Source organism: Clarias gariepinus, chromosome 4 (assembly GCF_024256425.1).
Source record: "Clarias gariepinus isolate MV-2021 ecotype Netherlands chromosome 4, CGAR_prim_01v2, whole genome shotgun sequence".
Taxonomy (NCBI): domain Eukaryota; kingdom Metazoa; phylum Chordata; class Actinopteri; order Siluriformes; family Clariidae; genus Clarias; species Clarias gariepinus.
In genome coordinates, this window is record NC_071103.1 from 8,551,019 (window position 1) to 8,695,197 (window position 144,179).

General features: G+C 37.7%; 7 protein-coding genes across 7 annotated transcripts in view; 3 read left to right on the forward strand and 4 right to left on the reverse strand.

Annotated features, from left to right (window-relative positions):
* The first annotated feature begins 7,255 nt into the window (after positions 1-7,255).
* Positions 7,256-50,550, forward strand: kcnn4 (potassium intermediate/small conductance calcium-activated channel, subfamily N, member 4). Its single transcript, XM_053495219.1, has 9 exons — positions 7,256-7,694; positions 17,149-17,244; positions 28,984-29,441; positions 31,278-31,413; positions 38,814-38,924; positions 40,934-41,055; positions 42,417-42,486; positions 45,675-45,841; positions 49,060-50,550. The coding sequence occupies exons 1-9, from the start codon at positions 7,431-7,433 to the stop codon at positions 49,061-49,063; spliced, it is 1,428 nt and encodes a 475-aa protein (XP_053351194.1). The 5' UTR covers positions 7,256-7,430; the 3' UTR covers positions 49,064-50,550.
* A 1,774-nt stretch (positions 50,551-52,324) lies between these two features.
* Positions 52,325-61,036, reverse strand: si:dkey-79d12.4 (uncharacterized). The gene is made up of 3 exons (XM_053493870.1): positions 60,928-61,036; positions 57,537-57,642; positions 52,325-57,303 (listed from the first exon to the last, which is right to left on the reverse strand). Exons 2-3 carry the CDS (start codon positions 57,621-57,623, stop codon positions 52,585-52,587), a joined length of 4,806 nt encoding a protein of 1,601 aa, XP_053349845.1. The 5' UTR covers positions 57,624-57,642; positions 60,928-61,036; the 3' UTR covers positions 52,325-52,584.
* Positions 61,037-62,440: 1,404 nt separating this feature from the next.
* smg9 (SMG9 nonsense mediated mRNA decay factor) lies at positions 62,441-76,977 on the reverse strand. Its single transcript, XM_053493578.1, has 14 exons — positions 76,682-76,977; positions 75,247-75,411; positions 75,072-75,146; positions 72,981-73,206; positions 72,711-72,808; positions 72,427-72,539; positions 71,236-71,347; positions 69,817-69,912; positions 68,890-68,975; positions 66,866-66,972; positions 65,680-65,787; positions 65,103-65,228; positions 64,722-64,866; positions 62,441-63,427 (listed from the first exon to the last, which is right to left on the reverse strand). Exons 2-14 carry the CDS (start codon positions 75,388-75,390, stop codon positions 63,349-63,351), a joined length of 1,515 nt encoding a protein of 504 aa, XP_053349553.1. The 5' UTR covers positions 75,391-75,411; positions 76,682-76,977; the 3' UTR covers positions 62,441-63,348.
* A 2,737-nt stretch (positions 76,978-79,714) lies between these two features.
* On the reverse strand, positions 79,715-99,452 carry ywhabl (tyrosine 3-monooxygenase/tryptophan 5-monooxygenase activation protein, beta polypeptide like). Its single transcript, XM_053493579.1, has 6 exons — positions 99,326-99,452; positions 96,183-96,488; positions 89,738-89,861; positions 83,000-83,163; positions 82,072-82,167; positions 79,715-80,795 (listed from the first exon to the last, which is right to left on the reverse strand). The coding sequence occupies exons 2-6, from the start codon at positions 96,474-96,476 to the stop codon at positions 80,736-80,738; spliced, it is 738 nt and encodes a 245-aa protein (XP_053349554.1). The 5' UTR covers positions 96,477-96,488; positions 99,326-99,452; the 3' UTR covers positions 79,715-80,735.
* A 7,683-nt stretch (positions 99,453-107,135) lies between these two features.
* LOC128520928 (serum paraoxonase/arylesterase 2-like) lies at positions 107,136-117,371 on the forward strand. Its single transcript, XM_053495379.1, has 9 exons — positions 107,136-107,276; positions 107,666-107,736; positions 108,416-108,471; positions 110,879-111,038; positions 111,120-111,246; positions 111,372-111,572; positions 111,658-111,739; positions 111,865-111,993; positions 115,351-117,371. Exons 1-9 carry the CDS (start codon positions 107,200-107,202, stop codon positions 115,510-115,512), a joined length of 1,065 nt encoding a protein of 354 aa, XP_053351354.1. The 5' UTR covers positions 107,136-107,199; the 3' UTR covers positions 115,513-117,371.
* Positions 117,372-119,078: 1,707 nt separating this feature from the next.
* Positions 119,079-126,971, reverse strand: si:dkey-56f14.7 (engulfment and cell motility protein 1). The gene is made up of 7 exons (XM_053495063.1): positions 126,752-126,971; positions 124,587-124,708; positions 122,896-123,008; positions 122,642-122,749; positions 121,879-121,961; positions 121,336-121,413; positions 119,079-120,145 (listed from the first exon to the last, which is right to left on the reverse strand). Exons 2-7 carry the CDS (start codon positions 124,706-124,708, stop codon positions 119,933-119,935), a joined length of 717 nt encoding a protein of 238 aa, XP_053351038.1. The 5' UTR covers positions 126,752-126,971; the 3' UTR covers positions 119,079-119,932.
* Positions 126,972-140,730: 13,759 nt separating this feature from the next.
* Positions 140,731-144,179, forward strand: part of LOC128520989 (sodium/potassium-transporting ATPase subunit gamma-like) — a 16,217-nt gene continuing 12,768 nt past the window's right edge. The window contains exon 1 of the mRNA XM_053495483.1: positions 140,731-140,944. The gene's annotated coding sequence lies outside the window, so the exon portion shown is untranslated. The remainder of the gene's footprint in view (positions 140,945-144,179) is intronic.

Sequence of the window (144,179 nt, forward strand, 5' to 3'; positions counted from 1 at the left end):
TTTCAAGTTTAATCAAGTATAACAGGCTAACAGTTAGCCTCAGAAACCAAACTAGCTTCTTCTAGTGACAAAGCACTATCAAATTTATCATCAAAATATAGATTTGTGGAAAAAAATTATAATTCACAGTTTTGAGGTGGTCGCCCCACATGATGACCAGAAGTGACTACGACATCACAGCCGTTAAAAAATAGCTTTTTCTTACTATATGAGAGAGACTGATTTACTATACAGTTGTTTCCAGGGGGTCTTCACTTGTGTCTGGCTGATGCAGTATCCCATCCTTGAGATGTTTTTTAAAATAAAGGTCCCAAAATTGTGGTTTGTTGATGGTCGCCCCGGATAAAATGGATAGAATCAACATAATTCGGACAACATTCGTTTGTATATCATGATAAAAATATATGAGCAAATGCTTTATAGTTTTGTCAATGGATGTAAAACATGTTTAAAATTATGGCAACTAGGAAAAGAGATATATTTAAGTTGATTTAAAGTGTTTTTAAACCAGTTGTCCTAACTAAAGTCAAGGCCGGACGATCGCCCCATATGGGGTTTTGGCACTTCGGATAGCAGAAAAATGATGAAAAACTTAACAATTTAAAGAAGTTAGAGTGGTTTAGTAGGTAAAGAAGGTATAACAAGTAGATGAGAAATTTTTATGTATTTTTTAGTTTTTTCTGCAAAATAAAATTAACCCGGACAGAAAAAGGGGACGTCACGTCATTGACCCATATATATATATATATATATATATATATATATATATATATATATTAGTCAATGACGTGACGCCCCCTTTTTATAATATATATAAACTCACCTAAAGGATTATTAGGAACACCATACTAATATGGTGTTTGACCCCCTTTCACAATTACACCACCACCACCAGCCTGCACAGTGGTAACAAGGCATGATGGATCCATGTTCTCATTCTGTTTACGCCAAATTCTGACTCTACCATTTGAATGTCTCAACAGAAATCGAGACTCATCAGTCCAGGCAACATTTTTCCATTCTTCAACTGTCCAATTTTGGTGAGCTTGTGCAAATTGTAGCCTCTTTTTCCTATTTGTAGTGGAGATAAATGGTACCCGGTGGGGTCTTCTGCTGTTGTAGCCCATCCGCCTCAAGGTTGTGTGTGTTGTGGCTTCACAAATGCTTTGCTGCATACCTTGGTTGTAACGAGTGTTTTTTTCAGTCAAAGTTGCTCTTCTATCAGCTTGAATCAGTCGAACCATTCTCCTCTGACCTCTAGCATCAACAAGGCATTTTCGCCTGCAGGACTGCTGCATACTGGATGTTTTTCCCTTTTCACACCATTCTTTGTAAACCCTAGAAATGGTTGCGCGTGAAAATCCCAGTAACTGAGCAGATTGTGAAATCCTCAGAATGGGCCATCTGGCACCAACAACCATGCCACGCTCAAAATTGCTTAAATCACCTTTCTTTCCCATTTTGACATTCAGTTTGGAGTTCAGGAGATTGTCTTGACCAGGACCACACCCCTAAAAGCATTGAAGCAACTGCCATGTAATTGGTTAATTAGATAATTGCATTAATGAGAAATTGAACAGGTGTTCCTAATAATCCTTTAGGTGAGTGTATATATAAGTACTTAAGCACAATGATTACATTTACATTTACATTTACATTTAGGCATTTGGCAGACGCTCTTATCCAGAGCGACTTACAAAAAGTGCTTTAATGTTTACAACATTGGATACATACTTACACTGGGTTAACTAGGTTAATAACTAAGTACCATTAGTCCAACACAACTGAGGTGTTTTTTTTTTGTTTGTTTTTTTTTTTTTTTCGGGGGGAGGGGGGTTAGTCCAAGTACTGGAGAAACAGATGCGTCTTGAATCGTCGTTTAAAGATAGTCAAAGTCTCTGATGTACGGACATCTAGAGGAAGTTCATTCCACCATCTAGGTGCCAGAACAGAAAAGAGCCTGGATGAATGCCGCCCTCGATCCCTGAGAGATGGTGGGATGAGGCGAGCAGTGCTGGAGGATCGGAGGCAACGTGGTGCAGTGCGTGGTGTAATTAGCGCAGAGAGGTAAGTGGGTGCTGGGCCATTTTTGGCTTTGTAGGCAAGCATCAGTGTTTTGAATTTGATGCGGGCAGCTACAGGAAGCCAGTGCAGGGAGCGGAGGAGTGGGGTGGTGTGGGAGAACTTGGGAAGGTTAAAAACGAGTCGTGCTGCTGCATTCTGGATCAGTTGCAGAGGACGAATCGTGGACAGAGGCAGGCCTGCCAGGAGTGAGTTGCAGTAGTCCAGTCTTGAAATAACAAGGGACTGAACAAGCACCTGAGTAGCCTGTGAAGAAAGAAATGGGCGAATTCTTCTGATATTGTAAAGAAGAAATCGACAAGAGCGAGTAAGGTTAGCGATGTGTGGGGAAAATGACAGATGATTGTCCACGGTTACCCCAAGATTGCGGGCGGTGGTTGAGGGAGTGATTTGGTTGTTGTCCATGGATATCACAAGGTCTTGACCTGGAGATGAGTCACAAGGGATAAACAACAGTTCGGTTTTACTGAGATTGAGCTTCAGCTGATGAGCAGCCATCCAAAATGAGATGTCTGCCAGACATGCTGAGATCCGGGTGGAAACCTGAGTGTCAGAGGGAGGAAAGGAGAGGACAAGTTGGGTGTCGTCTGCATAACAGTGGTATGAGAATCCATGCGATGATATGACCTTACCAAGAGACCGGGTATAGAGGGAGAACAGAAGAGGACCAAGTACTGAGCCCTGCGGGACACCAGTAGAGAGTCTACGTGGGGCAGATGTAGATCCCCTCCATGTTACCTCATATGACCTATCTTTAAGGTAAGAAGCAAACCATTGCCACGCTGTTCCACAAATTCCAAGGCTTGTAAGGATAGATAATAGAATCTTGTGGTTCACGGTGTCAAATGCAGCTGACAGGTCCAGGAGGATGAGGACAGATGAAAGTTTAGCAGATCTAGCAGCATGGAGCTTCTCAGTGACTGACAGAAGGGCAGTCTCTGTGGAATGTGCCACTTTGAATCCAGATTGGTTTGGGTCATTAAGGTTGTTCTGTGAGAGATAAAGAGACATTTGATTATAAACCGTTCTTTCAAGAATTTTGGAAATAAAAGAGAGCAGTGATACCGGGCGATAGTTGTTAACTTCTGATGGGTCCAGGCAGGGTTTCTTGAGGATGGGAATAACCCTCGCCTTCTTAAAAGCGGCAGGAACATGACCAGATGATATGGATTGGTTGATGATGGCTGTGGTGAAGGGAAGGAGGTCTCGTGAGATGGCCTGGAGCATTGTGGAAGGGATTGGGTCTAATGAACAGGTGGTGGGGTTAGATGACGAGATGATCTGTTGAATCTCGTCAGATGACAAGTTGGAAAATTCTGCTAAAGGGGGGAAGGAAAGGTCCTGAGGTTCTGCCGTAGGACTTTGGTTGAGAGCGAAGGACTGGCGGATTGCTACAATCTTCCCATCGTAGAATGTGGCAAAATCGTCAGCAGTCAGAGAGGAAGGGGCAGGAGGAGTCGGTGGGTTGAGTAGTGAGGAGAAGATGTTGTGGAGTTTGCCAGGATCATGTGCAGACGCTTCCAACTTTTGTCTGAAGAAGGTAGTTTTTGCAGAAGTCACATCACATGAGCTTTAAAACAGAGCTTCCATGACACAAACCTGTACACATGCACCCAATGATGGGTGCATGTGTTCACATGCATGGTTATCACAGGGCTCATGACACTTTATTCACTTTTTTTATTGCTATTACCTTTTTAGCTGTTAGAAAAAAAAGAAAAAGACAAAAAAAAATGTTTCATGTAACATTATCTGGCATATTCTCTGTTCTGCTAAGAGGCTCCCAGCAGGTTTTAATATTGAATGTTTTCTTGGCTTTACAAGAAACTTACACATTTTTATTTGTTTTAAAGTTTCCTCGGCATAACACATTTCACTGGTGACTAAATCTTTTATTAAAAAACATGAATTTCAACTGGATTATGCAGATTGTTTTCTATTCACCTTTAAACAAGTGTCATTCTGGTGCAAAACATTTATAATGGTCAAATGTTCTATAGTCAGAGTACAGTATGTGGTTTAGTTGCATAGTTTGTGTCATGGAAGCTCTGTTTTAAAGCTCACCACAGTCCCAAGTTACGCACACACACACACACACACACACAAAGCCATCCTTATATCAGCCGTTCCAAATGATATAAAAAACAGAATTTCTCAAACCAAGCCACCTTATTCTATGCCCCATTGACAAATTCTAATTCTCATATGCTGACTGGAGGTGCTTTCGTTAGTGGACAGGGCTCAGAATGGGCATTCTGACTGGTCTGCCCTTACTCATCCTCATACACAGCAATGTACAATGCATTGGGTATTTAAGTTTCAAGTTAATATTTATAATATTTATAATAATTATATATTAAAATCTTACTATTATAGCAATTATAGCACCTTTCAATCATAGCCAGCATTAGCATTTTTAGCAATTTGTGATACAGGAGCTTTTTTTGTCCTTCTACGTACCACTTTTGGTAAAGCTCTGCTTTTTTTTTTTTTAAATGCTCTGACCCAGTCATCTATCTATCATAATTGGTCTAATACGTAGATACGAAGATGAGGCTAATTGGCGTTCCCAAATTGGCCGTAGTGTGTGAACATTTGACCAGAGGTTGTAAAAATGGAGAAACACGGTCCCTAGTTGGACTAATGACGCTCCTAGATTGGTAGAATCAAAGTTATTCACTTATTTCATCTGTCAGCGATTTTATTGTTATGGCTGATTGGTGCTTGTCCTATCGAGAGGCGTTAGGATTTTAGCCAATAGCAGAGTGAAGTGCGCGAGGGAAACTCAGGTGTGCGCGAGGGTTGCGCTGAAGTGTATGTCTCCTCCGTGCCATGTCTCCCCGAGTTGGACACGCGACTGCACCCGAATGGATGAAAGAGAAAAACGTTGGTGATGACTGAGGATTGGTGGGAGGCACAGTCATTTCGTGCTTGTGTGTTTATTTGTTGTTTGTATGTTTTTGATTGATTGATTTCGGGGGCGCCGATATGGAAATGAGCGTGCGCAACTCGCTTTCTGATGGCAAAGCAGACGGGATCGGAAGCCACAACGGCCATGCGACGGACATCACGGTGTCGCTCTCGCACCCAGGCAAGCGGATGAGCCCGATCGAGGACGGCAGTTTGTACCACCTCAGGGACAGAAAGTTTCTGCTGGAGGACAAGCGGCGCCTTTGCGCTTGCGCGCTCGGAACCGCTCTCCTCGGCATCCTGCTCATGATTGTGCATGCTGAGCTCTGTCCCTCCGTTTACCTGCCGGTGAGTGACCAAGATTTAACAGTGATAAAACATTTTTAAAACATATACAATATATATGTAAAATATGTTTTAGAATATTTAAACGAAGGGCATTCACCTGTAAAGTTGAACAAACATGATGACGGGGGAAATTTTATGTTTTGGATACAGTAATTCAATAAAATTACATGCAATACAATCAAATTATCTTAGTACAATAGACATAATATTAACATCCAAAAGCTACACAAAGCCAGAAGAATTTCTAAGTGTGGCAAATTTATTGCAAAAAAATAGCCTAAATAAATATACATTAAAAAAACATGCCAAACCCACACAACCTGTTCCCATGGCCAGTATTTAAGGTCTCAATAACATAACACAAATGCTATTGTACATACTCACATTTTATTATTTTCATTACTTATTTTTTAAAATTGTTTTTATTGACAAGAATAAAGCGTGCTTTTAATAGATATTTCAGGACACATTTCTGTTCCTGTATTTCTAGGGCCTCGTTAATGCCTTAGTAATAATTCCATATACTGAACCCTGTTATACCTTATGTGTAGTAATTAAATGTAATTGTATATTTGTTGGAGGGGCAATAGAGGGTAGCTTGTTTTTAGCCATGCAGAACTTCAGATGGATTTTATCTGAGACTGGTTCAGGATGGGACTGATGAGGATCAGATTTACGTGGAAACCACTAAGATGAATGTGAGTGAAAATACTGAATATAGGAGTAAAACGTTCCAACAATGGAAAAATAAATAAATAAATAAGGAGCTGGCAAAGACAAAATTCTACTTGACTTAATGAGAAATCAGTTTCTCTGACAGGTTTTGGTATTAGATAATGTATGTTGTTCATTTCTACACTTTCCATTATGGCTCTGTCATCTTATTAGGCCAATAATGCTACCTTAACACTCAGGATTTGTCTTTCCATAATCCTATATAATCCTATATATAAACTTCGCATTTACAATAAGTGATTGACTTTCAGTTCCTGCTATTGTGTCACAGGAATCATACGATTTCAAAGCATCACTTAAAACGAGTGTCCTGTTTTACTCTGCTGTAGGTTGCTTAGGCGTTTTTATTTTTAGGTTGCAACCTGCTACTTAACTAGTCTTCCACAAGAGGTTGCCCTTTACACAAATCATAGTTCACCAGCAGTTAGAATCTGTTTTAATCCTTTACCAAACACACCTTATACATTCACCTGTTTTTACTGTCTTATTACAAAGCAAACATTAGGCATTTCTGCTCCTGTATTTCTAGGGCCTCGTTATGCCTTAGTAATAATTCCATACACTGAACCCTGTTATATCTTATGTGTAGTAATTACATGTAATTGTAGATTTGTTGGAGGGGCAAGAGAGGGTTGTTTTCTTTAGGATACAGTATATTTTATAAATACGTTTCTAAAATAACAATGCAAAGTACCGAGACATTGGTATTTTAAAAATATGCCTAAATATTCATGTGAATTAATGTAGTAGTTTAATACACTTTTTGATTGACTGATTGATTAATTGAATATCAATCTACTTCACGTCCAGTGTTTCTAAATATAGGTTTCGGATCCACAGTACCATAATCCTCACCTGGTAAAGGTTACTTAAAATTAAATGCGATAATTAGTGTAATTATTACACACATGCTGAACGTTTTAAATAAAAAGTGCGGGATTTCTTAGACTTGATGAAAATTCCAATTGCCTCCTTAATCCGATAGAGTATAAATTAATATGTTTTATAGCTCACGCTGCTGATCGAATTTCTTAGTTTGAGCCATTTTATCAACCTCATAGACTTGGATCAAATCCCAAATGGTAGCCTAGATAAAACATAAAACCTTACGTAGAGCTCTTCTATGTCCAATCGAGAGGCGTTAGTATTTCAGCCAATAGCAGAGTGACGTGCGCGAGGGAACCTCAGGTGGGCGCGAGGTTTGCGCTGGCGTTTATGCGCCTCCGTGCCATGTCTCCCCGAGTGGGACACGCGACTGCACCCGAATGGGTGAAAGAGAAACGGGTCGGTGGTGACTGAGGACTGGCAGGAGGCACTGCCGTTTCGTGCTTGTGTGTGTGTTTCTTTGATTTCGTATGGAAATGAGCGTGCGCAACTCGCTTCATGACGGCAAAACGGACGGGCTCAGGAGCCGCAACGGCGACACGACGGACATCACGGTGTCGCTCTCGCACCCAGGCAAGCGGACGACCGAGGGCGGCAGTTTATACCGCCTCAGGGACAGAAAGTTTCTCCTTGAGGACAAGCAGCGCCTTTGCACTTGCGCGCTCGGAACCGCTCTCCTCGGCATCCTGCTCATGATTCTGCACTCCGAGCTCTGTCCCGCCGTTTTCCTGCCGGTGAGTGACCGAGATGGGGTGGGTTTGTGGGTGGGGGTGGGGGGAACACAAACTTCATTGGAGGGGTTGGACAATAGCCTATTTAAAGTCTTAGAATAACATAGAATTACAAATGGAATCATCACATACTTAAGTAAATAAGGCCTATAAACTATATGTCAGAGTTAAGAAAAACCCTTGAGTCCAGGCTTTTGGCACTAGTCATATTTTTGTTGAAGGGTGAACTATAGTGGAATTGTATTTTCAGCTACTCCAGATGTAGTTTCTCTATACCTGATTCAGAATAGGACTGATTAGGATCAGTGACAAGTATGAAGAAACGACATGGATCAGTGATGTCAGTGAAATCTATATAAATAAAAGAACGCTTTTGTCCGTACGTTGATCAGAATTCACTTTTACGCTTCATGCATGAGTCGACCCGAAACCAGTCTCAGAAAAATTTCTGTCTCTATGTTCTGTATTTCTGTATGTACTGTATGTCTGTATGTGTGTCTCTGTATGTATGTTTGTATGTCTGTCCAGATAGATTTTGTCACAGTATCACACAAAACTTGCTGGACAGAATTTAATGAACCTTTGGTATTTGCCTGAAGGTGAACCTGCGAAATAAATGGAATCAAAATGTTGAGTAGAAAAGAAGTTATAAGCAGTTATTTGCCAGATTAGAAATCGTAAGTTTTGACAATGTACTGAGGATGTGTCAAACTGCAGGAGCGTCTTAAATCGACCGCTGGACAGAATTTAATTTAACTTTGGCAGTACTTAGATCTCTGCCTGAAGTTTAACATGCACCATAAGTAGAATTAAAATGTTAAGTAAAAGCAATGTTATGTACAGTTATGCAATAACCTACTTTAAAATAAGCTACTAATAAGATACTTGCTCAATGTAAACAAACACCTGCATCAATAGATATTAATTACAACATTTTTAAACTGGCATTAGTTATATTTTCACCGCTAAAATAACAGCGCTGAAGTGGTATAAGTGAACTTTATAACTTTTTAACATGTTGGATTTGTTTTTTTTAAGAGAAAATGTAATCTTTATCTGATCTACTTTTTCGATTTCTCATCTGTGATTCACTCTCCGATTACTAAACAGGGAGTGTATTTGGTTGACAACAAAAGAACAACTTATTGTTAATATACCGTAACATACTTAACCCTAGAAAATTTAATTTCCTTGTATTAATAAGTTAGACAGACAGTTCTGCAATACAGAAAGAGAGGCAGACGTGTACATGGGCTTTAATCTGAAATAATTAAATCACCTTTAGGCTGATCAGCTTATTTTTAGCTTTATCATTTTAACTAGTTCTAAAAACTCTTACCATAAACTGGGACTGATGAAAATCAGAGGCAACTACAGAAAAACAAAGATCAATGACATCAGTGAAAAAAAAATTATATCTAAGTACAAAGTTGTAATACTGAAACATGATCTTTTAAAAATGCAAAGCCAAAACCCTGATTGCAGTAGCGCCTGGTTTATATTGGTGGATAGGACAAACCCCCAGTGAATTTATATTCATTAACCTTCACTATTCACTATTTCGTAGCTTATACATTACCCTAAAATACTGGTAATTTAGTATCACCCTTTTGACAGAAATAAGCTGATTTCCTTTGATTTCCTTACGTTTCTACATGTTTTGTAAGGCCAGGACAGCAATCTCACTGTCCCACTTATTACAGCAGTTATTATTGCACCTAGTGGTCAAAAATGGGACTTGCAAAGAATTAGGAATATGGCCCATGAAAGCAGGAGTTGGTATGCCCCATGCTTGCTGTATGAACAGTTTACCTAAGTAGGAGCAGTGGACAAAAATAAAAGGGTTGCCAGCTTGGGCAAGTGTAAAAACTTGCTCCCAAGGTTTTGTTTTGTAGCAAATCATTAAGATTAAGTAAAAAAAAAATCAAATAAAACCAAAGTGTAAGTGCAGTCACTGTTTATTGGATGTTCAGAGTCCTTTCTGCTATAAAATATAGAAAGTATATATAGAAGAGAAATCTATTCATCAAAATATAGTGTGAATTTGGTAAGCGCTTATATCTAAAACAGAATCAAGAGGCTGTTGACAGTCTTGTACTAATCTGCTGGCAGCAGTGTGAATCCACCAAGCAGGGACTAACTCAGGAAACCAGATATCCTGAGTGCTACCGAATGTGTGTAGCCTGTAAACTATGTCCTTGAGTGTGCTTGGACAGGAATCAATAAAGATTCATAGACTAATGTTTACATCCTCTCTGTTTTAACAAAAAATGGAAACACATTCTACATTTTAATCCTTATAATTATGTTTGGAGGTTAAAAGAAACATTGCAAGCAATGTGTACATTGAGGTCTGATTCAAAGTAGGCCATTTAAAAAAAATTTTATGTTCCAAGAAAAACAACGAAAGTAAACATCAAAAACATATGTTTAGGTTGATAGTTATCTTGTGATTACTGTACAAACCACAAAAAAAACTTTTAAACCCTATTTACTCTGCTTTTCACAATTCTGTTATGTTTGAGGTTTTCCTAACTTTAACAACCCCCCCCCTTCTCTGTATAATAAAAAAATTCCATCTACATTTACGTATGTTTACTTTACTCATCAGATTTTTAAAAAAATGAGTGACACAGAACACAGTACACAATACAGACCCAAAGCTGTTTGTCATGGCTTGTGGTGTAGACAGCTGGAATGGAAATAAAGATATAAACAGCATTTACATCAAGAGTTGAATTTTGATGGAAAAAGTATCCAAAGTGACTAAAATGATAGTGAAATAACTCAGAAGACTAAACGCAGATGTAGATCTACAAAGCTGTTTACATATAGACATATTAAGGCATTTACTGACAACGCTAGACAACAAGTGCAATATACAAAGCCTTATCAACCCTAATGTGAAACAGGTACAATGCAGTGGCTGATGGCACTCATAGTCCAGCACTTCCGGCGCATTCCTGACACTGTTAAAGGGTACAACAGAGATACAAGTGCTGCAAGCCGACACCACACACTTGCACTGACTAATCAACTAGATAGACATGACTACATTGAGATACATGATTTACATTTGTGCACACTTTCAAAAGACATTGGGTTTCTGTATTGGACTATAGGTCTTTTTTGGAAAAAACATTGCAACATTACATCACGAGAAAATCGACAACTCTGCCATTGGTTTGCTATTGTGGTTGCCCTTGCTTTATAAGTTTTAAAACGGGAACGTTTATTTCAGTGTATGCCTCTTCTCACGGAATCATGGCTTACGTGAGCTTGATAAGTATTGCTCTAACATTTCAAACTGTTCAACATTCTCATATGCTCAACAGATATATTTTCATAAGCCCAGGAACTAATCAGGGTTTGCACGAGATCTCATATATTTTCCAGTAATTACATTTTTGTGGAAGAATGAGCAAATTATTTAAAAGCATCTTGCATCTTGAACTGCATAAATCAAGTATCCATTTAGATGCTAAACTCATCTTTTGGGTGTGATATCATACTTAAAAATAATTTTCTCCTGGAAAATGCAGGAAATCTACAAAGAATTAAGTTTTTCCATATTCAGTCTCACCCTTAGACAGACCACCCATGATCATATCACATCTTTTCCACATCATTTAATACAGAATCAGTGTTTGTTTGAATAATGGATTTGAGGGTTGACCTTCAGATGCCGATTTTCAGGTGCCGTCCTCTCCACCACATACCATGTTAATTGGAGCGCCTGAAGCAGCTTTTGTTCTCCTGGAAACCCATTTATGCAGGAAAACTGACTATTTATGGTTGTTTTTCCACATTTCACCTCCCCCTTTTGCACTCCTTCAACCGCCTGTGGTCATAGTGCATCTTTCCACATCATTTGCTGTATAATTGGCACCTTGTTGAATAATGAGATTTGTGGAATGACCTTCAGTGAGTGAGAGGGTTCAGCATAGAATTTCAGGTATGATTTGTGGTGGACATGCCATAGAAACAGACTAAACAGTGTGTGTAATTGTTTATATGATTATATTTTGTGAGGACAGTGTGCTTTTACTAAGCATTTTTGAAAGGATTCTTCATTGTTACCGCTGTTTCTGTCATGTCTTAGTTTTGTAGAGTTGTAAAGATGGGTTCAGGATAGAAGCCTTTGCTGATCCTTGGTAATATTACAAAATAAAGCGAGAGAGTTAGTAACATTTTGTAGCTGTTAGAATATAAGTGGTTTGGCCAATGTTCATTAATACGCAATTGTGGGCAAATTGCTGTGGAATATAAGAGGAATAAAACACTCCAGGACTTCATGTTATAGGAGAGCTATCAGCAACTCCATGCCTTAATTCTCTATTTGTAATACTGTATACACTATACGAATAAAAGTATTTGGCCTATACATATACTTTGATATAGAGTTTCCCCCTCCTTTTGCAGCTATAACAGCTTCCATTCTTCTTGAAATTCTGTATTAACTGCATATCGTACTGTGTATGACTGTGTATGTGACAAATAAAATTTGAATTTGAATTTGGAAGTCTGTCCTCAAGATTTTCAAGTGTTTCTTTGGGAATTTGTGTCCATTCATTCTATATGCATGAGGTCAGGAGGCACTGATGTTGGATGAGACGGCCTGACTCGCAATCTCCTTACCAGTTAATCCCGAAGGTGCTCGATGTGGTTGGGGTCAGGGTCCTGTGTGGGCTAGTCAAGTTTTTCCACACCAAACTCATCAGTACTATAGTGTTAATAGTGCACTGGGACACAGTCATGTTGAAATAGAAAAGGGCCTTCCACAAACTCTTACCATAAAGTTGGAAGCATAGCATTGTCCAAGATGTCTCGGTATGCTGAAATATTAAGATTGCCCTTTACTGGGGATGAGAAGCCTTATTAAAACTCCTAAATTCAATAATTTATACAGGTTTGACCAAATATTTTGTCCATATGGTGGAGTTTGATTGTGTTTGGATGCTGGCATTATTAACAATACTGTATCACTGGATAATGTCTGATGCTGGCTATTTAAATGTGTGTAATGTGTAATGAAATAAAGCAAAAGGAAAGCTACATTAGTGTTCAGCAGCCATTTCATTAAAATATCTTCCACCATGAAACACCAGCTTGTGGAGCACACCCAGTGTGTTTGAAGCAGGCTGATAAGTTATCTGTCTGCTGTAACAAATACACCCAAGCATTTTTTTTTTCTTAAACCCCACAGTGAAATTTTATCCACAGCCCTAATAAAATCAGTACAGGCTAATAATTTATTATATCTGTTTAAAATATAAGTGTATGTGTTTTAAACAGAAATAACAAAACAATTCAGAACTTAGGTTATAAATTTAATCTAAGTTCTGAAGGTTTAAGTTTTACACTCTTTAATGAGGAGAGCATTATACACTCACTAGCCACTTGAACTGAAAGGCAGAAAAGCATGTCACAACCTACACACATCAAACCTTGAGATGCATTTGATACTGCAGCAGCTGACTTCACCAGTTTCCACTCCTGTGACTTGACATGTTGTGTATTGCAAGATGCTTTTTTTGATCACAAAACTTGTAAAGTTTATTATTTAAGTTTCAGAAACATTCATGTCAGCTTCAACAAGTCTGGGCATTCACCTTTGACCTCCTCATCAACAAAACATTTCTGCCTCCCTGTTTTTGTTTTTTCCCACAATTCAGTCTAATGCTGTAGTTCAGACCACCTAAAACAACACCAAATCATGACAAATGGTATTAGGACCAATACTTTACTGAAACTAAGTCAAGACCAGTGTGAGTGCCACCGTGCATGACACACTTATTTTTGGTTTCATATCTAAAAATGAATGAACGAATGAGTTTTTAGGGTGACGTGGCTTGGAAAGGTGAATTACTCTCAGCTGACATATCTCTAGGTCACGCACCCAAATAAACCAGTAATACCATGGCGTATAGCATTTATATGTCACATTTGACAGTAGCTAATTTTGATTCAATGTAATTTATATATAAGGTTATTTAATTGACCCTGGGACTTTTGATTGTGCAAAATAACAAGAGTTTTTAGAGCGAAAACTACCATTAATTTTGTATATAAGCCCCTGCTGCACTTATACACTTATCCCAGTGTTTCATGACTGCTTGGATACCATCAAGGAAAAAGTTGCCATCATCAGACTGCATGCTTCACGTCTGAAACGCTGGCCTCCCAGGAACTCCTTTAATGGCCCAAACATGTAGAAATGGCGTGTTGGAGTGAAGTCAGAACAAAAATGCTACGTCAGAAAAACAATTTGTCACCACATCCCAGTCCTCTCAGTCTCTCATTTTGTTTCTGAAGTAGGGTGCAGAAAGATGACTGTCATTATCCGTTAATGTAAAATAAAAATAAGATATGAAGTTATTGGATGATTTGAAGCAGGACATTTCACTATAGTAATGATAAATGATTTTAATAAATATATCACAGAAATTTTAGTGATATCCCTGAAGTTGAGTAGTATTTAAATAAAACCCCAAGTCTGAGATAAGACCAAGTAAAAAATGGAATTGATTGCAAGGTGAGACCAAGGCCATTGAAATGTGGTCTCAAGACCAAGACTCATCTCAAGTGCTACAGCAGTAATTCAACTGTCAAAGAACATTGTGTGGGAAAATCCCTGGAGATCAGCCATTTTTGAAGTACCACCTGACACTAACAAACAGTTACCATCTCAGATGTCACTGAGAACTGGCTTTCAAAGGATTTTTTTAATAATGACTCTATCGAGGATCCCCTTTAGATGTGGTTTTGCCTATCAAGAGTCACACGAGTGGTCTGTCAGGTTAGAGGGCTATGTCCCCATCAGAGCTGCAAATCAGATACCATTAATTGAATGCATTAATTTTGAGTTTGTCGGGTGGCTTCAATTAAGAATGACTCTTATGCTGATTGGTCACCAGATCCAACCGCAACTGATTACGGACTGAAGCCTAGTTTATATCAGAAAAAAAAAAAGTTAACTTTTTTTCAATACTTTCTTGGAGCATTAATGTTAGAGGGGCTTTACTACAAAAACTGCATTTTAATTAGTTTGCATCAACTTGCTTATGTGTTTGTTATATAATGTTTTTAGTTTGTCATAAATCACAAAAAGGGAGGAAATGTATTGGGAAATGCAATACATTTTACGTACTCTGAACATTAGTTTTTTCATAACTATGATTTATTATGCATAATCCACACTGTTTAATATTAAGTGTAGATGAAATTTCTCTTCTCTGGAGACCTGACCTTCTGTATGTATAACCTTTACTCATAGTACATTTCAAGAAGGTCAGGAATAAAATGTTGAACTGCAAAGAAGAAGCTGTCTGAAGAAAATCGGTCAGTGCTGTTTCATAGACAAGGTGTAGACAGATAAAGGGGAAAGTGGCAGATTCGGTTTAACAATCTAAGACCAAAACCTTTGTTATAAAATGAGGCTTCAGAAGAGGAAGTTCTTTATACACCAGCAGGCAGCTTAAACTCTAGTGTTTCCTTCCTACTGTGATCCTTATGCATAAATCTATATATTAATTTTTTTTGTAATTAATTGTATGTATTAGTAAATTGTAATTTAGAATTAATGGGCATTAAACCCTAAAATTACATGGATTGGGTACATTAATCATGTGGTGTAAGACCATCCTCATCATTTTTATTTATTTATTTATTGACTGATTGATTGATTGATTGATTGATTGATTGATTTATTCTTTAGAGAACCTGAGAGGGAACAAGATTATACTATACTCCTAATGTAAAGAAAACGATCATCATAGGAAAACTGAATTTAAACTAATTTAACAGCTAATGGGTAATTTCAGCATGTTCTGGTTAGAACATATTAATAATGCTTTTTTTTAAGGGTTAATTAAGACAGTACAACAAATTTTGCTGCTGTATATACCGATGTCCAGTGTGTCACCCACTTATTCAATTCTTCCATGACACAAGAATTAATGATATTCTTTGAATGCAGAAACCAGGCATGTTTTCCAGGAACTTTCCTTCTACTGGTCAGCTATGACTGCTCTAATGGTTACAAACGCGTTTCATCCATCATATAAGTTAATGACAAGCCAACTTAGGAAAGAACATGCAAAAAAGTCACTAGGGTGATAGCATGACACCAGTAAACGTAATTGTGCATTGCACATTAATGGGTGATTAAACCTCATTTACCATAAATTTTCTTCAGTGCTTTGCAGGCATTAAGTTTTTACAGAAACATACTGCATAACAACACCATAATTTAGCCAACCAGTTACCTTCAGTCAATCATCAGGTTTACGTATTTTAGAAAAGCTCATAAGAAAGAGCCCGCTGTTTATTGCATTAATCAGTTAGCAATTAGCTTATTTTAAATCCACATGACTTCAGGCTAAACTTCACTTGGCTACAGCATTCCTCCTACTTGGTCTAGTACAGATCATCGCCAATGTAAATAAATATATACACCAGTTCTCAGATTTTTATAGTAATCCATGATCTAATATTTTAATGTTAAAAGTAAATGTTGAATGCTGCTGTTGTTGTTGTTATTAGTCCATAAAGATGACGAAAAATACAAAATGTAACAGAATTACAGTATATATGCCTTTGGAACTGTGATGTCTTTTTCTGGTAATGAAGTGTTAGAACCAATCCATTGTATTTTTCTGTATTTTATTAACAATATCTTTAAAATAAAAATAATTCCATAGTCCATAGCCAGTTTTATGATTTTTTTTATCCCCTGGATGGTGATCAGGTGGCTTATTGGTTAGCACTGCTGCCTTGTAACTCCAGTGTCCGGGTTGGAGTTTGCATGTTCTCCCTGTTCTTAGTGGGTTTCCTCAGGGTACAAAGACATGCAGATTAGGCTAAGTGCTGTTCCTAAATTGTCCATAGTGTGTGAATTGAGTGTATGTGTGTGTGTGCCCTGCAATGGATTGCCATCCTATCCCTAAGTCTCCTGTGATAGGCTCCAGGCCCCATGTGACCCTGGATACAGAATTAAGTGATATAGATGATGAGTGAGTAAGTGAGATTGGCTGGTGATCTTGGTCAATGCAGTAAGATTCTAACCCGTGAAAAGGACATACCTAGTTCTTGGTTGTTGATGTGTTGAAGACTATTCTACATTATTCTCTCTTGGGTTACTATAATAAACAAGCTTTTATTTTTGCAACTAAAAAACTGTTTCCTCTTTATTTGTTACTGGTTGCCCTCAGTTGCACATGCATTGTGGTTGGAACTGTCCAGTATGTTTTTTTGGGTCACTGGCCATAGAGCCATACCTGGAAATAGATGTGGCCACATCCCACTTAAGACTGATTGTCACAGTTTACTCATTGAGAGAAAATTTGAAGAATTGAAGAACGATTTTGCTTTGTAAGCAATTAATATCTTAAAGATTTCCATCATGTCCTCGTTTTAATATATGTTCATGTCTTCCTCCTCTCTGCTTGTTTTTCAGGGCTCCATCTATGCCCTATGTATAAACTGCCTCATCAGCTTCTCCACTGGCTGTCTGCTCATCCTTATCATTGCCTTCCATTATAAAGACATCCGGGTGAGTCCCTCAGTTTAACCTAACCCTTCTGTCACAAACATACTGTACATTATACTGTGTACAGTACATTTTACAGTAGCTATATGTTACGTACACCCTTAAAGTGATAGACTTTTTATTGCAAATGTAATTTCATACGATTGTCAAGGGTTATGCGGGATGCTCTGTTAAAAGAAAAATTTAAGTGGGTGTTAGCATAGACAATATTTAAGAGGCTATATATTAGCATTATATATCTGCTCAGGCATTTTAAGTTTATTGCTCATGTATATCAGGGTACATGAATTAATGCTAGTTGCAGATAGATGACATTGGTGTCTTGATGACATGACTGTTTTATTTTTGTCAGTGCTGTAATCATAGTCAGTGTACACAGCAGTTCAGTGGTAAATGATAGCATAATATAATACTGTAGACCATCTCACAAAGTCAGTTATTGCCACTCTCTTCTGCCTAAACCATTCGTATCACAGTGTTTGCTGGGAGAAAACAAGCACTTTTTCAGCATTATTGAAAAATATAAATGCTTTGTGGTATTGGCATAAAGGTGTATATTAGAAAGCATGTTGTGGAAATATTGAATGCTGTTTGAGAGTGAACGGTAAAAGAAACTGTACATAGTGTGTGATTAATACTCTGTAACTAGTGGGGTGTTACACTTGTTGTAGCAGGAAAAGTAATAGAGAATGTGGCCATGCAAAATAATTATTGCAAATTCAAATACATTATGGTGGTTTTTCACAGCACCCACACAGTACTCCATTAGTAAGGTCCATAAGTATTTGAAAATAGAGGAGACTTAAAAAAAAAAAAAAAAAGCTTTAATTCCTACATGGTTAATGAAATATTTTTGTTAGAACATTTTGTAGGATAAAAATATGTCAGTGGGATATTATTTTAAGTCCACTGCTCTCCCATACCCAACAAGGGAAAACAGGGACAGCTGAAGGTTAAATGCTCTTTTTAACTTTTTAACGATTTAAATGTCTAACTCTAAGATATTTGATCAATAATCTGACACCAGTGTATAATCGTTTAGTTATCTAGAAATATATTATCTCAGTAGTTAGTCAATCTTTAGCAAAACAAGCTTTATTTTAAAGCTTTGAGTATAAAGGATGTTCCCATTTCAAAAGTTTAGGATTAAGTAACACATTGATTTATTATACAAAATAAAATACAACAATATCAAAAGACGCAGAAATTAGAATCTTATAGAATCCATAAACAGCAATGTGGACACGGGCTGCTTGATGGCACAAAACATACAGTATGGGCATATGATCTGGGTCTCTTTGATAGTATTATGACCAGAGTAACAAATGGTCAGGTACACACAATGTTATCTTATGATCTGTATGTTAATTAATTTCAAGGTTCATGTGGGATGTTGAAAATGAAAGAAAATTTGAAATGGGTGTTAGCATAGACAATATCTAAGGGGCTGTGTATTGCCATTTTATATCTGCACAGGTATTGAATTAGATTGGACTTTATTGTCATTGTGCAAAGTATATGTACAAAGCCAATCAAATACAGTTGCCATCTAACCAGAAGTGGCCTATTTACAATAAATAACAATGCGTAAATAAGTGGGTCCATATGTCAGGGTTTCCCACAGGACTGAAATAAAGTTGCGGTGGTAGCCAACGGAATGGGCGGCCTTATCTGTCAGCACAAAAGTGGTCTACTACATACAGCAAATAACAAATACAAATCACTATAACACAATATTTTTATTTATTTAATGCTTATAGTAATTTCACATGTCATAGATGTAACCAATAAACCTTCACCTCCACCTAGACATATTTAAAGAGTAGGATGAAGTAAAAAAATTAAGAACTAAGAATTGTGCCGCTGGAATTTTATGAGTTAACTGTCATGAATTTATTTTAAAAATTAATTAACACACGGCCAGTACGTCCTTCTTTTTTTTTATGGCAGCTGGCATCCGCTGCAATTACTTTACTGCCTCTCAGTACACTGTACTCACGGTAGCAGAATAAACAGGTATAGGAGCAGTAGGCTAAGAGAGAACTGTCCGCTATTAGATAATCACCCGCGGATGCCATCATTCTCCCAGACAGATTTTTAAAAAGGTTGGGTAAATATACTTGGGAAGCCGTCATTGGGGCCCAAGGATTCTCTATATGGGAAACACTGGATGTACATGGTTGAGAGTAATTAATGTGCAGAATGTAGAGTAAGTAATAAGGATAGGGTATACATGTGAGGGACCAGCATACCATGCAAAGTGCTGTGACTGTTTAAAGTTTTCTTCTAAACTTATAGTATAAACAGTATTCTGTGGTCGGTGTTCTCTCTGACCAAAAGAGCAAATTTAGCCAGAGACTGATTATCACCAAGTGTTCTACATAACGCCACAAAAGATCTTTTCTCCCTATGGCCATAAAATTATACAACTCTTCTCTTTATCGTGGACACTATAGAGAGAGTCGCCATTAGTAACAATAATACAGTATTATTACGTACCTGGACAATTTGTGCAATACCTACCAATGCTCTTAGGTCATACCACGTCTTAAGTGCAATTTATGATTTTATGCACACATATATTGCAATATTTACTTAACAATGCTCTTGGGCACACCACTCTGCAATTACCGTAGCAAACTCTGAATTATCCATATAACTGCACGTAATGCTATTGCACATATAACTGGTGCAATATCTCTCCCTTTTTTCCCCTCACATGTGCAATATCTGTATATAGAATTATGTTTAGTGTGCAACTAAGGATTATTTTTATTTTTTTACTCTTTTCCTTTCCTCCTGTAAATGACTGTAAGCAATTGTAACAAAATATAAGCAATTTCCCTCCGGGATTAATAAAGTTCTTTGAATCTTGAATCTTGAATTTGAAGGATATTTTTGTTATCATCGCATTGTTTACCATGAAATATGGATTCAGCTGATGCTAAGGATGCTCTAAAGAATATAGAGGTCATCTTCATTTGACCAGTGCCACAATTTATACATTTTCTCACAATTGTAAGCTGATGGTCTATGCTTTAACCACTTCTCGCTTCCTTTCAAAGTTCAGAGTGGTGGGTGGTACAGAGTGGTACAGAGGCGGAAAAAATAAAATAAAAACTTGTTCCACTATCCAAATACTTTTGGAACTGATTGTGTTTGTATACATAAGACTTTTTTTGGCACCAAACCCCACATTTTTATTTTACTTTCACACACTCCTTAGACCTGTTTCACAGTGTATCATGAGTTCGATTAAATAAAGAAAGAAAGAAAATGAGCCACATATGTATTAACTACAAATTAAATGACAGTTAAGTCATTAAAATAAACTGGGTACATCCCAAAAAGTTGGTTTATTAAAAAATTGTGCCGATATTTACAAGAATTTTTACCTATCTTGTTCTAATTATAAGCACCAATCCATGATATAATTATGGGGATATGGCTAAGGTCTTCACAGAAAATGATGATAAATCATTTTGGTCCTTTTGTAATTAAATAAAAAGGAGTATGGATAAATGCCAGTTAGAGGTGACTAATGGACTGACTGATAAACCATGACTGGGTGTAACTCAAGAAAGTCTATATCATGGGAAATTGATCTCCACGTGTGGCACAGAGATAGAGCAAATAAATGCAGCCTTGCTGGTGCTTATCTGATGTGCCATTTGTTTTTGCCTATGTGAAAAAGCACACGGAGCACTAAAGACCAACCTACAGCTATGCAGAACTGACATTTATTATCTTTTCCATAGGTCTTTAGTAGTTTGTTGTACCTTCATTTCGATACAAGAGGTCACATCGTAAGAGAGCGTAATAATAATAATAAAATTGTCCTGCTTTATCCTAAGTATCTAATCACATGTCGTTCTAATCAAGCATGCCGAGATGTAAAGTAAGTGTTAATCTGATGGCATTTACTCTTCACCTAACATTTTACTCCCACGGGATTTATGTAAAATTTGACGAGACGCCAAGACTTTAGGGGCAATGGTAGCTCAAAGGATTAAGGCACTGAGTTACTGATCAGAAGATCGGCTGTTCGATCCCCAGCTCCACCAGGTTGCCACTGTTGGGCCCTTGAGCAAGGTCCTTAACCCTAACTGCTCCAGGGGCGCTGTATTATGGCTGACCCCAGCTATACTGGGATATGTGAAGAAGCAATTTCCCTCTGGGATTAATAAAGTTCTAAATGTGAATTTTGTCTTTGCTAGTTGAATTCCTGTAGATCCTCATACACTACAGGCTAGGCATTTCTAGTAGAGTTGTAATGTTGGCGAGGGTATCCCATACAAATATAAATTTTTAAAAAATTGTTCTCGGTTTGCAAAACATACAGTAGATCCAGAAAACTGTAACATGCTTTACATCTTAAAATAGCAGATAAACCTGAGATAGTTTTCTCATCCAGATATGGAAATAATGTCTAAAAATTGGTCTGGGGCAAACCTGACAAATCATTTCAAATGAACCATGCATATTATGACAATATGATTCCACCAACATACTTTTTGTTTATAGTTGGAGTTGGAGTTCCTCCGGGTGCTCCGGTTTCCTCCCACAGTCCAAAGACATGCAGATTAGGCTAACTGGAGTTCCTAAATTGCCTGTAGTGTGCGAAGGAGCCTGTGTCCGTGCATATGTGCGTGTGCCCTGCGATGGATTGACACCCCATCCAGGGTGTACCCTGTCCTGGGTAGGCTCCAGTCCTCTGTCCCGGCGATATAGACAATAAGTGAGTTAGTGGATTATAAGTTGTTTATCCCTGAAAATAGAAAGACAAGTAGGATGTAAAATTTATTTAGATTTTTAAAACTTGTCTTCAATACGGGTAAGCAAGGCCATTTTCCCAATAACTCTAATACTTTTAAACTATAAATTCATCATCTATGTTTTCACTACCATAGAGCAGTGTTCTCTTTTTGTTTTACTGATTTTGGAGTAAGTATTGCACTACGAAGAAAATATTCCATGTTAAGGGCAACAGGACATTTCTAACCAGTACCTCACATTATCATCAGTGGCAGTAAGTAACTGTATTGTTTGAGAGTCAGTGATATGAAAGTTTATGCTGGTAATTAGCCAGATAATAGTCTGCTCACAAAAACAGTGCCATTTTTCATATCAGTCCACGCAGATGTCATCTCTGAAGTCAGTGGCTCCTGAAACCTGAGCAGGAATATATTTGATTATTATTTTAATGTACTGAAACCACAGCCATCAGGTGCTTGCACTCTTCTTACTGTGTACCTAATGCTGTCCTGAAAAAATAATCTGTGCACATTTATTTGTATAGAGCTAAGAGAGCAATTGAACGATGGCCAATATTGTTACCTACTACTGTAATTTATCTTTGACTTACACATGCAACTTATTTGCAACTGTACAGCAGGAATGACATTTTTATAAAACTCTTTTTACTCATCATCTTCACTTACTGTTAACCATGTTAGGTCACTAGAAACCTGTTAGAGCATTATTCACCATGCTATGTGGGTCCAACCTGTTAGAGCATTCAACATAGCATATTAGCATATTCCATTTGGGCCCTGCTTAACTTCTTAACTTCTTGTGCATGTTTGCTCCATGTGAGTTAAATGATGAGTTTCTAGGAACTTCATGAGAACAACTCACTCTCCCATCAGACTTCAATTGATAACTTCACTTTCTGGCCCATTGGCTGAGGAAGACACTCCTTTGCACATGGCACATAATTTACCGACCTCTAAATGTCCATCTTTATTTGACTCTTTTAATTATAGTTAACTCATGGTTATTTTATTACCTGGACACGTTATTATTATTTTTTTTTTACAATTTATGTAACAACTTTTGTCGTGTGTTGGGTTTGTAATTGTCTGCTGATGTCTTCTTCTTTGTCTTTCGGCTGTTCCCTTTCAGGGGTCGCCACAGCGAATCATCTGCCTCCATCTAACCCTATCCTCTGCATCCTCTTCTCTCACACCAACTAACTTCATGTCCTCTCTCACTGCATCTATAAATCTCCTCTTTGGTCTTCCTCTAGACCTCCTGCCTGGCAGTTCCAACCTCAGCATCCTTCTACCGATATATTCACAATCTCTCCTCTGAACATGTCCAAACCACCTCAATCTGGCCTCTTTGACTTTATCTCCAAAACATCTAACGTGGGTTGTTCCTCTGATAAACTCATTCTTAATCCTATCCATCCTTGTCACTCCCAAGGAGAACCTCAACATCTTCAGCTCTGCTACCTCCAACTCTGCCTCCTGTCTTTTCTTCAGCGCCACTGTCTCTAAGCCGTAGAGCATCGCTGGTCTCACCACTGTCCTGTACACCTTTCCTTTTATTCTCGCTGATACTCTTTTATCGCACAACACACCTGACACTTTTATCCACCCATTCCAACCTGCCTGTACCCGCCTCTTCACCTCCTTTCCACACTCTCCGTTGCTCTGGACCGTTGACCCCAAGTACTTAAAATCCTGCACCTTCTTTACCTCTGCTCCCTGTAGCCTCACCAATCCTCCTGGGTCCCTCTCATTTACACACATGTATTCCGTCTTGCTGCGGCTAACCTTCATTCCTCTGCTTTCCAGAGCATACCTCCACCTCTCCAAATTTTCCTCCACCTGTTCCCTGCTCTCGCTACAGAGCACAATGTCATCTGCAAACATCATAGTCCATGGGGACTCCTGTCTTACCTCATCTGTCATCCTGTCCATCACCAGAGCAAACAAAAAGGGGCTTAGAGCCGATCCTTGATGCAGACCCACCTCCACCTTAAACTCTTCTGTCACACCTACAGCACATCTTACCACTGTCTTACAGCTCTCATACATGTCCTGCACCACTCTAACATACTTCTCTGCCACTCCAGACTTCCTCATACAATACCACAGCTCCTCTCTTGGCACCCTTTCATACGCTTTCTCTAAATCTAAAAAGACACAATGCAACTCCCTGTTACCTTCTCTGTACTTCTCCGCCAGCATCCTCAAAGCAAATACTGCATCTGATGTACTCTTTCTAGGCATAAAACCATATTGCTGCTCACAAATGCTCACCTCTGCCCTTAACCGAGCTTCCACTACTCTTTCCCACAGCTTCATTGTCTGGCTCATTAACTTTATACCTCTATAATTGCCACAGCTTTGCACATCTCCCTTGTTCTTAAAAATTGGCACCAATACACTTCTCCTCCATTCCTCTGGAATCCTCTCACTCTCCAAGATCTTGTTAAACAAACTTGTCAAAAACTCTACTGCCATCTCTCCTAAGCACTTCCATACCTCCACAGGTATGTCATCAGGACCAACAGCCTTTCCACTCTTCATCCTCTTCAACGCCCTTCTCACCTCACTTCTACCAATATTTGCTACTTCCTGTTCCACAACAGTCACCTCTTCTACTCTTTGTTCTCTTTTGTTTTCCTCATTCATCAACTCCTTAAAGTGCTCCTTCCATCTTCCCATCACCCTCCTGGCATCTGTCAGTACATTTCCATCTCTATCTTTAATCACTCTAACCTGCTGCACATCCTTCCCATCTCTATCTCTCTGCCTTGCCAACCTGTACAGATCCCCCTCTCCCTCCTTACTGTCTAGCCTAGCATACAAGTCCTCATATGCTCTTTGTTTGGCCTTTGCCACCTCTACCTTCACCTTACTCTGCATCTTTCTGTACTCCTGTCTACTCTCTTCAGTCCTCTCAGTGTCCCACTTCTTCTTAGCTAGCCTCTTTCCCTGTATACACTCCTGGACTTCCTCATTCCACCACCAAGTCTCCTTGTCCACTTTCCCCTTACCTGATGATACACCAAGTACCCTCCTACCTGTCTCCCTGATCACATTGGCTGTAGTTGTCCAGTCAACTGAAAGCACCTCCTGACCACCCATAGCCTGTCTCAACTCCTCTCTAAAGACTTCACAACATTCTTCCTTTCACTCTTATATGTCACCCTATGTTCCTGCCTCTTCTGGAAGAAAGTATTTACTACTGCCATTTCCATCCTCTTTGCAAAGTCCACCACCATCTGTCCTTCTACATTCCTGTCCTGAAGACCAAACCTGCCCATCACATTTTCATCACCTCTGTTCAATTGTCTGCTGATGTGACAAACCAATTTCCTTTGGGGATCAATATCTATCTATCTATCTATCTATCTATCTATCTATCTATCTATCTATCTATCTACAGTGCCATTTTTTTATTTATTGTTTTGCAAATTTGTCACACTTAAATGATTAAGATCATTAAACTAATTTTAATATCACACAAAGATAACCTTGGTAAATACAAAATGCAGTTTTTTTTAAATGATTGCATTTAAATGATTTTATCTATCTATAAACTCCATCTATAAAATATTAATTTAATGATTATGATTAAAAAAGTTTTGGAAAGCAAAGTTAAATTTCACTTACCAGACCTGTTGAATCAAGAAATCACTTAAATAGAATCTATCACAAAGTCCTGCATTGTTAAAATGTCTCAAAAAGCTACACATCATGCCTGATCTGAAGAAATTTACAAACACATGAGAAACAAAGTAATTGACATTCATCAGTTTTGGAAAGAGTTACCAATCCACTTTTAGGACTTTGGGACCTAAGTGAACCACGGTCAGAGCTATTTTTCACAAAACGAGAGAAATTTGAACAGTGTTAAATCTTCCCAGGAGTGGCTGGTCTACCAAAATTACTCCAAGAGCAACAATGATGACTCATGCAGGAGCTCATAAAAGAACCCAGAACAACATTTAAAGAACTGCAGGCCTCACTCGTCTCAGGTAAGGTTAGTGTTAATGATTCTACAATAAAAAAGAGACTAAGTAAAAATGGCAATCATGAGATTGAGATGAGAGGTTGAGAGGTTGTCATGAGAGTTCCAAGGCGAAAGCTACTGCTGACCAAAAAAGGACATGAAGGCACATCTCACATTTGCTGAAACACATCTTGATTATTTCCAATACTTTTTTTGGTGGGCTGATAAAACAAAAGTTTAACTTTTGGAAGGTGTGTGTCCTCTTACATCTGGCGTAAAACTAACACACCAATTAATAAAAAAAAAATACCAACAAACATGGTATTCTCCTGTCTCCTGAAGAAGAATGTCCGACCATCAATTTGTGACCTCCAGCTCACGCACACTTGGTGATCCAGATCACACCAGCAAGTCCACCTCTGGATGGCTCAATAAAACTACATTATGGTTTTGGAGTTGCCTAGTCATAGTCCAGATTTTAATCCAATTGAGCTGTGGCATGAACTTAAAAAGACAGTTTATGCCCAAAAAACAAATATTTGAGGCAAAGAAAAAAATTTCGCAAAGAAGAGTGGATCACAGCGATGTGAACGACTCATTGCCAGCTATCTATCTCAAAATGACCCCATATTGTGTGCTTAGAAGCCTGTGTCCTGCTTGCTCTGAATCTTGTTCAGTGTTGCCATGGAACATTATGGAACATTTTAGACTCCTTCAATGACTTCATTTAAAAAAATCCCTAATGGCGAAACAAAAACTTTTCCATCCTGGTTATGAGTGGAGAAAGCAGGTTGACTTAACTCACTTGTGCGAGTCGATGTTCTGAAAAAACAATCAACGATCACTATGGTTCCCCACAATCAGTTGGTCTGTGTGCGTCATTGTTTGTCGACTCAGTGCTGTGTTATTCATTTTATAATTTTGTTTTTCCATCTGTAACTATTTCCTTTATGTTATTTGCCTGACAATTGACTACCACTGTTTCCTTCTGTCTGCATTCTTAATAGAATGTATAGTAATTTTAAATATTTAAATAGCTTTTTTGTTATGTTCTGTTCTATTTTATTCTATTTGTCAATTTTTTTTTCATGTGATGTTTGCTAGGCAAGCAATCATGATGATGCAAATTAATCTGTGACGTCATCTAGTGACTTTTCGAGCATGAATGATCAGTGAATTGATTGTGAGCTCCCTGAAATGTAACTACATACATATAAAAAGACACCCATTATCTGTACCACCTATCCTGTAAAGGGTCAGAAGGGACCTGGAGCCTTTCCTAGGAAACTTAAAACACAAAGCAGAGCACACCCTGAGTGGGGTGCCAAATTTAAGGCATGCTAGGCTTTTTCATGAAAACAGCTTGGCTATTTGCATTGACATTGACAATAATTGATTCACCAGGTATATTTGGAACATGAAGGTCTTGCTTTGTTTTAAAAATGAATTTGCTTGTGCACACAAGATAAAAAAAAATACATGTATTGGAATATTGGAACTTTAGGTGAAATGTACTTCTTTTGTAGGTATTTATTTAAATATTACTAGTTAGTGATACTTGTGTTTGACAGTTATTGTATATTGTCTTTAACTAAATACTGCCCGATGTGCTGTATGTCCAGTGGTACAGTAGTACAATCAGACAGACAAAGAATGACATCCATCACCTGCTTTAATTTATTTTGATAGGTCTAGTTATTTTGCTTGTTATTTTTCTATGTTTATTCATTTATTCATTCATTTATTTATATTCAATAACCTCTTTATTCTGGTCAAGGAGGTGGTGGATGTCAGGAACACTCCATCTATGGGTGGAGTGTTCCTGAGTGGACAGCAGTCCATAAAAAGGCCCCATACACACATTTCCACACTCATTTATAACTAAAGAAAATTAAGAGTAGTCAATCCAACTTCCAGCATGGCACTGGTGGCTCAGTGGTAGGTGTTTGACCTGCCATGCGGAAGGACCGGGTTCGATTCCCAGCCAGTGCCCAAACCCCAGCCACTGGCTGCAGTGCCGGTCCCAAGCCCGGATAAAATACGAGGGTTGCATCAGGAGGGGCATCCGGCGTAAACCCTGTGCCAAGTTGTAGTGCGGACTGGGTATTCCGCTGTGACGACCCCTTGCCAAGAGCAGCCAAAAGACCAACAATCCAACTTCCAGCATGTTTTTTAAATGGATGGAAAGACACTAAAGGACCAAGTGGAAACCCATATGGACAATAAATTGTTAAAGATATACAAAACAGTTATTCATGGAAACTGACAATTATGAAAACTCATATTTACCCATGCTGGTGGCAATAGTATTGTGTATATTAGCGTATCCCAGGGGATAATACTAAGGATAATACTGTATATATTATTATATTTATATTATAATATTTTATTATTGTGGGTGTATATAAATTAGAATAATTTACACCATATATGAAGGTAAGAGAAAGAAAGCTAGGGGAAGACAAATGACAGAAAGCTGAAATACATATATTTAAACTATCATTCTCACTTTATGGAAATTATTATTATGCCCTACACTGTTAGACATTAGGTAAATTTAGCTTGTTGTACATAAATCCAAATGTCTTGACAACAAATGTTTAATAAGGACACTTATTAATTTAGCACTAAAAGGATAAACTGAATAATAATAGCTAGCATTACGTGGATGAATAGATAGACAATGATAAGGACAAGTTGCTAACTCGCGTTAACGCTACTTTTAAAAGTTACTGTGAAACAGTATACCTAACTGCTCTCCTGTTAATTAACATATATGAATTTATTTCTATAGTTGAATGAGGCAATGATTTGCTTTTCATTGTTTATTTGTTTATTTTGTTTGTTTACTGCATGTCTTAAAAAAACATTTTATTTACATGATTTCATTCTTTATTGATCATCTTTCCATTTTCCTTTGTTTATACATAAGTATCAATGCAAGAATCCTAGATCACTGATATACTTTCTGTTCTTTTTTTTTCTTCTCACAAGCTCTTCATCATAGACCACAACCAGGTGGACTGGCGCATTGCCATGACCACCAACCGTGTGCTTTGTATCTCACTGGAGTTATTGGTTTGTGCCATCCACCCAGTGGGCATCTACTTGGGCCCCTTGACTTCAGCAACAAACTCATCCTCGTCCTCCACTCTCTCTGTTACAACACCCCTGTGTCTCTGCAGCAGTCCAATGGAGGCATGGCTGGAGTTGGAGCTGCTGCTATCAGCACTGATGTTCTTGCGTCTGTACCTGGTACACAGGGCCATTCTGCTGCACAGCAAAGTGCTGCTGAGTGCCTCTTACAGGAGCATCGGCTCACTCAACAACATCAATTTCACTTTCCGCTTCGTTCTCAAAGTACTCATGAACAAGTACCCGGCACGCACACTCCTGGTTTTTATCATGCTCTTCTGGTTTACCTCGGCCTGGATGCTACGGCTGTGTGAAAGGTAGAAAAAAAAAAAAAAAAAACCACACACGCACATACACTCATAAGCTCACACACATTTTGTATATGTACATGCTCGCGAGCACACTCCCAGGCACGATTTCATCCTCCCATCTCTGTTGATGGTCAATTTGAAGTCCTGATTTAGAAAAGAGTATTCAGTAACGGTTTTGTTATAAATAGGTTCTGTTCAAGAGTGCAGACAAATATTCCTTTATTTCCTGCCAACTCAGCATAGATTGTGAAATAGAGCATCAGTTTGTTCAGGGGAATGAATCTTGTTTTGTAATGAGGCCCACAAAGAGGAATTTTTGAATAAGTACGTACAGTGATTGGTTGAAGTACATATTTAACACAGTTTTGTGTCTTAAAGAAATTTGATGTTTTGAAATGTCAGTGTCAACAGGAAATTGTATGAGGATTGCATCTCACACACACACACACACACACACACACACACACACACACATCACACACACATTACACACACACATAAGTGTAACGTTAAATGTTACATTTATTCGCGGTTCCCCTGCTTCCATACTCGTCCCTTTTTATGGGACAAAATGAAATTGGACTAACAATCATAAATTAAATAAAACTCTCTTCAGTGCTTGCTTCTTGTTGTACCTTCAGTTTAGCATTCAGCAGATGGAATGCAGGCTCAATTGGATTCAGGGCAGGTGATTGACTTGGTCATCACAGACAATCCACTTCTTTGCCTTAAAAGGTGTTGAGGTATTTTAATGTATGGTTTGGTATAGTTAATCGTCCAACTACAATGATTATTTAACGAACATGTGGCTGAATTTGAGCAGATAGTATCCCAACTTAGCACTGTACATTTATTCTGCTATCAGTAGTGCACAATCAAAATTGAACAAGGGAACCATTTCCACTGGCAGCGATCCATGCCCATGCCATAACTCTACATCCAACATGTTTTGCAGAAAACGTAGTGCTCTTTCAATCAGTCTGGTGCATGTAGATCTTTGTCTTGTATGTCAAAATTGTGTTAAAACATCCATATTTACTCTAGTAAAGGACACTTTTGATTATTGACTTTGACACCAATATGCCATCTTTCTGTAGGATGTTTTTAATGTGGCCAATTGTTATTAAGAATTCCTCTATCATGGACCACTGTTGTTTTCCAAGATCATTCAGGCCAGTTGGTGTGCCTAACCTCACCAATGGGGCCTTTCTTTTAAAGAATAAACATTTGGGCTCATGGTGGGGGGGCTCATATTCATTGTTTAATTTTGAAAGGTAAAAAACCATAACCTTTTAAGTGTGCAAATATTTATGAAGCTGTATATTTAAAAAATTATGCCAATAATAAAACCGTAAACCTTGTCAGATCTTTTTTTAATATTTAACACAAGTTAGCAACCAAAAAAAAACTACAATAAATATTGAGAGTGAGAGTTTTTCAAGTTCTTAAACAAATTTTCAATATGATTTTAATCAGGTCTTTGATTTAGTCTTTTCATACAGTTTTCTTCTTCTGAAGCCATTACTTTTATTGATTTGGACTTTTGGGGCGGTATTATGTTCCATATCTACATCCATATCCAATTTCCCTTAAAAAAAGGGAGGGGGGGCACATATAAAAAACTAAAGCCCTACTCAAAGTTGACTAAAGGACCTCTCAAAATTGAAGAGCAGCATGATGCTGCCACCACCATGTCACCAAATCTGACATGATTTATCTTGGTTTTAATACCGTTTTAAACAAAAGTATATATGGAGTTTTCATATCCACTGTAAGTAACCATGTTATCTTGACCAGTATAATAGTCTGTTTGTCTATTCTGGCTGATGTCTCCTTCCGTAGGCAGGCCCAGGTAGAGACGGGTGGTATGGGTACAGCTCTCTGGCTCATCGCTATCACCTTCCTTACCGTAGGTTATGGAGACGTGTCTCCAATAACCACCTGTGGCAAAGTGGTCTGTCTCTTCGCAGGCGTCATGGTAAGTACAATATTGCCCAGACGTTTTGCACTGCTCAGCCATGGGTGTATGTGAAAATTATTTAAAATATTGGTTCTTTAGGGAAGCAAATAAGCAGAATTCCATATTTGGTAATGGTTAAAAATAAATAAATCACAAATATTAGAGTTAGGAATGAATTCTGCCAAGTATACAGTATGAACTGCTTTAAACAGGCCATGGGTTAATATGCTAGAACTGCCTGTAAGTGTGAACGAGCGCATGAATGTGTGTGCATGCTGTCCTGCGATGGTCTGGCATACAATTCCGAGTGTATTCCTGTATCATGTATCATGTGTATCAGCAATTCTGTAATAGGCTCTGGATCCACTGGGAGTATAGTAAGAAGTGTAGATTCATCATAAATAGACTTCACTTTCTGGAAACTTGACTAAGTGCTGTCTTTTGCATAAATAAGCTCACAGATACGCCTTATAGGCTTGTAGATGCGATTGATAAAATTGAGAGAATATTACATTCTTTTCACCAAAAAAAACATAAGAAATGTTGTTCCTTTGGTTGCTAGCCAGAAGAGCTAAGCCAGGATTTAAACTGATACCTCCTGCCAATAGGGCGACTGCTTTTCTCTTGCACCAGTCAAAAGCTATTATAATATTGCAGACTGATAGAGATGTGCACACAGAACTCATGTCTCTCATACATATGTTCACATGTTTTTTTTTAATGGTGGAGCCTGCTTAATTGTCTTAATTGTGCGGATATTAATGTACATTATAGCTCCCAAATGCACCAAACCAGTGCTAGTGACAGCAGGAGCAAGATGACAAGAGAAGTATCCCACACAGCAGGACCCTCAGCTTATTCCTGATCAAAGCTGATAAGCAAATGGCATTAGAGAGTGTGACCTGAGTCAGGCCTAGACACCTCCCTGGCCAAGTGGAAAATAATCTTTCACTCCTCTCACTCTCCCTCAGACCATGTTTTTATAAGTCCCTTTTATGAAAACATCCCACCATTGCCATTTTAGGTGGTTTATAACATTTGGCACCGGTTAAATCTGGAGGGTGTGCCAGCCTGTATGTAAGTCTTGGAAAATTGAAAGGCAAATAAAACATTTCCTAATCCACTGGGAACAATACAATAGGCTAGTTAACGATACTGTACTGTACCCACTCACCATCTATACCGCTTTATCCTGTTTACCGGGTTGCGGGGGAGCCTATTCCAAGAGACTTAGGACAAGAAGTGGGGTATACCCTGGATGGAGTGCCAATCCAACGCAGGGCACACACACATACACTCATGGATATTCACACACTACTATGGCAATTTGAGAACGCCAGTTAGCCTTATCTGCATGTCTTTGGACTGTGAGAGGAAACCGCAGTACCCAGAGGAAATCAACCACACAGTGCAGAGGGAGAACATGCTCAAGGAGGGAATCGAACCCCGACCCTAGAGGTGCAAGGCGACAGTGCTAACCACTATGCTACAGTGCCGCCCACTCACCGGTTTAAAAAAAAAAATACATAAAAAATTCTGGCAAAAAAATACCAAATTAAATTTAAATTCAGCCAAAAGGTTTTTTTTATATAGGATATTTCAAAATCTTTTTCCAAACACAGAAATCTTTTAAGCATTGCATTTCTTTCTAAATATCCGCATTCGTACGGTTGAGATCTTTTGTGTTGCCTAAACAAGAGAGAAATTAAGCACTTCCTCTAATGTCTGTCAAGGCTGCAGACACTTGCACGAAATATTGGTTCACTTCTATATGTAGAGCATTTAAATCACTATTATTTTTGTTTTTTGGTAATGAATGTGGAATTCTGTCTTCAATTACAATAACGTTTTTTCATGATGGTCTAAATCCAAAGGTAGAGATGGTCATTACAAAACACTAATTTTGTGTTTGTGTGTGTTTTTTTTAACCATTTGTATGTTGATCTGTCATGAGATATCTTGGTACATAGAGCAGAATTCATAATGTTCTTAATTAACAAAAGAGCATCTAAACCACAAGACACAAAACAGCCTCAGAGCATCAATGAACTCTCATCATATTTGACATGCTGATTGTGTACAGGACCAAAACATTAATTTTGGTCTCCAACTTTAGTCCCAATGATGCACGGTGAAATTGTCTTACTGCGTTTTGGAAGTGGCTTTGGAGGAAAGACTATGCAATGCTTCCATGTCTGGTTATATAGAGAGAAGGCAACCAAAAGATAAACACCTAAGTATGTTACAGCACTTCGTATCACTTGCATATAGCATGAAAAGATGTTGGATCACTAGGGTCTCTTGCTGGGTTAGAATCAGAACTGGCTGGTCGAGGGTCTAAATAGACTCTTACAAATTGTAGATCGGAAGCTGGCAACAGTGGAACAGGTTTCTGTAACGAAAGGAGGCACAAAAATGGAGCATTATTGATTCTAAAACATGTATTTTACTATTTTACTATTATTTACACTGCATGATGTCTAAAGTTACATGCCAATAACACTTTTAGTCGAGTCACTTCAGTCTGATAATACTGACAAGCAGGCAGAGTTTTGTGTGCTCAAACTTCTAATAAACAGGATAAGCAAACAAAAAAACAAAAAAAAAACACATACTGTACTGTAGCACCACTGTTCATTTAGAGAAGTGGTTCTCAAACCTAGTCCTGGACGACCCGCTTCCCCGCATAATTTAGTGTCTACCCTGCTCTGTCACTCCCACTCCAATTCAGAAAATTCTGGCAATTAGCTGAGTACTTAAATGAGGTGTGCTGAGAAAAAATTAAAAGTGAGGGGGACAGAAGGCCTTCCACTACCATGTTTAATCATCACTGATTTAGTGCCGTAATTGTCCTCAAGATGTTTTTGATGTTCCTTTTTTCTTGTCAGTTACATTGTGAAACACATTAAGCAATCGCCACTGATTGTGATCAGTGTTGAAGTCAGCAAGGTCAAAGGCTTTAACTGAAGCGTCTTATATGTATATCAGATTGTGACAACGTTCGCTCTGGCCAAGCGAGGAGATAACACAAGTGAGAATGAATGAGTTGTCTGATGAAAAACTCCTTAAGTACTGACTTTTCAGATTACTTTTTATGTCATAAATAATTTATCTAATTTGTTCTATTTTGTTTTAATTTTTGTATTGACCTGTGGGGGAAATTACTGTGTTACAGCAGCAGCAGGTTACACAAACAGTAGTAAGGTACAGAGAGAAGGGAAAAATAAATAGATTGTAGATATTAGTATATTATATTATATTATATTATATTATAATATATATATGATATGTACCATAGTATATATGTAGTATATATAGTATTTATGGTATACATATATAGTTTTTAGTATAGTATATATATATATATATATATATATATATATATATATATATACTGTATACTGTATATGTATACGGTATACAGTTTTATTACAAAAAACAACAAACAGGTTCATAAAACATTACGTGTCCACACAATATACCTTTCTTTACACAGCTTTTCAGCTTTCAGACAAAGAATAAATGTATTGAATTATAAGATCAGTTAATCAAGTAAAAGAAACATAGCATATACTTCAGCTACACTATATAGAACCAAGTACAGTGCCGTGAAAAAGTATTTGCACAACAGACTATTAGAACAGACTGACCCAATCCAAAGGATGAAAAGATGGGTGGTGTAAAACTGTGATAATTTGTTTAAAAGCTAAATATTACCCATGTAATCACTTCATCCGATTTTTCCTCTTTTGTTGGAATGAATATATTCTTTCTGCACGTTTGCCCCATGAGGGTGACTTGATGAGTTCCTAGGAAGGAAATTTTGCTTCCATTCCTGATTGATAAAATTCATGAGAACAACTCACACTCCCATCAGTCTTCCTTCACTTTTTTGCCCATTGGTTGAGAAGGACACTCCTTTACACTTGGCACATTCAAGTTCAAGTTCAAGTTGGCTTTATTGTCATTACAACCATATACAGTTAGTACACAGTGAAACAAAACAACGTTCCTCCAGGACCAAGGTGCTACATGCAACATAAATTTACAACATAAATTACCACAGACACTAAACTAGCTAACCAAGAGGCCTAGTTAGCTTGCTAGCAGAGACAGGACAGAGAGACCTAACATAAATTACAACATAAATTAACAAAAACTAACTAGCTAAGTAACATTTTAATAGACAACATAAAGTGCACGTGCAAATGTGCAAACAAGAGCACTCGCCTACCTCAAAGTGACTACACATATCTTTATTGTACTATTTTTATTATAGTTATTAACTCATGCTCACTTTATTACCGGAACAATTTATTGTTCTTGACAATTTATGTATCAACATTTGTCATGTGTTTGGTTTGTAATTGTGAGCTGATAGGACAAACCAATTTCCTTCATGAATCAATATCTATCTATCTATCTATCTATCTATCTATCTATCTATCTATCTATCTATTTATCTATCTATCTATCTATCTATCTATCTATCTATCTATCTATAGTGCTGTGAAAAAGTATTTTGACTAATTTTTCAGCATATTTGTCACACTTAAATGATTGAGATCATCATCAGTCAGGAAAGAGCCATTTCTTAGGCTTCTCCAGCGAACCACGGTAAGAGTCATTATCTACAATGACAATGGAAAAAAAATTCTATTAGTGGTGAACCTTGCCAAGATTGGCCGGCCTACCAAAATTTTCTCCAAGAGCAAAACAACCACTTATCCAGGAGCTCATAAAAGAACCCAGAACAACAACTAAAGACCTGCAGGCCTCTTAGTTAAGGTCAGTGTTCCAACACGAAAGCCACTGCTGACCAAAAACATCTCGATTATCTTGATTATTGATTAATCTAATAATTCAGAAGTTAATGTTTTTGAAAGATGTGCATCCTGTGGCATCTGCCACAACATTTCATAAAAAAGAACTACCACAGCATTCCATAAAAAGAGCATCATACCAACAGTCATACAAACATGGTGGTGGTTGTGTGATGGTCTGGGGCTTTGCAGCTCTGCAGGACCTGGACAATTTGCCATAATTGATGGAACCATGAATTCTGTGCTATACCAAAAAATCCTTGTAGGGGAACGTCCTACTGTCTGTTTGTGACCTCAAGCTCAAGTGCACTTGGGTTATACAGCAGGGTAATGATTTGAAACACTCCAGCAAGTCCACGTCTGGATGTCTAAAAAAAACAAAATTATAGTTTTGGACTGGCCTAGTCAGACTAAAGTCCAGACTTAAATTCGATTGAGATGACCTGAAACAGGCAGTTAATTCTTGAAAACTTCCAATTTGACAGAATTAAAAAAACATTTTTAAAGAGTGGGACAAAACTGTCCACCTTGAAAGTCTCGTTGCCTAACATCAAATATACTTTATTGCAGTTGTTAACACGACCAGTTATTAGGTTTAGGGTACAATTACTTTTTCACATAGGGCCAGGTTTGGACAGCGCTTTTCGCGTAATAAATTCAATAATCATTTAAAACTTCTTTATGATGGATATCCAGGTATCTAAAGAGGTAAGGAAAGACTTTATATGTAAGTATTTGGTATTTACTTGGATTATCTTTGTAAATTAAAACAGATGATGCAGGTAATTAGTTCTGACTGAATTGCACCAATTAGTATCAGATGGTTTGGTTAATGCATGGAACAAATATGTGGCAGGACTTTTACTTTCTGAAGTGACACCAAAGTACAGCAGACGAAGCCGTATGACTGTTGTATAGCATAAAATAACATCATTTATAGTGTCATGATGGTCATTATTTTAAGAATTATATAATTACATTAAAACATTAAATTTCACTTTTTCTTCACTTTTGGCCACAGCTCTATGATTATACAAGTTGAATGTAAAGCTGTAAAATGCTTTATTTTCATTAGGCCATAAAATTGAATTATTTAACACTTGGACATTTTTTTTTTCATTTGCATCTGGTCTTTTGAGTTTAAATGCATTCTTTTTTTTTCTCTCTTTTTCTTTTTTACACTGCAACAGTGATTCTCAGCTCCAGCCCTGAAGGACCACCTGCTTCTTGCACACCTGATTTAACTAATCGGTTAATTTGCAGTTTTTCCTTAATTGAAGTGAGTGTGATAAAGCATGGTAAACACAAAAATGTACACAGCAGGTGGTCCACTGCACATTTGCGAATGACTGGTGTAAAATAAAGGTAGCAAAGTGACAGCACTATGAATTAAAATTACTCAAAAGGTTCAATCATGTCCAATCATGTACTTAATTACTGTAATGAGAGAACACATTGTTTGTTACTTCCTGTTTGTGAATTTATCAGACATTGTTTATCTTCTCACAGCAGATGATTTATAAAGGCTTTACCATCTAATACAAAAAGAATTCTGTCAGAGACAACAAGATCACAATTAATCCACATCACCTACTGTAAGCCCAGTTTAAGACCTTCTGCGATTTTAAAAGGATGTTGTCAACTCTAAGGTTATGAAACGAAGATAATAATGTACTGTGTAATTGAATTATTGGTAATTAATTACCAGTTAACTGTGAATTAATTATTGAACCTAAGAATGTGTGGGTGGTTTGATATGTGCCAGCTGTTTTAGGGATGTGTTCCCATAACTCATATCCTCTGGAGAGAGTGTGAACAGATTGCAGGAAGGATGTGCTTCCTTGTCTCTCACACACATTTGTGCACTCAAGAACAATCTCGCAATTGTTTTTGAACATTTAAAATGTAACTACTGCTCAACGGTGGCAAGGTGGCGTAGTGATTATCACTTCACCTCCAGGCTTAGGGCTTCAAATCTCCCCTCTGGTCCTTGTGCATGGAGTTTGCATGTTCTTCCTGCGATGGGTTTCCTTCCAAAGTCCAATGGACATGCCTTGTAGGCTGATTGGCATTTCCGAACTGTGTGTGTTTGTGCCCTGTGATGGGTTGGTTCACCATCTAGGGTGTCTAGGGTGTCCCTTGTGCCCTGAGATCCTGAGGATAGTGTCCAGGTCTTCTGTGACCCTAGACTGGAGGATGAATGGTAAGGAAAATGGATGGATGGATTTTTGCTCCATCAGGTATTGCTTTGTCCTACCCAGTGATAGAACAGAAGAAACAGAAGATTTAGAGGATGATTTATTTTTCACTGCTGTGCTCATTTCTTTTCTGAATGCTAAATGATTTTTTAAATAAATAATATCCTGGTTACACATTTCAAAACACAATATGACTGTTTTTTTTGTTTTCCTCTCTTTTACTAATGCAAGCCTTTGAGAAGAACAGGTAAAGATAATCCGCATTACTAAAACTGAAATATGCTTGAGTAGATTTCATTTCTGTATGAATGCATTTTTATTAAATGCAGCGGTGCTTTGGAAATCAACGGCACAATGTGAGATAATAACCTGCTTAATATATATGTCTGTTTGGTAGGGTGTAGCGTGCACTGCTATGTTAGTCGCAGTTGTGACGAAGAAGCTGGCACTGAACAAAGGAGAGAAACATGTTCACTTCTTCATGATGGATATCCAGATATCTAAAGAGGTAAGGAAAGACTTTCTATGTACTGTAAGTACCCTACATCATAGCAAAGGTACTTACTAACATACACTGATCAGCCATAATATTGACACCACTGACCAGGTAAATTGAATAGCATTAATTATTAAAAACACATCAGTAAACTGGTGACAGGATCAAGAGCTCACCCATGCCCACAGGTCCCAATAAGATCAAGAACCTATGAAGTGCTCTGGACAAACAAGCCCGATCCACTGAGGACCCCACAACTCGCATCATCCAAAGGCTCTATTGCTAATGTCTCAGTGCCAGACACCACAGAACACCCCAAAGGGCCTAAGCAATGCCGGTGGCACAAGGCAAACCCAAAACCTAGGATGGTTTTAGTCAATGCCTTTTATGTTATGGCTTATTGGTGTGTAACACTTACATTTCCTCATACTTTATAGGCATTATACTGTACATACAAATATTGTTTATAGAAATAATATTTTATAATAACTGCTTTGATAAACATAATACACATGTCAATGATTTACCAAGTGCTTCAATTGGGACACAAAATGACCACAATAGGAATGAGCTGAGGGATGAAGCTGGACAGATGGAGCAGGTGTTATTTTCCACACCACATGTGCTTTATCGTTTCTGGGCCTTTTTTTAGAATTTTTTTTCCCCACTAAAGGGCATTACAGAGGTCATCATGATAAAGGAAAATTCTCAGTGTGGTCTCCAAAAAGCATCGGAGGCAGGAAACAATCAGGTCACTGTCAGGAAAAGGACTTGTGTCAGTTTGAGTGTGAGTTTGAGAGGTGGACAGGAAACTTGCATGCACTAGCCTGCATGTGTGCAATCCAGTTTGTGTTATGACAGAGGACAGGAGAAGGTGGGGCATAGGGATGTTGAAAGGATGGGTGCACTGTGTTACACTTTTCTAACAGGATCCATCTGTTTGCTTATCAGAGGGAAGGAGAAGTCTGAAAATAAACACACTTGGCGGACTTTACCGGGAGAGATTCCATTGATGAAAAGTCGGATTTCTTTTTAATAAAAGGAGGGAAGTGTGTTTCACCTCAAGTGGGTGGGCAGGTGTTTCTTACTCAGAAATTTGCACTATAAAAGGTACATAAGTTGATTTCCCCTGATCACTGAAATGTTGTGCATGTCTGAGGTTTCACTTCATGCTTTGCCAATTGTCCCATCCATGTCACTGGGTGCATGCTTATGTCTGCAAATGTCTGTCCTGTGGACTTTAGCTGTCATTGTCAGTGATTTACCCTGGTGGATTTGGAAGACGACATCTGGATGCTCTAATAATATCCAACCGTACAGCACAACATTGCCAGTGAGGGTGTGACATCATAATGAGCAACCTGGGGTAGAACGGTGCACTCAGGAAGATGGCATGGACAAGAATAGAATCAAAGTCCAGAAAAAATGCAAACCTCAGTCTGTAACCCACATGTTCATTCTGTTGTGGATCCTGTTCTTAGAGTACACATTGCTCTGTACTCTGTTCATTTCCTTTTCATTTGCTTCCGCAGTGCTGATGTAACAGTAGTGAGAGTGAACACAAGCGCGTTTTTTTTTACTCATAATAACTGTAAACTGAAGTATACATTATACGGTTTGGTTTTAGTTTTGCGTTGGTGTTTTTTTTTTAATTTCCATATTATTTCATCATTACAGTCTTATGGCAGTGGCATTTACTTTTGGCAGGATTTAGCAGTGAACCTTGCACCAGTATTACAGAAAAAGGCAGAATGAGGATCAAGCACTGAGCTCATTTTAAAACTAATTCTGTGGTTAATAGAACGGCTGAAAAATACAAGTACTGGTAGTACAGATGACTGAATAATATTTAAAACATTTAACAGTTTCAGGCTCCTCCTCTTGCACATTACAGTAGGATTCTGGGCATGCTTTCCTTAAACTATGTGACAACGATCTACATAACAAAGTATATTGTAAAAATTCTGTGCAAAACAAAGAAAAAAAAAGGTTAAACACTAAGACTCTTCTTTATGCCAAAGATCCGCAATGCTGCTGCAAACGTGCTGAGGGAATGCTGGCTTCTCCACCGCACCACCCAGGCCAGGGACAAGCACAGTGAGAACCGACGCCACCAGAGATGCCTGCTGGAGGCCATCCGTATGTAAGTAACCTAATCTACTACAGCTTTAGACACAGTGCATTCTGTACATTCAAGGGTCCATACCAGCTTAAAAGCATATGATAGGATGTATGCAGATTTTGTTTCAAACAATGGCGAACAAGAGCAGACCACCTCACATCTAGTGTGTTTGTACAGGGTGGAGGTTGCGTGGTGATTGGATGGAACAGATATTTATAGGATAATTTTTATCCTTACTCTTTTATCTTTTGTTTGCTTACTGGGTTGGATCACATTATCAATATACACATGGGTAATGAATGGTGAGATCAAAGTTCAAAGATTTTTTTTTTAAATGACATCCTAAGGTTTTTATACGCTTCCCAGGTAGACTGGTGGCTAGCAGACTAACGGCTAGCATACAGGACTCACACACCGCCATAGCCTGTGTTTGAATCCCATTTAGGGGTAGCAGTTTTAGTGCTGTTTCTAAGCCTGGATAAATTAAGAGGGTCACATCAGGAAGGGCATCCACCTTAAAAATTGTGCCAAATCAAATATGCAGACTACTGCTGCAACCCCTAATGGAAGCAATTGGAAGAAAAAGATTTTTCAAATGCATTAAGTTGTTTTTCATAATATTAATAACAGGACTGAACGTAAAGTAAGTGCAATTTGATGCAGTCATCTATCTTTCAGTCGTTGCCTGTAATCTGTTGTTTACAATCTGCACTCTCAACATCCTGCTGATAAGGAGATCACCATCATTCGAGCCAATCATGAACAGGAAGTACAGTACAGATGTGTAAATTTGTGAACCTGTGTTGAGCGCCTTCAAACTTTTCATACATATTTAAGCCAGACATAATGTAAGCGTACACTTTTGCATATGTTTGACGGGGGGAGGGATTTTTCACAGCCAGTATGATCGCTAAAAATATTCTGGGAAGAACAACTGGGACAACAGCCCATTCAGTTCATTCATTCAGATCACCAAATGTGAGAGTCAGTAGCCATTTTTCTATTTCTCGTTTTATATTTATGGTCCATTTTTTTTATTTGTGTATATATTTGTCTGAGGGCTATTATTTCATGTGGTGACACACCAAGGCCAGACATTTCTTCCAAAGTTGGAAAAAAGTACCATTGCTATGATGAAAAAAGGAATCCATAAAACACTGTACAATATAAGAAATGTCAAGAGCTACAATTGTTCATTTTAGCCTAATAAAAAAATTAAGGGAAAAGAATTTTACAAGTAGGATTCATTATTCAACATATAATAAAACTAGCAACTTTGCCTGCCAAAAACAGGGTTTTTTTGTTTCTTTTTTTGTTTTGTTTTTTATGGTTGGACTTGTTTCTGTCTTTTGACCTCATCTTTTTACATTTTCCACATATAGATTTCGTCACCTGCGGCTGAAGCAGAGAAAACTGAGGGACTACACAAGTGAGATGGTGGACCTCTCCAAGGTTGATATAAATGCTCTGAAATACTAAAACTTATGTCATTTTTTTTTTAATTGTTTTTTTTTTTCGTGAAAATCTCAGCAAACATTTATAAAGTTGTAGTCAGAACTTTATATGCACTCATCATGAACATGAAAATCATTGCAATATTGGGCTTTCAGGATAATTTTTTAACTGGTCTTTTTTTTGGGGGTGGAAGATGCTTGCGCAACATACAGCGTACATAAAAGAAAAACACAACAACTTAGAAAACAAGGTTCAATTTATGGTCTGGGTTTCTAATCATCAAGGCATATACAAACACCCACATACTTTCTAAATTCAGTGGTGCTGAAGTGTCTTTAATCTTGCCAAGTCCAAGGCCCCTGAACTTCTTGTTAGTTAGATTACCCATAGGTAAAAGTAGGCCGGTAGGGTACGATACTGGATACGACTAAAAGATTCAGTGGGGGTACATGAAAGAGGGGAGAGCAGCTGCCTGCCAAAACCCACATTTAAACGGTAGCATTTTCAGCAAGAAAACACATCTTTGTTTTAACATTGTCATTTTAAATAACACTTTATCTCATTAGTAATTACTTCTGTCCTTCAGAATTGTTTCGATCTTTTATTACTGCTAGTTAACATTAGCATAAGCTTCCGCCATCATTCTGACAGGTTCATGACTCACCTTACCATTTTGTTCATGGCTAACCCAAGCTACAAAGCTAACTAGCTACTAACATACACCCTCCCTAACATGCTATATGGGAACAGTTAGTTATCTGAAGCAGAATAAGTGGAGATATAAAGAGAAACCTGGCAGCACGTTGATTTAGTACTGCAGCCTCCCACCTCCAGGAACGAGAGTTCTATTCCCGCCATGTCTCTGTGGTGCGAGTTTGCAGGTTGTCCCTGTCCTCAGTGGGTTTCCACTGGGTACTCCAGTTTCCTCCCACAGTCCAAATACACGCAGATTAGGCGAATGGGTGTTCCCAAGTTTCCTGTAGTGTGTGAATGAGTGTGTGGTGTGTGCATGTGTGTCCCGCAATGGATTGGCACCCTGTCCAGGGTGTACCCCACCTTTCCTGGGATAGGCTCCAGGCTTCCTGTGACCCTGTATAGGTTAGGCAGTACAGAAGATGAAGAGAAGGTAGAAGATTAAGAGAACCTTTGGAGATTTATAGGACTGTCCACCACCTCCATGGTTTTTATTTCTCTCTTTGGGTTTTGGCTAAATAGTACAGGTTAGAACAACTTTCATCACTGTGATTCATTTCAGCTAGTGAAATCTCTGTGTCATGGTAAAAAGGGGTTTGTTTGACAGCATATTTTGGATTGACCTACAGTAGGAACAGAACATGGTGTGCCATATACAGTACTGTAACAAATGTAAACAAATAATTACTATGTGCAAAACAGCAGCATCAAAGCATTTTACAGTGAACTCATTGTAATAACAAAATAACCTTTTTTTTTTCAATCAGCTCTTTGATCTCAAAAGAGCCAGCTCAAACTCATTTGTGACTGACATGTCACTTAAAAAGGTACAATTTAAAAATGGGTTGTCAAGAATATAAAAGCATTTGATCAGGCATTCAACTTCATAACAATGTACCAACTGTTAGGCATGGTGGTGGTTGTGTAACAACAAAGAGCTAAAGACAGAGCTAAAGTAAAATATACTGGCGTTGAATAAAGGCACAGAAAAGCCACAAAGAAGACAGATAACTACAACAAATGTATATATAACATGAAATGCTTTAACTTTAAAAATAACTCCTGCTGTTTATTAACTTGAGGTTGACACTTAATACTAATTCTAACGTGCTTGACATCATGTATCAATTATTACAACAGAAATTACAGAAACAATAATAAAGTTCACTTACCAGTGATACCTCCTATTATGTTTAACTTAAGTGAAGAACTACTCGATGTGTTTGCCCAGCTTCAATACACTTCCCAAGAGAAACACACAGATGCACATGCTAGTGTTGATTGTTCTTTTATTCATACCCTTTCCATCACACACATCAAGATAATATAAGACATTAACATGTTCTGGTGAAAGTGAAGCAACGTAAGAGAAGGATAGAGACTTTAATTCCATTCAATTCAATTAAACTTGATTTGTATAGCGCTTTTAACAATTTTCATTGTTGCAAAGCAGCTTTACACAGTCAAAGAAAATTATATAAGAAATGTTGCCCTATAAGGAATGAGAAAGAACTCAACAAAGAGACAAAGAAACCTGGGAAAACACAGTCTAGGAAAATTATAAGAAGGCACTAAGAAAAATACATCCGAAAAATGTATTTTTCTTAGTGCCTAGAATTCTTAGTCTTAGAATTATATTCTTCTATATAAGAAAAATACAGCACGTCACGTGACACACCACCGCTATGGCTGTCTATAATTGACTACGAAAGGCCATGATCGGTTTAAAAAGCCGTAGCTACGTTGTTGTTGTTTTTTAAGCATCCTCAAAAAATTCCTAGCCCAGCCCAGCAAACTGCAGATGACTACAGAGCACCGACATACCGTGGCCCATAGCCACAATCTAACTGCATGACCCACAGCCCATCTGTAGCTAAAAACATAAAAGTGGGAACTGGACTTAAAGGTGAAACTTGCTAGAAAACAGTTAACAAAATATCATGTGCATTTTGTATATACTTTTAACACTTACAGCCCAGTGAAACAAAAATCTGTATTGCTATGACATTCATGTTCATGATGAGCGCACATGTGTATAACAATTCCACAGCACTCATCCACCTTTTTTGAAACACAGGGCATTGGCCATACACTTCAAAGCATATATATTTTAGACCCTCCATAAATTACTGCCTCACTGCTGTTGAACACTTGTGCCATTTACTGTAACACTTGTGTGACAAAAACCATGTGGCCGATGGCAGTCAAACACATCTAGGCATACCCTCAGTGTTTTTAACTGTTTCGAATCATTTTCAAGTACTAGTGTTTGAGATACACTACTAAAAAGCAACATAATATCTTGTGAACTTAATTGTGCAGTAGTGTAAACCCTTTATCAACAATTAAAAGCATACAAGAATTACGCATTCACAAAGATTAATCTGCAAATGCTATGTCACTGTAAAATTGTGTAGTAGTTAAAGCTATTCTATTCTTCTGGTTAAAAAAAAAAAACAACAACAACAACATGGCAATCTTTTAACGGACAGATGCAGATGATCATGTGTGACCTGAGTGCCAGCTGGAACAACTCATACCGAGAGCTGGAGCAGCGCATCATCTCTATGGAGCAGAAGCTGGATGAGTTGGGTCAGTCATTCCAAAGCACATCCGAGCTGCTGAGCCAAGCACTGCATCACCGCCACCTTGTCCACAGGTATCTTCCCAGTCCATCAGGGTCACGATAACAGTCTAACAATTGTTAAAGACCTATTATACAAATTATAGAATTGAACACTGTGGCCTCTGGGGTTAAGGGTTAGATTCCTGAATTCCTGACCTCAGGTCTGTGTGTGTGGAGTTTGCATGTTATTGCATGTGGGCTAACTGGTGTTGCCAAATTTGGCCCTACTGTGTGTGTGTGTGTGTGTGTGTGTGTGAGAGAGAGAGAGAGAGAGATGGATTAGCACTCTGTCCATGGTATATCCGGCATCGTGGCCAAAGTCTGTGTGAGAGATGGATTAGCACCCTGTCCAGGGTATATCCCGCCTCGTGGCCAAAGTCTCCTGGAATGGGCTCCAGGCCTTCCGCGACCCTGTACAGAATAAATGTTGATAACTTTGATGTGAACTAATGATATGGATCAGAGGGATAAATTATTATACAACTGCATTGTATATAAAAAAATGGCAAAAGACCAGAAGCAAAATGTTTTAAAAAAAAGGTACACATTTTGTAATTTAAGCAGAAGCGATAGGAAAGGGTAAGAGTGAATGACACAACTGTAGTGAAGGTGATCCTCTGAACATTTCAAAAGACCGGAGCAAAACGTATTCCTCGGGAGCAGATTAATAACGATATTAGCAATAGCAAAGGAACAATGTAATGTATCTTCTGCAAGGTCCACTCAAACTTGTGACTTGTGACACAGGGCATTCTATGTGCACACAAGACAAGTCCCACATTCCAATTCATCCTGTAGCTTGAAGGATGTCACTGCATTCTTCTGGGCTGAAAGTAGCTCATCTAAATAAAATGTTATTTTTATCCGAGTTAGATTTGTGGGCTCCTGGTTTTGTAATCAGGTCAGGGATTCAGGTTAGTGCTTCAACTACACTTTGTTGCTTACACTTTGCTGTCTTAATGCCACTTTGTTACAACTTGAAGGTAGTTTTTGAAACATTGTCCTGATATGATATAAGAGAACACTCGCTAGGTCAAATGGTAGGTCAATCTGCTATGCATTCTTGACCGCGTACAGCCTCAGCAGGAACGGACAAGCAAACAGCAACATGCAGGAACACCAGCTTGTCATGTCCTCTAACCGACTGTAGTCAGACTGGAACTCAGTTACAACGACAATACATTCTGATAAACTCTTTCACTGATTAAGCATAAAGTCATAAATCATTTGATTTTTTTTCCCATGTTACATTCTTTATGAATATTTGCTGTTATACTTTAGCATGTTCTGCTGCATAGTTCTGATTGAACATCTTAATCCACATGATTAATCAATAAGCCCCTTTTTTAATTTTTAGATCCCTTCCCTTTGAAGGAGCAGGACGCTGCTTCAGAGTCGTGTCTCTTTCAGTTTTCCATACTTTAGGGGACTGTTATGCTAAAAGGTGACCCTTCGCCTCGGTCTGAGTGTATGTGCTCTCTGCAACAGGTTTTCAAGGACATCTTGTTATTTGCCTGATTCTCTCAATTCTGCTCAGTCTCCCCCATGCATGCCACTGAGAAGCATGCAACGCAAAGTTGAACAAACATGGGTTACAAAAGCCTACTAAGCCTACTTACATGGTAGGGCCAAAAATATGTGGACACTTGGGTATTAATGACTCTATTTCAAAATCATCAGGGGCAATATTCAGCGCATAATTAACTTCCTGTGTACATGCATACGCAGGCCAAGATCTTACCACAAAGACACATGGTAACTGGATGGTATTAGCATTTCACTGCATATTATAGTGTGTATGATTGTGTATGTGACAAATAAAATTTTAATTTGATGTACTATTTGGCTAAAAAAAAAACTCCTTGTCATTGGCTAAAAATCCCTTTGTTCTTCTTGCCTTCTACACATATTTTAAATACAGGTAGTCCCTGACTTACGAAAATTCGAGTTACGAATTTCTGCAGATACGAACAGACCGTGGTTCTACAAACATCCGTAGATGCGAACAAATCACGGAAGCGGCTCATGTGTATCGAACAAAAAAATAGACACTATAGTGCACCAGTATTTACAATATTTTCAGTGTGTACGTGAATGTATAAAATGTCTAAAGTCTGGGATATTGTATGTGTGTGTAGGAGTGCAGGAGAAATTAGTCGGCCTCACCGATTTCAATGAATCAGTCCGGAAGCGCAATGATAGAAAATGGCTGTCCTGTAAAGCTGTCCTGATGGTGAATAATCCTGATTTCGGAAAATCCTCAACGGAACAGAGTTCCCAGTCCAATATAGTGGAAAACAGCTATGAGACAAAATAGCGTCTGGGATTTAAAGGCACAGCGACAACACTGTTACATTTGACGGGGAAATTAATTTCCTTAGGCATGGTTATGTGGCTTTTGTCCACATGGTGGCAGTGTGGGGAAATTGGACAGAGATTTAGTAAAGTGGATTAGTATGCATATAATGCAAAGGCATATAAGACTTACTTTATCTGACTGAAGAACAAATGCGACGTATGAACAGAACTCGTTCATAACTTGGGGACTATCTGTATTTATCAAGGAAACCAGGCGTCCACAGCTGGTGATGGACTTCTATAAACCTTTTTAGTTACTTACAACTTATTGTTATAAAGTTATGCACCACTGTCCTGTCAGTCTAGTGTCACTTGGTGGTCCTCAGTTGGGTTATTGGCATTGGATCCAAGAGACAAGATGCCTTTTCCCATCCCGGAGCACACCTTACTCATGATAATGGAGTTCCTTGGGTTCTCTATTATGAGCTCATACAGGATACTGAACTGACGTGGATTGCTCCAAGGACAAGCCAAACCTATGGTCATGCCACCCATTTTTAATTGATCTGTTAAACACAGAGATAATGGGAAAATCCTTGCTATGCACAGTATGCCCTTAATGATCATTGGCTTAATTATTTATCTGTTATAACGCAAAGTTATGTTGAGCCTCCCTATCTAAATAAAGGCTGACCCACTGGGTGGTGGGAATCATATGCTTTATCCCTGCCATGCCATTTCATGTAATAAGGTGAAGTAAGGAAATGAAAGAAAATGACAATCAGAATACTTTATTGATCCTCTCAAGGAAACTGTTAAGCTGCAGTTGCTTACAGTAAAATATGAGTCCTAATATTATTGCACTGAAAGCTTCTTGCCCATAAATTGACCAAATCATTGACATTATATAAAAGGGTCATTGATAAGGTTGTGTGTTCCTTTTTTTCCAACAGGTGACATGTGGTTCTCCTCGGAAACTCTACAGCAGAGGCACGGATCAAAACTGTACAAGGCGACTTTGATCGGCATGCATGGAGGACTAATGATTTATTTTTCCACAGACCTCCAGGGCTGCAGTGACTGCATGGACTTCTTTTTTTTTTTTGCGGACAGAACAATTACCGCTCTTGAATATGGGATTATGGCAAAAATCAATTGTATTTATGATAATATTTATGTGTATCTATATCTGTCACACTGAAAAAAAAAACAAAGAATGGTTTCAGTGTTCGATGCTTTAAAGATTTAGTGAAACTGTGTTCGTATGTAAATTTCATAATGCTTTAAAAGTCATCTTGAGGCTTCTGAGTTCACTCCAGCAGGTCCATTTTACAGCCAGAACAGTCCAATCAGGACAAAAGCCTACGACCAAGAACTCTTTTTATTTCACTAGTTATCCTTAATAGATTTTGCCCAGCTGTGCTTATATTTCATGAAAGCATCATAAAACCTGAGATGTATGTTTTATCTGTTTGAAATCATGTAAGAACTTGAAATATATCTGGAAATTCTGTTTGCTTACCGTTTAATTCATAAAAATTGTAATGCAACACATTTCCTTCAATGCAACTTGTTACACCTATTATTGACTCAATTACTCTAACTTTATGGGTTGAACTCCAGGTATGGCATAAAACCAAATGCAGAAAATGATTGACGTCCAGTTTTCTCCGCTGTCCCGTTTTCTTATTCTAAACAAATTTAGTAAGTTGCACTCTATATTTCAGTTTGTATGGAATGTTGGTGGCTTTTTTCAGACAATGCATGTCATCCATTCAATCCATGTCTGTTTTACATTTTATAAAAGGAAAACAAAAATGTAATAAAAAACAAGATTCTAGCCAACAATCTATACTACGCTTTTGATGTTTCACTACCTTTTAGGTGTCTTCTAGAAATGGCAGTGGGCAGGACAAGTTAAATTTGTTGACGCCACATCATCACTGTATTTACTAAATTTATGAAGTAGTCATTATGCAAGGGAGAAAACGTGCTGCCGAAGCAGTTAGAGTAGTTTTGTGACCCAGCCTAAAATATGCCTGTTTAAATGCAGTTAATAATAATTGTGTAAGAGAGAGAGAGTCAGCCAAAAAATAGTATTATGTATAATACTATAATATTATTATCATGATATTATATGTATCAATATATAATGTATAGCAAAAATGTAGTATTAAAAAGTTTTTTTTTTCCTGAAGTATGTATACAATTTTTTGGCGGACTGTCTTTTATCTTCTTTGTCTTTCGGCTGTTCCCTTTCAGGGGTCGCCACAGTGAATCATCTGCCTGCATCTAACACTATCCTTTGCATCCTCTTCCTCTCACACCAGCTAACTTCATGTACTCTCTCACTGCACCCATAAATCTACTTCTCTGCACTTCTCCATCAGAATCCTCAAAGCATATGATTGCTTAACTGTGGAAATAAAGAGTTCTTGTAACAAGCTGTTATTTTGAAATGGCTCTGTTGAAGGAGTTTAATTAACCCTGAAGTCGATCTTCCTTTCTCCATCTGCATCGGCACACAGGCAACTTCTGTACTACAAATACAACCAGGCAAACATGCAACCTATTAATTATGCCTAATTAATAAAGGCTCTATAATGTACAGATTCAGCAGTTTTAAATAAACAACACCTGCAAAATAAAATGTTCATACCATATAATGATGAGCACGATCATTCCTGCGTTTGTTGAACTGCCAAAACTCACAACTAACTTCCAATATTGACACACATTTTAATTATTAACTTATTTTTCGCTCATTTATATTGACTTCTTATGGATTTAATTATGTGTTGAACAAACATTCATCAGTGCAGGTGTAGGTGGTGTTAATGTTTAAACAAAACAATGAATGTGTTACTTTGTTACTTTATTAACATGGTTTATTGGTTTTGAAGTTTGTTAATGGTAAACTAATGTCATAAATAATGTTAGCTAATGGAACCTTAATGTAAAATGAGACCCAGTTTTTCTCCAGTTGCTTAAACAGACATTATACCGAAACAAACACTGCAAAACAATTTGTCAGCACCGTATGACATGCAGCGGTTTTACAAGATATTGGCATTCATTTTACTAATTTTAAACTTACAGTACATTAGGAACTAAGTGTGTCTGTGGCATGAGTGTACAGTAAGCAGTTATTGATAAATGTTATTCATCTGATGAAAATTTATATTTGATCATATATCAAATTTAAGGAATAATTTTGTGACTTTTGAAAAACAGAAAATGAGGATTTCCTCATTGTTACATTCACTTTGTAAATGTTTGAAAAACCAGTTTCCAAAAAGCCAGAACTCTGAACAAACAGAAGTGTTGCGAATGTAGCAATGGTCATCATGCACTGGACCACAGAACTGAGTTGGACGGAGCTGGTAGAATTCGAAATTTATGTACCGAACAGAGACAAGCAAAACAACATAAACAGTAAAATGTCCCAGCGCACAGAACGCCACTTCTTCTATCAAATGAGTGGACTGAGACTCTCACATCATACAAATTAATACAGCTTTGTGCTTGTGCTGTTGTAATGTTTGCAGGAGTGTTTTAAACATGTAGTTAACATTTCGCTAGTCCCCTTAAGCAACTAAGTTGTGCAAGTTTAAAAAAAAAAAACTGTAGTCCTAACATAAAACGACTTCACGCAGTCTCAAGGGCGCTGCAGTAACGGGAAAAAAATCATAATTACTAAAACTGAGGTAGGGTTCTCCACAGGAGATGCGATTCTGATGTTTCATTAGAAAGTAGTGCCCTCTGATGGGCAAATATATCCACTGCGTTCTCACAAGTCTGCCAACTCATTAATTCTGAAACCAAAGGCAGTTAAAAATGTTTCATATGAAATTGATTTGTGCAGTAGGCTGCATTGGCTTGCTTTAGCATGCTTTCACTTAGTGTCTACACTATGATACACATTCAGATAAAAAAGGTTCCCTAGAGGTTGGATAGTTAAAGCACATCTTCCTATAAGGGTTACTAGAGAGCCCTGTTGCCAGATTCTACATACAGTCTTTAATGGTCTCTTTACAGGCATAAACCTGAGAACCAAATTTTTTTATAGGCATAGTGGTGTGGTCAGAGAGCACTGACTAAAGAGTCGTATACCTTACTGGTCTAATACATGCCTCTAGAAAGATATCAAAAAAAAAAAATCTCTCCATGCAAAATACAGATGCCTAATGAATGCTAAAAAAAAAAATAAATAAAAAAATATCCAGCCCAGAAACTGAATCCCAACAGCAAATACCACATTTAGAAGCAATCAGTTTCATATAAAATGCTTTCTAGGAATTTGTGGACATTGAGAAAGACTTGCCACCATAACTCATATCATTATTTACTGCAACATCATGGGGAGTTCATGGGGAGTTTTACAGTTAAAAAAAAAAAAAAAAAACTTATCTAGTAGTTTAGTGACTTTTCCTTTTGCAAATGTGACATTTCACTTTAAAACTTTAATTTCAACAAACTCAAGAAATCCTGAAACTCTTTAAGTGTGGTTTGCGGTCTTTTGGGTTTTTTAACATGTGCCACAATAAGGCGGCAGGTCTCATAAAAGAACGTCCACAGTAGCACTGAAAAGTGTTTCTGCACTTCTTATTTGTTTGTTTTTCCCTTTTAGAGGCGGTGATCCTAAATAGGGGCCTATGACAGGCCAGCTGCTGTGTACCACAGAACATCTGGCCACAGGTAGCACAGACATAGCGCGTAGCCTCGGCATGTTGAACCTGATGACGCAGCAGGTGCATGAGCTGCTCAAAGGCTCGGCCACACTGGCATCTGTGGAGGCGTGGCCCACGGTGCTGGTAGCGGTGGCGCACACCCAATGAGAACTGGCGTGACACAGCGCCACACTGGCGGCATGGGAATACAGCCTTGGATCGCCAACTCTGGCACAAGCGCTTCTGCAGGGCCAACTCTCTGCTCTGGTTCATAAACATAGCCACTATTTTTAAAGGCTCCTGGGATGAAGTAATGATTGGGGTAGATAGAGAAGACTTACAAATATCCAGCAAGGGCACGTTGGATTTAGATAGTTGGCTTGTTTTTGATGGGACAGACACAGAGTTAGAGACTGAAGATTGAAAAGGATGAGGTAAGTGTATTCCAAATGATGGACGCTGCTGAGGCAAGACCTTACTCGCGGGCAACTTAGCACTACTTGTCGAAGTGTGCAGTGGAGTTAAATCCTGCACCTGTGCACTTTCAATATGAGTAACTGTAGAAATTGGAGTCATCTGTCTATGGTCCTGGGATGAATGGAGGATCTGGGTATTATGAACTAAAGGAGGAGTCTGAGTCACCACTTTGGGCTGCAACGAATGTAAAACCTGCAAAGGTCTGTTTTGTTCATGAGTAAATTTAGAAATGGGTGGAACTTTTCCATGGCCCTGGGATGAACATAGGATCTGAGTAGTAGCAGTAGTAGTAGGAGTAGTAGTGGAAGAAGATGATGAAGAAGAAGAAGTAGTTTTTAAATCCCGCACCTGTCCAAATTGTTTCTGAGTAACTGTAGAAATGGGTGGCATTTCGACTCGACCCTGGGATGAAAGGATCTGGGTAGTTGAAGAAGGAGAAGGAGGTTGGATCTCCACTTTGGCCTGCAACTGACCTAAAACCTGTACCTCTCTAATTTTATGTGGCATTTTTCTGTGACCCTGGGATGAACGAGGGATCTGGGTACTAGAAACAAAAGAAGAAGGTTGACTCAGCACTTTTGGATGCAACGAACTTAAAACCTGCACATGTCCGGTTTGTTCTTGAAGAACTTTAGAAATGGGTGGAACTTGTCCTTGGCCCTGAGGTGAAAGGACGATCGGAGTAGCTCCAGTAGTAGTAGGAGTAGTAGTGGAAGAAGCAGTAGTTTTTGTCACCACTTTGACCTGCAATGGACTTGAATCCTGCACCTGTCCAAATTGTTTCTGAGTAACTGTAGAAACGGGTGGCATTTTGACTCGACCCTGGGATGAAAGGATCTGGGTAGTTGAAGAAGGAGAAGGAGAAGGAGGTTGGATCTCCACTTTGGCCTGCAACTGACCTAAAACCTGTACCTCTCTAATTTTATGTGGCATTTTTCTGTGACCCTGGGATGAACGAAGGATCTGGGTACTAGAAACAAAAGAAGAAGGTTGACTTAGCACTTTTGGATGCAACGAACTTAAAACCTGCACATGTCCGGTTTGTTCTTGAAGAACTTTAGAAATGGGTGGAACTTGTCCTTGGCCCTGAGGTGAAAGGACGATCGGAGTAGCTCCAGTAGTAGTAGGAGTAGTAGTGGAAGAAGCAGTAGTTTTTGTCACCACTTTGACCTGCAATGGACTTGAATCCTGCACCTGTCCAAATTGTTTCTGAGTAACTATAGAAACGGGTGGCATTTTGACTCGACCCTGGGATGAAAGGATCTGGGTAGTTGAAGAAGGAGAAGGAGAAGGAGGTTGGATCTCCACTTTGGCCTGCAACTGACCTAAAACCTGTACCTCTCTAATTTTATGTGGCATTTTTCTGTGACCCTGGGATGAACGAGGGATCTGGGTACTAGAAACAAAAGAAGAAGGTTGACTAAGCACTTTTGGATGCAACGAACTTAAACCCTGCACATGTCCGGTTTGTTCTTGAAGAAATTTAGAAATGGGTGGAACTTGTCCTTGGCCCTGAGGTGAAAGGACGATCGGAGTAGCTCCAGTAGTAGTAGGAGTAATAGTGGAAGAAGCAGTAGTTTTTGTCACCACTCTGACCTGCAATGGACTTGAATCCTGCACCTGTCCAAATTGTTTCTGAGTAACTGTAGAAACAGGTGGAATTTTGACTCGACCCTGGGATGAAAGGATCTGGGTAGTAAAAGAAGGAGGTTGGGACGCCACTTTGGCCTGCAACTTACTTAAAACCTGTACCTGTTTGATTTGTTCCTGAATAAATTTAGAAATGGGTGGAACTTGTCCTTGGCCCTGGGATGAAAGGACGATCGGAGTAGCTCCAGTAGTAGTGGAAAAAGAAGAGGAGAAAGTCACCACTTTGACCGGCAATGGACTTAAATCCTGTACCTGTCCACCTCGACCCTGGGATGAAAGGATCTGGGTAGTAGAAGAAGGAGAAGGAGGTTGGGTCGCAACTTTGGCCTGCAACTGACTTAAAACCTGCACCTGTCCAATTTGATGTGCCTTTTGTCCTTGACATTGGGATGTAAGGAGAATGGGGGAAGAAGGAGACCGAGTTTGAGTCACCACTTTGGAGGGCAATGGTCTTAAAACTTGCACCTGTCCAATTTGTTTCTGATTAACTGTAAAAATAGGCAACTTATCTTGTCCTTGGTTTCCATTGACTAAACCTGTCACCACTTTCTGGGCACAACTTGATGACCCAGTGGCCGTGACCTGTACTGGGAGCTTCTGGGTGGTAGAGGTGCTTTGACTGGTGGGCGATGAATGCGATGTGGAATTCAACACAGTACAAGGATTCTTATTCTGAGCTGTATCAATAATGCTGACATTTGGAGTGCTGAGGGCTTGCTTAGAAGACTCTGCAGCAGCAGCAGATGAGGGTACAACGTCCAGAATCATACCCGCCAAATCTTTTGCATTGTTTGAGCTGATGGATGGGGTTAATGATTCCTTTGACTTGCTACAAACATGTTGCATGAACGTTTCCTGGGTGGGAGATTGTTCCAGGCAACTTACACACATATATGTGGGCAAAATGTGCTTCTTCTCTTGATGGTTTAGTAGCATTTCTTTAGTACTAAACAAAATTTCACACAGAGAACAAATAAAAGGCTGTGTGCTTGTGCTCCGCTCGGTAAACCCTTTTGTGTGGACTTTGTGGAGGCCACAGCTAGACCAGATTCGTAGGTCTTTATTTAAATTGGGTGCAGGGTTTGGATTCTTATAATCCACAGGGGAAGGCGATTTCGGATTTGTGTTTTCACAGTTTAGTTTCTGACAAGCACTCCAACTTTCACTTGTACAACCTTTGCCCAAAGTGCCAGCATAACTGTTCGTGCAAGAAGTGTAAGAAGTGCAAGAATCTGTATCAGAGTCCAGATCATCGTCAGAGATGTATGCCAAATCATCTGCGGATAAAGTGTCACTGTCTTCATGGTCACTTCCTTGAATAATGACCTCATATTCTCCTACTACATCTTCTTGAATCTGTTTTTTATTACACTTCAACTGTAATGATTCCAACATAGCTCCACTAGTCCACTGAGAAGATTCTTGATCAGTCACAGTCACTCTATTGCTGTTGTCTTGGTTTTTCCACATTTCTTTTTTGTGTGTGCTTAACCTGAATGTGTTATGTGAAGGTACTTGCTTAGAGAGAACAGTGTGATTTGAAAGCCTTGGTCTAAAGAAGTATGTATGGTCGAGCAAGCCCATGCACACCAGCTCATCCTCCCCTATCTGATCCAGATCACTTAGAGTACATGATGGGTCCTTAGGGGACAATGTGGTCTCTGCTTTACTATTACACACGTCTATGTCTTTATTGATAGAGTTTATCACATTGTTTGGAGAAGGTAATGTCTTATGGGGAAGCATGTGATTTGCAAGGTTTTGAATGGAAAAGTAATTATGGTCATGTATGCCACTGCACACTGTCCGATCATCCACTGACGTCCTCTGCTGGTCACTTTTAGTATATGAGCCTTTAGGGGATGTCTTGTCTGTTTCATTAACAAAAACAAGCACATTTTCACTGCTCGTGTACATAACAACATTATTTTGAGTTTCCCTGATAGACCTGCATGTTGGACTGGAGGCATATGAATGATCATGTAAACTGATTGTCTTATAATCTTCTGTACTGTTGGTAATGCTGTTTTCTTCTGTTTCATTCATCCTTCCAACAACCTCGTCCATTTCTTCATCCAGAAGAAATTTATTCTTATTCTGGGTCACGTTACTCTCCACATTCTGGTCCTTTGTTAGGTTTTGTCCCATGTGTACAGTACACATTGTACAGAGCATACAGGACTTAGGGTGTGCGTTTTTCAAGTGCAAGGCCAGCAAGTTCTTCTGGGAGAATTTCACCTGGCACAAGTGGCAGCAGACCTCATCCACATGCTCAGTCTGGTGAGTTGGAAAAGCGAAGTGCCCCCCACACAGGACACACACATCACCAGTGGATTCTCCCGAAACACCCTCCTCCTCTTTACAGACATCTAGCTTTGGTACATTCCAGGTCATTGTGCACTAAAACCAAACAATCACAACAAGACAGTTAACATTATCAACATTTATTAGTAACAAGGCTATATTATTTACAAGTTAAAGTGCCTGTTCTTGTGTAAATGCCGCATCGATTCAATATTTGGCCAAAGCACATCTCGCAATTAAGCACAAAACATTTTTTTTTTTGAGAAATAAATAAAACGCTGATATTTTTATTGCTCAGTTTGAGCAAAAGTTGCACGCAAGCAGCTTACTTCATTTCGTTTGTTAACTCTGTGTTCTTCTCGCTGTCGTTTAGCACCAGCCACTGCTCTTGTCATCTCCGTACAGGCAATCTCCATGGCAACAGCACCGCTTCAGCTGTTCAAAATTACACACTCATACATAACTGCATATAACAAATGATTAAAAAACAGCAATCTATTTACTGTCGAAATGTATTTTGTTTAGCAACGTGATCAATTTAAGTCAACTATTGCAGTGACATTCAAGAAAAACTAAAGTTGTAAAAGTTGTCCCTAAACCGATAAAGTCCTCGCCAATAAACCCTCATCGAAGAAAAAAGGAACAAACGATGGAGTGTGAAGTTTTACAAAACAATACGACACATTTGTCAACTTTTTTATCAAGCTAATCAAAATGTCCAAAGGACTCAATGTCATCAAGTTGTGTGCTTTAAAATAGGTATATGTACTCGCCATCTGTACTTTTACATTTAATCCTTCCATATAATTCATTGTCACTGTTTTTTTTTTTTTTTTTTTTTTTTTTGAAGACCATCTCTTCTGTTAAGATGAGCGCATGAGTACCTTGTTTAATTTAAGCCAACTAAGACACAAGTTCCGGTTAGCACTGCACATGCGCCAGGCCGTCGCTTAATTCAATCCAGTTTTTCTAAAAATTAACATCAGTTCGGTTTTTAAGTTTATTGTATGCACTGCAACATTTTATTTATGTTACCATAAACATTTATGATAAAACCTGCTTTTTTTTACTGTGCCTTTAAGAAGATATTTATATATTAAATTTTTTTCCCTGATTTTTCCCTGAGTTACATAGGTGAAAACATTTGCTACGCAGTAAATTGCTCTCTCTTCAGCCTCAAATATTATATTACAATATCAACTTGCTGTGTGCGGTCAACTCGCTATACTTCTCACGCTGCTCCAATGTTTCTGCAGCTCTTATTTTGGCCTATCATCTAAGCCGTCGCTGTAGACGTGTCGTAGTCTGGTCTCAGTAGCCCTGAGCTTGGCCTGACATACCCATTTTCGCTACTGTTACAATGCCTGTGATATACTCACATCATGATTTGAAGCTCTACCGTTACTTTCCGTGAGAGGAACTACTGTACCTGTGCAAACACAATCATCATAGATGCCCATGTTAAACTTTCAGGATTGTATCAGTGTGCTTTTAATTTAGGCTTAAATAACACAACATTTGTACTCTTCCTGCATGCCCGGTTTTATCATATCATGTTGTTGTTGGTCTTTCGGCTGTTCCTGGCAAGGGGTCACCACAGCGGAATATCCAGGCCGCACAACAACTTGGCACAGGTTTAAAGCCGGATGCCCTTCCTGGTGCAACCCTTCCATTTAGGGTGTTTGTGCACTGGCTGGGAATCAAACCCGGGCCTTCTGCATGGCAGGCGAAACACCTATCATTGAGCCACCAGTGCCCACTGTTTTATCATATATTAATTTTTAATCACTGGTGTATTCAATATCAGGCCAGTAGCCAGCCTAGTGCAAGGGGGGGTTCTTTTTTTAAAAAAGTGGACCTTTTTTCTCAGTATTTTGTATTTGAATATTTACTCATTTTGTATTTCATTTTGAGGTTTAAATACTGCATTTTAGTGACATGTGCTAAATTAGCTTGTCTGCTGGTATCATAATGTGCATGCTTTTGAAAAATATTACCAATAATTATCTCATAATAATAATATACAAATATTACGGGGAAAAGATGATCAGTTAATGTACTTACAAGACTGTGGGATGGATAAAAATTATTTTTTGTGGGCTTATTTTATTTTATGCTTTATTTAACAATTATTCATAATAATTCATAAGTGCTGTTTATGTACCCAGCTGAATAAAATACTCCCAGCCATTTGCATTGGGCAGTGAGGAAGCTCACTCGCCTCTCCAAGTTCATTCTTAGCGGTTAAAAACGCTACAATATGTTCAATATTCTGCGATAATGACGCTGCTGCCTGCTTTCTCTTCCGTCTCTCCTGCTCTTTTTCGACCCATATTATGGATATTATTACGACCGCTGGATGCCGCCTCACAGATTTAAAAAACGTCAGTTGCTGCGCAGACTTGTAACATGTCGCGGGGTTTTTTGTAAATTGTTTTGTAATAAAGTGTTATTTTAAATAATGGCCAACGATTTTAATCCGTCTAAAAAATAATAATAATAATAATAATAATAATAATAACAAAAAATTCTGGACCTTTGGCAGTGGGGGGTGGGTCGTTCGAACCACCCGAACCCCCCCTGGCTACGGGCCTGAATATACATACTTCATTGATAAGATAATTGAATTATGTGGGTCAATCCAAAGAAAAGGTGGGTGATAAAATCTCTATGTATTTCTTCTTTCACACCTAGAACAATTGCTTTTATAGCAATAATTTACTTTGAAACTTAAAAAAAATGGATTTATCATGCATTTTAATTTTTTTTTATACATTAAATAACTGGCATTGCTTCTCTTCCTGGTAACATCACTGACGGGAACACCGATGACAATTTAGAAGAAAAAAACATAAGACTATTTACCATTTATATAATGGCTTCCACGTGGATTTCATTGATCAATTAATTATTGGATGTAATCATTTTTTTATGTCCAATCTGTGATGGTTATAAATAAATAAAAATGTATAGTATAATAGTTATAATATGAATATAAGTAACAGATGACAAGCTTAAAAGCTTTGCATAGAAATGCAAAATACATGATGACATTTCTAAACAAATAAAGAGAGACATCTAAAACAGCTTTTACTTCTGTCCAGTCCTTTTCACCTAGTGCTCACTGATGCAGGAACAATTTTAAATTGTCAAATGTATTTCAAAATAAAACTCTTTTTGTGTAACAGTAACAGCCATGATGTACTTTGTGGTGACTGGTATTTATTAATTATTAGTGTTTAATAGTGTTTCTTTTATAAGATATTGATGTTATTATCTTCTACATATCTTTAGATGAAAAGTATACGGGCTCACTTTGATTTATGATCAAAGACAAGACATTTCTTTGTACTGTTCTTTCTTTTGAGGTGTTTTATGATTAAAAATACATACTTAATATATATTTTCTAAATGTTAATTAATTTAAATTATTTTGGTATCGGCATATCTAAATGAGAGGACAGCACTTTCCATCATTTTTGTAGAATGACTATATATTTTTGTCTATTCTGTAACATTAAAACGAAACGATTCACAAACAAACGGACAAGGAGCTCCTATCACAATCGTTGCCCCGCCCACCAAACGTAAGCACCGCCCAATCGTGCTTTGGCGCCTTCCTCCTCCAGCAGTTCCGTTACCGCCATCAACACGCTTATTTGTGGAGCGCTCGTGCGCCGAGTGTACTTATTAAACACGCTGAAACACTGAAATACATACATGGTGCGGGTTTGTAGTCAGGTCCAAGAAAAGTTGCAGTGATTCCACTTTTTCAGAAAAATTAATGGATAAACTGGGACTATGGTCGAACATCAGTCCGACAGTTTCCTTCGCATTATGATGACGTATACGGTCCCGGAAACACGTCACAAAGCAAGGCTTCCTAGAGGATAGACCGAATTATCGATAGTGAGCACACACGCATGCGCAAACAGACGAAGAGAGAGAAAGGGAGAGGCAGAGAGTTACGTCATTGCATATGCACCTACCTTTCCTTGTATGTTTACTGAGATTTTATCAGAAACCCCCCTTATAAAGGTCACTTTGTACAGCAGTATTTACTGAACAAAATCATGGACCAACAAATTCCTTTTATTACTTGGGTACCATGACAACAGAGCATCCTTACAGATTGCTTTATTAGGAATGAGTGTTCAGTGTATCTGTACAAGCAACACAGTGGTATAGTGGTTAGCACTGTCTCCTCACATCTCCATGTTCCCGGGTTCCATTCTCGTCTCAGGTCTGTGTGTGCATGGAGCTTGTATGGCCCCCACCCATGCTTGGTGTGTTTCCTCCTGGTACTCCGGTTCCCCCCACAGTCCAAAGCCTGTCTACTCTGCAGATTAATCTAACTGCCAAATTGTCCGTCGTGTGAGGCCCCGTGTATTTGTGTTTGTGCCTTGCAATAAATTATCAGCGTGTACTCCAACTCATGCCCTAAGGCTCCTCGGATAGGTTCCAAGTCCCCGTGACCCTGTATACAGTACATAAAGCAGTATAGCCGATGAGCAAGGCTTCATTCATGCAATTAACCAACATGTGACAGAAGCACAATGTATATCACACAAATGGTTGGAGAACAATCCAGTGAGCATCAGCTCTGCCAGAAGCAATGGCTTGTTAATGTCAGAGGCCAGACTGGTTTTGAGGGTAAAAAAAAATCATGGTTATTCAAATATTTGTGACAAATACGGTGCATTTCCATGACTCTGCATACAGGATAAAGCAGTACAGACAATAAGAGAGGAAAGTAATTAAGAGAATAAAAGATAGAAAATACGAGAAAAAAAAAAGCATTTATTGTCAGAGCACACAACATATCAAACCTTGATGTGTGTATGCTACAACAGCATGAGTCCACATCAGGTTCTACTTGTGTCAGCCTGGAATAGGAACCTGACACTATAATAAAGTGAACAGCTGAAGATTTGATGATGAGTTGTGATTTCTGCTGCAACACACAGATGGTAGGGTCAAGTTTTGGCATCAAGAGTACACATGAATTCAAGTAACCTTTCTTTACTAGTTCAGGGTGGTGCTGGTGATGTAGTGACATGGGAAATGTTTTCCTGGCACACATCACACCACTTAATACCCATAAAAGCTATTAACTGACTAACTACTAGGCAGCCTATTTTAGCAGATTTACTAACAACATGCTTCAATGTATAACCCTGTCATCTAATAACTATATGCAGCACAATAATGCAGTTAAATGGATCAGAGACTGTAAAATTGATATCTTTAATTGATATCTCTCAATCCAGCAAAGACATAGTTTTCAATACTTTCAACACTGATAACGCACCAGATATACCACATTCATCTTAATAACTGCAATTTTTTATACTTTTTAAGTTGTTTTATTAAACATACTAATTGTGTTCCATACAAATTTTTGTTACATCCTATTTTTAATTGACAGTGAATAAATAGAGGGCATATTGACCATTGACTACAGTGGGCAGCATTGCCACCTCACAGCTCCAGAATCCATAGTCTGATCCTGGGCTCATGTTACTGTGTGTCCAGCATTTTTGTACATGTCCATGTGGGGTTTTTCCAAGTTCTCCTGTTTCCTCAGACCCTGCCAAGTAAGTGGGTCGGCTAAATGCATTTAAGCAGGCAAAGGACTGGCTCCCCATCCAGGGTTTACACCTGCCTTACATCTAGGTTTCACTGGAGGGGCTCTAGCTCCACCATGACTCTGAGCAGGTTAAAGCAGTGAAAGTGAAATGAAAGTGAGTGCATTAAAAAAAAATAAGTTATTTATATCTCATGTGATTTTTTTCTTCACGAAAAAATTGCAGTGCTTTTCAGAGTTCTGCTCTTTCCCTTAAATCTGTAGATTTAAATAGAACATGGATGATGGATCAAATCCAGGACAGTCCGAAAACTGGTTGGAAAATTACTGGTACAAAACTCTTATCAAGAATGCTTGCTGCATTTCCCTGTTTAAGCTACAACACGGCATGTGGCTATAGCTGTCATCTGAACATCAAGTGTTCCAGCCCTGTTTTAGTTAAACATAAAGGACACTGCCTCAGATCCACTGTGTTTTTAAAAGGGAACACTGCTGGCAAGCCTTAGTGCAAGTGAAGTTGGGTGGACTTTCTCCAGATTGGTTTCTTGTCTGGCTTATGACAATAAGCGGCTGTACTCCGATAGCGCTGAGGATTTCTTTACCCCATCCCAAATTCTGGCAGCATAGTGGAACCTGTGCAGGTATAAACAAGCCACATACATTAATATGCACAATGTCTACTCTGTCAGAAACACCATAAAAGATAATAATAATGATATTAATAAAAGTAAACAGAAAGCGAGTTTACAGCAACATAAGGTGTAACTTTTTGAGGAAATTACAGGTTACATATTCAGTCATGGGATACATAACATTGCTAATGTCATCAATCCATTAAAACGATGAGTTGTCACTAAGAAGATGGTAACTTTTACATTGCATACTTTCAGACAAACCCATGACTGTGAGAGACTATGTCACGGTACACATTGCTATGAGGTGTTTAAAAGATATGAGGTCTGACCAGTTTCTAGACAGGTGTTTGTTTTTGTCCAACAAAACAATTCCAGTCACATCATCAGGTTCGGAATAATGTCTGGGATTAGGTGGAAGCCAGATTTCCCAGATCACACTGACCAAATCCTGCCAAGGTAATGCTGAAAACTATTGTTGTTTAAACTAAAACTATTATTATTGTTTAATTAGCTACTATGTGAAAAACTCCTTACAAAACTTTAATAAGCTCAGTGTTTATTATCCACCCAAGATGATAAAAATGTAGAGCATTCGCACACCCGCAGAACCGACCAACCTGACAACATGACTTGCAGCCTCTGAAGCATCACTTCCCAGATTGTTGTGATAGACCGGTCTGCTTTACATAACGTCCTACGTCACCACATCATCATCGTGTTTGGGCATATTATTTAATGTTACTGCATGCCACTTAGGCATGTTTGTACCGTGACTCTCTCCATCACAGTCATGGGTGTGTCTGAACAAAGTCACGAGGAACATTAACTTTAAATGTGATTTATGTCTGAATAACTCAAAGCCATAGCATTAATAAAAAATAAAAAATAAATACTATTCAGACATGAAGCCGGGAGGGACATTTGCCTTTAGATTTATGAAAAGGAGTGAATGTCTGAGTGGCACCTATTAGCACTTGATCAAAAAACAGGGCATCACAATTATTTGTAAAATCTAAGTAAGTAGGGCATTATTTAGATAAACTCTTTCAATTCTCAAACAGTTAAAAACATTAAATTGTGTTAGCTGCAAGTAAAAATAATGACATAATGGCTGTTAGTAGCACATTCTTGTAACCTAATATTGGTATTTACAAAATTAAAAACTGCTGAGAAACAAAAAAATGAGGAAAATATTAAATAAGTGTACATTATTAAGTCATAAATCAAGCCATGACAGAAACCTAAAATCTTTATTCATGTTCACTGTTAGTTTGACACTCAAAATGCCCTACCAGTTTTTCTCAGTGAGGATGGTGTGGGAGATCTGACTGCGAGGCATGGCCAAGACTTGGCTACGTAGTTTGGAAACCAAAGAGGAAAAGCTCGAGTGCCCCTTGTAGCCAGGCAGCAGAGAGAAAAGAGGACCAGATCCAGATCCTGGTATACAAAAAACATCACACAGACAGACAGGCACACAGACACAGGGAAAGAGTGACACAGACAGACACACACACAGGCACTGCGTCAGTCACGTTTTCTAGAAACCAAACTGGTGAGGAACCAGTTTAATTAGTTGAGGAGATCAAAGGAAAGTTTTAAGAGTTATCTTGTGAGAAACAACTCATACTGTGACACATTCTCCACAATTATTAACTAACATAAGTCTCTCAGACCTGCTCTTGTCAAAGCTTCATCTCCATCATTTTCCAAAACTGGCAAAAGGAAGAGATTCACTTCATTGTCAAGGTAGCCTCGCTCCAGTCCAGGGAATATATTACACTCCAACATGGACAGCATGCCTAATGACACCAACACCACATCAGCACTGTCAGTGATCAAAGCAACTGTGACAAATACATATGCTGAATAAATGAAAAAAAAAAAAGCCTATTTTATACATCAACGACTCAGCTGTGCACCCTTATGAAATTAAAAATGCAGAAGTAAAAAAACAAAAACTAACAACAAAAAAAAAACACCTGTATTTTAAAGGGGTGTATCGAAAGTAACGCAAACGTTTTATTAACATGAAGTAATATGAACAATAGAAAACAGGTAATTCAAATTGCATAGTCTCAACATAGCCAACGTTAGACCCAGCTCTTGAATCCTTTTTGAAAATCCCCTTTGGGGGAAGATTTACTCAACTAAGCGTGTACATTACTTTCGTACACCCATTATAAGGAGAGTTTTGCTGAAGTCAAGATCTGTGGCTTAATACACAAGGAAGAAGCAGCTTCCCAGACAAACCTTTATATTTTAGGTGGGAATGAGCCATCAGTTTGTCCACAATCATGTGCATATCTTTTAGGTTTCGGGGACAGAAGTCCTCCCTTCTTGCTTTGTTCTGCAAAAAGACTACAAAACACGCAGTTATGACAGTTAACTTACGACAGTCTCTTCTCAACCATTGTACAAAACAAAAAGGTGACAGTTTGGGTTATCTATCCATCCAACTGCATATTTACCCGTCTGTGAGTTTTTTTAAATAAATTAAGACCTGCTTGGCAGACAGGCAGGGCCAGTGTTCTTACAGCCACAGGCAGCATTATTTGCTTCTGTTAAACAAATAAAGTCCACAAGTGTGAAGTCCACAGGTGAAGTCCATTGTTTGCTATGTACTGTACTGTACATGTAAACTGGGCAGTATGGTCATGTGACATATCTCGATGCTGTAACTACAGCACAGGTTGTTTGTTCTACCTGGATTAATTAGCATGAAGGAATGACAGGTGATCATTTCAGAATCAGACAACTGCATGCATGTAAAAGCGCTGACCAAACCAAACAAAATAAAGTGAAGTCTTAGATTTATCAAATGTGAAGTAGTTAAATAACATCAAGGCTACAGCTTCCAATTAGATATGATGAAAGACAATAACGTGGTTTCTCAGAGCCACATGACGCTGAATGAGCTCGTCTCCAAACTGCTTGCTCACGCATCTTTGAGCGAAGTGTATAACACACTCAGAAAATAGGGTTATTCGCTCCTTCAATTTGCGTGAGCTCACGGACGCCCATGATTGATTATAGCCACTTGGGAGAGCGCCAAGTGCCTCCATTTCTTCCCCTCTGAGGGAGTCGGCCAATCAGCTCTGTCTAGGCTCCCAGCTACGGGAGGCTAGCGCATCATCTGGGAATCAATCAAACTTACAATAGCTGGACGATAGGCGAAATCGTTAGTACAACACCACTCGGGGAGATTTTATGAATCGTTCTCAGTGACATTGTGCTGCATTAGAACTATTCTAACGTAGGATACCTAATGTGGCTGAATAAATGCACGTAGATTGATAGATGCGTTTGTGAATGTATTCATGCATTTAACTAGACAACTAGCTAGCCATTTTTAGGTGGCTTGGTAGTGGTATTATTTTTATGTGGCTTTGCCAGTAATATCAACAGAAAATAGTGATCTTGATGTAGCTAGACTTACTGAGGTGAGGATAGTATTCTGATCCATCATCCGGTCCTGATGAACCAACACTGTCATGGCTGGCGGATGGAGTCGAAGGCTTCAGCATCTCAGCAGTTTGTAGAAACCTGATTAGCGATAGAAAATAATTAATTTCAAACTCTATTATTCCTGGTATAGGTGTTCTCTCTATATAATATACATAGACACAATAACCAATAAAGACAGGGGAACAAAAATCTTTTTAGTTATGTAGTGCGATTATTTAATGGCAATTTATCTATTGCCACACTGACTGCAAAGTTATTATTTTATTTATATATGCTAGTATTTTAGGTAGGCGGCACAGTGGTGTGATGCACTGTGGCCTCGCACATTCAGGATAGGGGTCCAAGTTTGCATCTTTTTACCATGCTTGATGGGTGTCATCACGTTTCTTTCCACAGTTTTTTTTTAATTGCAGTGTGCAAGTGAGTGTGTGCGCCCTGTGAAGAATTGGCACCCTGTCTAGAGTGTACAAAGCCTTGTGCTCAGGATAGGCTCCAGACCTACACTACTGTTCAAAAGTTTGGGGTTACTTGCAAATTTCTTTGTTTTTGTTTAGTGATTCATTTTCTACATTCTACAACAATACTGGGGATTTCAAAACTATAAAATAACACATATGGAATAAGGTAATTACATAACAAAAACAACAGTTAGTTGTTATTTTAAAACACAGAGGTCAGCCTTTCTGTAATAGTTCTTGCAAGAACAGTACTGTCAAGTGCATTTGCAAAATCCGTCAAGACTCTCATGAAGGCCATCCCAGGAGGGCGAGACCAAAACCTACCTCTGCCGCAGATGAGAAGTTCATTTAGAGTTATCAGCCTGAAAAATGACCAATGAACAGCACCTTAGATTAGAGGCGTTTTGAAGTCTTTACAGAGCATATGTAGCAGACACATCTCACCATTAACTTTTCAAAGGAGATTAATGCATTTTTTGGATGCCTTCAGCATTCCTTTACAATTTAGAAAAAAATTAAGATCAAGAACGATCATGGAGTTAGAAAGTGACCCCAAACTTTTGAACAGTAGTGTACCTTCACTCTGAACAGGATAAGTGCTAGAGATTGAGTGAGTGAAAGCGAGTGCATTTTAGGTGGTAAAATGTTGCTGTTCCTCTATAATCCTACAGGTGGAGCACTCTTAACTATCGGCAGGCTGAACAGCCTCCTGTGTGGTAGGAGCACATTATTTGCCATGCTCAATTCAAATTGTAAAAAAAGCAAAAAAAAATATATTTTTTTTTTAAATACAGAGATTTGGGATATTTATAAAAATCGATTTAGCACCAAGATATCGTGATATATCCCTGGAAGTTCCTATTCCTAGTAAGGAAATCATCAAAAGGTAGAGCATAAGGGTCCGTACACTTAAATTTCTGTGAAAAATCCCTGTACATGTCCTTATTAAAAGTACCTATTAGAAATAAATAGCGGATGTAAAAAAAAGCATTTGAAAATGTAACTAAAAATTTACTGGTGATAATTTGAGTTGGATAGAGGAGATTACTGACCAGTAAATATTTGTGTTGTTGTTTTGTTTTTTCCTCTGATCTTCCTAATTTAATTATAGACAATTTTCACACATCTCTTTGTTGGGACTAACCAGGGAATTATTACCTGCTTCCTCTGGGACACCTGACGCCAGCCATATATGCACCTTTTAGAACTGCTGCCCATCCATTGTTGGAATGGGAATGGGTAACATACTCGGAGAAAAAGTTATTATCCACGCCTTTCCTTTGCGCGAGTTTACAGATGCCCATGACTGGTTAGTTTCGTTATGATTGGTGTGCAAGTTCAGGCATAGCATCCATACCGAATCTACTATCTCCAGAATGAAACTCACAATCTCTAAATGACAGGGCAAACGCACTTCTGTTGCACCACTCAGAAGCCCATTAACTCTTTCAATGCCATTACTGAAACATTACACATGAACACAAGTAGACGAGCATTACAGCATTTCTGTAATGAAAGAATAAAAACTACTTCTTACCTGTAGATGTTGATGTCTGTGAACCAGTCCTGAACTACAACTACAACATGGCACACAGTGAAGAGAAAAGCAGCTATCTGTAAAGACTGAAGACAAACCAAGATGGAATGAAGAAAAATACGGTTTGACATTGATCTCAATTAATATAGTTTCTAAGGCTTTTACAGTTAAAGGCATTATCACAAAACATATTTCAATTTCAGAGAAATCTCATACAACAATTGATGAAAAAATAATGAAAAACAAAAGACATTTGAAAAACGGTGAAATCACACAAAGGTGAACTAAATGAACAGTTTTCAGTTTTATAATGTTACATTTTTTGAGCCCTGTTATGTATATATACTCAGCAAAAAAAGAAACATCCCTTTTTCAGGACTGTGTATTTCAACAATAATGTTGTAAAAATCCAAATAACTTTACAGATCTTCATTATAAAGGGTTTAAACAATGTTTTCCATGCATGTTCAATTAACCATAATCAATTAATTAACATGCACCTGTGGAAAGGTCGTTAAGACCTTAACAGCTTACAGAAAGTAGGCATTTAAGGTCAGAGTTCTAAAAACGCAGGACACTAAAAGAGATTTGTCTACCAACTGTGAAAAACACCCAAAGAAAGATGCCTAGGGTCCCTGCTAATTCGCGTGAACGTGCATTAGGCATGCTGCTCAGACTGTCCGCAATAGGCAGTCCATGAGGAGGAGATGCACTGCAGTACTTCAAGCAGCTGGTGGCCACACCAGATACTGACGGGTACTTTTGATTTTGAGCCTCCCTTCATTCAGGGACACATTGTGAAACATTTTTAGTTTATGTCTTATGGTGTTGACTCTTTTAGTGCTCATACAAATATTTACACATTAAGTTTACTAAAAGTAAAAACAGTTGAAAGTAAGGCATACTTCCTATTTATTATAAACTAACCTGCATCTCCACATACGTATGTGGTAGGTTATATTCCGGTGGCAACTTGCGGTCATTATTAATGAGATGATCCAAGATTGATGGACTCAGAATTGGCTAAAAAAAGGGGTAAGACATGTCAATAACACAAGAACAGCATACAAACACACTCCACTTGCAGGTTTAATACAAACACCTGAGATTTCTTGCAATCAGCCAATCATGTGGCTGCACACAGTGCATTAAACCATTCATTTAAAGGTAAAGGGCTTAAGGTAATGTTCACCTTAAACAGTCTGTTTTGTTTTGTTTTTTTTCCTTCTTTTCTTTCTTTAAATAAGCCTGGTGTCAAGCCTTTCTTAAACATGTACAATAAGGTTGGCTTGGAGTTGGGAATGTGTGTAAATTCAGATTGCCTTAAAACATGCACTACATATTTATAATTTGCGATAATAAAAATATTGTTAAAAGAAACAGTCTGCTGGAGTATTTCAGAAACTAATCTCCTGTACACTCTCACTCACTCACTTATCCTCTATACCGCTTTATCTTGTATTCAGGGTTGCGAGGACCTGGAGCCTATCCCAGGAGGCTTAGGGCACGAGGCAGGGTATACCCTGGACAGGGTGCCAATCCATCGCAGGGAACACACTCACTACAGGCGATTTGGAAACGCCAATTAGCCTAACCTGCATATCTTTGGACTGTAAGAGGAAACCAGAGTACCAAGCACAGGGAGAACATGCAAGCGCCATGCAAACAGAGACCCGGACCCTGGAGGTGCAAGACGACAGTGCTAACCACTACACCACCATGTTGCCATCTCTTGCACAATAGTCTCTAAAGTTTGTACAGACTCAATAGAGAGCAGTTGTGCAGGAAGAAATGCCGTGCTTATGACAGAATGACCAAACTAGTTTGAGCTGACAGGAAGTCTATGGGAACTTAAACACTTTTTACAACTAAAAAGTGCAGAAAGGCAATCTTGCGGCAGACGTGCCACAACAAAAGACCACATTTTTGTCAGCCAAAAAACTGACTACAGTGCAGAATCTTTTGACCTTTGTATCCACATGAATTTATGCATCGCACTGCTGCAACATAATTGACTGATTGTTTAAGTGCATGACTAACAGGTGTACCTATTAAAAGTGGTCGTATATAAAACAGTTCATCATCCTGAAACATTTACTAGGAGCAAGACAAAATTAATTGCATCAGAAAAAGATTTGTTAATGCTATTCTTACATACTAGAAAACTGGTAATAGTTATTCAAGGCGGTCAAACTGACCTCTGATAAACGTACAAGGACATTTCCCCACACATTCTACCTCAACCTGTGCATTTTAATGTGCCTTTGACTTTCTAACAGATCTCAAAGACTTATCCAGTCTCAGTAACTGATTTTCACCATGAGTCAACAAGAGCCCCTGACTAACCTGTGTGTCCAGGAAGATCACTCTCTCTTGTGTAATGTAGAAGTCGATCCCACTCGTTTGGTTGCCCCCCCTCTCTTTAATCTCCTGCGTCTGGGCCCTGAACACATACGCCCTGCAATGCACAAGGCACAAAGTAAGTATTTTCAGTCCTGTGACCAAGTATTGCCAGTTACTCCACTCGTAAAGATCAGGTATTGAGTTACCGAAAGACACAAAAATGTGGTAACACAACAAGTTACCAATCAGCCAATACATTATCACTACTGTCAAGTGAAGTGAATAACATTGATTATTTCCTTTCAATGGCAAGAGATAATCAATGCTTTATTGAATCATGATGAATGAAGCTAACTACATTATAAATGTGAACAACTTTCAGGCTTCTATTAAACTAAGTGAAATACAATTATTAGCCGGATTTGTTGTGGTTCCTTTGAAAATGTCTGAACGCACTGCCATTGTTTATTTTCTAAATAAAAGCAGCAGGTGTGTAAACTTGGCAAGAACAAAATAAATACGTGGTAGCTGAAGTTTGCTGTACCTCAGCAGTGGATTTAAAAAAAATTATAATCATTTAAGGTACAATTGTTAACATTAGAACATTCAATGATCTAGAAAATGCCTGACATTAACTGTTACTATCCAGCTGCATCTGTAGTACAGTCAGAAGTTTGGATACCGCTTCTAGTTAAATGGTTTTTGTTTTGTGATTTATTTGCCTTATTCTAGAACAATACTAGAGACTCCAAAGCTATGAAAGAACACATATGAAATTAAATTTTTAGAATTTAAAATATTTCAAATTAAGTAACAACAACATCAGTCACCTGTTATTTTAAGATACATAGTTCTTGCAAAACAGTATTACATCAAGTGCATTTGCAAGACCTATCAAGCACCATGATGAAAGTGTCTCTCATGAAGACCATCCCAGGAAAGCAAGACCAAGACTTACCATTCTCTGACCAAGAGAAGTTCATTTAGAGTTACCAGCTTCAAAAATCACCAATTAACAACCATTAGGTTAGCGTGTTTATAAAGGCTAGGAGCAGACATATCTCAGTATCAACTGTTCAAAGAATCTGATTGCATATTTTGGACGCCAAACATTAATTCCTATATTTTAAACACAAAGACCAGTCACACAGACAGAGCCATGACATGATGTGCCATTTTATTTTATTTCTTTACCTTTGGTCTTCTTCAGGCATGTTGGCTGAGAGAAAAGACATAATAGTGGACTTTCCCATCCCCTGGAGCCCAATTACTCCCACAACAAGCATATCAGTCTGGTCACGTAGATACTAAGAGACAGAGACATGCAGCTAGCAATAAAGTGACATAAAAACACGTATAGAGGTCAATAAGAATGTCAAACTAGAAACATTTCGATTTAAAACTTTAGGATTTTAGACTTTATTAAAAACCTCACAACTACCCAGATTCAAGTGATACAGGTTTGAATGAACCATTACCTCCATAGCGCTGTCGCACCAATTCATCTGGTCGTCCACTAGTTTAATGCTGTGCTTCATCTTCTCAGGGGAGAGGAGCTTTGTCTGACCAATCACCGCTACCAATGGAAAATTAATGCAAACATGACACCCTTTGTACAATGCACAAAGATGACCTGACATAGATAGTTTAAAACAAACTCCCTCGTGAGAGTTTGTTCCTGCCAGGCAAAAAATAATAATTAAAAAAAGAAGCAAAAATAAAAAACTAAGAATCTGAGAACAACTCACGATCAACTGCACAGGTAGATGCAGCTGATGCCATTCCACGATTCTGGATCTGATATACAGGCTGTGTTGGACGCTGGCCCTCCCTTTCTAGTTTTACTGCTCCAGAGCCAGAAACTGGAGGAGCAGCATCTGGAGTAGTGCCCGGTTTGCCTCCTTCATCTCTGGCTTTTATCAGCATTATGGGCTTATCTAGCGGGCCACCGCTGACAGTAGCACTCGACTTCGCCTGAAAAAGCATTAATGAGAACTATTGGCATAGGAAAGGTAGAGGTTGCTAACATTCAGATTAACATACAGTATGTCCTCGACTTACGAACAAGTTCTGTTCCGGTTGCACATTCATAAGTCAAATTCATTCATAATTCTGGCAAAGTAAGTCTTATACACTTTTAACACAAACATACACTGTAATGCATAAAAAGAATCAAGCACACAGGTTTGGTGTTTTGGTTCCGTATTATGCTCTTGCGAGACTGCGCCTCTAAATCACCAGAAGAATCTCTGTAATGCAGTGGGGTCAGTTGACCTCGTTTAAAGGGAACTCGGGAAGACGTCTGGGAAAACGCAACATGGCATTTACTGCACGCTAGATCAGACGCCATTTTGTCTCAGAGCTGTATTGGACTATGAACTCTGTCTTGTTGAGGATTTTCTGAAATCAGGATTATTCACCATCAGGATAGCTTTAAAGGATAGACATTTTCTATCATCATGCTGCCTGACTGATTCATTGAAAAAATTAAGCGTTGAATTTCTCCACACATACAATATACCAGACTTTAGACATTTTATACATTCACTTACACTCTGAAAATATTCGTACAATACACGTGAGCAACGTGTATTTGTACAAATCTGCAGGAATTCGTAACTCTGGGACTTACTGTATTGGGCGAAATGTAAAAGGAGTATTTAAGTTATAACAAATAAGATAAACAGAATTTATTGTGAATAGGTCAAGTTTTGACAAAGTAATTTGGGAAGCATTACTATACTGTAATGAGTGAAGTTTAGTGTTTTTTAAATTTGCGTCTTTATTCAGAAATTCATTGGCTACAATGTTGCGCAATATTTGTAATTCGCATCATTGATTTGGCAAATGTTTTACGTCGAATGTCCTTTCTGACACAACCCTTTATCCAGACTCGGAACTGGCAAGAAGAGGCTGGATTGCGCACCCCCTCCGTGGTTGCATTAATGTTGTTAATGGTTCCATGTGTAACGTGGTTCAATGGCTTCAATGTTTCGCAACATTTGTAAAAATAAAATGCATCCAGTTCCGGCAACTGATCTCAACAGCAAAAAAAATAATAATAATCATCTGTTGTGTCATTAGGATTGATTGCAGGTGATGGCAAAGAATGGCACTTTGCGATTAATTAAAAAGAGATGGTGCAAACAGAAGGGATGGTATATGCCATTTTCTTTGGGAGCCCAGGAGATATAAATGCTTGAACCCTAAACATTGATATAAATCATAAAGAGATCCCTTTAAAGCATGTGCATAGCACATTGTTCATTAATAAGGTTGCATTAAATTCTGTTCTGTACTGATCTCTCAGATTTTGTTGTTGTCAATTATCAAAGCTTCCCCTATCATAACAGATACTACAGCCAGCCACTGATGTATGAAGTCACCAAGCGCATCTGTTCTATATTGACCCTCATATACTTTCACACTGTTCAACAGTGAGAGAAGCAAATATGGTCATTCTTCTCACCCAAAATGCGTTATCTGGATACAAACATCCACACAGAAACAAATAAAACCAGCCAGAGATGGCATGATTTAAACATCTTGTCTGGTGATATGCAACATGACATGCCATTGGTACAGTATGTGGAATGTCACCCATATAAATGTTTCACTTCCTACAATTTCACCTATTTTTTTTTTTTTTTCAGAGGAGCAGGGATAGCTCAGTGGTTAAGGTCTTGGTTCAAAACCCAAGCTACCACTGTTGGCCTCAAATCCTTAACTGCTAAGTTGTATAATGAGATAAATCTAAGTGACTCTGTATATGGGTATCTGAAAATGTAAATAATGATGCATCATAACTTGATGACACAGCTTAAGCCCTACAGACTTACCCTTTCTCCTGGAGGTTTGGCCAGAATAATAGGAGTCTTCTGAAGAAGTGGACCAGAAGGTTCCTCACTCCCATCCTAAAAGCATGGTGCAATAAAATACCTTATTGGTCTTAATATCATGCTCTGCTGTAACACCTGATTCACCAAATTATAACAATATTAATAATAAGCCTACCCTCCGCTCCCGTGGGCCATAGTCTCTATCCCGACTCGGTCCGGAGAGGTTTTGGCCAGGTGGCCCAGGTTCCCTTTCCCTCCGTCTTCGCCTCCTCCGTCCCTGTCCATACATCCCGGGCTGGCTGTGCCCTGACTCCGACATTCTGCTGCGTTAACGTATAAACTGTCACACATAGAGTGTAAGGAGTCAGGCACATGGATAAAAAACTAAATTTAATAAGACTCAACCAAGACAAATTAGAATTTGTCTCGGTTGAGTCTTGTGTATTTGTGTATACGCTACTATACACAGTATGATATGCAATGAAACGCTTAAGAGGAAAGATGAGATAAGAATAAGAAGATATAGATTTCCTTGCAATAATTGAATTAAAAAAAATGCACTAAAAAAATAAAGTAAAATAAAACTATATATATACACTAATTAGCTATAACATTATGACCACCCGCTTAATATTGAGTTGGTCCCCCCATTTTTCCACCATAACAGTGATGTGCTGTTTTCTGACAATTGCTGACATTATTTACCTTTTCAGCAATTTGAGCTACACTAGTGATTCTATTCGATCGGACAACACGACCCAGCCTGCACTCCTTATGTACATCAGTGAGATTTGGCCGACCATGACTCTGTCGCCGTTTCAACCAGTTTTCCTTCCTTTGATAACTTTTGGTATTTCCTGATCACTGCAGACAGGGACCATCCCACAAGACCTGCAGTTTTGGTGTTGCTCTGATCAAGGCATCTAACCTTGTAAAAGTCGCTTAAATTCTTATGATTGCCCATTTTATTTTCTGCTTTCAACACATCAACTTCAGGAAACAAAAATAAGATTACTTGCTGGCTAATACATACCACACACTTACGTGAGCCACTGTAATGAGATATTGTAACTGTAGCTACTGTGACACGAGCCAAATTTTGATGGGTGATGTGATGGGTCAGAGCAACTCCAAAACTGCAGCACTTGTAGGACGTCCCTGGTGTACAGTGGTCAGGACATACCAAAAGTGATCCAAGCAAGGAAAACCAGTAAACTGGCGACAGGGTCATGGGCGGCCAAAGCTCACTGATGCACATGGGGAGTGAAGAAAAAGGTTAATCCTTGTTGTGACAGAACGGTGTCATAACACCAACACTGTTTTGGTGGCAAAATGGGAGATCTACTCAATATCAAGCAGGTGGTCATAATGTTATGGCTGATCGGTGTATAAAATGTAGAAAATATATGCCATGTGTATAAGAAGGAAAAGATATGGTGTGTGTATATGACAGAAGCAGCAGCAGCATGAGTGAAACATGGAGTATAAAATGAGATGTGTGTGTGTGTGTGTGTGTGAGAGAGAGAGAGAGAGAGAGCAGCAGCAGTATGAGTGTTCATGTTTTAAAATTCAAACTTAGTCTTCACTAACCTAACAATGCAGTTACTGACCTGACAGGCAGAAGTCCAAACGTCTCCTTGTTCCCCGTACAGGCAGCCTACAAAACACCGTCTGGATAACCCTAACGTTATTTACACTACGTGTTTGTGTTATTTAGCTTTCACTCAGCTCGAGATATATTTGTAAACCGCTAATGCTAATAACAAATAAAGCTAATTAATTGCCACAATTCAATTCAGATACATTTGTTATAATATTTCGGATTAATTAAAATATTATCAATGTATTTATCTCAACCATTAGGGATGCTGGTTAGCACCCAGAGCTAGCCCACGCTACAACTTCCGGTTTCGGAAGAGACACGAAGGACCAAACTAAATAGAGGGTCGGTAGGGAACATCGGCTGCGTGTTTTAGGTTCCGGAGAAAAAAAATAAAAGGTTCCGATACAATCATTCATGTTTTAAAACTAAGTCTAGGATGTATAAAGGCTACATTGATTTTTATAAGTGTGTCTGTGAGTGCGCATAGTATCCCATGGATTCATAGATAAATAAACAAATAAATAAATGATTTCCAACTCTTTTTTTTTTCTTCAAATCATTCAGGCTCAAGTTTTCCAAACGAGCCAAATATTTCAGCTGGCAACAAAGTCAGTGATGTTTTCCAATGATTCAAGATATTCTTGTAGGTGGCACGGTGGTGTTGTGGTTACAACTGTCGCCTTGCACCTCCAGGGTCTGGGTTCGATTCCCGCCTCAGGTCTGTGTGCATGGAGTTTGCATGTTCCCCCTGTGCCTTGTGGGTTCCAAATTGCCCATGTGTGTGCATGCTTGTATGAGGATTGCCTGTGATGGATTGCCACCTCGTCCCCCGCCTTATATGCTCTAACTCTCCTGGGATAGGCTCCAGGCCCACTGTAACCTTGTACACATAAAGCAGTATGGATGGTCCCCTGAGTGAGTAGATCTTACTGTGCCTTCTGCTTAACAAAATGTCATTACTCAGCAGTGCATTGTAAAATTAATAAAGTACTACAAGTGCAGTTGGTATAATAGTTCATTAAGACCTGAATGATTAGCTTCTAGGCGGCACAGTGGTTTAGTGGTTAGCTCTGTCGCCTTGCACCTCCAGGATCCGGTTTCGATTCCCATCCCTATGATTCACCCCATGCTTGGTGGGTTTCCTCTAGGTAATCAGGTTTCCTCCCAAAGTCCAAAGCCATGCAGGTTAGGCTAATTGGTGTTCCCCAAATTGTCCATAGTGCCCTTTGGTGGATTGTCACCCCATCCATAGTGTACCCCACCTCATGCCCTAAGTGTCCTGTGATAGGCTCCAGGCCCACGCAACACTGTATACAGGATAAAGCGGCATAGACAAAGAGTGACTTGCTTCTTGATTAATATAAAAATCCGTAAAAGCGTGCTGAAGAAGGATGAGACACGAAAAAGAACGCTTATATCATAGCATGTAAGATCTGTAGTATCAATCAGATAGTTCGTACTTGTACTATATGACCAAAAGCATGTAAATATCAGACCATCACACCCATACACATCCCTACCCCAAACTTTTGCTACAAATGTGAAAGCATGTTTTTTAAGAATATATCTTTTACAAAAAAAAAATATATATATTTTACTAGAGCTGAGACCTAACACAAACCATTATGCCCATGTGCCACAGTATGAGGTACCTAGAGACTTGATTTGGTTAGAGCAGCTGTATACACCGGCACGGTGGTGTAATGGATAGCATTGTATTCTTGCATCTCAAAGGTTGAGGGTTGGTTCCCATCTCTCGTCTGTGTGCATGGAGTTCCCATGTTTTCCCCGTGTTTGGTGGGTTTCTTCCAGGTGCCCCGGTTTCCTCCCACAGTTCAAAGACATGCAGATTAGGCTAATGGCGTTCCCAAATTGCCCGTAGCATGTGAACGTTGACAGGAGATCCCAGCACAGTTGTAAAATGGAAATAACGGGAATCACCATTGGCCTCCACAGTCCCTAAATGGACTACAGAGGTTCCTAGATGGATGCAGAAGTCTACACAAACACTCCCCACCTAAGACCTTAGGAATGTGTGAAGCTTTTTTTTGACAGGGGACATTTAACACAGCGATGGTCCTAAATCTAGTGGAAACCTTCCCTAGAACAATGAAAGTTGGAGGGTTTTAAGTAACAAGCTTGAAGAACACAACTTTCATTTTACTCAGTTTAATTTGTTCATTTCTAACCGAGAGCTAACTCATGTACAATCCATTTTTACTCATTCCCTTATCATCTATACTGTACCTTTTTTATCTTATATATAGGGTCGCAGGGGGGCCCTGAAGCCTATCCCCCCACACACATACACTCGCACACAATATTGATAATAGAAACGCAAGTGTAACGTAATTAAAGTAAAACATAAGTGTAAAAAAAATATTTAAGATGTTTTAAAATTTTAAATTACTTAAAGAAAAAAGAAACTCAAAGGTTGCTAGTGTAAACACATACATAAATATGTACAGTGCTATATAAGGTTTTAAGCTCCAACCAGGATACAATTCAAAACATATTGGGTTATATGGAGATGCATCATTTATTTATATTCATATATCGCTTTACTTCTACTGTACATCTTTCCTTAGTAATAAAATAATGTGCCTGGGGTTATCAGTTTTGTTTATTCTTTCTCCTTCCAGACAATGTAGAGTAACACTAGAGTAACAATGGAAACCTGAGATTTTTTCAAATCAGATTTATGTTCACAAATTAAGCTACAATTACAGGCTTGGGTATTCTTTTGTCCAAAACCATTCAAATGTTGCTTAGAAACTCATCACCGTACTGTACTTGTAAAATCGTAAGTCTTCTAAAATCATCGCTCGGTTTTACATCTTCCTTCACAAGGAATTTCATCACAAGTTCCAGTTTGATTTAAACGCCCTAAAGATTATTCCGTTTTGGCCTAAACTGGAGCTGTTCAATGTAAAAAAAAAAAAAACAAAAAAAAAAACCTGTTTTGCCTTCTTAAAGTCAGAGGGATTAAAGATGCCCAGATTTTTTTATAGCTTGTAATAAAGAAAAAAAGCCAAACATGTTAAAATGTTAAATTATTACTGTTTATTACACGTAGATGAAATTACATATCCCCCCTCCCCCCAAATAACATTTATGCTTGGTGTTTCATGTGAAAATAGCAAAGACATGAAAACAAAAATGCTAGCCAGCCCAACAATAACACCCAACCCCTGTTAACTACTTCATAGCCACATGCAGTTCAGGCAAGTATCAAAAATTATCAAAGAAAAATAATAATAAAACAAAACGTAACAGGACAAAGTAGTAACTATATGCATGTTGGAACGCTTGATGCTCTGCTTGTGCAGTCTTATGGTATCAGTATCAAGCATATGTGCTCTTTGATCTTAGGGGTCCTTTCTACCTCGTAATGTTGAAGAAGAGGAAAGAGAAGTGAACTAAGGTCACCTGCAGCAGAGAAAAGAAAAAGAAAATGCAAAAGCTGACAATGTGACAGCACATGGAATGTTTTTTTGTCTTTTTTTTTTTTTTAAATCAGTACGTTTTTTTTCTTCTCATTATCAACATATGAAGCAAATGATGTCCCCATTACCTAGTCTACCTTCCTTCTCTGATTAAAGATTAGGGCTGTTTTTATTGATTTATTTTTTTTATTTAAAGAATGCTTATAAAAGTTGCAGCTGTGCATAATGAGTATGGCAAACACCCCAACTCTGTGACCAATGGACATACATGATATACAAATGTAAAAGACAGAACTTGGAGTTGAGAACTTGCCCTCGCCTACACACACCCATGCTAATGAGCTCACTAGCACAAGTGTCACCCCTACCGGCTCCCTCCCCCTATAATCCCCCCCCTAAATCTTTCTTTAACCTCCCTGCCTTTTCCCCTTCCTCCCAAAAGAAAGATCCCTGGGTGTATTAATGATGACAAGAAAAGGAACAAGAGAAGAAAAAGGACAGATGGATGGAAAGTAGTAAGAATTAACGGAGGCAGAAGCTGAATGATGTGGTGTTCAGTGTGGATAGGATAATAAAAGCCAGATGTCAGGGGAAGGACAGATGGGCAGAGGGGAATCAGTTTTCTCTTCCTTCCTCGGTGTCCTCGTTATCACCCTGGTTGTCTGAGGTCCACAGCTGAGGAGAAAGAAAAATTATCAGCACCATATACAGTACACTTGCTGTGAGTCTTTATCATGTTTTGAGACATGCATCAAGACATCGACTTCCACTTATGACGTCCTCAGAGCGCAGCATTTACACGTTGACTGGCCACTAGAGATGCCACTAATTGCAATTTTCTTGGCTGAAAAAGTCTGACATGCCGATTACGATTTTCTTTTTTTTGTTAAAACTACAACTGACAGTTTAAACAAAAGTTTTCCTTCAATGGAAAATTCAACAGCATGTTCATAATAAAACATTTACTATTCAAAATTTTTCACTCACTTAAACACATCAAAACAAAAAAGATAGATATATAAAAAAAAAAGCTTTTCAGATTATTGGAGGGAGTCAAAGCAAAATGAGCTACCAGCCAAGGAGGGGGAAGTCCATCACATGCTTCCTCTGAGACCCATGACATTAGCCTCTATACAAACTGCCCACGCGTAGTTATGGCGTGTAGGAAACATGTTATCTACGTGAGTATGTGGGTGAATTCCGCTTACTGTGAGAGTGCATGTATGCCACCTCCAGCTCCCTAAACTCCTGATCGACCCGATCTTGAAGGTAAACTACTTAGCTAGTTAGCTAGCACACTGAACATACAGTACACCTTGCTAATGCACTAGCAAAAAAAGGTAATTAAATGATAGTCATGTGTTATAAATTAAAACTGTTTAGTTTAATTTATCATGTTTTGCTGGTCAGTTTTCATTTTAGAATCGATTCCTACTTTTTATATTATATAGGGAGTATCATATCAGAGTTATTTAAAATTTATCACTGCTTTTGCAGAAAAGTGAAAAAGTAGCATTTTTTTTTTAGTTTATGTGCGATTGGTGCACCTGCTGGACTGGAGTATGGGGCAGATTAATACTTCATATGAGACCTGACAATGAAACACAAGTTACACAGCATTTCAATGTGCACTTGATACTTAATAGTTTCAAAAAGCTTTAAGTATTACAGCTACTAGAGACAAATCAGGCAATAAATGTTCGTGTTACCGAATCAAATCTACCTACAAACCCAGCAAAATAATTTATGATTCCTATAACTCCAATCTACCTACTGTGTGTCCACTCGAACATAAGTTTTATCATAGAGCACAATGTTTTTAATGCATTTTCTCTAACAGGTCCAAGCAAGCATTAATGACAAAATTAAATCTGTATCATGTTGTAAATTAAGTCATAAAATAAAAAGTAACAAACAAACTAATAGTGCAAGCAAGGACCAGAAAACTCACTGTCAGGTTGTCTCGCAGCAGCTGCATGATCAGCGTGCTGTCTTTGTAAGATTCTTCGTTGAGCGAGTCGAGTTCTGCGATGGCCTCATCAAAAGCCTGAGAGGAAATTAAGGAAGAAAAATGTGAAGAAAAAAAAAAAAAAAAAAAAGTAGCATTTTTTCACAGAGCCTTTTAAATATTTTTCTTTAACCAGAAACCTGATTTTTCTTTAACCATGACTCAGCGGTGGCTTTCTGCGTCAGTTTGATCAATTACATAAGCTGTGTCTTAATTAGCGCACCACGCATTATGTACACTCACCACCCACTTTAATAGAAACAGCTTTAAATTTGTTTATTCGTGGAATTATCCAAATCAACCAATCACATGGCAGCAGTGTAATAGATAAAATCATGCAGGTGTGTTCAGGTCAAATGCTTCAATCAAATGTTCACATTAAACATTAGAAGAAATAATTCAATGTGATTCATTTCTTTGATCATGGCATGGTTAATGGTCCATGTGTCAGAAAAGACTGCTACAACAGGTTCTACAATAAGGTGTTAGAGATGACTGTTAAAGAAAGACTAGGTGCTATATTTTCAATGTCCCGGAATGAATCTTACAACACTAAAGGTATTTACTACTTGTTTATATGCTTTGTGTTTGCATAAGCAAATTTACAAAAAGATAGAAAAAAAATAGAAAACCCTATCACATGGTATGTTCACATCATGTCAAGTCTCTCCATGACTGTTTACGTCTTCAGTTATTAAAGAACGTAATTTTCACCCTTTTTGAGATGCCAGCCCTTTAACCTCAACCACCCATGAAAAAAATTACAATATTTCCCTTTGTTAATTTTAAACCTAAGAATTAATTTTGTGCAAGGTCATTTTGCATACAATATGGTGGTTGCCGTGAAGGTGTTTTTGCGTTCAGCACATACCGTTTTGGCTAGCTTGCAAGCCTGCTCAGGAGAGTTTAGGATTTCGTAGTAAAAGACTGAGAAGTTGAGTGCCAAGCCCAGACGGATTGGGTGTGTGGGCTGCATCTCAGCCTTGCTGATCTCAAACGCATCCTTGTAGGCATCTTGTGAGTTGCCAATGATGGCTAAAAATAGGGGGGAAAAAACAAGAACAGTTGAGTCTTTAAAAGCAAAGAAAAATTAAAACCATAAAATCTTCATGATTAGCTGTAACAAATATGATGTGCCAATATGATTTTTAAAATGTTTATTGTTGTTGTGGACACTTAATGGTAAAGCATTCTGGCAAGCATTAGCATCACTTGTTCACTAAACACTCAATGAACAGTTAGTAGAGGCCACATACAGCTGCCAGCAATATGTGAAATTTGAAAAATTCCTTTTGTGGAAAGAGGAAAAAAAAAGAAAAAAAACAGGGGTACGAACAGACAGATGTAAACAAACATAACCTCATAACTGTACGTGCTGCAGCATTGCCACATGAAATGACATCCAGCTGTGTCCAACTGTACTAAAAGAAAGCATCCAAGGAATTTATCATCTTCTGTATACATTCTTTACTTGGTTTGTGGCAAGTCAGGGCAAATACCTAAAATTGGATTGAAATCTAAAAAAGTTAGAAAGGTCCAGAATATTTACTTAGCGTTTTTGTTAGCCAGTCACCTCTTTCATGTTCTGCTACTTTCTCAACATTAAAAGTATATATTTGCTAAACAGTGATTTATGTCAATCTTCTATGATATTGGTTTGTCTCACTTCATTATATTTACAGCTTAGAGGAAGTGTAAATAATATCACTTAAGGCTGTGTAGGCAGGAATCAGTCCTAAACCTAGTCACACTAAACTACAACTTTGTTCACAACAAACGAAAGATGATAACCACAAATTACATCACTAGCATTATTCCATTTGCATAATACTCACTGGTGGCTATTTATTTTGATTTATTAGCCAGCTGAAATGGTTCCTCATTCCTAGCATTGTTAGTGTACTTACAGAACAACTAAACAGATCAAAAACATTGGCAAAAATAATTGGAAAGAAAAACCCATGAGATAGTAAGCCAATAATAAAATTTAGCAAATGTTGCATTAATGCAATTTTATTTTTTTATTCTCTAAAACTATTTGTGCTGAAAAATCTCATTTATTACATGATAACTGCAAAGGCAGAGAAACTATCATGCATTATTTGCACATTATTGTTTAACCTATTTTTAGTTTGACCTAAAACTACAGTATATGCACAGGTTGTCCAAAAATAGCAGAACAGCTTCTTCCTGCACAGAAAGTACCCCGAAGACCTGAACACCACTTATAAGAAGCTGCTTATAAATACATATATAAATAAATACAAAATTACATGATACATCACAACCAGTCGATAGTGAAATCCCACTGGGAGTTAAGTTATACAGACATCACATTGTTTCCTTAAGGTCTTGTTGTCAGGATACAAGATGCCAAGAAATGCTAAAAATAGAAAAACTGCAAACTGTAAGACATGAAGAATCTGCTAAGGTTTAAATATGGCTTTACTTAATAAACTAACTTGTCTTGTAATTAGAGATGGGCCCGATCCGTTATGATATCGGTATCGGGTCTGATATAGCCGTAAGTCCGTCATCGGATATCGGTCGGACAGGCCCGATCTATATATTCCAGTTCGCAGCTTGCACTGGACCTTAAACTCGACGCAATGCACCGCTCCTTATTCCATACCATGAACCTGCGGCAACTTCGATCTGAGCAAGCGAATAACATTAGCCGTTGTTGTGAACAAAATGTCGCTTGTTTGGAGATACTTTAGTTTGGAAACGCCGAAAAGCAATACTGCTACTTGCCATGTGTGTAAAGTCAGCGTGCCGAGGGGTGGAAGTACGGTTGCGTCGTACAATACAACTAATTTAATCAAGCACCTGCAGAGATTTCAAGGGAAAGAGTACCAGGAGTTTATGCTAGCAAACAGGGAAAAAGACACCAGGCAGCAGACGCTCGTTGACGTTTTCCAAAAACGTTTTTTTTTTTTTAACTGACTTTTTTTTTTTTTTTTTTACTCCGAAGATGTTGTTGGTCTGTTGCTTGACCTGTCAAATAGATGCGTCTGGGCTTATTGTTTTTAACTTACTTTTTTGATAGTTAAGATATTTATTTAAAATGTATTAGTTTTGCACTTTTATTTTTTACACAGTTGTTGCTGCTAAAATGGACATAATACTTGAACTTATTTCAACCAAGATTGTTGTGTTTTTGATATTTACAAAATTTTACAGCTGTTGCTGCTACCTTTTTGTGAAGTGTGACAAATTCCTTTGTAATGCCTTTAAATTCAAAGTAGTTGTGTATATTTTTTGCTCTTCTAACAAGTGCTTAATAGTTTATTTATTCTGTGATGTAACCTTACAAACAGCACAATTTCAACAAAAATAATGCTAATGTTAAAGTAAAAAGATGTATTATATCGGAATCTGTATCGGTATCGACAGTCGTGTATCAGAATCGGATCGGAACTGGAAAATCGTGGATCGGCCCATCACTACTTGTAATGTATTATTTTTATATACATTGATCAGAGATGATGTTTTATCAATTAATAAAAGATACCAACAGAAGAAACCAGTAAAGAAATTGCAGACACGTGTTGAACTCGACACAGGATGTAAAAGAAAGAATGCACATGACTGCATTCTTTCTTTTACATCCCATGTGTTATGTAGAGATGGCACCGGTCTGATAACCAGTATTGTTTTCAGAATGGCACAAATGGACAAAAGGAAAAGGACAGGAAGGAAGATAGGACACTGGAGAAAAACAAACCGGATATTGGATTCTGTAACAACTGGAATAGCAATTTATTTTGTTTTGTTTTTTTCTTTTGAGAGGACTGGAAGTGAAAAAAATATGAAGAGAACTATGAGCAGGTGGACACTGGTGTTAACTGATTTTTTAGGGTTCAGGATCAGAATGAGAAAAAAAAAAAAGAGGTACTTTGCCATCTCTTGCTCATGCTTGTGTGTACTGTGCGTAATGTCTGTTCTACTAAAACACACTTACAGTTATACACACACGAAAGACTGTATTGCTATGCCCCTCTCACAGTTATGAGAGTAAAATGTATCTATATAATCCCCTGATACTCTAATGCACTTATCCCAGCCATTCACTAATACCAGTGCTTGGTAGAATGTTTCCGCTGTACGCCATGATCGGCCTGCCTGCTTTATGCTGGAAACACTCCAGCGGGCTCAGAGCCACTTTGTCTCAGAAAACCTCGGGATGATTGTTCACGAACGTATGGCCTTCTTTAAGTGTCTCATCACTATACTGTGCTTTTAGTCTTCGGTAAATTTTAAACCAGTCCAGGTTGACTTATTACTTATTATACTCCTTTGTATATTATATCTCATGGTATAGCTAATCTTTTGAAGTGTAACACTATGGTACATATACATCTGCTTTTTTCCCTCCTCTCTTCTTTACATTTTTTATTTTCTTATAAATTTACCTGATGAACATATAAACTTGGCAAACTTATTTATTTAGTGTTAGTTAAGGAATTGAGAGAGCCGTGTCTATACATACACACACATACATACATACAGTACATACATACAGTACATACATACTAGGGCTGTGCGATATGGACAACAGAAACCGATCACTTTCTTGAACAATATTGCGATTTCGATTTTAATCACGATTTTGACACAGACACACGTTTTACAGGGTGAATATAAAACATTTTTCCAAAGGATAAGAAATAGATGTCTCTAAAACAAACATAAGGCAAAAAGTAAGTGTGTGTGTTAGTGCTGTAGCTATCCAATACTTTAGTAATTCAGTATTCTACTAAAAATGTAATCGATTCATCGAGTATTTGGGTAAAATGTTATTTTGCTTAATTAAACAGCAATGTAAAATATATAAGAGAAACAAAGATTAATTGGTTTTCTTTTTAGAAAATACAGCACTTTATCAAAAATAAACATCGTCATTATTCACAATATAAGGAATAGCTTAAAATTGACCAAGATGAATTAAGTGCATTACATTCTTATTTTAAAGCCTTTTCTCAGATGCAAAAATTTTAATAAGGTATTTGAAATGACCAAGTCAAAAACTAGGGCACACTGTTATGCGCTAAAATGCCTTCCTGCCAAGGATTTGATAATAATAATATAAATTTTTGATTGTGGTGTCCTAATATATTTTATAGAGATTATGTAAGGGGAGAGGGGGGCAATCCGTGGCAGGGGGGCATTTTGGTGCATAACAGACACATTCAAATAAATAATTATACAAAAACACTACATTGTGCAACTTAGCTTTCAGAACTAAAAGTAAAAAAATTTACAGTTCACGCATAACATAAGCCTTTACTGACGATTTCTGTCGTTTTCTCTTGCTGGTTTCTTCTTCTCTTGGCTCAGTGATATTTTTATGGCTCCCTTTCATTTTGCATCCCGCAACAGAACGCTCCCTCAAATCAATACACAGCTAACTGTTCGCGTCTCTTTCCGCTTTGTGGGTGACGTAATCGCTTCTTCGTCTGTGTTTAGTGGCGGCTTGCATCCGGAAGCGCGCTGTCTCACGCCAAACAAGTAATTGGGCAAAAACATAACGCAAGCTTTTTAAAATAATTAAAAGAAAGCTTCGAGGCAGAAGATTTTGCCTCTATAATTTTATGTAAGCGAATTACTCGATACCCGAGGAATCGTTTCAGCCCTAGTGTGTGTATGTACTGTATGTGCGTCTGTATGTCCATGTTTCTGCAGCCTATTTGTTGTTAAGCTCAGTCTCCTGTTCTCGCACTCTGTTTAGGCGCGCTGCGTTGTGTTTGGTTTAAATAGCATACTGCGGGAAATGTCGGGAGCGCCCCAAAATTTTTTTTGCTGTAAGGCGATTTAGAAATTACGCATATTCACATCGTGATTTTAATTAAGTGCACAGCCCTATATATATATATATATATATATATATATATATATATATATATATATATATATATATATATATATTAAGGCTATATATACACACACACGAATAAAGAAAAAAAATAATAAAATAAAAAACACACACTATATATACACACATTGTATATGAACCACCTCACATACATGCCGACTGACTCTAAAATGTATCTGACAAAAAACCCTAAATGTAAGCGAATAGCCTTCAGACGTTCACAATCCAACCAATAACCAGAAAGAAACAAAGATACAAAGAGTGAAAGAATGAGCTCATTATTCCTCATTCCGGCTCATACAATTGCCTGCCTGTTTCAGAAATGGATTGAATAACTAGCAGTACTTCCTCCATTCTCAGATGTATAAATGGTCTTTGCACTGGTTCATCAGATGACACTAGAAATTTAATACAAAGATACATGCAATTAAATAATCTGTAAATCTCTTTTTACTACCATCACGTTATTTTGTGTGTGTGTGTGTGTGTGTATGTTTTTGATGGTTGTGACCCAGCTTGCAGTTTCAACATGACGAAACGGCATCCAGTTTAACAAGCTAAATAAAGAAGGACTGCAACATTTCAAACTCAAACTACACACCGAGAACAACCCAGTACCTTTTTTTCCCACCCTTTTAAATTCTTTCCCCATTTCTGGCCATGATGGTTTGGACAAAGAGACAGAGAGACAGAGATAGCTGCTTGATAAACTCTGAACTTTGGCAGACGACTAGCCATGCTCATTTGAATGTTCTCAATGCCCCGCTGCCACGTGATGTCCCATAAACTTCCTGGCACAGGAAGGCAGTTAGTCTGCGACTCTGCTTACTCACAAATAGACTAGATGATTCAAGATGATTCACCCCTTCTTCACTCTACTGGAAGCCGAAAGCAGAATCACCTCATGGCATTTATGATATTTCTCTCTATAGACTTGGTCCTCATTCATTTACACATATAGTACAAAAATATAAAATAAAACAAAAATAAACAAACACAGTTTGGGCTTCATTTACAATAATTTACAGAAAACAGCATTTCAGCTAAATCAACGTACCTTAATGCTCCAATGAGTTTACTAAATGTGTGCAGTGAATATGGAAACTAGTGATTTTCCTTAAACACCAAAACTTTACTGAGTAGTAGCAGGAACACAGTATTTTAATGAATGGGTCTTAACCTCCTAAAACTTCTGTGCCTCATCACTTCCTCTCTTTTGCCTCTGAGTGAACTGTTCAAGCAAAAGGAAATGGTTACACAGTGGAAACCACAATGCCCTAAGGTAAGCGAGTGTTGGGACACTTCCACAGCTTAGGACTGCAGGGACAGGGGAATAAAATACACTGTTTACACAAACATTTTATCTTGCATTTTCTTCTGAAATGTTATACTACTGCTCGACACTCACAGCTATAATTTGCAGGAAGGAAAAATTTTGAAGGGTGTGGTTCAGTACAGGATGACTCACGTACCCTTTCAAGATGGGATTTAGACTTTCGCCACAGAGGGAAAAAAATGTAACCTTATAAATGACAAGATACTGAACAACTATGACGACGAGGTTGCTCATGAGGAAGCTTGTTTTTACATTTTTAACATGTAACTAAAAGAGCTACTTCTTAACATGCTGCTCTCGACGAGGACGGTGTTTCATTTCCCAACTCTGTGCTTTTAAACCCAATGAGCTGTTCAATGCATGAGATCATGGAGGGACTGACTGAGAGGGTGGCTTACCGCTTTTCTCTTCTCCCACAGCTACCTCGGCTAAGTAGCGGAAGTAATCGCCCTTCATTTTCAGGTAGAAGACTTTGCTTTCGGCTGGGGTTGCCTTTGGGATCAGATATTTGTCCAGAAGAACCTGAAAAAGATGAACAGAAAGAGGACATAGTGAACAATACAACATATTCCACACAATACAAACTGGTACAATGTTTTAGAGATAAGTGATCTGGAAAAATAATTTGATTTGTTTAAAGCTGGATTCCGGTTTTAAAGACTATATTTTAAGACTACTTTAAAAACAAACTAATTTCCCTATTGATGGAAATGAAGCACGACAGAACATAACCTCAAATAACAAGAATAACAGAGACCACTTAGGCTAGTGTGTTTGTTTTAAACTAATTTCAAAAAGGGCGAAAAGTGAAAAAATAATTATAATTTTTTGCCCCACAGCCAGTGCTTTGGTTTTTGTTATTTATAAACCCTTTTAGGCCCTTCAACATACTCTTTTTGAACGGGCTTTAATATACTGTAGCCTCTCTCAAGACAGATTCTTTTTGTGAATAATAACAGCTCAAAAGCCCTTCAAGCCTTCTGTATAGTTACATACTTTAACTTTTTTAGGACTTACATAGCCCAAAAACCTGTTATCATAAATTACGTGTAACCTATATAAATAAAGAAGGTTTTGTCTGTACAATCAACACAATAGTTTACCATGTATACATAGAGTATGCAGAAGACACATAACCGACCGTAATGAACCTACAAGCCGGCACAATCCTCAATAAACACGCACACACAAAAGGCTACATTATAAAAACTGAACCTTGCACCATAAATGCAATCAAAATGTTGAGTAGAAGAGAAGTTATGAGCAGTTTTGTACCAGATTATGATCTAGAGATTTTGACAGCACACTGCGCATGCGTCAAACTGGGGTGCGTCTTAAAAATCGACCGCTTTGCTGAATGTACCAAAATTTCTGCAGTACTTACAGATCTACGGAACCTGCACTATAAATGCAATCTAAATGTTGAGCAAAAGCAATGTTATGAACAGTTACTGTATGTGCCCGAATAAATAATCTACTTAAAATAAGAATCTCATTCAGTGTAAACAAACACTTGCACCAATACATATTAACTAGAAAAACTAAACTGAATAATTTTACTGGGATTAGTTGAAGTGGTTTAAGAGAATTTTAACACGAGTCTTTTTAAGACAAATCTTAATTTGGCAGGCAACGAAAGAAGTAAACCTTGGCGTAAACAGGATGCAAGATACTCAACCTTACAAAATTTTATTTCTTTGTATTAACAAGTTAAACAGAGTTCAACTTGTTAATACAAAGAAATACAGAAAGACAGAGACATGTACATGGACTTTAACCTAAAATAATAATAATATCACTAATTACATTAAAGCTGATCAGATTATATTTAGCTTTAACCTTTGAACTCCATCTACAAACTCTTTACCCGTCAATGACGTGTACTAACACTAGTTAAATATAAATGCAAAAGCGATCACGAAGAAGAGATTAAATTCTTGCTTGTAGTGCCTCTCCTTGAAATCATTAGAACTTTACACTCTTACAACCTTCGTATCCATGATCTATACTTGATTTTAATTTAGATTGTTTTTTTTAAACTAAATTATTAAAAGATTATCGCTTTGTAGACATGACATTGACACCCACCCAAGTTATGCAGTAGTTCAGTGCTTCTTTCTGGCTATATATTTACCTAAAAATACAAAGACATTTCTCACATTGCTTTTCAGCAGCTTTTAGCCAATAAGACTGATATTTAAATAACTAATTTGTGTTTATCACATGACAAAGCAGGATTGACCTATTTTACACCCTATACGACATGTACAGGAGTGACCCAGCTCAATACCAGTGTCACACTGGACCACATCCATGTCACTGGTATTATACAGCTAGGACATTACAAGCTTATATCAGTTGTGTTCACATCAAACTGTCTTAACTTATGTTTAACTAATCAAGTTAAATTTACACATCAACATACCATGATCAGACATCCAGTTATTTCTTTAGTGAATCAGTACGTTAGTATCGTTCTAGTAAATGATATTATTCTTCTACAGCCACGATACAACGATTAACAGGTGCCAATGCTTCTGTGTAGGGAAAAAAACTCAATCACAAAAGAGTAGCACACAGAGAAAGAGGCAGCTATTCTTTTCTTTTAGACGTGCACCTCTACTTTTTAATCGACCAAAGAGACCACAGCCCCACCCACTTGTTTCCTTTTGGCTCAAAAGCCTGAAGCACATGATGTTAACACAGACACAGATGTTAACGTCAATGCAAAGTCAAAGTAATCACTATATGAAGCTAATGCACATATTTCACAACACATGCACTTTCACCTTCAGTCAAATTGCTTTTTTACTGAGTGAATATTATGTGCTGATGTCAAGGCTGATTTATGGTTGATGACATCAAAAGGGAAAGGTACCATAAAAATCTGTTAAGAAAAATAATTTTAAAAATAGATAATAATAATAATACTAATAGTGCTTAATATGTTACTTATGTTTTTATAGCCCCTTTCCCCCTTATACTTCATTGGTAAATAAGACAATCTTGTAGGCAGTTTTAATAGCTTAAAACAATTGAATAGCTAATGCATAATCAGTTTAGCATGCATTGTCAAAGAATTAATTAAAAAAGAAAAGGGCTTAATACATTCGGCCAATGTTACCTGATACATCTCCAACAGGCCACTCAATGTATGCGTGTGGGAAGTAGCACTACTACTACTATTACTACTAATAATAATAAAAATACTAATAGTAGCATAATTAACTGGCTTGTGATAATAGGAGGGTTCAGAGATAAATCATTTAACCACCATAGCGCACCAGAATTGCCCCAAATTTAGCAATCACCTAGCAAGCACAAGGGCTTTTCTTAACAGCTGAAGTGTGACACACCGTCATGGCAGTGCTCTCGAGGGTGCATCAACTTCTCAAAACTTATTAGACTGTGTGAAGCCAGGCTCTTTAATATTGTGCTACTGATCCCTACAACGAGAAGTGATTCCTCCCTCCCCCTCCCCAATTTTTTTTGTTTTTTTTTCCTGGGTCAGTGTTTTTAGATCTTTAAATTGTAATCTCTTAAATGCCAGAACAATTGTTTTTACAAATGCTACTCTTTATAGAAATACTGTTTCACTTTTGTATCTTCATGGTTGTGTGGCGTGGAGTAGTTTTATTAGCCTGGAAAAGGCCCTGTCTTATCGCTCATGATATATTTAGGCACAGTGCTAATTCACACACAGCCAGCAAGGTTAATTCACATCCTGTATCTCTTTCAGAATGTTAGTCTGATGTCCATGTGACCGCTCATCCTAACATCACATAATGCTGATTTATATTATTAATAAGTTATTAAAATCAACTGAGCACAATCTCAAGCACAGGAAACATCAATAAATAAAATGATGAGACATGATACTAAACTGTGCATTATAATCCTGAAAAATTACTTGGCCAAACAACTTAATTTATGTCAATGAAATTAATTATTAAAATTATTAGCACATGATATAGATGAATTAATAGATTCATAGTTAACTACTGTATCTTGGTTCTATAGTGAAAGAGGGGCTCATGCTATGTCACTCATTGATGTAAAAAAAAAAAGTGCTTGAAGACTCGTGAAAATGAGAATACATGAAACACAGCAATGGCTCGCAAACTGAGAAAACCAGGTCACTTTGCATGTCATGTTACACAAACAGTTGTCATGGGTGTGCACGACAAATAGCTGCTGAGCTCGAGGGTGTAGCCAGTAAAAGTCCAAAAATTAGCTTGCAAATGGGAAATCAGGGCTTAAATCATAAGCCGCATTTTACAACCCCTTGCAAAAATTATGAAACCGCCACAAACAAGTGAAAAATATTTTAATTAATATTTTTTTAAAGAACAAAATTATGCAATGAATAAATGAATAAATGAAAAGACAGAGAGGAAAGAAGAAAAAAAAAAAAAAAAAAAACACCACACAATTAGTACTATGTTGCGCCAGCTGCTTGTTTATAGTTCTGTCACAAAAGCTGTTTCTGCCGATTTCTATCTCATTTGTGTTCAACTGAATTATCTGTTTTCAAAGCATATTGCTTTTAAGTCTGCTTTCTTGTCCTGATATTAATGTCTTCACTGATCTACTGTGATTTCTCTTGGATTTGTTGGCGTTTGCTAGTGTTGGCTCATTTAGTGCTTCTGTTGCAAATGAGACGATACTACGGAAGATGCTGTGCTTTACACTCACGTTAGGTGACATTAACCAGTTGTGACATTTCAAGCTTTTTAATTAAAAGCTAACTAACTGTTTTGGGGCTGAATCCCAAATAAAATAAAATCAAAGCTAGTGCACTATGTAATGTGTAGAATTCCCTTGTTCCAATTACCACGTACTGCCCTTATTCGGAAATTAGGGAGAGATTTAAAATGCCTCCTTGTGTTAGAAGGCTAGTTAGCTGTGAAAATACAACATGGACTTGTTTAGAGACAATTCAGAATGACTCAAGTTAGTATTTGGGTTGCTCTTGCTAAATGTGCCACCGTGACTTTCTATATGTGTGGCTTTTGGCACTGGTATCTGATAAGCAATGCCCCCTTTTTTTGTTTGTTTTTTTTGCCCAGATGTGGGCGGGACCATAGCGAACAGACGTTGTGATGTCATGTGCAAAAGGTCAAAACTTGCACAATATTTAAGATTAAGCTAACAGTCAACAACAATCTTTTAACTTAATACATATTGGATTTCCTTTTTGTATGAGTTTTATAAATCGTTCCATTGTTTCAACTGATAACCCATCTTGTCGGGGCGGTGTTTCCCTGATCCAACAGCTTGTTAAGATCTCTGTGGGCACTCTGTTTTAGCTGCAGACTGTAATTTGCACTTTCAGACTTGTGCCTGTATTTGTTTCTGAATGGCAAATTACAAGATGATTTTAAAATTAAAAGTTTTTCTTTTCCAAAGATTTCAAACCCCCAGGTCCTCCTAAACACCACCCGAGCAACACTTCTAACTGTAAGTCACTTTGGATAACAGTGTCTACCAAGTAAATAAATGCATTTGTATTTTTATCCCACTTTTCAAGCAAAGTGCTCACTTGAGGAGTGCCCCCACCTGCAACACCCCCCACCCAACGCAGAGGACAGTTGTGTCTGGGACGAATGAGATCGAGGCTAATCTGATAGGCTTTGCTAAAGAATTTCTTTGCTCATGAACACTAATTAAAGTAATGTCTTATAAAGATTATCACCCTCCATTACTTTGGAATATGAGAGCAGGTAGCCTGATACACTGCCACCTGGACATTCTTGGGTATATTCATTGAGATTTTCTGGGACAAATGAAACCGTGATAAAAGACGTACACATAGACAGCTTTGTTAATATGCAAGGAATAAAAAAAAAAAAGGGATATTCTGCTGCAAAATAATGATCACAAAAGTGCTTTTCTTTCTTTTGAATCACCACATCATTATTTTATTGCCTCAAAAGCCACTCATGGCACTTTTTACCCATGTATAGTTACATTTGTGGAGGGGAATGTCAAGTTCAGTTGCTCTCTTCATAGAAAACAACCATTGTAATACTTTTACACTTTGCCTCATTTTAATAACAGTACATTCCTTCCTGAGTATTGTCAGGAAATTATTAACATTAAGTGGACACAGTACATTATCGGATTCAACCATTCAGCAGCACTATACAGAACCTTAGTGGATGACATGCAAATTATGGTTATCGATAAATTTTATAATCAGTGTCCATGTGTTCCCCTGGCCAATGTTAACCAGGGTTTATTACCTAGCAAACTATGTTTGTATGCACACCCTTCAGCACAAGAGTTAACAATAGTTATAGCAAACTGTACGAGTGTTTTTACTGTTACAAGCAGAAATCATAAAATTCAGAACAAAGATCTTTCTCCTTGCCTCTTATCCTGTTTAGGATCACGGGAGGCCTGAAGCCTATCTCAATGAACTCGTGGCACAAGGCGGAGAACAGTCTGATGGGGTGCCAATCCACCGCAGGGCACACCCTCACACGCACTACCGGAAATTTTGTCTAATCTGAACGTCGCTGGATTGTGTGAGGAATGCAGAGTAAACGGAGGAAACCCACAGAGCATGGAGAGAATGTGCAAACTCCACGCGTACAGATCTGAGGAGGAAATCGAACCCTCAACCCTGGAGGTGAAAGACTAGAATGCTAACAAATTATAACACTATACGCAATTATAATACAACAATTTAAAATCACCACGTGTCTAATTGGTAAACGTACATTTAGTAACGGTCATTGTTTTATAAAGTAAATTATCATGGCATTTAAATTCAAAGAGATTACCAAGCGTCTTGACCCGTGTGTACGAACAGCTCGGAAATTAAGCAGCCACACTTACCAGCACGTCATTGCAAATCTCCTTCAGCTCCTTCTCGATCTTCTCACGATACTCCTTGGCCATCTGCTGCTTCTTCTCGCTGCCTTCGGTTTTTTGCTCGATGCTGGACACAACCCTCCAGGAGGAACGGCGTGCGCCCACCACGTTCTTGTAGGCCACCGAAAGCAGGTTGCGCTCCTCGTTTGAAAGCTCGGCACCGCCCTCCGTCACCGCCTTCATAGCAGAGGCCATATCGTCATAACGCTCGGCTTGCTCGGCGAGCTTGGCCTTCTGCACCAATTCACTTGTGTCCATGGCTGCTCGGAGCTAAAAGGGAATTTATGCAGGCATTTAACACTCAGCTTTAAGAACCTTGTGTTTATACAAATTCTTAATGAAAAATTATATAATGGAAAGTCAAAATAAATATAATGATCACCCTCAACTGGCCAGGCCACGAATTCTGGTCAAGTTGACTTTGTGTTTGTAGATTCCCAGAAACATAATGCAACTATTAAAACCCCATAAAGTCAATGGATCTAATGGGGGCATAATGTGATTTTTAGGTGCACTTTGGGGAGGCGACACATTCCAAAGGTCATTTTATCAGTATAGTTGAGGTTAGATCATGCCGCATGCCTCATTCGAATACATTTGTATGCCGTTTACACATCTGCTCCAGCTCATCAACTCATTATCAAATTCTTCGGTGTTAAAATTGAAGTGCTAGCGCAATAGACATCTTAAACGCGCAGTGCATGTGAAGCTCCGGAACTGATCAATTATACATTTAAAATAGTTGAATATTATTATATTCTTCTGATGTAACATCAAACCAGTAAGGTTTTTGCTAAACAACCTACTACACACACACACATAAATCCAGTACACTGCTTCCCATGGGATATTCTTTAAAAATGCCAGATTACATCAGACAGACTATGAGGTCATCTGTAAGCCAAACCATTAATGATGATCCCTATGATGAAACACGTGTTTCCTTGTTATGGACTTGAAATCATTCTGTACTGCACATTTTATGATTTCCTTTCGCTTCTAGGCGTACACTAGACTTTTTCCGATATTCAGGCGACATTTAACAAGCTATGCTAACAGAAAAGGATGTTGGAAAAAGGATTGCCTTGGTGGCTGGTTTAATTTAGGCTGTATCCCAAATGGATGAGAATTCCCTACACGGGTGTCCTATATAGAGAATGAAATAATGGCTTTTGTGACACATGTAGTGCAAAGTACATCCAATAAAATGCTATTTGTAAAACATTGACTTAAAACACCCAAGGGTGATAAGGTTTGACACTTAAACCATAGCGTTTGCTAAATTATTCTAGGATTTTTCTCAATCATTCACCTGAAAAACTATGCATTTTGGGAAAACGGTAAAGCGGCAAAAAAAGGGCATTACTGTAACTATTTTTCGAATGTTTTTCTCTCAAATGCTAACTTCTGTCAGCACACCAAACAACTTGACATATGTAGTGCACAATACATCCAGGAAGATGCGGTTTATGAGACACTACAGGGGTGATAATGTTAGACCCTAAACCCTTAGACTCATTAACTATATTGACATTTGCTAAATTATTAAATATTTTTTCTTCTGTCATGCACACAATAGAAAAAAAAGGCATTTTGTCAAGGAAGATGCATCATGTATTGTAAAGTGGCTGAAAAGGGGCCATTATTGTAATTATTTCAGTGTGTATTGACAGCCAGTAAGACAAACATTGTTAAATTATTTCAAATTCTTGGTTACCTTCACCTTTATAAAAAAAATGCCTCATGCCATAGGAGACAAAAAAAATAAGACACTTAAAAAATATCATCTGCTGGAGGTGTAAAAGTGCGCATGCGCAAAGCGCCTCAATAGGCAGGACAATTCTGTCAGCGCTCATTTATAATGCTAATATTTTTTATCGTTCTAAAAGCGAATAGAACATAAAAGTGATTTTACTGATTTTATCTATTTTCAAGATGTACCATTACGACTATTAAGTTTCACATTATTTTTACTATATTTTATTTAGATACAAGAAGACAATACAGACATGTTAGCTAGAGAGATTTCTAGGCAAAAAAAAAATAATTAAACACGGTTGTTTTACTAACCCATGCAAAAAAAGTTAATACACAATAAAAAAAACACCAACAAATGCACTACTTTGAGGGGAAAATGGTCATCCACCGGGAACTTACAATGAAGTAGCATTGCATACGGGGAAAAATGCGGATGTGCCTCTCTTTATTCCCCACCACACCCAGTTCTGCCCTCAGCTCCTTTCACTGGCCCTCTATTATTTTTTACGCTCTACGGCTAACAAATACATAAGCTTAAAAGGAAACAATAGTAAAAAAAAAAATTATATAGACGCTAAACCGACTCGAGAGTGAAGCTGCATCGTAACTAGCTTAGCTGTGAGATAAACAAGCAGTGCTACACAAGCTTCCTGAATGAAAAGGGCTTATCCTGCTTTCACATCACCATTAAATTAATACAATACAGGCTCAAGGTGTATTCATATTTATAAGAGGAGTGCGAAATAAATAAATAAAAAATGAAAAAACACCCTAGGGCTATTGGACAAAGCGAGCTAAGCTAAAGCTTTATATATCAGAGTGATAATGGGTGCTTTCGTAATGGTTAACCCGCTCGATTTCGCAGCGCGCGCTATAGTTTGACATGTCCGCTCGTGCCCATCTTTATGCTCAATCTGGACCATTTTATATAAACGAGAGTCTGTCTCTTTTTTCTGCCTAAATGCTTGCTCGCCTGACGCGTTAATCACTCGAACCGCACACTCCTAAAACACGGAAACGAAAAAAAAGAAAAACATTAAAGACGCATTATTATTCCTATTATTGCATATTCCCTGTTGTTGCTCGCGCCCTTACTCAACGTGCTCTAGGTACGAATTTTCAACCGTCTCACAGACGGTTAATGTTTAAACGTTACTAACTAAATGAATAAATCCATCATCGCAACCAAGTTCTGCCAGTCTGAAGGCTAGCTTAGAGCTCTTGTTAAAGCTAATTTGTCACATAATGGCACAGGGACAATTCGCAATCCTGGCGTTATGGATAGGACGATAAGGTGGTATAAAGAAGGAAGAAATCAAACTCCAGAATATTATTAAAACAAGCCTCACCTGGATGAGAGTGATGGATGAGGATGCTGTTGTTAAGCGAAAGCTGGCTAACTGCTGCGCACAGCTGATTCTCGTGGGGGTCAGTGGCGCTCTGCACGGGGTTTCCCTCCAATCACAGACCGGCCCCAGGGGCTGAGCTAGAGCCGGGCGCCATTACGTCAGCGGTAACCTAGGCAACGACTGATTTAGCAGCCTGTGTTTGAACAAGCAGTCTAACCGTACTAGAATGTACTATAACTGTTACTGTATACACTACACACAGACGTTAGGTAGGTTAAAGGAAGTAAAGGAGTGGTAAATAACACAAACCAACGTACTCCACGACGCTACTAAGCAATTAACATTTTACACTGCTGAAAAAATCAGCTCTGTCTGACCAGTTGTTTAACAGGCTGTGCTGATTTATCTAGCAGACCATCTCAGGCAGCTGTTTAAAAATTCCATCTTTTCGTGTTTTTTGATCTGAATCATTTCTAATCCTTATAAATAGCTTATCATTGTCTACTTTTCAATCAATTAATCAATCAGTCAAACCATGTAGACAAGTTAGTAGCAGGAATTCAGAAAATGCTTTTTTTCTACGAGCACTTACCTTTTAGAAAAAATGTTCCCCCAGTCCGACCTGCTGATCCTGTGAGTTGGCATTGCTGGGGTGTGGGCATGAAGTGGGAATTGATTAATGAAAATCCTACCACTCAGACACCAATGGCTAATAAGTTAGCATCTAGTATCCAGTCAATTCAAGCTTCAATCACAATTACTGTTTGACTAGCTGCATTTCAATGAGACTGTTAGCTATAAAGGCATCTGCATTTAGATCTGTAAATATATTTGTGTTCAATACAATGACACATTCAGCCACTGATGCTCATGCAGTAGGTGTGATGTAAGAAAAAATGCTGAATTTTTCAGAAAGAATGGCACGTAATCCATAAGCAATCCCAGCTGACCTTAATTTATAGCAAGATGGCACTTGTAGAAGAGTTATTTTATTGGGGAACAAAATTTTTTTGCTCACAATGGCTGTTCAGCTAGCCGCACTTAAATAAGAAGAGTGGCTAAAATGAAGTCTGCACTTAGATTTGTAAATAGGTTTGTGGTCAAAATTGCACATTCAGTGACTGATGATCATGCAGTTGTGATGTAAGAAAAAAAAACCAGAACAGAAACCATTATTCAGGTGACTAAAATGTCAGTACATTACATGATCAGGCTGTGACAAAGAATAGACTGTTCACAACAAAGTTAAGCCTTTATTTGTCATATACACATTACTGCACATATCCCAGCTTTAAGAGTAGGGGTCAGAGCACAATGTCATCCATGATACAGAACCCCTTGCTCAAGGGCCCAACATTAGCAAACTGGTGGACCTGGGGCTTGAACCAATGACCTTCTCATCAGTATTCCAAATCCTTAATCCACTGAGCTATCACCGCCACCTGGAATTTAATTCATGACCCCTAGTTTAAATGAGCAGTGATCTACACAATGCACTATGGAGCCTTATTACATAGAGATCCCAATTACATAGAAAGCAGTGTGCAGAAAGCAGAAGATTGAGAGGATGTCTGATTAAGGAACTGATACCACCTAAAAATGTAAAGTGAAAGTCTGATATTCCACCTAAGGATGTAAAGAAAAACAGTTCTGATGTTGTCCTGCCCCTATCTTTCTAATTCAATCACTGCTGTTAGTTTTGATTACGGTGCTCAGTGTAGTGGTGAATTCGTATGTGAAAAGGATTCCTCATGCTCCCAGAACCACACTTTCACAACTTGAATCCTAAAAGCATGTTTGCGCATTTAAGGAAGAAAAATTCAACTGGTCATTTAACTGGTCATTCAGTTCATTTAGGTAGTCAGCTGACTACATTTTATTGCCACATTACCTTGCTGACACCAGATCATAACACTGCCTCCAGAGGCTTGTACAGTGGGCACTAGTTTTTGGTGATTTACGCAGGCCAATAATTTGGCCCTTTGAAAGCCCTCTGTTTTGGCCACTCACACACTCACTTACTCATCTTCTATACTGCTTTGACGCGGGGGGTGGATGGGGGGGAAATGATGCGTTAGAGAGACTAATCAGAAAAAAGTCTTTAATTTGCTAGAAAGCATAAATATTGGAATTTGGAGCAATGGAAAAAAAGTCATGTGGTCTGTTGAGTTCAAATATATCCTATTACGCAGCACTGGGCACATCAGGGTAGGAAGGGAAGTGCCGGAAGTAATGTATACATCAGCCCTCTGTACAAGTCTCTGGAGGCAGTGCTATGATCTGGGGTTTCTTCTGTTGGTTAAGTCTAGACTCTAGAATGTTATGTGGCAATAATTTGATAACCTGAAATTCTGAAGAATGATCAGAGGAAGTTTTCTTCCCTAATGGCACCGCCATATTCCACATTATGAACGTAATTCTGAGAGCATGAGAAAATATTTTCACACATCTTAAACTTTATTACAGTATGTATACAGGGTCGCCTGGGGCCTGTCCCGGGAGACTTAGGGCATGAGACGAGATACATCCTACTGTTTTGGCCAGTCAGTGTACTGTATATTCTTTCAACTGCTGTTTTAATTATGTTGGTGAAGACTGTTGTTTAACAAAATCTCCCATAGTTGCCCAATTTGATTAAGCTCTGGTGACCAACTGCCATATCATATGATCTACAACATTTTAGCACTTATCAAACCATTCAGTGACCCTCATTCTCTGTGGATGAGGACGTTTACACATTTGCTTGTAGACACCACTGCCATTAGCAATTACATAGGAATTGTGGGCCATGAGATTGCATTTACTTGAGTCAAGATAGTTCCAGGAAATAAATTCTGGACTGATGGGCTGAAAAAACGGAAGACGAATTACAACCTTAGATGAGAATCTATGTACCTAATGTATTAGTCATTCTTACCAATTAGTTAATATTTATACAGTAGGCCTTTAATAAGGCTGAATTAAAATGCACATGCATAGCTGGAACAATATTAATTATTTTCAGTGCATATACAGTATCATCCTACTCATGAAAAGAGAATGATAGTTTTTAGGTAGACTTTATTGACTTAACAAATCAATACTAAATATCTGATTTGCAGCTTGTTTGTTATTAAGTGAGTAGACTACCTGGTCATAAGGAGATGTGACAGTCACAATAATTGTAAATTATACATAAAGTTTAAGTTGCATTGCCTAGTTATTAACATTTGAAATAAATATTTATGGTTATGAATATAGATTTTAAATCCAAATATGGGTTTTTATAGGTAGTTTCTCTATTAAGAATTAGATAAAAAATAACAGATTTTGTACATAACAATGGGACACAAACATTTCAGGGATATGACAATCTGGTGTACACTGGTCAGCCATAAAATTAACACCACCCAAGGTAGCCTGCAAACAAGTCCAAACCACTGAGGGCCACCTCACACCCCAGAGCACCCATAAGATCTACTTCAATATTCCCCAAAGGCCCTGCAGAACCACACTCTGAGAAGCCTGAGCTGCCCTGGTGGCACAAGGGGAACCCAAATCCTAGGTCATTTTAATGTTGATGATTTGACTGATCTGTATGGCGGAGGCTTAAAAACTGGGAAACATATTTCTGTTATGTTTTTACATTTTTTTTAATCTAAGTTTCATGTTATTAATTTTAGAAAATCAGGCAAACTGAAATAATTTACATGAAACCAAATCTTCTACATCACATTTCTACATCTAGTGTCCTGCCTTCATTATTGCGCTTGCCTTAGGTACTGTATGTGCTGATTTCATATTTATGGATCTTAACACTCTTATGACATGCCTTTGTGGAGGTGGTAAAATAATCATTGGCAAAACTGGAGCAGGCAGGATTCAGAGCTTGCTTGATAGAAGAGTAGCTATTTTTGCTCTCCTTCACTTCAGTTCCATGGGGGAACTGATTCTATTTTTTTTTTCACATTGTCACATGTACTGCTCTAAAATGTGCAATTTTTAACCTATTTTAGGCAGATCTTTTCAGTATGGGTGAGTATACACGGCTTGCAATGTGATAAATATATAGAATCACTGCTAACACAGCTACTTTTTATCCCAAATAAAATAGATAGACAGACAGACAGACAGACAGACAGATAGATGGATAGATAGATAGAGAGATAGAGAGATAGAGAGATAGAGAGATACTGTAGTAGATTGGGGCAATAATATACAAAACTGCTTCAACGTTTTCATACATAAGCAGGCATGTTATGCAGTAGCTTGCATGACCAGTATAATGAGGTATTTTGCATAGACAGAAAGCCACACCTCAGCTGAGAATTATAGGGCAGCGAGACCTACTCTACTTCAGTGCTTCAGGGTTGCTGAATCATACCATCACACTACCTTGAAAGTGTGAAAACTTGGAATAGCTAGTTATTAACATTTGTCATAACATTACCAATCTTGTCATGTTTTGTGACAGGTTTTGACAGTCAGTTATGGAGCTTTAGATATTACATGACAATAGTATTTAGGTTTGATCCCCTGCAGTATTGGTTTTTATTGGTTGTAAAGTTTGCACTTTGTTTTATACGCTCTACTCATTGTTCAATATCTCAATGATTAATGATAACACATGAATGTTTCCTTTTGTCCTTTTGGCATTCAAGACACTAGCACATCTAGTCAATGTTTAGTTTTTTAATAATAAGAAGAAGAATGATAGAAATCTGAGGATATACACATCACAGAGGCTCACAGAAACTAGACAATGAAAGATTAAAAGAATGTCACAAAATTTTACTTTTTCTCAACAGTTTCACCAAGATCAGTCTTGTACTTGTCTTTTTGAATTGTTTTCATATATATATATATATATATATATATATATATATATATATATATATATATATATATATATATATATATTCTAATGTTTGATGTTTATGCACTGATGTAAGACTTGTATCTGCATACATTCATGTATTTTGCCTAAATTATTGCAATTTTTTATTTGCACGAATAGACTGGGGTAGAGATGTTCTTGTTAAAGTGGCCAGAGAGCGTACATTTGGTTTAAAGTAGTTTACATCAAGGTCAGTCATTTACACAATGCTCACAAATGCAGTAAAATCAATTTCAGCAGAAGTTGACCATAAGCAAAAGGTGAGGCTGTACATGTGAGGAAAAATGTATATAATACAAAAAAAAAAATACTGGCTAAAAAATGTCAGTTACAGAAGCCAAATAAAATAAAACATAAGAAGCTTGCTGAAACTACTAGAATTGGCTTAAGACTGGAACTGGGTTACTGTCTACATCAATGGGACAATGGTCGAACGTGTTACTAACTTCAAGTTCCTGGGGATACACATTTCTGAGGACTTAACCTGGTTCACTAATACCTCCAGTCTCCTCAAGAAAGCTTCCCAGCGTCTCTTCTTCCTGAGATTACTGAGGAAGAATCACCTTTCTAAGGACATAATAAACAATTTCTATCGTTGTGTATAAAGAGCATCCTAACCATCTGTATTACTGTCTGGTACGGTAACTGCTCTGTTTCGGACCGTAAATCCATTCAAAGGGTGGTGAAAACCACCCAGCGCATTATTGGTACCCCTCTTTATTGCATTGAGGAGGTGTACAAGAAAAGGTGTCTGCGTAGGGCCCGTAGCATCATGAAGGACATCTCTCACCCTGCACATAAACTGTTTTCTCTTCTTCCCTCTGGAAAAAGGTTCAGATGCCTAAAAGCCAAGAGCAGCAGGATGAGGAACAGTTTTTACCTCACAGTGGTTACCTTATTGAACACTTCGCCAACCACCTAACCCCTTTACATGCACGGCATCATCATCACTGATAACCCAACATACCTGTATAATATCTCTGTAAATATTCCCTGTACATTCACTTGTATAACCTGCACATAGACAGTACACTAATATATGTATATTAATATATGTATATATGTGTATATAGATATACTCTCTGCATTCCCTTCCAGCTGTTAAGTTATTCATATTTATTCGTATATATTTTCATATTATTGCACATCCTGTAAATTTAACCATATATAGTTTCTGTATATCTTTATCCCATGTACTTATATTTAGACATATCTGTATATCTACACTTATTCAGTCAATTAATTCATCCATCTCTGCTTACTTTACACTGTATATTCATTTAAATATATACATACTGTATATTCTTCTGTAAATCCAATTCATACATAGCCATTATTTTTATTTATTTATTTATGTATAGTATATATATATAGATCTGTATATATGTTTATACCCCACTGCTAACTTACATTTCTGGTTAGATGCTAACTGCATTTCGTTGCCTTGTAACTATGTGCAATGACAATAAAGTTGAATCTAATCTAATCTGTTAGACACATTTAAACCTGGAAGAATAGTACTGGGCGGCATGGTGGCTTAGTGGTTAGCATTGTCGCCTTGCACCTTCAAAGTCCAGTTCAATTCCCGTCCACTGCGTGCATGGAGTTTGCTTGTTTTGGCTGTACTGGGTGGGTTTCCTTTGGGTACTCTGGTTTTCTTCCACATTCCAAAGACCTGCTCGTACCCTAAGCCCCCTGGGATAGGATCTGTGACATAAATATTGGAATTTGGAGCAATGGAAAAAAAAGTCATGTGGTCTGTTGAGTTCAATATATCCTATTACGCAGCACTGGGCACATCAGGGTAGGAGGGGAAGTGCAGGAAGTAATGTGTACATCATGCGAAGAGCCTTCTGTACAAGCTTCTGTTGGTCAAGTCTAGACTCTAGAATGTTATGTGGCAATAGAATAAAGTCAGTTGACGACCTGAATGTTCTGAATGACCAGGTTATCACATGAGAGGAAGTTTTCTTCCCTGATGGCACTGCCAAAGTCCACATTATGAACATAGTTCTGAGAGCATGAGAAAATATTTTTACGAAAAATATTTTAAGACAACATTTCGTTTAAATATTTTAACTTGTTAGCTTTGAGGTTTGGGACATGGGAAATTTTGGGACATGGGACATTAGCTCACTTTTCTTTACAATGATTAGTAATGTCTTCATTGTAAACCTCACTATCACTCACGCACTGTCTATACCACTTTATTACAGTATGTATACAGGGTCGCCTGGAGCCTGTCCTGGGAGACTTAAAGCACGAGGCTGCGTACACCCTGAACCACACACACTCACCCTGAAGGTGCAAGGCGACAGTGCTAACCTGTAAACCTAAAAATGTAATTGGACAAAACAATCAAATGATCTCTGGACCTTTAACCTTTAACCGACTTTAGACACTCAAGGTCGTTCTAGTAGTGAGTCAGAAACGAATCGGTTCCTATCGAACGAGTCTTTTTAAGCGAGGTGGTTGAATCTTATTATATAACAAATGTATCAATTTATATAATTTTGTAGGAAACATGCTACATTTGTCATTTGTATTTAATTCAAAACTAAAAAGCGAAGAAACTATTTTACAAGTAATTAAAAAACCTAAAAAACACGAACATTTATTATTATTATTTTTTTAATGCACGAGGGCGCGCGTGCTTTCATTGACCAGAAAATGTCGCCATCTAGCGACATCTTGTCACCCCAACAGCACTTTCGTCAGAAATAAACCGGGGCTGTGAATTGGAAATGTGAACTCAAATGGTTTTAAATAGTTCCTACGCTACGTAAAGTACAATGTAAGATTGTAAACGAAGCTTTTTATTTAGTCTATTTGCTTTATATTATGTGGAACGTTAATAGATTTGGGTGGTGAATCAAACGAATCGAAACCTGTCGTTTACTTAAACGGTTCTTTCGAGAGAACCGAATCATTTCCAACGGTGGCGCCATTTCAGAAGTAGCGCCATAACTTAAGTGGTGTAAACAATATACAAAACAACATGGGAAAGTTAGTAGTACTCTCGGTTGTGGTGGCAGTTTTAGCGCTACTGATTGGAGAGCGATTTTATGCACTAAGGTTGGTTTAGAGTACTTTATTTTAAATTAAATCTAGCGTGAGACAGGTTTTATTGCTTTGACTGCTCAATTCACTAACTTATTTTAATGCAAAAATAAATTCCATAATTAATGGTTAATAATAATGCGCATGTTGATCTGATGTGGACTGTGTGTGAGCTTTGTGTTAATATACAGCTGGGTTGTATACCTAGCTCACAGGTGAAGCTTTTTTTATTTTGTTTGTTTTTGTTTGTTTATTTGTTTTTGTTTGTATGGTTATAAGTTTTATCATATCAAAGCCTAGCATGATAGTGTCAGGTTTTCATCTGTTATTACTGCAACATAATATGACAATATAATAATTTGTTATAATATTAGGTGGTGCATAATAATGTTTGTTTCCTGCAGAAATACAGCTTTGGGTTTTCGAGAACTTACCCAAAATCACCTTCCTAACTGTGAGCTGATAAAAGGATTAGGTAAGTGTAGGCAACTTTACTAGGTAAATCAACTCAGAATTACAGGAAATACTGTTATTACTCAGGAGTCAGACAAACCTGGACTGAATGTGGTTTTTGTTGGTCATAGTTAATAAAACTACCTCAGCTATTTGACGGCCAATTTTTATTATCTACTACATAGACATTCTCCTTTCAGTAATTACTTCATGAATGTTAAAGTGATTCAAATTGGGACTTGTGAAGAATTCATGGACTTGTGATGCCATCTTGTGAATGAAGGCATAAAACCGAGATGGTGTTGTTACAGAGAGATTGCAAAGTCCCACACCGGTTTACAAAGCTCTGCCATTGAAAAGAGCTTTTAAATAAAATGCTAAATAAACATTTCCTTACAAAACTCATCGTATCAGTTATACTAGAATACAGTATGTCCCCTACATATGAACATTTGAGTTATGAACTCTCATAGATACAAACATGCCTTTGCACATGTTCAATAGCGGAAGTTAGATCTCTCTTGGAACAGAGCTTGTTCATATGTAGGGGCTTACTGTAATCAATATAATTCTGATAAGCATTATTGTTAGAATGTTTGACAAAGCTGCTGTAAAAATTACATTTTCACCAATCGTATTTAAGAATACAACATTGTTATACTGTATTAGAAATTATTAGAAAGTATTGTTTCTATTTGCAGAGATTGGAGCTGAAGACATCACCGTAATTGAATATAGGCTGGCTGTCATAAGCACTGTATGTTGTTATTCTACACACAATATTTTTAAACATGTTTAATAACATTTATTTAAAAAAATTCAGTATATAATCATATATTTTATATACTACGAGTCAAAAGATTGAACACACTCTCTCCTTCAGTAATTTTGTATTATTTTTTATTATTTTCAATATTGTACATCAATAATGAAGACATCCAAATTATGAAACAAAAAAGTGTTAAACAGCACTTGATCAAAGTAGCTACATTTATCTTTGATGGGTGGGTACAGTAGCCTAATTAGTGCTACTACAAATACTGTACAAAATCCATATTATGTCAAGTACGAAATTCATGTCAATAAATACAAAAAATCGCAAGAACTTTAAATGTATCCCCAAATGCAGTCACGAAAACCCTCAAACGCTATAATGAAACAGGCGTTTGTGAGGACCATCCCAGGAAAGGAAGACCAAGAGCTACCTCTGCTGCATAGGATTGAAATTGCCAGCTTCAGAGACCGCCGAAATACAGTATGGCAGCTCAGATTAGAGCTCACATAAATGCTTTTAAGAGTTTAAATGGCAACATATTTCAAGATCAGTGTGTGCGTGAGTCAGGCCTTCATGATCGAATGGTGGCTAAGAAACTCTTTACTAAAAACAACAAACAGGAAAGACTTGCTTGGGCCAAAAATCACACGAATAGACATTAAATCAGTTCTTAAAAAGAGATGGAGGGTGCTTTGCCGGTGACATTTTTGGTGACAGTAAAAATGAAGGGCACACTTAACCAGCATGGCTACCACAGCATTTTGCAGCGATATGCTATTCAATTCAATTAAATTTTATTTATATAGCACTTTTAACAATGGTCATTGTCTCAAAGCAGCTTCACAAAAATGAAAGATTTTTTTATTTATTTATTTTTTTTTGCTATCACACCTGTTATTCGCTTTAAATCTAGTTAAGATCATTTGGGATGAGTTGGATCAGAGAGTGAAAAAAAAAGCAGTCAACAAGTACTTAGCACCTCTCGGAACTCCTTTAAGATTGTTGAAAAACCATTTCAGGTGATTATGAGGATCATGAGGATGGCTAAGAGTGTGCATAACTGTCATCAAAGCAGAAGATTTCCTATTCTGAATAATTGAAAATATAAAGCATATTCTGGGATATTTAAAGTTTTTGTTCTGAATATGTATATACATATTTATATATACACATATTCATTAGGTTCACCTGTTCAACTACTTGTATCAACGCAAATATCTATCAGCCAATGAGATGGCAGCAATCTAAAGCATTTAGGCTTGTAAACATGGTCAAGGCAATCTGCTGAAATTCAAACAAAACATCAGAATAGGGAAGAAAGGTAATTTAAATGGCTTTAAATCTGTGAGGTTGTTGGTGTCATACAGGCTGGTATGCAAGTATTTACAAAACCACCGACCTGCTGAGGTTTTCATGCACAACAATCTCTAGGGTTTACCGAGATTGATCTGAAAAGAGAACATATCCAGTGAGTGGCAGTTCTCTGGGCGGAAAAAAGCCTTGGAAGAGGTAGGAGGGGAATGACCAGTTCAAGCTGATAGAAGGACAACAGTAACTCAAATTACATCTCATTACAAGAGGTAGAGGTATGCTGAAGAGCATCTCTGGGGAGACAACATGTCAAACCTTGAAGCAGATGGACTACAGCAGCAGCAGAAGAAGATGCTGGGTGCCATACCTGTCAGCTAAGAGCAGGTATCTAAGCCTACAGTTCACATTGGCTCACCAAAATTAGACCATAGAAGATTGCTGTTCTGATAAGTCTCGATTTCTGCTGCCACATTTGGATGGTAGGGTCAGAATTTGGCTCCAATAACATGAAAGCATGGATCCATCCTACCTATACCAATGGTTTAGGCTGGTGATGGTGTAATGGTGTAGAATATATTTTCTTGGCATACTTTGGGCCCATTAGCACTAGTTGAGCATTGTTTAAATGTTGTATTGTGTATTGTTGCTCACCCCCCCTGTTGCCTTTTATGTCCATCCCCTTATGACCACAGGATAAAGGGCTAAAATAATCATAAAACGGTTTAATATAAGTTCACAGAAATCAAACAGCCTCCACAGTCACAGAGCACCATTGCAATGTGGTGGAACAGGAGATTTGCATTGTGGGTATGCAGCACCTGCGTGATGCTATCATGTCACCATGGACCAGTATCGCTAAGGAAGGTTTGAACCTTGTTGAATCTATGCCACAAAGAATTAAGGCAAAAACCTGTACTGGCAAGGTGTACCTAATGTAGTGGCCAGTGTGTGTGTGTGAATACATGTAACAGTTTAACCTTGTTAGTTATTGTTGGTTGTTATTTACTGTTGCTGTTACATTCATGTGTTTTAATAGAATTTTCATTAGTTATAATGTGTTCAAATTCAACAACCATAGGGCCTGAAGTATCCAGGAATGCCTCGTCTTTCTGATGCACCTGGAAAGATCTATGTGCTCAATCTGGCCTCTGGAAAAGATCCTACAGAGCTCCACATTAAGGGGGACTTTGATGCAGCTTCTTTTGGCCCACATGGAATCAGTGTATATACAGATGAAGGTATTTCGGCATGTTTATTTCATAATTCTTTAATACTTCCCACTCTATCAAAAGCAGTGTTATGAAATGATCCTGTTGCAGATGGCTCTCGATATTTATTTGTGGTGAATCATCCACATGACAACAGCCAGGTTGAGATATTTCAGTATATCGAAGAGGAGAATACTCTAGTTCACATGAAGACTATAAAGCATGAGTTGCTGCATAAGTATGTCCATCCTAAATACAAACAGACTTTTCACTATACTGTATGCTGGACACGTGTATATATATGTTTTGTGGTAGAAATCTATTAATGAATTCTTGTACATCTTTTCTTGTAAAATCTGCTAGTGTGAATGACATTGTAGCTGTAGGAGTGGAGAATTTTTACGCCACTAATGACCACTACTTCACCAACGAGTACCTGAAGCTTCCGGAAATGCTGTTCTCTCTGCCCTGGTGTAATGTGGTGTATTATAGTCCTGAAGCAGTTCGTGAGGTGGCAGGAGGATTTTTCGGGGCCAATGGAATCAACATCTCCCCTGACAGAAAGTAAGTCTTTGGGGAAACTTAAAAAAAAAAAAAGAAAAAGAAATTTGCAACACAAGTGATTTAAAACTTTTTTCTTTTCGTCCAGGCATTTGTATGTGTCCGATTTAATGAATCACCAAATCGTTGTGCTGATCATCCAGAAAGACAATGTACTGTCCCGTGTGAAGGTATGCCTAAGCTGTGAGGAATATGCATGAAGACATGAATATGCACAGACAACCCTATTTACAGTACTTTCGCGTGCACTTATTGAATTATGTTGTTTAAAAGCTGTTATGTTCTTGGTGTACAGGAAGTTGCCGTAGGCTCCCTGTGTGACAATATTGAAGTGGAGAGTAAAACTGGAGACTTGTGGATGGGTTGCCACCCAAATGGAGTTAAATTTTTTCTACGTGATCCAAATGATCCACCTGGATCAGAGGTATGTCTGTGGAAAATACATGTTCATACAGTATATGTTCTTTATTCACGAGTGGAAGGAGTTTTGACTCACAGTTAAGCAATATCGCACGAGAAGAAAATTCTGTACCACAGCACGACCTCAAGTGCAATATTGCTTTTATACACAGTTCTACAAATTTATGATTTAAAAAAAAAAAAAGTATTTAATCAGTTATTTGGCTCCACCAACATGAGTCCCTCCATGACAGGTAGACCTAGCGGTAAGCTGGCAATTAGCATTAAGCTTGGAACCAGAGGCAGTGCTTTTTTGACTAAAGGGGCACAATTGCTGTGGATTGTCTTTTAAAAGTTTTACAAATGTGACAAATAAATTAGTGATGGCGAAGGCAACACAGTAACATTAACACTAAACCGAATTCCTGATACTATTGGTAATTTACGCTTTTGTTAGTCATACTGTTGTCATGCCATGAGCTGAGATTGGTTACAGTATTCATACCTCACACTTGACGATAACACAGTCCTATTGTAACAGTAGTCTATCAGCTCTTTATATCTTTGCCTGACTCCTACAGCTGTGCTGGTGACAGGTCTACTTGCTGATACCACACAGCGCTCTCCAGTGGAAATGAACCAAATACCTTAAAAAGATTGCCATGTAATCTGGAAAAGTTAAGGGGGCATGTCTCTCTATAAATTGAATGGAAATGATGCCTCTGATTTGATCACCTGTGAAAGAGTGATACATATGGTTAAAAGGCTCAGTGCTGTTATACTGAATATCAGCACTCATGTCCAATTAATTTACTTGGACGGAATTAACCGTTGTAAAAATACACCAATAATATATATTTTTTATTTCACAGTGTAGCAATACCTAAAAAACTTCAAATGGCAATGAAAACAGTTTGACAAATATATTGTTTTATTGTGATATTTAATATATAAAAAAATATCTGTGCTGTCCTAAAACTTACATTTACATTTAGGCATTTGGCAGACGCTTTTATCCAGAGCGACTTACAAAAAGTGCTTTAAAGTTTACATCATTGGATACATACTTACACTGGGTTAACTAGGTTAATAACTAAGTGCCATGAGTCCAACACAACTGGGTAGAGTTTTTTTTTTTTTTTTTTTGGGTTTGTTAATTCAAGTACTGGAGAAACAGATGCCTCTTGAGTCATCGTTTAAAGATAGTCAAAGTCTCAGCTGTACGGACATCTAGAGGAAGTTCATTCCACCACCTAGGTGCCAGAACAGAAAAGAGCCCTTGATCCCTGAGAGATGGTGGAATGAGGCGCGCAGTGCTGGAGGATCGGAGGGAACGTGGTGCAGTGCGTGGTGTGAACATGTCAACTAAGTTCATTAAACAGGTTTGATTGTTTTAGTTAGGGATCTCTGATGTCCTCCTCAGCCCTGTGAACATTTTGGTGTGTGTCTGTTAATGTTTAAGATCCTGCATGTTGACATGTCTGATTTTCTTGGTCTCACTCCTTTTTAAAGTGTGCCATTTCAGTGAATGTAGTTTTAAATAAATTGTCCTGACTTGCAATTTCTTAGCCAATCAGAATGCAGATGCCGGAAACCCTTACTCTGATGTTCTAACAAGATGAGAAAAAAAAATACAGAAAAAAGTGATTTTTTTTTTTTCAGTAGCAACCAATTTATTTTTTGTATATTTTAGACACACAACGAATCACAACGAAATTCTTAATGTTCAGTTAAGTAAGGCTAGGTTAGCACTTGGCGGTTAGCCATTTTGTTGTTTTTTGTGGTTTGTTCGCCACTACTACTACCTTTTTAAACTCTTAATAAAGTCTTTAACGTTTACATAGCATTAACTTTTATTTAGCTGCACAGGAAAAAATATCAAGAAGCCTTTTTTTTGCTTTTGGGAGAAAATTGCTAGCGGGAGGGGTTTAAATAAAGCAAGTACTAGTGGCCTAGCACCTGGTTGCTCTATTTAAATACTCTGGCAACATCCCACGCTTTTTCTCATGTCTAGAGTTCCATATAAGCTCTGATGGTCTCGGACTTCCCAGCAGTATTTTTTTTTTTTTTTTTTTTTTTAATTAAATTAAAACAGTGTTAAGTGCAGCCTGTTACAATCTGTGCAGGTTATTTCTGGTTATATTACTCACTTGATGACATTAGGTACTATTAATAACAAGAAAAAGTCATGGAAAAACACACTGGTACATCCTGGGCACATACTAACCTTAAAGTCATTTTAAAAATAGCATCATTCATAACTTCAGGATGTAGTCGAGTCACCAGCTTTAAAATTGTCCATTGTTCAGAAAGCAGTCCAATGTGAAATATTGCATACCTTTAAAATAACTGCAGGAACACTTCCACTGAAAATATTTTAGTCCCTTTGCTTTACTTGGTATCAGAAAAAGAGAGTTTGGTGTTTTATTAACAGCCACTATTAAGAGCGTGTCTTGCCTAATACAAAAAGGTGACTCCTGGGTGGGGGAAAAAAAAAACTAAATCAAAGAAACTTAATTGACATAAAATAAATTAGTGTATAAATTGAATAAGGGGAAATAAATTGCAGTACCTCATTACCAGTCTCATGATTGGAAGCTCATCATTTGTTAAATAATTGGACTTTGACAAATATCTATGACCAGCGGTACAAACGCTTGTACGCTTAAGGCTGTAGGTTATTGAGTATCTGTTCGGAAGGTCGGGAGGTTGAGTCCCAGCCCTGCCAAGTTACCTCTGTTGTGCCGTTGAGCAAGGTCCTTAACCCTATGTGCTCCAGGGGTGCTGTATCCTGCCTGTGTCCAAGGCATTGGACTACGGTTCAAACCCCACAACCACCAAGTTGCCACTGTTGGGCCCTTGAGCAAGGCCCTTAACCCTCAACTGCTCAGATGTATAATGAGATAAAAATGTAAGTCGCTCTGGATAAGAGCGTCTGCCAAATGCCCAAATGTAAATGTAACTGTGCTGTAAGGTGTACAGTATGTGAATATAATTGATTTCATCTTATTCTTAAATGCTTGTATGAACAATTTATTAATATATTTTTGTATTCTCTTTGCTAAATAAGACTTAAAAGAATGTTTTATATTTTAGAAGCAAAACTCTATACAATACTGAATCACAGTATTATATCAGTGTGTTAAAACAGTGTGTTGAATATTGAACATGTAATTATAAGTTCATATATTGCATATATCTTTTATAATATATTAATGCACATTGAGAGCTAAACTTTTTGAAATGCAACATTTTATGGAATTATTATTATTTTTAATAACATATCCCTTGTTTTGATAATTTTTTTTTTTATTTTATATTCTGTAAATGACATATACTTTCTAGAATTTGTCTTTTTATATATAATATTTTTCTGTCTTAGGTCATTCGTATTCAGAATATCCACTCCGACGAGCCAGTGGTGACTCAAGTGTACTCTGATAATGGCAGCGTGCTCATAGGATCTTCAGTGGCTACTCCATACCGAGGGAAACTCCTTATCGGAAGTGTTTACCAAAAAGCCCTGATGTGTGACCTTGAGTAGAACATACACGCACACAACATCGAACACTGTTCTGCATCACTACAGTGCCTCACATACAGATTGGAAACAAAGTGTCTTTGAGAGCCCTGGCAGAGATTTGACATGTCTCCAGAACTGTGCTGGAGAAAGTGACAGTGTTCTTCCCAAAGATTCCGCTCAATTGGTAGTTTAATGGTGGTATTAGATGCTATTTTACACATTACTTTAGTGTTTATTTGAGGTTTGGGTACATGGTCATCCTGGGGAAAAACAAAAAAAAAAAAAATTCAATCATCTTTTTCTTCAATTTGTCACTTATCTGTAGGTGTGTCCTATATCAGGAAATAGGTTTTCACAGTATTGTGTATACATCATCTCTATGGGATTCTCACAGATGTGTACTTAGTCAAAATAAATAAAATAAAACTCCCATATTCATAAGTTAGCCTGTTGGCTAAATATTATATGGAATATGATATATATACATAGATACAAAATAATTAAAGTAATTTTCACATCTAAAATTTTAGTGATGTGATTAACCTCTACTAATTAAACACACTGCACACTACAGACAACAGTGGCAAAATAAGTAGCAAAGCACATGGATGTAGCAGCAAATAAAACATAAAGGCATTGGTCACTATGACCTTGAATTAATTTGAAAATCTTTAAAAAAAATAAAATAATATAAATATCCATAACTGTTTTGATGTTTTACAGTAATGTTTGCCGTGAAAAAGTATTTGATTATTTCATTTATTAAGGAATAAAAAAGCTGTCCAAACCTAATTTGAACAATGGTTTGCTGAAGTCCCAAAAGTCTTAGAAATGGCTTGGCCACCCTTTCCAGACTGATACATGTCAATTACTTTCTCATCTGTTTTCGTTTCTCATTTCTGTTGATTTTGATTCTTGATTTGTTCTTTAAACCGTATTGCTTCTTTTATTGTGCTTCACTTTGTCAGATGGGTTCGATTTAAATGTTTTCTTGATTCAACAGGTCTGGCATTGGGGGGATTACTTTTTCAATTACTTTTCCCACATAGTGCAAGCAAGGGTTAAACAGCTTTTTGTATTTACTCGGATTATCTTTGTGTGATACAGTATTAAAATTTGCCTTTAAATTGTGTAACATCGGATAAGAGCTGCGGGGACCCTTTTATAAGATGCTGGAATTTTGGCCATTTCCTCCTGAAAGAACTGGTGTAACCGAGTCAGATTTGTAGGCCTGCAACAAAGAACAGTGCTAAAAAAAATCATTATTTTTTATGTCTTTAACCTAAGTGTGTGTAAACATTTGACTTTAACTGTATTACCAGGCTAGACTAAATAATTTAAGGTTGGTATAAAACAGACATAAAATCTAAAGAAACATTAATCATAAATATGGGTTGTAAAAAAAAAAAACTGGTTGAGATAAAGTGGGGAGCACAGGTACAAGTTTTTTTTTTTATTAGTGGGTAATTATAGAATGTACTAGTTTTAATAATATACTTATTATTATTATTATTATATATTTTATATTTGGTATTGCATACAGTTGTGTTTGAATGGCCATAAAGCTAATGCTGTGATTTACTTTATACTGTGAACTCTAGTTTAAGAGCTTACAATATGTTCAAGAATGTTATGTTCAAGTAAAGTCATAAAGATATCTTTTGATCATCATAGTTAATGCGCCAAAAAAAGCAAGCTGTTAGTTTTCAGTTTTTTTTTACCCTTTTACATTTTCTACATTTTGTTGTGTTTCACACTCACCTTAAAATGTAAATGTAAAATGTACCCCCCCCCACATCATCTGCATACAATTCCCCATAATTACAAAGTAAAAAAAGAGTGTTTCATTAATTTATTAAAATAAAGAAATGTTCAATTTACATAAGTATTCAGACCCCTTATTTAGTACTTGGTCAAAGCCCCTTTGACAGCAATGATAGCCTCAAGTCTGCTCATGAATGAAGTTAATAAAGCTTGGCACACCTTTCTTTTCTTCCATTCTTTTTGGGAGAATCATTCAAGTTCAACAAGGTTGAATGTGTAGGGTCAGGGTGCAGCTGTTTTCAGTTCTTTCCAGAGATGCTCTCTTGGGTTCAGGTCTCGACTCTTTCACAGAGGAATGGTTTTGAAGCCACTCCTCTGTTATCTTGGTGTTGTGCTTCCGGTCATGGTCTTGTTGGACTGTAAACCTGCATCCTAGCCTGAGTACCTGAGCACAACGTTTTCACTCAATATAGCTCATTATGTCAGCTGCATCAATATTACCTGTTTATCAGGCACGTGGCGGGGGGGGGGGGGGGGGGGGTGCTTGAGCGCCCACCCCTTTCCTTCAGGATGCCTCAACTATAAAATGTTAATATTAATCTCAATTTTGCTAAATAAAAGGATCTGGCTTGCATCAGTCACATGACTGCCATTAACCAATGCTCGCCCTTGAGGGCAGAGCGCGCTCGTTACGAGCCGGGTACGAGCTTACAAAGTGCACGCACATTTTCTACAGGCTGAGTGGTGCGGAGCTAGAGGAGAAGCAGGCAATTAATTGGAAGGTGCAAACTGCAACAAAACAGTAAATAGGGTTCCACGCACACTATAGTCTATAACAACAAATGAATTGAAATAAATGAGCGTGCTGTTTGTGCAACAGCAGGACAAACATTACCTGTCTTTTTATGAACTGCACAAGTAGTGGTGGTCATTAACTGCTAGCTAACTGGCAAGGGTGTTACAGGGGGTCTGTAGCTCTGTCCACCCTTTTAGGGAACATGTTTTGTTTTAAAGTAAGTTACAGGACTTTTCCCCTCTTTTCTGGAGGGCTTTTATTTCACTAAAACAATCTAATATGGATATCCACATAATTATGGTTTATTATATTTATGATATTCAAAAAAACACTGTTTTTTAAGAAAATATATTAAGTAACAGATGATAAAAGCTTATATTTCAAATTAGATAAAAGGTTGATTTTACAGCAGTAAATCTTTACAGTTTAAACATTTAATAAGCACTGCATTTGCTTTGCATTGTCCCCACCCGATGACAGTCATACAGTATGATGCAATTCCATATTAGATTTGGCATAAATGTGAGTTGTTATTCAGCCTGTTTTATCTTTTTTTAACTTTGAGCACCCGCCCCTTTAAACGTCTCCGCACGGCCCTGCTGTGTATTGACTAATCTCTCAAGAACCAATGTTTCCATGTACAATGGATAGTACAGGACTTTGTAGAAGCTTTAGGTTTATTCAAATGTACGCATTACTAGTAAATTTACAATATTTATTGATGCTTTCATTAATTCAATTTTGGTATGTGTTTTATCCTGGCAAGACTTGTAGTGCATTCAGAGCGTATCCATCACAGGACACCATGTACATACACTCACATCCCACAGGCAATAAATGTAGAAAATCCATCTACTTACTGTTATATTATATTAATTTGTTATCACGAGGTGGGAGAAGACCAGAGACTCCGGAGGAATCCCACATGCAAGAAATTCCACAAAAACCCAAGCTGATTTTTGGGTAAAAATAAATTATATCCTGCCCTAACCAGTGTTGTATAAAAGAAGAAAGGAGATGAGGGCCATTTGCATGTATATATATATTAAGTTTAATTGGTACATGAATATTAAAAACCATCAAATGTCAACAAAATGGTACCTCCTTCTCTTTAAAGTAATGTAATTGGCAATCACGTCACACCCTGCATTTCAATGCGGTTTGAACACACAATTCAACACCATGTCCTGATTCAGTGAGATCATTGTATATCACAAACTTTACACAAGTGGCCACAGCACAGAAGAAGAAATTAATAGTGTAGAGCAGTACTGTGTTGTTTTTTTAAACAGAAGACAATTAAAACTGGCTGCAAATCTTCTTTGGGAAATTACAACACTTGCTCATTTTTCTTTTCTTTTTTAAACTGTATAATATAATAATTAATATATAATAATAACAATTACTGTCAGCTTTTTAAAAATTAAAATAGACATGGTTGCATAATATCCAATTAAAAAATAAAACAAACGCCATATATATCGTATATTTGTTTTAAATTGGTATTTATTGCTTATGTTTCTGCTTAGGAATAGCTACATCTGGTAAGTTCTTTTTCTGAAGTCTGTAGTTAAATTTACTCAGGACTCTTGGCCATATAGTGTTCATCTTAAAAATATCACATACTGTAGGCTAATAAAGTATTGATACAGCCCTTAGGATGGCAGGGAAAATCAATGAATCAGTATTACAAACAGTATTTTTGAGAAGGTTTGTAAATCAGTGATAGTATCCCAGCCAACGCCTTTTCCAAACCTTTTTGATTAAAATTTCCTTTCACCAGGAAATGGAGACATTTTCTTATGACTTGGCCGATGCTGTCGATCAGCCGAGAATCAAGATTAAATACATTACAGTCCAACAGCTGTGAAGCAATGCCTCTCAAGTGTGTAGTTGGCTGAAATCATATACAAAGTCATAATCTTTTGGTTCTTTGGGTATAGGGGGTGGAACTTCAGGAATTTGGACATTCTCAAGGTCTAAGAGGCGGAGCTTTATCTCCATGGTCACCAGTGTATCCATATCTGACTTGGTGAGTTCACTGGTCATCTCTTTTCCCAATAGAGCATTCAAGCCATCTGTCCAGATGCAATACTGATGAGCAATAAAAACAAAAAACAATTGTTTTTCAAAAAAGAGAGTGTTTCAAGAAACATCAGACTACATGGTCAATTACTTTCTTCTTAATCATTAGGCATTTTTATTGTAAAATGAATTGGATATGTATGTACCATAGTCCAGACACTTGTGGACACCTGACCATCACATCCCTATTTGTTTTTTAAAAATACCATTTCAGGTTGTTATCCCCTTTCTCTGTTGTAGAACAACCTTAAATCCACTGGGAAGGGTTTCCATTAGATTTTGGAGATTTTGGGAAAGTGTGCTCATTCAGCCGCAAGAACATTAGCGAGGTCAGGTACTAATGTCAGAAAAGAAATGTTAAACAAAAGAAAGTGGCCTCAACAGCAGCAAGTGGTGCTATGGAAAAAAAACCAATACTGATCCTGCCAATCTACACTATAAATCCGAGACTCAAGAAGCTTGAGGTCTTACAAATGTGATGATTTGGATCTGGAACAAAGACATCAGAATGTGCTGTGACACACAGCCGACACATGATGAGATGATTTAAACAAAGTATTTACGGTGGTTTAGACACAGCTCCTGAAAGGACCCCAACTGGATTCCGTACCAACTTTTATGGCACCAACGACTATGTGATTGGAAGGTACAAAACTTGACACCATAAACCAAAGAGTGTTCAATGTAAAGGTCATCGCAACCAACAGCATAGCATGGACAGAAATCGTTAAGGAGGAGGGACACATGAAGCATCCAGTGTATCATCTAGGGCAACTTCAACTGCCAGCTCAGGAAGATGATGAATAAATAGACCTGGGGTGCTGGCAGGTTTTCAGTTCAATCCAATGTTGTTCAGTTGAGTTGAGGTCAGGGCTTGAGGTTCTCCACACCAACCTTGGCAAACCATGCCTTTATAAACCTTTATGTTTTGCAAAGGGGGATTATCATGCCAGAATATGTCTGGGCCTTTTATTTCCAGCAAAGAGACATTCCAATTTTAAAGCATATAGACATATAATTGTGGGCTTCCAACTTTTTGGGAAGAACCACATATGGGTGTGATTGTCAGTTGTCCACAATCCTTTGGCTATACTGTATACTGTAATTGCAATAGTGGGACTAGTAAACCTGTACCCCTCCTGTGGGATTAGGGGTAAGTGAAGTTCAGATTTTATACAAACAAACCTAAAAGGTGTTACCTCATACTTGTCTGGAGCAATGAAGTTCAAATATTCATCAGAATCATATAAAATGGAGAAGGCAAGCTCAGGCACCTCCTGCAGAGCAGAAAAGTAATAATGAATTCACATTAGATTTCTTTTTGACCTCTAATCATACCCCACTGTGCTTATTATTACTTGTTTCTTAAGGGACAGCACCATGCCAGATGGCAGCCCTGTCACTATTGCATGTGTCCTCTGAAGCCACTTCCTGGGACAGCAAATTAACTTCAGAGGGTATCATGAAGTAAGCAGTAAAGTTGCATGAAAAAGTGGGTTAAAACAAATTGCAGATTAGTTTCAGAGTTGAAATGATCATACTGTAGCTGTGATTACTGTCTGGTCCAATACCAGGTTCCTTGCAACTTATACGTTTTGAACTGTCTTTTCTAGGCACATTTAAGTCCACTGGCCAATGTCGTGTCAATCATTGATTTGTGTCTCCTTCCTCATGGAACTCATTTGAAGCAATAATTTGGGCCTCGTTTATCTTTGAGTTGGATAAGCTCTTTAAAAACATACCTTATTTTGTTTTAGTGCTCCTTTATCCTTCACGTGAGGACAATCTTTCCCAGTTATCACTGTCTTGATATCTGCTACTGTTACTGAAGTGAGACATGAGGAGGAAGATTCTGTTAGAACACACTCTCAGAAAATAGTACTGAACTAAGGGTACTAAAAGATATTGTCCTTTTCATTGGCGTGGTAAAGATGCATGTAACGTATATGTAAAGCTTATATCCTTTACGGTATTACATCCATCCATCTAGGAAACTCTGTAGTCCAACTAGGGACTGGGAAGGACAATCACAATCACTGTATTTATTCCTATTTTCACAACTGTGGTAGAACCTCCAACAGTCAACATTCACAAACATATTCACACATTATGAGCAATTTAGAAACGCCAATTAGCCTAATCTGCATGTCTTTTGACTGTGGAAGGAAAGCCGGAGGAAACCCACCAAGCACGGGGAGATCATGCAAACCTCATGCACACAGATCCTGAGGTAGGAATCAAACCCGAAACGTGGACGTGCAAGGCCACAGTGATAACCACTAAACCACAAACCACCCCTAATAGGTGTTAAAGTATTAAATTAGGTATTATTAAAGTATGAAAATCCCCACTTTCAGGTATAAATAAAACTTTCTTCTGAAGAGAATACAATTAGCTTTTTTTTTGGATACTGTGAGATAAGTGTCTGTTATGGCAGGAAATTTGCATCACAAATTTAATGAAATACACTGTACAAGAAGTTTATATTTAAACACAGATGCTCACACTTCTCTTGTAGAGATTCATGGGGGATTTGTCCTTGTGATAAATCCTCTACATCCCCATAGTGTAGTACTTTGTGATTTGGAGACAGTCGACAGTACAAAAACTTATCTAAAATAGAGGGAAAGGAAGACAACACCGTGATCTCATTTGTAATATATTGTACCTTAGCCATACAGTATGTACATGTGGCTTTGGTATCTTGGCAATTTTTGAGAATGTGTGCTGGAGAGTGTGCGACAGTTAGCGTGGCTTACCTTGTCTGCGGCGAGCACTGATCTTCCTGAAGCAGGCGCCCTCACACAGCCGGTTCAGCCTCTGCTGCTTGATCAGCTCGGCCACCTCTGGCTGGAGCCTCTCACGTAGCTCCCTAAGACACACGAATAAGGGCTTGTGTTACCTCAGAAGCAGGTGCAATCAGCATTCAAGGTCTGCTGCAATCCAGTTTTTCTGGAAGTTGACTGCCATGTGTATCATGTACCTAAGATTTCCTTGACTCCTGCTGGTCAAGAACAGGAACCTGAGACTACCGGGGCACAGGCTTACCAAACTGGCATTTAAAGGCTGGACAAAGATCAACCTCAGATTCCTGTTCTAGGCTGAGAGAAGTGGAACCCGATGTGGTCTTTGTTCTGAGATGTTGTTTCTGTTTATCACAGATGTAAAGAGTGTTTTACTGACTTATCATAGCTGATCTTTGTGGTCCAACCAGTCTGGCCATTCTCCTCTGTTTCTACCCCAGAACTACCATTCCCTGGATGTTTTTGTATGTATTTTCCACACGATTCTGTGATTGTGTCCCAGGAAAATTGGAAACTACTTTAACTAGTTTGTGTGACACCAACAAACACGCCATATTACCAGCCTGAAGTGACTCGAATCCAATTTTTTACCCTAAAGTGAGACAGATCTGATTTTTTTTAGAGCTGTTTAAATGCACAAATCTGATTTTTTTTTTTTTTTTGATCGGATTGGAGACACTTTCCTATGCAGTCCTAGATCAAATACATATCCAATATGTATTTATGTGACCTGAATGACAATGGCCAGATTGGAATTCATGCGACTTTTTGCCTCTGCTCGTAAGAAAGGGATGGATGCAGCCCTGTTAGCAGTAGCTACTAAAACAGCTAAAGTCAGCTGTCTGCCTTTTTTTTTGTTGTCTGAAGCTCGACTAACTTGTGGTGATCCTTCAGAGCTCCTTCAAAGATATATATCCATATATTTTGACACAAGAAAAGACATATCGATGTGCGCACACATTCTGTTTCAGAGGACAGACGCCTCTTAGACGCCACATTAGAGATAAAAGTCACGTGTAATTATGAATGTGAACCATCATGACATGCAAATCTGATCTGACCAAAAAAATAGAAATTGAACAATGTGGCTTGTAATTTGAATGTAACCTGAGATCACGCTTTTTCCTCATTCTAATGTTTGATGTGATGATTACCTGAAGCAAATGACCTGAATCTGTATGATTATGTGCATTTTGCTGCAGCCACATGTTTGGCTGATTAGATAATTGCATAAATGTGCAGGTCTATGGGTGTTCTGGGCAAAGTGGATGGCATATGTATATTCATACTGTATATAAAGCATGCCACTAGTTAAAAAAAAAAGGTCTCTGTACAGAAACTGCACCTACTGAGCCATCGGAGAATGGAATAATTCTGCTAGAAACATAGAATAAGTATAAGCATACAAAACCTTTTCAGTTCATGTTTTTGCATGTTCATAATCTGTAAGTTTATTATTTATGTAAAATTTGGCAAATTATTTGGAATGTGCATAATAACTGCTTTGTTATTATATGTACACATGTATAGACTATTTATTTTTTCTTAATTTACACCCGAATTGTTTTGTCTTGGATGTTAGAATTTTTTTATTTTAAACTCCTGACATGCAAAGTCTTTCAAACAGATGAGGAAAAATTACTTACTGCATTGTACGTGATTTTAATTCATCCTGGTTCATCATTTTCACCTTCAGTATAAGGGTATGATGGGCTTTAAATTTTGCTGTCGTAGTCAGAAGAAGCTGATGTATCTCCAGCATCACCATCTACATGAACATTTTACACACAATTTACACAGTGATACTGGCCATTTAAAATATCATTTTTATATATATATATATTTATAATAATTTTTATTAATTAAATATCAATTTACCTTTTGAATTTCAATGAACTCTTTTAACGATAATCATTACAATGGATGGGTTCTGTCTTTTTAAACATTTTAAGCATTTTCCTGCTGTTTTAAAGAACTAGGGAACATATAGAACACGCAGAATATCTATGGCTAAAGAGAACCTTTCCCAAGAGAACATAATCACACTAATGTACACAAATTCATCACTGTAACTGCCATCATCATCATCATCATCATCATCCATAAGCATGAAACCAGCACACATAAGTTGACGCAGCAGTATATAAGAATTATGGCATGATGTCACAGTTGTTATTTTATTAATGTATAATATACAGTTCTGTATATGGTTGGAAGAACTAAAAGATATTTAAAAGAAAGGCTTGTCATCGATCTTCAATCATCATTAAGTCAAAAGATCAACATGCAATAAAACAAATACTGAGATTGTACATGCAACAGTATAAAGCTGACTTCTGGTCTGTCTTAGATTTTCTGTCACGATTTTAGGAGTATTTGCAATAAACTTTATGAGGAAGATCCTGATGACATTTTCCCAGCAATATGTCACACTCTTTTTTTTCTTCTTTTTTACATCTTAGATATGTGTAGTAACGTACATCATAAAAGCATAAAATTAAAATGTTTATGCAACATACATTTTAGGTAAAAACACTTTAAAGCTTAGTACATGAACAATTCTCAGCTTCAATATATTCAAGTGTGCAGTGGAGAAAGAAAGTAATGAAAGCAAAGATCATAATTTTTCATAAAGTAAATAAATATAATATTAGTTGAATCTTCTTAGGCTTTATATATACAAGTACACTGTTCAGCCATAACATTTAACACGCATAATATTTACACATTAACACTGATCATCAATTATATAGGTAAAAAAAATTAACTGGGCTCCATATTAACTTAATTCAAATGAACTGAACTCCATATTAACTTTAAACACATCTCCTGTTATACTGAACTTCCAGCCTCCTAACAAGCAGTATGGCTGCGAATTAATCGACTATCTGATATCACCCAAATGAGGATGTGTTTCCTGTTGAATCTGGTCCCTCTCAGGGTTCCTTCCTATTGCCATCTCAGGAAGTTTTTCCTTGCTGCCGTTGCCCACGGCTTGCTCATCAGGGACTATGTAATAATTTTGATTCATACACTTTTTCATAATTTTCCTTCGATTGTGTACAGCTGCTTTGCGACAATGACCATCCTTAAAAACGCTATACAAATAAACTTAAATTGAATTGAATTGAACCAGATCACCCAGTGCACCATAGCCTGCACCACACAGGGCACGGCAGGCAAAGAGCCCAAGGGTGCTAACCCAGCCTCCAAATTCCCCAGATTCCAGTCCAATCGGTCTTGTGGAGTCATGCCCCAAGGGGCCAGAGCTGCCCAGCTGGTACAAGCTTAACCTACCGATACTGGGCATAGTGTTTTGCGTGTTAATGCATGACTGATCAGTATCAATATTAAATCTCAAATGCCTAATAGCCTAAAATGTTACTGATTGCCAAGTAAATTACAAGTGTTACAAAATCTGCCTCTTTGCTAATGTCTTACAGAATGACTTAGTCTCACCACAATGTCAGAACAAACAAGAGTCGTACCAAACATCACTACAAATTTTATCAAAAGAGAATGGTTGTATACATGTAGGTTTTGGAAACACAAAAGGAGAAACCAAGATTTAAGACTTAAATTCCTCACCAAGATCGGCACACACGGACATTTACTCTTAATGAGAAAAAAATGCCTTTTCTTAATTTTGTCTATAAATGCAGTGCTGATACTTGGCATGGTATCATGAATAGGAACTCATTATGACTATATAATAAAATGATATTGCATTCCAGCAGTACATTAAAATTTGATTAGAAAATGAGAAAGGAATTATGCCAGCCTTGTGTGTGGTGCTGAGTGTTGTACTTACGTGCCAGTGTCACAGCCATGTTTTCTGCTCCAGCACTGCAGCCACATACATGTGAATTGAGACTAAGAAATGATGCAGAGAGATCGAGTGCAAGTCACAGCATGATGAAGGTAAGAAAAAAGAAAATAACTGTAGACAATGATTGTTTAAACACAAGTGAGGGAGAAGGGTTGCTCCTCCCTGGCATACAGACACAGTTCTAATTCATAAGCATGCAGCTTTTGCTTATGTTTATATGAGTGGTACGACAGTGTCGATTGGATGGATGACTCAGTGTCTTTGCACCACCAGCCAATGAAGACCAAATGTAGTCACATGGGTAGTGCACAAAGGAGAATGAGGGGAATAGATGGAGGGATGGGGGAAGGGATGGAAAGGAGAGGAACGGCAGTGATTTTATTTGGAGGTAAGTTCGTAGTTATGGAGATAAGCAATTTAGCCCATGTATGCATACTCACCTGTATACACTATCATATTCATAAAAATGCTTAACCCGAGCTACCTACGTACACCCAAATACACACAAGGCACAAGAAGCAGAGTCCGTAGCATCATTACGTCTCATTGAAACAGGGACCAGAGGTGCCACCATTATAATTCTGTTGCCGTGGTAACTGGTTGTGTGCAGTGCACCGGTTGGTGTTGGCACTAAGAGTGTGTGCCAGTGTGACATAGTACAAACTGCCCACCCTCTGTGTCCATCTCTGCGTGATGTAGCTATAGTCAAGCTGGCTGAGAATGAACAGTAAAGAGATCTGTATTCTTGCACATTTAAAAAGAAATTGCCCCCAAAAAAAAAAGAAATTTATTGCAACGTGTAAAAATCTCAAAACCACTCCTAGGAATCACTTCTAGGAATCGCACTGGAAGATAATTTAGGACAATTTATCACAGAGTAGGAGATTAAAAGTCATTTATGAAGCTACTCTTACTTTCAGAGAGGAGTAGGACTGCTCCTAGGAATGTACAGTATATGATGTCACTGTTTGTAAGTTGTCTGAAAGCTTTGTGCACATAGACAAAACGTAGACATTGATGATTGTGTTGCGCCTATAACCACCTGAGTGTTGATACTGTAATGATGTTTTCAGTTAATATGAGCCTCCTCGTCATACTATGGATGATGCAAACAACTCGCATGCGCTTTTTTTTTTGATGCTGAGTGCTGGTGAAATGTATGAATCTGTGCATGATCTATGGTCCAGTAGGCCAATTTTAATTAATTATTGCTGATGTTGTCAGCTGTGCCAAACCCAGATCATCACTGTTTGAAAGCTGCATCTTTGCATCTGAATCTGTTACTAAAAAAAACATGAATTAGCAATTACCTTTTTGTTTCTGTTTGTTAATAGAACGGTTGCATACCACACAAGATCTGTCATGAAAAGTATTTCAATTATCTTTTAATGAGCTCCATGTCACTCAATATTCCCAAAAAGATTCTCCTCTGAATGGCCTAAATGGCATTCCTTGCAACTTTTAACCATTTAGGACACCCCTGGAGCTCTCCAAAATTTTTGATGAAGATTGGTGTGATGTTCTATTTTAAGAATGTTGATAAATTGCTCTTACTCCTACTCCTAAAAGTAGGACCAAAATTGGGTCACTCTAAGAATTTTTGGCTACTTAAGTAAATAGGGGGTAGCCACATCAAAAATATGATACCAAAATGCCTTTAATTTAATAACCTAGTCATTCAGTACATTCAGGTCATCGGCTGACTTCATTTTATTGTCACTAGTGTTTATGATGGAGCGTCACCAAGTATTTAAATGATCTTTAATCATGGTCATTCATGATTTTTTTTCCCCCAATCACTTCTGTCAAGTTTGTTATTCAACACTATCTTCCAAGTTTCATTAATGTGTTAAAGGGTTCTGTTAAGTTTTAAATGATGAAAGATTTGCTTGAAGTGTCTGCTGTGCCTCATTATGCTTACCAGCAGGCTTTGCTGCCTACTGGGCAGAAGAAAAAGACACACACACACACACACACACTGAATGTCTGAATGTTCTCCTTGGTTTGTTTACAGAAAAGAGGTATATAAGTGCTTATCCATTTTCTGAGTCTACTACATCAAAGCCATTCACATGCTGTATAGAAATCCGGCGAAACAAAAGGATTCGGTGAGCCATAGGACGTATTACCATAAAAGGAATCAAACAGAGAAAAGCCTGGGAAATTTCACAGTGAATTTACAAATAGGATCATATACACTATTTTTCAAATGCTTTCTTATCTCCAGATCCATGCTTCGTACACATTTATATTTTTATCAGATTAAAAGACACTTGTAACACACATTTGCTTACAATTTTATGCCCTTTTACAGTATGTAGTGTCCGTAACCTTTTTGAATTCAGATCTTCCAATGATCTTAACTGTCATTCGGATGAAACTAGGCCAATTTGAATCTCCCCTAAAAAGACATAAATCTGAAAAAGTGTTTTATTATAAAAAGCTAAATTGTTAAGATCTTGCAACATGGATTTAACATGGTTACAGCCTTTTTTTGCTTTTTAAGCTTTTACCAAAAACCATCTCTCATGCATAGCACTTTAAAATTATTATTATTTGAAGCGATACAGTATAACACTGAATGCCCATTTTTGGGGCATATATAAAATCATCTCTTCAAAACATCTGAAGTTTGAAACTTGAAATATTTAGAAAAGCAACATTGGTCACTTCTATGTCACTTCAACATAAAAATATGAAAATCTGAAATATGAAAATATGAAAAAGTGTTTTGGACGGGTGTAACAACTCATTCCAGGAGACTTGAGTATGGTGTTATTTGACCAAGTATTATGTACTGTAATAACAGGAACAAACCTCTTTTGTGCTTCCATTCCACAACATTAATCTGTTCAGTAGTTTTGCAAATAGGGTATAAGTATCATGCTATAAATGCACTTTTACTTTACTAAATTCCATTGATGAGCATTTTGAAGCGTGCAAAAATGGCGAATATGTGCAGATTTATATGCATAAAGACCCCTTTCAGATGCAAATGGCTGCTTAAGTTTGTATTAGTTTAGAATAAGAGTTCAAGGTCTACATACACTGTCCTGGAGGGCCAGCTCTTTCTTGCCCTCACTTTCACAGACACACTCTCACCTGCCTGTTCCAGCGACCCAGCATCTGACAAGGGCACACCTGCTCACCTCACACACGCAGCAGTCGCAGCCTATTTCTGGAACAAGTCACTGGTGACACTGACCTTCCCTTCAGCATGGAAAACAATACTTAGTTGTAAGTACAAAGAAATGTTTATGATGCCTTCCGCATACTTGGGTACCATTCTTTACTTCTCTCTGCATTTCACTATTGGGTTGAAACATTCAGAGGACATCGAAAAAAAAAAAAAAAGAAAAAAAAAACATTCGGTACTAAATTATGAATTAATATCCAAAGGCTTTGGACTGTTTCTAGCTTATACCTAGAGGATGTACAATGGCACCATAGGGTTTGGCCATCCTGGTGGTGTGAGGCCACTCAGTGTAAAGTGAAGATACTTTTACCACATTTTATAATAATTTTTACAACAACTCATTACAACTCACCATACTGTACTTTTAAAAAACACGTAATTTAAAAAAATCTTCTTTCTTTATATTAAATTCATATTTATAGAACTGTTATATAAAAGCAACATGGCATTATGGATTTGAGCCAATAGGAAAAACAAAAAGGTTAAGAATCCAATTTTTAACAATCTACAACAACAGTGAAATAAGTCATCAGAACCAGAAACAGAATTTATAATGCTTAAAAAAAGAAGAAAGAAGAAGAAAAAAATATATATGTTAATAAATAAAATAATATATATATTGTATACTAGAAAGCTCCACATATACAGGGTGACCCAAACGACTGGATCCATTGAGAAAAGTTATACAGAAGTATAAATTACAGCTTATACAGCTTATTAGTTTAAATTAATGGGCTCTGACTTCACAGCGCTTGTCTATACACTGTATACAAGAACACTGAACATTTCTTAAAGTATCAGAACTGAGGTTGTTACGATCTTGTCTTACTTCTGGGCCGATTCCAATACTTTAGTTGACCCCAAAGAAGAAGAGAGTGGTGTTATGTTCGAATTGATCTTCTATTGTTAGTTTTGAAGCAATCTTAGGTCTGAAATAAAAAAGAAAAATGCAAAATTTTATACAAGTATATCCAGACCAATATATTCAGACTTCTGGGTCACTTTGTATGTGCATGTGGGTTTTTGTAGCTAAACAATAGCTGAATTTGTTGACAAAAAGAGTCCACGAGAATTCCAGTAGGTTATTCCCTGTAATCAATTTCTTGTAATCTTGTAATATTATTGTAAATACTATTCGTAGATACCCGGTGCGTAAGGACAGAGGAAGACTTGCGAGGCAGGCTGAATTTAGCAGAGCTTCAGGCTCCTGTTTGTTCAGTTTGCGTTTTTTCAGACTATGCTGCAGAGTCCGTGTGTGTAGCAGGCTCCCTCCGCAATGCTGCTCTTCCGCTCTCTTTATGGCACTCCCACAAAGAGGCAAAGATAAGTAGACTGGTGGTCAGGGACACCACTAGATGTTCTAGAGCCCTCCTGGGCCCTCAACTTGGATAAAGCAAAACCTTTTTAATTGCCATAGCATTCCAAGGGCTTGGAATCATCCTTACTTACTCCACCCCAATGCCTGCTGCTGGTATGGACACAGGCAAGAATAAACACATATTACCTGTCAGCTCAACCTACATTCTCTTCTAAAGTTCAATCATGCAAGCACTAAAACACTACTGTACTCCATCCATCCATCCATCCATCCATCCATCCACAGTACCTGAAGGAAACCCCCTCAAGTATAAGGTATATAAGGTGGCTTAATGGCTCATAGGAATAGGCTTATAGGAATCAAACTTGGACCCTGGAGGTGCAAGGTGACAGTGCTACCTTGCATCTTCAGGGTTTGGGTTTGATTCCCGCCTCAGGTCTGTGTACATGGAGTTTGCATGTTCTCCCCGTGCTTGGTGGCTTTCCTACGGGTACTCTTGTTTCCTCCCACAGTCCAAAGACATGCAGATTTAGCTACAGTATTTGGCGTTCCCACAGTGTGTGAATGAAGGTGTGAGTGTGTGTCCTGCGATGGATTGTAGCCCGCCTCGTGCCCTATGTCTCCTCGGATAGGCACCAGGCCCCCCGTGACCCTGTGTACAGGATAAAGCGGTATAGACAATAAATGAGTGAGAGAGAGGTAGATATGGGTGCATCCGGAAAATATTCCACATTTTGTTATGTCACAGCCTTGTTCTAAAATGGATTAAATTCATTTTTGTTTCCTTAGAATTCTACACACAACACCCCATAATGACAACATGAAAAAAGTTTACTTGAGATTTTTGCTAATTTATTAAAACCGATGAGAGTCATTAGACCTGAGAATTTTGTTTAACTCGCCTTTTGTTGAACTCCAGACGGGCTGCCATGTGCCTTTTACTGAGGAGTGGCTTCCGTCTGGCCACTTTATTCAAGTCAATTTAATTCCATTTTATTTGTATAGCGCTTTAACAATTGCCATAAAGCAGCTTTACACAGTTAAAATAATTATCTAAGTTTGTTTGGAATGTGAATGTGTATGACTTAAAATTGTCATATAGCCCCTGCTCTACTCTACTACAGTATATAGGCCTGATTGGTGGATTGCTGCAGAGATGGTTGTCCTTATGGAAGGTTCTTCTCTCTCCAGAGAGGACCTCTGGAGCTCTGAAAGAGTGACCATCAGGTTCTTGATCACCTCCCTGACTATAGCCCTTCTCCCCCGATTGCTCAGTTTAGATGGCCGGCTAGCTCTAGAAGGAGTCCTGGTGGTTTTAAACTTCCTTCACTTACGGATGATGGAGGCCACTGTGCTCATTGGGACCTTCAAAGCAGCAGAAATTTTTCTGAACCTTCCCCAAATTTATGTCTTGAGACAATTCCTTTGATTTCATGCTTGGTTTGTGCTCTGACATGAACTGTCAGCTGTGAGACCTTATATAGACAGGTGTGTGCCTTTTCAAATCATGTTCAATCAACTGAATTTACCACAAGTGGACTTCAATTAAGCTGCAGAAACATCTTAAGGAGGATCAGGAGAAACAGGATGCACCTGAGCTCAATTTTGAGCTTCATGGCAAAGGCTGTGAATACTTATGTACATGTGCTTTCTCAAAATTTTTTTAAATAATTTTTTTTAAATAAAATCTCAAGTAAACTTTTTTTATGTTGTCATTATGGGGTTTTGTGTGCAGAATTCTGAGGGAAAAAATGAATTTAGTCCATTTTAGAATAAGGCTGTGACATAACAAAATGTAAAAAAAAAAGTGATGTGCTGTGAATACTTTTCGGATGCACTGTAAGGCTGTATTTGCACTGAAACTTTTCATATCAGCCTGGTGTATAAAGGCTGTACTATGTCTAATTTTTTTGTAATTTATGTATGTTTCTGTTTATTTAATTTTATTACTCAGAATTTCTCACACTTAAAAAATGTTTTTATGATGAATTTTTGAACAACTTGTAAACTATTTACTTTAGGAAAAAAAATATACAGTATATTTTACATTATGAATAATTTTTTCCCTTCAATTCAACACTATGGTAAACCTGCTTATTGATAATTCAGTATATATGAGAATCCAGTGGTGTCTCAGAGTGACACCTTCTGGACAGCAATAGAACTGCAGGTATGTATGACATTTTAATATTTTCAGGGGGAGTTCTTGTCCTTATATTTTTAGAAGATAAATTGATAAATGCCTTACTGTTATGTTAGGGTAGCCTATTGAAAATGGGAAAATCAGTAGCTTAGACTACAGTTTTTTTTACAGGGTTAAAATTTGGTAATGTGAGGAAGCATTGTTGACATCAGGAGCATTTCTATCCATATGTAAGCAGTCACATAGAGGTCTGAACCACTAGGGGGTGCTTAAAAATATAGATTAAAATGTATTAGTGTCACCTTGATTGACACAACATCAAGTTATGACTTTAATGCCAATTAAAGGTGTATTATAAGTAGTATGCTTTGATGGAACCTTTTATGGTATATATGGTTTACTGAAAGCAGATAAAGAACTACATTATGTCCTGTTATTGTCCCATTCCTTTTAAGAAGTATGGATCATGAAACTTGTACTGTGTACTTCTGGGAGTCACTGTGCACATCTTAAACCTGACATTTACTTATAAACTATATACAACCCTTAGGTTAGTGTTGGGCTTTTTGGGTGCAGCATTGAAAAAATCTAACATTATAGGATCTAACCAGTTACCAGCATTATAGTGATGGAAAAGCATCAAAAGTTGTTCAATAAAATTATTTCAATTAGTGGCCTACATCAAGCAAAAAAAAGAAAGAAAAAAAACTACTAAAGATATTTGAAATTACTAGAACTGGGTTGGCCACAATTCAACACATTATAAAATCTTAAAAGGACATTGCTGTACTCTTAGCTTTATGGAAGAAATGAGGTAAGAATAAAATCATGAATAGAGTTCTTTTAAACACAAATCATAGCTATGTTTAACAGTGAAAGTAATGCACACACATACAGTATGCACACAATGTGGTGAGAACTCATGTGATAAGTGTTTAATATGGGAGGTTTTTTTATTATGGCTTGTTTTGTGTTGGATTTAAAGATTAAGTGTTTATGCAACGTTATCTTGGTTTGCTCTGTTTGTTTTTCTTAGTAAGGTGGAAGGATAGTGCTGAACCATCAACTTTGTGGAAAAAAATGTGATCGGAAAATCACGTGAATTGAGATCATTTAAATACATGATGATGTTGCATGGTAAACAATTGACAGTAAAACAATAGCTATGTTTAACAGTGAATATAAGAGCATTTTCATACACACACACACATGTCTGATGAGTTCAGAATGACGTGTTCTTCAGGGTAAGAAGGGAGGGGCATGCAACACCCATCATGCATAGTGGTCACAGTACAAACCTCTGGAGGCAGTGTTATGATTTGGGGTTGCTTCAGTTGCTCAGGTTTATGGTCAGTAATGTTTTGTCAATAAAATGGAGTCAGATGATTACCTGAATGTACTGAATGATCAGAGTACCCCCCCACCCCCCCATTAAGTAATGTTCATATTCCAGGACTCAAATTGTGAAAGAGTGGTTTTGTGATCAATTTGTGACACCACATTCTGTATAAAGGAATAATCAATAAAGGTGATTGAACTAAATATTAGAGTGTGTGCCTTTTTTTTGCCAGGCAGTGTATAAATGATGCATCTCTTTATTTTAGGAATATTGTGAAAATAGTTCATTTTCCCCCCATAATTTAATTTAAAAAGTAAAGCTCTAATTTGCTCCAGATTCATTAAATCTAAGGTGAAATCTTTTATTTATTTTCCTTTTCTTTTTTTCGATTATTATATTATATTATATTATATTATATTATATTATATTACAGAATTAATACTATAGAATATAATATTATAGCTTATAAAAATAAAAAAATCTAATATCTCAAATTATTAGAATATTTCTTAAAATTATTCAAAAAAGGATTTCCAATACAGAAATTCTAAAAATATATATATTATATATTATATATAATTATTATATATATTATTGTTAATTTATGCACTCAGTGCTTGGTCAGGTCTCCTTTAGTACAAATTACTGCATCATTACAGCATGACATGGAGTTGATCACTGCTGAGGTGTTAGTGAAGACCAGTTTATTTAAGTACAGCAATATCATGGTCAGCAAACCAGTTAGTCTTAGTTCTGGTCCCACTTAATGAAGAAAGAAACGCTCAACAGAGGCATTTCCTCCTGAGAAAGCTCAGGAAAGCCAAAGTACCCTATCAGCTCTTAGTGAATCAGCCTAAGATCAGGACACACACTAACAGACTGAGGAACAGCTTCTTTCCAGAGCTGTAGCCTGTATTCACACACACACACACACACACACACACACACACACACACACACACACACACACACACACTGCTGAAACAAACAGAAACAAACCCAGCTGTTTACTCACCCCCTTTTTTCAATTCCTTCCCAAGTTGCTGCTAATGCACTAAACACTATACTGTACATCCAGGACTGTATTATTATTATTATTATTATTATTATTATTATTATTATTATTATTATTTGTGCAATACTTGCTTATTTCTGACAATACCTGTTTAGCACTGTTTGCACTGCACTGTTTGCACAAAGGTCCAAGTCCCACTGCACATATATTTCAAAGCACATACTGTACTGTATATTCCATTGTATGGTTTATATTGTTATATTTATTTATTATCTATTGCAATTATCTTTTGTTTATTTTTGCATTTTCTTTATTGCTGCTGGTCTCTGAGAGCTACACTACACTTTCTCGTTACTCTTCAGGCACAGTGGGCAGATGCCAAGTCCTGCTGGAGAAGGAATTCTCCATAAAGCTTATCACTAGATGGAAGCATGAAGTGCTCAGAAATCTCCTATGAGATGGCTGCATTGACTTTGGATTTGTTCAAACACATCGGACAAACACCAGCAGATGACATCGCACCCACAACATCACTGACTGTGGAAACCTCACACTGAACTTGAATTCTCCTCAAGGTCTTGAATCAGCTTTGCTTGGCAATCTCCTTAAAGCTGTGGTCATCCCTATTGCGTGTACACCTTTTCCTTTCACACGTTACCCTTCCAGTGAACTTTCCATGAGGATTCTTTAATGCAGCACTCAGTGAACAGCCAGCCCTTCTAGCAGTGACCTTCGGTGGCTTATCCTCCTAATGCAGGGTGTCAATGATTGTCTTTTGGACAACTGTCATGTCAGCAGTCTTCCCCATGCATGCACTGAACTAAGCCCAGAGATAAATACATGCAATTTCTACTGTATACATAGTAATTTACTTAAATTCGAAATGAGCTGTGGGGCTTTAAGCTGTAAAAATCTTTCAAAAAATAAACAAAAACAAAAAAGGCTTGAAATATTTTACTAAATCCCATATTAAATCTATAACACATGAGAAATCTATAACACTTTTTAAATTCAATTATTTAAAATGACAACCTTTTATTATGTTATAGATTTGCTGGCTTCTTTTCATACACTTTATACACCCGATTGTTAGGTAAGAATCCCAGGACTACCACAAAGGCACTGTTCACATGTTCAGTACTATACTTGGATGGTGCCTGTTTGAAAAGTCCTTACAGTATACAAGGCATTGGTAGCTCAGTCGTAAAAATTCTGCTCAAATGACCAGAGCTCTGTGAAATAAATTTCAGGCTTGCCACAAAGCCACTGTTAACTCCTTGATTACAAAATCAATCAAAAGGTTAACAGATTTAACCCCTTGATTGGACTTGTTGCTATGAATAAAAGTAACATTATACTGTATGTACAGTACAGAATATACTTAGTGTGTATCACAGCAGCTTTCATCGATGGGTTTCTGTTATTTCTATAATAACAATATTTAATGGCTATAGAACTTGTCATACCACTGGAATCATGATGAAAACAGTCTCTCCGCATTTTGGTTGTACTGTGTCTGCATGGTTAGACCAGCATTTTCCATTTTTCATGAATGTCCTCCAAGAAGTCCAAATCTAACTCCATGTCATGTTTTCCTGTCGGGCTATGCAATGAAGGAGGTGTACAGGACAAAGCCTCGCACACTGGTGGACTTGGAAGCACAAATTCATGAGGTTTTCAGAAATATTCCAAATATTTCCTTCAGAAGACTGTACGTTCCGTTCCTGGCTGTTTGAGGAAACTGGTTGACGCCACCGGGGCCTACAATAAAATTTAAAGATTTGCCTTTACTTTCTAATGCAGTAAAATACATGTACAATCTGTTTCAATAAATTTGTCTTGGAAATATGGACTTTATGACCAATTTTTAATGCCTAGTTACTTTTCACCCACTGTTGTAGTTTTGACCTCGAACTGCCTGTTTGCATGCTACTGTATAGCTATAGATTTTTTTTCAGGACTTCTGTGTTTACTGGGGCTTTGATCCCTGGCCTATCATGTTTGGGCATTCAGCCAAGACCCTTTGGAGCTACAAAAATAAAAATACACAAATAAAAAATAAATAACTAAATAAAAATCTGGGAGAAATTTTCGGCCCATTTAGAAGCTGTTCTCTCTAGAAAGGAGGACAAGTTGATGTCTCTTATCTAACCAGAGACACTCTCAATATGCAGGCTGGACACCCAGCCCCTAGCATGACCTTTTCATTGGAATTGCTGCTGTTACTGCACTGCTGCGCCTTTACCAGGTTAGTTTTGCCAGGAGGGGCTGGGTGTCCAGCCTGCATATTCTCTGGTAAATAAAAGACTTCAACTTGTCCTCCTTTCAGGAGAGAACAGCTGGTCGGACATGCCCTATGGTATCTCTACCTTAGATGCGGTTCGGGTTTGCCTTTAAAGAATCCTGCAAGGTAGACTATGATTGATTTATAAAAGTAGCTTATATGACCCTAAAGTTATCCGGTCATTTATGCACAAATAGGAAGCTCATAAAGAAAGCATGTAGCTCTCCCTCATTTTTTTTTTTTTGACAAATTGATTTTCTTTTAATGACATAAACCCATAAGGTCCATATTGGGCTCTTAGAGACACATGGTATATGGAGTGGCCTGTTGAGAGAGATTGTGCAACAAACATTTGTATTGCAGCTGCTGCTGTCTGGCAGACCCTAAAGAAAGGTTAAGAATTTGAGACATGGGTGGTCCAATTGAAGGGCTTCTTTGCAATGCATACTGTAGATAGGCTTTCAAACTTGTGCCTCCTTGACAATTGGAATATTTGACTAATACAACATTCTTAAATGAACAAACGTATATTGTCCTGTAAAAAGAACTTCAGACAATGATGGACCATTTTCCTGGATAACGTGTGCTGATATCACACCAGCAGGCATTTGCATTTTGTCGGGTTTGTGCTGCTTAAGCCTATTCCCCCCACACAGTGGTAAGGACAACTCAGCCACAGGGTCTTTGCTACAGGGAGCCCTTATGGAGCTACTGTTGCAGCTATTTTCAACAGTCCTTGCTTTCTCACTATTCAGGACCACTGCACATAGTTAAATACCAGTGAAAATTACACTAACTTCAGATACACTTTGCAGTGACGTACTGTAGTTGCTCCCTTTTTACATTTATTTTGCGTACCAGCCATGAATTATGTTTTCTGATGACACTGTGAGGCTGAGATCTCTATCGCACATGAGGAGGATTGACATGTTGTCCATGGCTTGGTCCTTGGTGAGGGTGCACAGGATCAAATACATTTAATCACCACCTGTGCTGTGCAAAAGGGAGTGTTCAACATTATAACAATGCAGAGGAGTGAATCAACTGAAACCGGCTCCTGAGAAAAACAAGAAAAATGCAGAGGGGGGACGTGCCCTTGTAGAGTAAATCAGGGGCCAGTAGAAGGAAATGTATCATACGTTGCTGTATCAGAGTTTATCCATATGTTGGATGAGGCTTAACCGCAAAGAACACACAATACAGTGAGGAAAACCCACTTGACCATTTTAGCAGGATTAAGAACAAGTCCAGTTTGTGTGAAGGGGTGTGTGTCAGTGCTTTGATCTTCTGCCAGAGAAACTGAGCCTAACCTATTAAGCAAGTTCACCTTACTCTCTTAACCATGTTAGGAGCATGAATAAATATGAATGTTTAGAAGAAATGGATTCCTTGCAGACAAAAGAGAAGTGCCACTCAAAGCTCTCTAGTAGATCAGATAAAGATTACGTTTTGTCTTAAAACGACTCCAGCGCGTTAAAATTCGTTTATACAGTACTACTTCAGTGCTGTTATTACAGTGGTGAAAATATGAACTAATTCCAATAATTAATCATTTCCTTTTCTAATTAATATCTATTGTTGCAGACATTAGTTTACATTGAGCAAGTAGCTTATTAGTAGCTTAGTTTAAAGTGGATTATAAAATCCAGGACATACTGTAACATTACTTTTACTCATCATTTTGATTTCACTTATAGTGCAGGTTAAACTTCAGGCAGATATCTAAGTACTGCAAAGTTTTATTAAATTCTGTCCAGCGGTCGATTGAAGACGCGCCTGGAGTTTGACACATGCACTGTGCACTGTCAAAACTTGCAGTTTCTAATCTCGCACTTAACAGTTCATAACTTCACTCCTACTTCTCGTTTTGTTTTCACTTATGGCGCAAGTTTAACTTCAGGCAAATACCAAAGTACTGTCAAAGGTTATTTAATTCTGCCTAGCCAGTTTTTGCAGACACAGACATACAGATAGGAATTTTTCTGAGACTGGTTTCGGTTCCTCTAACGAATAAAATGTAAAAAAAAAATATATATATATATAATTAAAAGAGCGCATTCTGAACAATGTTCAGACAAAAACTTTCTTTATTTATATAGATACCTTTCATATAGATTAAAAACAGGTCTTAGTGTGAGGTGCTGCATGCAACACCAAAGAATTTGGCCTTAGATACATTTCTGTTTCAGTATGCTTGTCAGCACAGCCCCCTTCTGTGGAATGCATGGAATTCTTCTCACAGTGCAACGGCAAAAACACTACCACGTGAAAACCAGCAACCAGTTAAACCATGAAAGGAGCTTTTATTTTCTTTGATCAGGGTATGAATTTAATTTGTTGAATGTAATAGTTGAAGATAAATATCCCTTTTTAGTTAATCCATGATGATGCACTGGGAAGCAATAGGTATTCACAGGCATGAAAAAACAAATAAAGAAACGCAATTAATAAATAATAAATTAAACAAAAGAAGGCATTCTTTTTTTTTTTTTTTGTAAAGAAAAAATAAGCTCAATCAGAAAGAGCTGGCATGATTGGTCGCGTCTCAATCCCAAAACGGCTTCTATTTGGACACAGTGCACTACCTACTCCGCTGCAGTCCATTACTTTACGCACTAGGTAGGGCACAGTCGGAGTGAATCGGGAGGGGTTTGGGTGCGGTTCGGAGCGCGAGACGGATGTGAGTTAATCCGAAAAGTTGGAGCTGCATTGAAGACTTGTCCTGATAATTCATCTGTTTCTGAGCCTGCGTGTCGCCTCCGTGGCTTATATTAGGATTTATTTTCCATGTAAATGGTGTTTTAATAAAATAGCTTGTAAAGGGAAGTTCATTCACTTCACACGCCTAACTTCGGACCTCACGCGTGTTGCAATTAACTGGTAAGTTTTCCATAATTACTAAAAACTTTGTTTTTTTTATGCTAACTCTGTGTATATTTCATTCAAAGCAGTTTTGTATCGCTAACTTTACATTTAAAAGCGTATCTCACTAAATACAAACATTCGTTTGTCTTTCTCTGTGCGTTCGAAATGTTCAAACAAACAAACAAGTTAAAAAGTGATATGCTGCATTTTCCTTGGGATGCAGTTATGTTGTCACGTGATCACACGCGCTCATATTACAAGTCCCAGACTTGTTTTTGTAAAATCTCTTGCATTTGAAATAAGGGGATAACCATTGTGTAAATACTTAAGAGAAGTAAACGAACCTATTTTGTTTATTGGTTTTATGAATAAAGATCAGGGAAAAAAGAATTGTCAAAAGAATCTTCAGTGCAAAGATTTTTATTTCAAATTTTCTCATTTATTTTTATTTTTTTTTAGTCCACTCAGTCCTGAACTTTGTGAGAGAGTGAAAAATATTTGCCATCCTCACATGGCCTTGGGACCTGGAGTTACAGCACAAACATTCATTTGCGTCTAAAAGGCTCGGAGCTCGGATCAGTCAGTTCAACCCTCCACCCCTGAGCACACCATCATTTTCAAGGTGCCAGACTGGAAATAGAGACCGCTTGCTTTTCTTAGCCGCATGCTGGGGGTGATGTAAATGATCTCGCTAAAACTGGCTGAGTCTGGCTTATGCGCACACAAACATGGCTGTGAGGCAAACCCTGATGAGACACCAGATACAATGAAGTGCTTCTGTTTGCGTAGGTGATCCACAGAAGCATTAAACACTTTATCATAAAAAAAAAATAACCATGATTGACCAAGCATTATGAAAATCTTTACATCATGGGCAGGTATCCAGTTCAGTGGTGTCAGATGTGCACTGAACTTTTGTTGTTCCTTATTACATATTCTAGGATTGACTCTCCAGGCTTTTAATGGGCTGTTGTTGGTTTGCCAAGAAAAGAGGAAAACATCACTGCACCCCTCCAGTGTCTGAGTTTTAACTTAAAAGCTATTTATTTATGTTTAAGTTTGTCCAATGAATATTTTAGAACGAACTGTTTTGGGTCTGCTGAGGAAATGTATTGTATTTTATAAAATGCAAGAGTTTTACAATAATTCTGAGCGAAGGCCTCTATGAAGAGTGTTGTGTCTCTTGGAAAGAACTCGCACACAAATACAACAACAACAACAACAAAAAACGTAGCTTCAAGGGGCAGAACATTTCAAGTCAAATCTTTTAATTAATAAATCAAATTTATTATTACTATAACAGATTAAAGTACTGTATAAGGTGTTTCCTTGTATCTGGACCAAAATGTTCCTAATGAAAACAGTTTAAGTTAATTTTATTGCAAGGTACTGCTGTATGGTTTTTCAGCTTTTTTTTTCTTCTTTTTTTTTTTTTTTTTTAAATTGGTAATGTGGTTGAAGAAATCCAAGCAATAGTGCATTCATTTTTTTTTTTTTTTTTTTTTTTTTTAGAAAAGCCTTCCATCAATGTTCTTTTTTAATCTGTAGATAGAATGAAATAAGATTTTAACATTTTTACCAGTAGTTTAAGAACCCCACACTGAGATCTCATGACTTTTACGCATTAAGGTAGAACAGGAAGTTGTTAAAAAAAAAAATCGCCTTTGTACTGTATATATAATTTATATGTTGTCTAGCCTTCGGGCAAATGAAAGATCTGGTTTGCTACCAAGGAACATGTTTTTGTTTCTTAGAAACTATAAAAGGTGATTTGCTAAAATTAGGAAGTTAATAGTATTTAATCAAATTAATACAGTCAAAGAAAAAAACAAACAATTAGGCTATATGATTAAAAAGTTGATGCTTGCAAAGTTTTTAATAAATCTGCAGTGAACAAAATGTCAACAAAACACTTGCAAACATTTTACTTATGAGATGTGGTGTTCTGCCCTCACATCACACTTAAAAGTCTACCTAGCATTTTAACTTTCATTAAATAAAAGTTGTTATACGAGTGCTTTACCCTGTATTTAATTTTATACGTTATACGAGTGCTTTACCCTGTATTTAATTTTGCTAATGTCATGAGGTCTTTCAGGTTCAGGTCTATTAGACCTTGTTCAGACTGCAGACAAAAGTGATTTTTTTTTGTCACAAATCTGCTCTTTATGAATGGCTGTCCACACTGTTTGAAAGTGATCGGATCAGATTTGGCTCTGTTCAGGCTGGCAGTTTAAATCCGACACATTTTCGACTTACTGTATCTGCGCTGGTTGCTGTGGTAATGATGACAGAGGCTCACATGCAGCGCAATATTTGCTTACTGTATATATTATCCTGTTTCTGTACGTTCCCTCTAGCTTTGCGTGTACTGAAGGATTCCCCAAAGTGCTATCAGACATTTAACTTTTTTATCTGTTTATGGAGTACTGTCCTTTATTTCTATATGCTGGTTAAACCAGTTGCTCTTTCTGAACACACTTTTTTTTTTTAATTTAGCCGCATGGAAGGTTTTACAAACTTAGGGTAGTAGAGAAGCACAAAAACGACCCCCTGCAACCTAAAGCAAGGCACTTAACTTTCTACAAAACATTTTTTATAACCATCCCTATTTCTTCCAATATCTCCCCTGCTTCTTTCAAGCATGGATCCATCTTCCATACCACATGATCCGTCCACACCAGTTGGCTAGTAATGTCAAGCACAGTTTGAAATCCAATTTGAGTGAGTAGCGCATCCAGTCTAAGGCAGATCTTTAGGAATTTGATTGGATTAGTAAAAACCAGATTCAGTGAGGGGTCCCCCCCCCCAAGTTTAGACTACATAAAAGCAATCTGGATATGCAAAAAATCTGATTTGGATTGACAGTTTGTACAAGGCCTTAGTTTCAGTAAAGACAAATTCTAATGTTCTAATAAAATCGGTCATCTTTATTGACTTATCAATGAAAGTTTGTGAAATCAGAAGCTGAAATGTGTTTAATTAGTGTTTTGGCAGGTACTGCAGCTATCTGGTAGTGACATTTCCTAATTCAGCCTTAGTGTTTATATATATATTTATTTATTTTAGTTTATTGAACATGCTTATTGACCTGACTGATTAGGTTAAAACCTTTAGGATGGTAAATGATTTCTAATATCTCTAATATTCTGTCAGCCAAAGAAAGAAGTTACCCATCTTTCTCTTTAGTCACTTCTTCTCAGTCAAAGTCAGGGAAGAAGTGAAGCACTGCGTGTGCCTATAATGCAGT

Bases quoted from the DNA above. Each gene is read 5' to 3' on its own strand.
- si:dkey-79d12.4 (XM_053493870.1), bottom strand. From the start codon at position 57,623: ATGGAGATTGCCTGTACGGAGATGACAAGAGCAGTGGCTGGTGCTAAA. The intron at 57,304-57,536 runs GTAAGCTGCTTG...GTTTGGTTTTAG, and splicing joins GAGTTAACAAACGAAATGAA to TGCACAATGACCTGGAATGT.
- smg9 (XM_053493578.1), bottom strand. From the start codon at position 75,390: ATGTCGGAGTCAGGGCACAGCCAGCCCGGGATGTATGGACAGGGACGG. The intron at 72,540-72,710 runs GTAATGGTTCAT...TCTGTCTCTTAG, and splicing joins GGTGCGACAGCGCTATGGAG to TATCTACGTGACCAGACTGA. The intron at 64,867-65,102 runs GTCTGAGAGACT...TTTGTATACCAG, and splicing joins TGAAGCTTTGACAAGAGCAG to GATCTGGATCTGGTCCTCTT.
- kcnn4 (XM_053495219.1), top strand. From the start codon at position 7,431: ATGGAAATGAGCGTGCGCAACTCGCTTCATGACGGCAAAACGGACGGG. The intron at 29,442-31,277 runs GTAGAAAAAAAA...CTCCTTCCGTAG, and splicing joins ATGCTACGGCTGTGTGAAAG to GCAGGCCCAGGTAGAGACGG. The intron at 41,056-42,416 runs GTAAGTAACCTA...TTCCACATATAG, and splicing joins CTGCTGGAGGCCATCCGTAT to ATTTCGTCACCTGCGGCTGA.
- ywhabl (XM_053493579.1), bottom strand. From the start codon at position 96,476: ATGGACACAAGTGAATTGGTGCAGAAGGCCAAGCTCGCCGAGCAAGCC. The intron at 82,168-82,999 runs GTATGTGCTGAA...ATTTCCTCTCAG, and splicing joins CTTGCAAGCTAGCCAAAACG to GCTTTTGATGAGGCCATCGC. The intron at 80,796-82,071 runs GTGAGTTTTCTG...CTTTCTCCTCAG, and splicing joins TGCTGCGAGACAACCTGACA to CTGTGGACCTCAGACAACCA.
- si:dkey-56f14.7 (XM_053495063.1), bottom strand. From the start codon at position 124,708: ATGGTGATGCTGGAGATACATCAGCTTCTTCTGACTACGACAGCAAAA. The intron at 122,750-122,895 runs GTAAGCCACGCT...CCTCTATTTTAG, and splicing joins CAGTGCTCGCCGCAGACAAG to ATAAGTTTTTGTACTGTCGA. The intron at 121,962-122,641 runs GTGAGCATCTGT...GTCTCACTTCAG, and splicing joins TGAATCTCTACAAGAGAAGT to TAACAGTAGCAGATATCAAG.
- LOC128520928 (XM_053495379.1), top strand. From the start codon at position 107,200: ATGGGAAAGTTAGTAGTACTCTCGGTTGTGGTGGCAGTTTTAGCGCTA. The intron at 111,247-111,371 runs GTATGTCCATCC...AAAATCTGCTAG, and splicing joins AAGCATGAGTTGCTGCATAA to TGTGAATGACATTGTAGCTG. The intron at 111,740-111,864 runs GTATGCCTAAGC...CTTGGTGTACAG, and splicing joins ATGTACTGTCCCGTGTGAAG to GAAGTTGCCGTAGGCTCCCT.